The sequence below is a fragment of the Topomyia yanbarensis genome, unplaced genomic scaffold (genome assembly GCF_030247195.1).
Source record: "Topomyia yanbarensis strain Yona2022 unplaced genomic scaffold, ASM3024719v1 HiC_scaffold_89, whole genome shotgun sequence".
Classification (NCBI taxonomy): Eukaryota; Metazoa; Arthropoda; class Insecta; order Diptera; family Culicidae; genus Topomyia; species Topomyia yanbarensis.
This window is the reverse complement of record NW_026684146.1, coordinates 1-121,743: the sequence shown is the minus strand read 5'-3', so window position 1 is coordinate 121,743 and position 121,743 is coordinate 1. Positions and strand designations below refer to the sequence as shown.

The 121,743-nt window shown below is 34.9% G+C and overlaps 2 protein-coding genes across 2 annotated transcripts; one reads left to right on the top strand and one right to left on the bottom strand.

The window, feature by feature from the left end:
- Window positions 1–12,725: 12,725 nt before the first annotated feature.
- On the top strand, window positions 12,726–115,639 carry LOC131696192 (dopamine D2-like receptor; the record flags this gene model as incomplete). Its single annotated transcript, XM_058984736.1, has 4 exons — window positions 12,726–12,928; window positions 13,219–13,362; window positions 56,717–56,820; window positions 110,553–115,639. Coding segments are annotated over 4 exons (663 nt in total), but the record flags the coding sequence as incomplete, so codon positions are not given.
- On the bottom strand, window positions 29,436–30,957 carry LOC131696191 (uncharacterized). Its single transcript, XM_058984735.1, has 4 exons — window positions 30,569–30,957; window positions 30,343–30,505; window positions 29,757–30,291; window positions 29,436–29,690 (listed from the first exon to the last, which is right to left on the bottom strand). Exons 1-4 carry the CDS (start codon window positions 30,931–30,933, stop codon window positions 29,518–29,520), a joined length of 1,236 nt encoding a protein of 411 aa, XP_058840718.1. The 5' UTR covers window positions 30,934–30,957; the 3' UTR covers window positions 29,436–29,517.
- Window positions 115,640–121,743: the final 6,104 nt, after the last annotated feature.

Below are 121,743 nucleotides of genomic sequence, written 5' to 3'. Positions count from 1 at the left end.
GTAATGAAGAAAATGAAGAAAATGAAGAAAATGAAGAAAATGAAGAAAATGAAGAAAATGAAGAAAATGAAGAAAATGAAGAAAATGAAGAAAATGAAGAAAATGAAGAAATGAAGAAAATGAAGAAAATGAAGAAAATGAAGAAAATGAAGAAAATGAAGAAAATGAAGAAAATGAAGAAAATGAAGAAAATGAAGAAAATGAAGAAAATGAAGAAAATGAAGAAAATGAAGAAAATGAAGAAAATGAAGAAAATGAAGAAATGAAGAAAATGAAGAAAATGAAGAAAATGAAGAAAATGAAGAAAATGAAGAAAATGAAGAAAATGAAGAAAATGAAGAAAATGAAGAAAATGAAGAAAATGAAGAAAATGAAGAAAATGAAGAAAATGAAGAAAATGAAGAAAATGAAGAAAATGAAGAAAATGAAGAAAATGAAGAAAATGAAGAAAATGAAGAAAATGAAGAAAATGAAGAAAATGAAGAAAATGAAGAAAATGAAGAAAATGAAAAAAATGAAGAAAATGAAGAAAATGAAGAAAATGAAGAAAATGAAGAAAATGAAGAAAATGAAGAAAATGAAGAAAATGAAGAAAATGAAGAAAATGAAGAAAATGAAGAAAATGAAGAAAATGAAGAAAATGAAGAAAATGAAGAAAATGAAGAAAATGAAGAAAATGAAGAAAATGAAGAAAATGAAGAAAATGAAGAAAATGAAGAAAATGAAGAAAATGAAGAAAATGAAGAAAATGAAGAAAATGAAGAAAATGAAGAAAATGAAGAAAATGAAGAAAATGAAGAAAATGAAGAAAATGAAGAAAATGAAGAAAATGAAGAAAATGAAGAAAATGAAGAAATGAAGAAAATGAAGAAAATGAAGAAAATGAAGAAAATGAAGAAAATGAAGAAAATGAAGAAAATGAAGAAATGAAGAAAATGAAGAAAATGAAGAAAATGAAGAAAATGAAGAAAATGAAGAAAATGAAGAAAATGAAGAAAATGAAGAAAATGAAGAAAATGAAGAAAATGAAGAAAATGAAGAAAATGAAGAAAATGAAGAAAATGAAGAAAATGAAGAAAATGAAGAAAATGAAGAAAATGAAGAAAATGAAGAAAATGAAGAAAATGAAGAAAATGAAGAAAATGAAGAAAATGAAGAAAATGAAGAAAATGAAGAAAATGAAGAAAATGAAGAAAATGAAGAAATGAAGAAAATGAAGAAAATGAAGAAAATGAAGAAAATGAAGAAAATGAAGAAAATGAAGAAAATGAAGAAAATGAAGAAAATGAAGAAAATGAAGAAAATGAAGAAAATGAAGAAAATGAAGAAAATGAAGAAAATGAAGAAAATGAAGAAAATGAAGAAAATGAAGAAAATGAAGAAAATGAAGAAAATGAAGAAAATGAAGAAAATGAAGAAAATGAAGAAAATGAAGAAAATGAAGAAAATGAAGAAAATGAAGAAAATGAAGAAAATGAAGAAAATGAAGAAAATGAAGAAAATGAAGAAAATGAAGAAAATGAAGAAAATGAAGAAAATGAAGAAAATGAGAAAATGAAGAAAATGAAGAAAATGAAGAAAATGAAGAAAATGAAGAAAATGAAGAAAATGAAGAAAATGAAGAAAATGAAGAAAATGAAGAAAATGAAGAAAATGAAGAAAATGAAGAAAATGAAGAAAATGAAGAAAATGAAGAAAATGAAGAAAATGAAGAAAATGAAGAAAATGAAGAAAATGAAGAAAATGGAGAAAATGAAGAAAATGAAGAAAATGAAGAAAATGAAGAAAATGAAGAAAATGAAGAAAATGAAGAAAATGAAGAAAATGAAGAAAATGAAGAAAATGAAGAAAATGAAGAAAATGAAGAAAATGAAGAAAATGATGAAAATGAAGAAAATAAAAGAAAATGAAGAAAATGAAGAAAATGAAGAAAATGAAGAAAATGAAGAAAATGAAGAAAATGAAGAAAATGAAGAAAATGAAGAAAATGAAGAAAATGAAGAAAATGAAGAAAATGAAGAAAATGAAGAAAATGAAGAAAATGAAGAAAATGAAGAAAATAAAAAAAATGAATAAAATGAAGAAAATAAAGAAATTGAAGAAAATGAATAAAATGAATAAAATGCATAAAATGAATAAACTAATAAAACGAATAAAATGAATAAAATAAATAAAATGAATAAAATGAATAAAATGAATAAAATGAGTAAAATGAGTAAAATGAATCAAATGAATCAAATGAATAAAATGAATAAAATGAAAAAAATTAAAAAAATGAATAAAGTGAATAAAATGAACAAAAGAAATAAAATGAATAAAATGAATAAAATGGATAAAATGAATAAAATGAATAAAATGAATAAAAGGAATAAAAGGAATAAAATGAATAATGGAGAAAACGAAGAAAATGAAGAAAATGAAGAAAATGAAGAAAATGAAGAAAACGAAGAAAATTAAGAAAATGAATAAAATGAATAAAATGAATAAAATGAATAAAATGAATAAAATGAATAAAGTGAATAAAGAGAATAAAATGAATAAAATGAATAAAATGAATAAAATGAATAAAATGAATAAAATGAATAAAATGAATAAAATGAATAAAGTGAATAAAGAGAATAAAATGAACAAAAGAAATAAAATGAATGAAATGAAAAAAAATAATAAAATGAATAAAATGGATAAAACGAATAAAATGAATAAAATGAATACAGGTCGAACTATCCGATTCGATTATCCGGGGATTCGATTATCCGTGATTCGATTATCCGGGGAAAATGATTCGATTATCCGGGTGTTTTGAAAAAAATCAAATTTCAACTATAATGTCTTATTATAGTGCTAATTCGATCATTGCAGTCAATAGAACATTTTTTCGGGCAATTGGGGGGTCTAGGGTTAACCTCCTCTCAAATTTTAACCTACCTTAAAAATAGCTTATATATGGGTTATTCCGCGCAAAGTGACCTAAAGAACAAAACTTGGAATCGACCTTCATGGATTGGAACCAGTTTTGAAGAAATTGTTCATTTAGAGCCAATATATAATAACCTAAATTGTTGTGTCGTTTAAACAGCCCCTCAGTCCATGGGAACACTCTTAACCGTTATGTGTCCGAAGCGGTACCCGGATACCTTTTTAGGTTACAAATAATGAAATTCCGATGTTTTATCCGTAGCTGGAAATTGAAACTTTGTGACGTCTTAGAACTTCACTAAGTCAAGCTTTTGGGATAATAATGTTTTTGATGTAGTAAGAAGGAAGTGAGGAGGGGCTCCTGAATTTTTTACTACGTCACAGGCCGACGTGGATACCCGGGTACCCCCAAAACTGAAATGCCAATAGCTAAGGTAATTTCCAACTGATTTTGATGCTTTTGGGTGTTTTGGATTCAAGAACTCATCCACTTTTAGACTTGGTAAAAATGAATCGGGTTAATTCAACCGGTTCCCGGGAATCCGGATTTTCGGAAGCATGTTCCAGTGCTTAGATACTATTTGTGAGTTTCAATGGAATACTAGCAATATGGGTATCAAAATTCTTGGCATAGCACCAACAGGCTGTATCTCGTGGTATTGGAACCATTTGGTGATTTGACCCCGGAACGGACATTCCGGAGCAGGTTCCCGTAGGGCCGTGAATGGCCATTCCATTCCAATTCCATTTTTCAAACTACCATAGGGTCCCGTAACAATAAATAACAGACTTCCGAGACAATTTGAAGAATTTTGATACTCATTTTGCTAGGGCATTATTTAAATTTACAAATCATACCCTAGTACTGGAACATTACTCCGGAAAATCCGGATTACCAAGAACCAGATTCATTCATCCGGTTCAATGTTACAGAATCCAAAAGTGGACGAGTTTCTGAATCTAAAACATCTAAAAGTGTCAAAATCGGTTAAAGAAAGCCATAGTTATGAGCATTTTAATTTGTGGGTACCCGGGTACCCTCGTTGGCCTGATATAGGTGTTTTTTTGTTGGACACATAACGGTTAATTTTAACAAATTGTTTGAAGAAAGGTTTTTTTTCGGATTATATCTCAGCTTCTGTTTGCACTAGAAACAATCAGCAAGATATTTTTTTAAAAGATTTGTTTAGGGATTCCAAAAAAAAAATGAAAAGCTTTTAATGCCAAATATGCAACTTTTTAAATTTACACTAAAAGTACATTTTTCTCGTAATACATCGGTTACAGTAGGCCACATAAAACGTCATTATACCTACATTGCTCGGTCGATTTTTGGCATCTCTTGGGATAATGATGACATGCTTCTCAGGATTCTGTTGGGACACTTTTCAAGATTCTGATCGAAGTTTTCTTAGCATCCCGATGGAATCTATTTCAGAACTTCGATTCAATGTTTTCTCTGAATTTTTCTCTGAATTTTGATGCAGGATTCTAGAGAAAAGCTTCTTAAATGTCTAGTGGAATCTTTCTTAAGATAGAATTCCGCTGAAGATTATGCTTTATTCCAGATACTGATAGAATCATGGTCCTACTATCATTGGAATCCGGTGTAATGTTCCAGTGGACTTTGACACAAACAATATTGCTCTTCTCCCATTATCCCCTTCAATAAGTGATTCCTGCTCAGAATTCCAATAGCATCTTTAACCCGTTCGTGCCCTTCTGGTTGATGGACAACCATGTTTCTATATGGCTATAACTTTTGGTTTACACAACGTCAAGTAAGGCTAATAACTGTGACTTAAGATCTTTCATTTGGGCACTAAAAGTTATATATATATATATATATATATATATATATATATATATATATATATATATATATATATATATATATATATATATATATATATATATATATATATATATATATATATATATATATATATATATATATATATATATATATATATATATATATATATATATATATATATATATATATATATATATATATATATATATATATATATATATATATATATATATATATATATATATATATATATATATTAGCATCAGAACAGAAGTTATTACAATTAATCTGATTGGGTTCCGCTGAAGCAGTGCTGCCAGGGGTAGTTTCTGTTAATGGCGAAAATGAAATTTTGGAATATTTTCTTAGCCTGGGAATATTATTAAAAACTGCTGAAACTTTCTAATTTAGATTGCCCTCAATTACCTTTTTCATGTAATTGGACTAGATCGGAAGGTAAATATTGAGCAGTTGCAAAAGAAGCACCTATCTTTCTTAAACCAGGTTTTTCGTGTTTCTTGAGGCCAACAGTTTTAAGGAAAAATAGTTTTGGGACCCTATACGCAGTAGAAAAAAGTTGGTCAAGAAATGGTTAACGAGATTTTGAAAAGAGACCCGACCGTCACTGGAGGTGATTTCAATTCTTGGGTAGCTCAAGCAAAGATGAATGATAGGCTATGTAAAGAGGGCGCCAGCAGTACTTCTCGCTGAGACGCCCGGGAACCTGGTAGTCCTTCGCTAGTGACAAATACGAGTGGGACAGTTTGCGAAGACTACACGCGTAGTTATTACCTGACAATCCAGTATTAGTCAACTAAATGATGCTACAAGGACAAGGGCAAGGATCTCTTTGTGGGTGCGCAACACGCACTCTTCTAATTAGAATGACTAGACATGTTAGCTGTGATATGTGACACTCCACGTAAATTAAACTGGAGCCAAGAAACAGACGACCCCCAGATTACTTACTAACTTTATTTTTTCTGGTATTCGAGTAATCGAATCAGTTACCTCGGAAAATCTAAACCCTGGGTAATCGAGTTTGACTTGTATTGCAAAAGACACACCTTATTAAAAAGTTTATCTTAGAATTCTTGTGCAAATAGCTATAAACAACTGATACATATCGTTAACTCGTTACCAATATGAATAATAAATGAAAACCAACTGAAAATACAAATCACACCCTGAAAGTCTGAAAAATCGACTAGGGTCAAAATAGGTACATTTACATTTACCATAATAAGAAAATTTGCCCTGGTCATTTTATTTCCAATTTCTCCACGAATGAAGCTTAAATTCATGAAATAACGCAAAAAAAAAGTTTGATTCGATTATCCGGGGTGAGATTTTTTTCAAATCCCCGGATAATCGAGTCCGACCTGTAAAATGAATAAAATTAATAAAATGAATAAAAGGAATAAAATGAATAAAATGAATAAAATGAATAAAATGAATAAAATAAATAAAATGAATAAAATGAATAAAATGAATAAAATGAATAAAATGAATAAAATGAATAAAATGAATAAAATGAAGAAAATGAAGAAAATGGAGAAAACGAAGAAAATGAAGAAAATAAAGAAAACGAAGAAAATTAAGAAAATGAAAAAAATGAAGAAAATGAAGAAAACGAAGAAAATTAAGAAAATGAAGAAAATGAAGAAATTGAAGAAAATGAAGAAAATGAAGAAATTGAAGAAAATGTCAAAAATGAAGAAAATAAAGAAATTGAAGAAAATGAATAAAATGAATAACATGAATAAAATGAAAAAAATGTATAAAATGAAAAAAGTGAATAAAATGAACAAAAGAAATAAAATGAATAAAATGAATAAAATGAAAAAAAATAATAAAATGGATAAAATGAATAAAATGAATAAAAGTAATAAAAGGAATAAAATGAAAAAAATGAATAAAATGATAAAATGAATAAAAGGAATAAAATGAATAAAATGAATAAAATGAAGAAAATGAATAAAGTGAATAAAATGAATAGAATGAAGAAAATGAAGAAAACGAAGAAAATGAAGAAAATTTAAAAAAAATGAATAAAATGAATAAAATGAATAAATTGAATAAAATGAATAAAATGAATAAAATAAATAAAACGAATGAAATGAATGAAATGAATGAAGTGAATGAAATGAAGGAAATGAAGGAAATGAAAAAATGAAGGAAATGAAAGAAATGAAGGAAATGAAGGAAATGAAGGGAATGAAGGAAATAAATGAAATGAATAAAATGAAAAAATGAAAAAAATTAATAAAATGAAATAGATTATTAAAAAGAAATTAAATAAATAAAATGAGTCAGACGAATCGAATGAATTGAATGAATCGAATGAATCGAATGAATCGAATGAATCGAATGAATCGAAAGAATCGAATGGATCGAATGAATCGAATGAATCGAATGAATTGAATGAATCGAATGAATCGAATGAATCGAATGAATCGAATGAATCGAATGAATCGAATGAATCGAACGAATCGAACGAATTGAATGAATCGAATGAATCGAATGAATCGAATGAATCGAATGAATCGAATGAATCGAATGAATCGAATGAATCGAATGAATCGAATGAATCGAATGAATCGAATGAATCGAATGAATCGAATGAATCGAATGAATCGAATGAATCGAATGAATCGAATGAATCGAATGAATCGAATGAATCGAATGAATCGAATGAATCGAATGAATCGAATGAATCGAATGAATCGAATGAATCGAATGAATCGAATGAATCGAATGAATCGAATGAATCGAATGAATCGAATGAATCGAATGAATCGAATGAATCGAATGAATCGAATGAATCGAATGAATCGAATGAATCGAATGAATCGAATGAATCGAATGAATCGAATGAATCGAATGAATCGAATGAATCGAATGAATCGAATGAATCGAATGAATCGAATGAATCGAATGAATCGAATGAATCGAATGAATCGAATGAATCGAATGAATCGAATGAATCGAATGAATCGAATGAATCGAATGAATCGAATGAATCGAATGAATCGAATGAATCGAATGAATCGAATGAATCGAATGAATCGAATGAATCGAATGAATCAAATGGATCGAGTGAATCGAATGAATCGATGAATCGAATGAATCAAATGAAAAAAGGAAAATATAAATGAACTGGATGAAATGAATAAATGAATCAAACTAGTCAAATAAACAAGACGAGGAGAATTGATAAAAAGACTAAAAAAGAATAAGTAGGGTAAGGTGGGGTAAATACGACCGTTGGGTAAACCAGACCCCCCTTTGTTACCGAAAATCAGAAGCACTACGCGAACTAATAGCAATGGTGTCGTGTAAAGCGTCGAAAATAATCATAATGGTGGTATGGCAGCATTTCATTAGTCTACATTGAGATGTTTTTACAACTTTTGATTTGATTTTTGTGCATCATTGACTACAGGATATTTCTGATTATTAAAGTGATTACATAATAAATGTAAGTGGATTTAAATCCTTTGATTAAAGTCCTACAAAGCGCGTAAAAGAATTTAGTGCAATCTTTTCATATATTTTTTAATTGCATCGTAATGAAAAATGACGCGCTGGGGCAAATCCGACTGCTAAATATTGGGGTAAATCCGACCGCTTTTTTGCTAAGAAAATTTTTATTTTTCAAATTGAAATATATTTTTATTGTTATTATTTATCATTTTTATGCAAAATGGTTCATAATTACATACGAAAGACACAATAACGTGATGATTATAGTATTCATCGAGCTATCCGATGCAAATGGGAATATCATTACGTGCTACTGCTCGTGATTTTAGCATTCCAAGGTTGACATTGAACTCTATTTTCTTCATGTTACCATTCAATGACACAACATTCATTGATTTATCATTGAAAAACCATAAAATTTAGATAATATCTGCACTAAATCAACCAAAAACAGAGGGGGTCGGGTTTACCCCACAATTTTTGAAAACAGTAAAAATGAACATTTTTGTAAAACGCTTGTATCACAAGATATTCTAAAGATCCATATAAAATGCTATATACAGAAAGTTGCCCAATAGTCTCACCTTTAATTTGGTATATTAAACGACTTGATCCGATGTAAAATGATCATTTTACAGCCAAAACAATTTACTAGGTCGGATTTGCCCCACCTTACCCTAATCAAAATGAATTAAATGATCAAAATGATAAATAAACGATTAAGTTTTATTTTTTGTGTTTCGAATTCATCTCGTCAGTAACTAGCACCATCTGGGTGTCTAGTTAGACGATGTATCTAAACTAGTACCCAAATTAGCACTAGTTAGACACAAAAAATTCCAAACAGTTCACACGACACATGTGAACGTTCAAAGCAACTGACTTGTCCTAACTTAATTTAAGTTAGGTTTTGTGCCCTTAATGCACAAAGTGGTTCAGTCCAATTTTCCCTTATGAGAATTTAAGATTGCATAATGCCAGGCGTTTGGCTCCCGAGCCAAAAGACAAGAGTTCGTTTTCGCTTTCTCGTCTGAGCCTCTGTGCTTGCTTCCCGGGACATCACTCGGGACAAGTCAGTTGCTTTGAACGTTCACATGTGTCGTGTGAACTGTTTCGAATTTTTTGTGTCTAACTAGTGCTATTTTGGGTACTAGTTTAGATACATCGTCTAACTAGACACCCAGATGGTGCTAGTTACTAACGAGATGAATTCGAAACACAAAAAATGAAACTTAATTTAAGTTAGGTTTGGTGCCCTTAATGCACAAAGTGGTTCAGTCCAATTTTCCCTTATGGGAATTTAAGATTGCATAAATAAACGATGGTAATAAGGTATAAAAATAATAGAATAAATTAAATTGTGTAAAATTAATAACTAGGACAAAATGAATAAAATTAATTACTAAAAAGAAATGGTCAGATTATTAAAACGAAGAAACTGAATAGAATCTATCAACTGAAAAAAAAGAATAGAATGTATAAAATGAAAACAGGGAAAAAATAAGTTTAATGGATGATATGAATAAAATACATGGAATGAATTAACTGAATAGATAAAATGAACTTAAATGAACAAAATGAATAAAAAGAATACTGAATGAATGAAATAAATCAATAAAATGCAATGATCATAAATTTAAAATTAGTCGAATATTCAAAATTAACAGAATACATAAGACGAAAAAAATCCATGAAATAAATATACTGAACAAACATGTACCGTCTAGAGTTTCCATTCTTCTATATAATGCTTATTTAACAGAAATGTCCCCAAAAATGTCCAGCATGAATTAAAATATATGTTCTATTCAGTGCATCCACTCTCACCTCAACGATCGACTTTGAGCGTGCCAAATTTCACATTATCTATTCGTAATAAACCTAAACCTTCTTGGTTCTCTTTGTGGTAGTTGAAATAATAATAAAGTACGCGCCCGTGAAATTACTAGTATGTCCATGACGGACAACCAAACCAAGGTTTTCAGTACAGTTAATGGCTTTTTAGGCCGCTCAAACTTATTTCATATTCTCGTCGCGACAACAATCTGTATTTGTCATATACACACCAACAGGCGATTCAAAGCCCCAATGATGTCTTAATGCTAAACTTATTGCTAACATTCAAATCGTTAAAAATTTTGATAAAAATAATTACAATACAGTGAAAAAAAAACAATGAAGGAATCAGCCGAAATTACCGGATCTTGACTAACAGCGACTTCAATTTGATCAACTGTTAAGGCCTCATCTGTGAACACATTCGCGAATTTCTCCGAAAAAGTCTGCCATATCTTGGGATATGGTAGCTGTGCGGGCCGTTGAAACTCATAGACGACGGCAGTCCGGATTCCTTGCGCTGCTCATTCACATATTTCCAGAAACGTTTTGGGTGCGACTTGAGATTACGCTGAATGTTATGGTAATATCGAAAGAAACAATCCTGACTATCTCGTTTGAAAGCATAGTTGAGACTGACGTAATAGTTTCTAAGTGGAATTGTGCGATACTTGGTAAACCTCTGCAGAGCAGCTCTCTTAATGGACTTCAGCCGTCGCATCGTGCTCGTTTGCCAAGGAGGGCTGATTTGTTGATGATGAACTATCTTCGGGACGTGCCTGTCAATAACATAACCCAAAACGTTGGAAAATGTTTGAACTGACGTATCAACATCTTCGAGGTCCAGAATATTCAGCCAATCGAGAGGTCTGCGATACTGCGATGATCAGCAGTGTGAGACGGGAGCCGGAGGAACACTGTAATCGTGTGCCAGGGTGCGATCGATCGTGACGATCAATGGTGGGTGATGTGCTACTGGTTTCACTAGAGGAGAAGGAACCATCACTACTGATGTAGCAGAAACCTGATCGCTGACAAAACAAAGATCAAGGCTGCTGGTCGCTGGCTGGAGGGGCTCGACTGTGATGGGGGGTACTAAGGGCTTCCTCAGGACTGGTGGCAAGTGTGCGTTCCGGTGACTGGTAAGACGGCAAACCGAGGGGTTGTACTCGATGCGGTTGGGCTAGGTACCACTCCTGAATGGCTGCGGGTCGCTGGCATGAAAGGCATCTGATACCGATAGGAACTTTGCGCAATTGACGGTGAGCTGGAATCGAAGAACATTTCGGTGCAAGAAGTTTTCGAATTAGATGGATATTTGCCGCAGTATAAAGCTTGAAAAACCCCTTTTCCACTCCCGCACACAGGACCGGGAAGACTGGTGAACGCTGGCTGCAGTAGCTGAACTGTGGCGGGGGGATCGAGGGCTTCCATAGTACAAGCGGCGGTGCATCCCGGAGGCCGATGTAACCTATTGACGAAATCTATACTGTCTGTGCTGGTCGAAGTTAAATTCGCGATCCAGCACTCCAGTTGGCCAAGTAGACACTCTGAATGCCACGTCCTTCAGTTCACTCGGAAGCTCGACTCGGAAGGAAACAAAATTGAGCTTTGTCAGATCAGCATTCTTCTTAACCAACAAGATTGCTTTAGGTGTATTGCTTATTCCCACGCGGCTGAGGTAGACCCAGAACTGTTCCTGCTAATGTTCTGATTTCCCGCTAAATTGCTCGAGTACCACAGACAGCGGCTGCAGTGGCGCGAATTTTATCGTAATTCGCGCGAGTGGGTAGATCCCCCGGAAGCATCCTCCGGTTTGGTTTTTTAGTGTTTTGGATTCTCCTCGTCAGTAACTAACACCAACTTGATGCTAGTTCAGTCAGCCACTAAAATCCAAAAAATCGAACGTCTTGCGTGAACGTCACTCGGTACCAGCAAGTTGTTTAAACGTTCACGCAAGATGCGTGACTTTTTCAATTTTAGTGTCTAACTGGTGCCAATTTGGTGCTGGTTTAGACTTAACTAACTGGCATTAAGTTGGTGTTAGTTACTGACGAGAAGTATCCGAGCTACTAAAAACGAAAATTTTAAGTTATGTATTGTGTCCTCATGCATAAAAATTTTTAGTTCTGCCAAAGAAAAAATCCCCATTATGATTTTTTTGACAAAAACTGAAATATTTTCACTGGTAATTAGAATCAATGCATATCTGCACTCAAACCACTCGAATATCGCTTTTTCCTGCTCACACAAACTATATTATAATTGATGTTCAACAGCACTAACCATAAACTACAATTTAAAGTTTCACTTCGAAACAATGCACAATTCCCATTTTCATCCCACCACATTTTCATTTTCATGCTCAATCCTCTCGTAGATTATAGTGGACCCACTCATCTTCCCCGGCACGGATGAATGATTGTTGGTGCTTTATTAGCAGTTTTCATGTTTTCCCGCTTGCTGTTATGCTGCTGTGCTCATATGTGAACCCGCTGCCTGTGAGTTGTTGTTGATTATTGCCGTGACAGCCTCGGATTCGCAGTGTCACAAAGCTGCCCCGTGATACACGGCAGCCACGAAGACAGCAGCCTGGCTCTGACTAACTGAAGTTTGCGTTTTTTTTGTTTTTGCTCTCTCTCTCTTCCCACTGCACTACTGCCTGCCATGAAGCGTGGTGGCCCAGATCACGACAACGCAGATTCCCTCCGACCCGAACGGCAATCACGACTCGGGCTACGCGGCTTCCGGCATCGGGGACGTGCTGGCAGCGAATGCAACGCCACCCGGGAGTCCAAATGTGGCCGCAACGGTCATTGTAAATAAAAACGCTACGCTTAGGAGTAGGAACGGTTCGCCCAGGAAGGAAGCGAGGTACGGGTGCTTTGCTTTGTGGTTATTATCTTTGGACTTTTTGTGCATTTTTTTTAACAAACAGGTAAGGAACGTACTAAGCCTAGACTTGAATAGGCACCAGGTACTGAAGAGGAAACATACAAAGACTTGTTCTTTTAAAGTTTACTTATTTAAAGTTTGCTTTATTTTGATTTTTCCAATTTCCAAATCCTGAAAATAAATTATTTTTATTTAAACTATTGGATAAGGTAATATATAGGTATTAACCCTCCGTTTCTATCGTTTTCTCATGTTACTGCCATATCTAGTGTGACGCTCAAACCTCTGTCATTAGTGCGGTGCGGGGTGCAGCAGGCCTTGACGCTGAACCGAAACGACTCGACGCTATCAACGAATTCCAATACGAGGGACAGTACGCTGAAGGATAAGAAAAACACACAGCAGGCTACGAGGTAAGATGTACATCACTAACAGATTGAATACTTTTCTGAATTTAATATAAAATGACGTCATAAATTTGTGATATATTATAACCCTAGGAATGAAATTATTATTCGAAAACCTATGTTTATCTACCGTAATGCGAAATTTAAATTATTCGTATATTCGTGTTTCGGCTTCGTCTCATCAATATCTGGCGGAACTGCTTTGGCAAGCAGATAAATGCTTTAACCATTTAGCGGAACACTCCGGAATTTATACATAAAGGTGCACATACACAACTTAATTAAAGTTGATTATTTGTGCTTTGGACTCTCCTCGCCAGAAGTTATCAGCCGAGTACGCCGCTAGCTAGACGCTAAATTCAACTTATGGTTTTAAGAACTGGTCGGGATTGAGATCCGAATTACGATTTGTGATGTTTAGAAAAAAATCCTTGTCAAGTCCGTGAGCACGTGGTGAGGATTTTTTTAGTTAAATGTCACCAACATTGATGTTTGGTGGAAACTAATAAAAAATGTACCAAAGAACAAAGACTAAAATGTTGAAATGTATGCCACGCCATTTCCAGAGAGGGACTTTGAGAACATTTCCTGAGAACTATCATACTTACTGCAAAATTAATTCGGACTGTTCTCGCCAGCTTTTAAAATTTTAAATGACCCAATAAACCAATTTTTCTATGTGATAAGCATGAAAGAATACAAACTTTTAACCACCAACCAAATTGGATATCTTTCCATTTTCAAAATAAAACATAACTACAAGTCATCTGATAAATTAATCAACTGACTATATTTCTTTTTAGTTATAATGAAAAATCGTGATTCATTTGACAATATTCGCATTACCCTAGAAAATATTTCAAGAATAACAGAACGAAACGAATAAATTACAATAAACCTCCGCATGAATGAGCTGGTATAATTCAAATTAAATTATGCTCACCAAGGGCGCCAATATAAACCAATAAATCACGGGAACGAGTGAACTCTTGCAATATTTCGTCATTAAACTCCGTCTTTTCGGTTGGACAAATGGCCACGCTAGAGGAGCAACCCATTCATCACGGCGCAATTTGCTGGAAAGATTTTACATTTTTCTTTGCAACGTTCGTTGGACCAAATGAAAAAAAAATCTTTATGTAACTTTTCGCCACCCCCCCCCCCCCCCCAAACATTGCCCCTGTCAGCTTTCATCGGAACTCAATTTTACAACCCTCTTCGAACTCATTACCGACCATCTTAAATTGCTCTCGACACGGACCGGCTGGCAGGAAGTGGTGATTAATTCATCCATGCTAAATTAGAATCTCAATGCTGAGGGGGGCGGCGGCCACCACAAAGCGACTGAAGTGGACACTACTTGCGACTGCCGGGACCGAAAGTCAACCGACCTACCGACGGTCCTCGGTTGGTTCAATTTGAAGAGGTGGTGGTGGTGACAAACTTGCGTTTTTTTTGGGCTGCTTTATGATCCTTGCTTCCGAGCTGGAAAGGTTAATCGCAAACATCTCGGTCTACTGTTTTTTTCACTATCTTGATGCACATCATCAACCATCCGACCGACAGGTCCAGATGCGGGTCGGAGGCTCATAATTGTGAATTATTACTGTAATTATTCGGAAAAGTTGTGCTGAAGGATTACCGGAAGTCGTTATGGTCAGCCTATTACGGACGGACTGGGCAGGAAGTGTTGACAAAATTAAATTAAACTGATGATGGGAATTATTTGGGGGTGTGATCATTTGCGGCTTTAAGGTCGCTTCCTATTTTACCAGTAGAAACCAAGCGAGAAATGATTTGTCTTTCGCAACTATAGTATTTTAACGATTTCTGGCTTATATCAATCATTGAAAAATATTACGTGAGGGGTTTAGTTTCTGCCTTGCATATAACGTTTTACATCTTCTGTATATATAAAAGTCAATGTTTGTATGTATGTGACTTATGGACTCCCAAACAGCTTAACCGATTCGCGTAAAAAAATATACATAGTAGGCATTTATTATGGAGCGTGTTTGTGTGCTATTGGTAGGGGATCTTCTACCCGCCAGATGGTGCTTCGGAACCAATTGTTTTCCTTTCCTCCTATTTAGTTGAAAGTCGCAGCAACGCGTGATGGGTATCAGCTAGTTTAATATAGAAGAAATGTATAGAATTCGCTTAAACTTTCAAGATGTTTTCCGAGGCCCAGAGAGTTGCGGCTTATATCGACTTTGTTTGACGGTTTGTAACAACGTCTGTGCGTGTGTGTGTTTTTTTATAGTAAGGTTTAAAAAGCTTCAAAAGCGTGGCCTGTAGTGTATTTGCACAGTGTGGGACTCATGACTCATGTTCGTGCCTAGCCACCGACGGAGGAATTTACCCCGACACCGATACCCACTTCATTCAGCCATTTAGCTCCCAACTTTATCAAGATCAACTCGGATATTATCCTACTCCGACTGAGAGTTCCCCGGCAACGAAATTTCTCTCGGTACCGGTGTTTGTTTCGTGCTCCCCTTTTCGTCACGATTCTGTCGGGTAGTCCACGGCGTCAAATCTACCCTACCGATGTACCTTTCTGTGAGCCATTTAGCTCCCCGCTCCGTCTACTCGGTCTAGTCCCCGGCGCTGGACCAAGCCTACTCAACGGGCCGGCCAGTAGTTGCTGAGGTCCGTCCAGTGATTCTGGGTGGAGCGTAGCTTCCGGTTCACAGGCGCCTCAACGACCCACTGCTAGCTATTCGACAAGGTCTACTCGGTTTAAGCCCCGGCGATGAATGTAGCTAACTCACGAGCTACCCGGTAGGGTGTCGAGGTCGGTGAAGCCTGACTTCCGGTTCACTGGCGCTCTGACGACTCAAGCCCGGTGCTATGTCGCGTACTACTCAACTGGTCCCCGGTGATGGACCTAGTCTACACTGTCGGAGAGTTCCCCGATGGCGGAATTTGTCTCGAAACCCGATTTGTGGCTTCCCGGCGGCTTTCTAGCCAATGGCACAATGACTACTTCGGGGGGAGGCGTGCTAATGCACTTCGCTTGATGCGAGATCTATCTGGTCGTGTTAGTTCGCTGGTCTCATAACCGCCATATCAGTCCTACTGCCGCTCTTCTCTACGTTGACCAGTTGGATGCCGTGGTCGATCCAGCGATGGTTGGAGGGTGGTTTCCGGTTCACTGGTGCCCCGACAACCCTATACTGGTGGTTTGTCGCCTAGCTAGCCTACCTCGGCGGAGAGTTCCACGACGAAAGAATGTCTCCCGTTACCGTTGACGGACGCGTTATTCTTGCTTCGATGCAGTCTGGCAGTCGAGGTCAGTCCAGCGATTCCGGGTGGAGGATTGCGTCCGGTTCACTGGTGCCCCGACGATTCAAGCCGTCGATTCGCTACGGACTACTCGGAATAGTGTTCGACGGTGGATCTTTCCTACTCCGACGAAGAGTTCCCCGGAAGTGGAAGATTTTCCGAAACCGACGCTACCCGGGAAGATGCCGAGGTAGATCCTGCGATTCTGGGTGGAGAGTGACTTGCAGTTCATAGGCGCCCCAACGACCATTCGGCCGTGCTTCTTCACGATCTACTGGAACTACCACTTCGACGGAGAAATTTTCCGACGTTGAAAGTTCTCTGGAAACCGTTATCTCGATGATGGTCGGTTAGGTGTCGAGATCAATCCTGCAAATCTGGAGAGAGGATGACTTTCGGTTCTCAGGTACCCCGACGACCTATCGTTGACGATGTGTGCGCTCAGTCTAGTCCCAGACGGTGGATTTAGCCTACTCCGGTCGCGCCCGATGGTCTCCTTTATCTATCTTCAGCAGGCTGACTTGTGGTGTACCAAGGTCGGTTCAGCGATTCTGGTTGGAGTGTAACTTCCGGTTCATCGATGCCTCGGTGATCCGAAGCCCTGTACTGCGTCGTTGCTCTTCTCGCCTCGCCTTCGTTGCAACGCTGACATGACCTGGACGTTCTGTTTACCGCGTCCCATTTTGCTTCCTTCGCATACATTCTTTGGACAATGTTGTTCAGGTTGACGTCCTCACCGACAATGGTTCTCATTTTGTTTCGCTATTGCTCGAATCGCGGGCATTCGAACACCACGTGCTTAGACGATTTCTCTGCACTACCGAAGGCGATACAAAACGGAGATCTCGCTTGATCTAACATTTTCAGATACTTCTTGAAACAGCTATGACCAAACAAAAAACTTCGTCATATGGAATTTCACCCACACCGACAGGCATGAGATTAATCGATGGGTCCATCTACCGTTTACAGCGTTAACCAACTGAGGTTGCCACTTGATTAACCCTCCGGAAGTCGCGCAAATGACCCACTGAACGAGCAGCCGCTGGTGCGCTATGACGATTTCGCTAGATTTTCAGATCAGCGTGCACTCAGTGCCCTAACACGACTTCCAGAACGTTACGGTATCAACTTGGGCTCGTTTACGGACTCCTCTCGTGCCTCAATCTCTTGCTATCTTCTTCGAGAAGAAGGTTTATGGAAATCGTTCCAGCTATCACATAGGCTACCTCTGACGAGATAGTTCGGTTCGCACTAGACACCCGCATGGCTATGCAGGGGCCAAGTGCTACTGGAGGCGCTTGCGAAACTCGACGCTGTGTTAGCCAATAATGGCTCCGCTAGCACATTCCGTAGAAACGGGATGGAGGCATGGATTGACGTAACATTTGGCAGCCCGGGTCTGGTTTCAGGCATGGAATGGAGGGTAGACGAGGGCTACACCCATAGCGGTCATTTAGCAATCCGATTTAGGATCAACTATGATGTGCAGTAGACCTCTCCACATTTTGAAAAAGTTTTGAAATATACATGGGTCAGCTGAAATTTTTGTTCTAGGTGTGAATTTGAGAACTTTCGCCAAAAATGGCCTCATTTGGACATGATTTAGAGGTGTCTCCAATCAAAAATCGTATTTTTGCTATGTTTCCATAGTAACATCACTTACACTCTGATTTAATAGGCCCTACATGCCCACATATCATCAAAGGTTGTTCCTTACACTTATCTTAACATGTTTTAACGGGTGAACATAGCTCTAATTGCAGTAGAAAATTTGTTAACTGGATTTTCATATAGAAAAGTATATCAAAACCAAGGAAAATTAGTAGTATTTTTTCTTGGTTTTGGTATTCTTCTCTATATGAAAATCCAGTTAACAAACTTTCTATTGCGATTAGAGCTATGTTCACCCGTTAAAACATGTTAAGATAAGTGTAAGGAACAACCTTTGATGATATGTGGGCATGTAGGGCCTATTAAATCAGAGTGTAAGTGATGTTACTATGGAAACATAGCAAAAATACGATTTTTGATTGGAGAACCCTCTAAATCATGTCCAAATGAGGCCATTTTTGGCGAAAGTTCTTAAATTCACACCTAGAACAAAAATTTCAGCTGACCCATGTATATTTCAAAACTTTTTCAAAATGTGGAGAGGTCTAATGTGCAGCATCAGAGGGCGGGAGATCCCTGTCATGTACGCGGGTGGAAGTCCAATCACTTCGACAGCGAAGCTTTCGCGGCCCTAAGCTGGAGGCCAACACCGACAGTCTAAGCGGGGATGCGCTGGTAGCTGTTCTATCACGCGCGTGCGACGCCACTATGCCGAGGAAAACACTGCCAAGAAACGGCAGATGCCCGGTATACTGGTGGAGTGCCGAGATTGCAGCTCTATGATCAGCCTGCCTCAGGGCTAGACGTAGGATGCAAAGAGCCCGCACCGAGGATGCAAGAGAGAACCGCCGTGAAGTGTTTCGAGCTGCGAAATTGGCCCTTAATAAGGCCATTAAAAGCAGCAAGAGAGCGTGTTTCGACAACCTGTGTGAGAGTGCCAACGCGAATCCGTGGGGTGACGCCTACAGAGTCGTGATGGCCAAGACCAAAGGGGGCTCTTCATCCCCAGAACGGTCTCCGGACCGGTTGGCGACGATTATCGAAGGACACTTCCCGTCTCGAGCCGCAAGTCCAAAGAGTTGAACCGAGTAGGGAACCCTGTGGAACGCCCGCTGTTACGGTTACACGTCAGTTTCGTAGATCAGTTGCCGGTTCCGAGAGTAGCTCCTCGGTATCCTACAGAGGTACCCGGCAACTCTCCGTCTGTGCAGCGAATCGGCGATTGCAGCTTAACTAGTGTGGTTGGAGGCATTTTTTACATCCAGCGTAACCACTCCGCAGTAACGGTTTCCTCCTCTCTTTTGCTTCTGTGAAGCCTTCGTAGCATCCACAGTGGATCTACCTTTTTGGGAGCGTACCTGTTCTTAGCCGTGTATGTTGTAAACCTGTTAGGGATTACTCTGTCAAGCACCTTACCAACTGTTTACAATAGGTATATCGTCCTGTACGCTGAAGAATCTCCAGCGGGCTTGCCTGGCTTCGGAAACGACACCAGCTTTTGTCTCTTCCAGATGCCAGGGAGCTCACCATTGTCGAAACACTTTTGCAACGCGATCGTAAACATATCCGGGTTCGTTAGGATTGCTGTCTTCAGAGCCACGTTGGAGAACCGTCTGGCTAAACTCCTCTGGGCAGACTTCCTTGTGCAGCTTGATTTCTTTGTTTAGTTAGAGCTGCTCTTTCAGCGACGTTGTTGCCTCTCTGCATCTCTAGGCTCGGAGGCAACAACACGCACGTAGGTCGGCTATCGTCGAGCTCCATGAGACGACTGGGCGGATACTGTACCTTGGTTTACCTTCTCGTGGCATGGTTGCATCGCAAGCTCTTGCTAATGCCGTTATCACTTCATTCGCAAGTACAGGTGATCGCACTCACACCTCAATGCTTCAACGAAGACTATCTTGTCGAACTTCGTTGTTTTCCACCTACACTCGCTTGATTGGGTCACCCGCACTTCCGACTGATTATTGCTTCCAAAAATGAACCGGGCCGCTTGGTGGTCACTGTAGCTGTACTCCTCGCACACTCTCTAATTCAATTTTCCTACCAGCACGGACTGTAGAAGGTTACGTTAATAACTGATTCTCGACCTTTCCGGTGGTAGGTGCTGGTTGTAGCATCGCAACATCTACGTTCGTCCATATCGTCGTTGATTTTGAATGATCTGATATCCAGTTTCCATCTGCGGCCGGGACAAATGTCACTCATTTCTCTCGACGATGGTCGATTCCATCGACCGCTATAGAATTTTGTGTCGATCGGAATTCCGGTTTCGGAGTTATGGGTTGAATAGCGCGGCCTCACAGCCATTTTCCATATAAACTGGCACCACTATGATATTTAAATGATCGCTTTGTTCACATTGACTACTTACAACGGTTCCTGAGTCTACGAAAGCAAGGACTGAATAATGTTCAAAGGGGGTATGAGCAAAGGAAAATCTATAAATCAAATTTGTATTTTCGATGCCAAATGATACATGAAAGGTCCGGTTTTTTTGACTGGGAAAGCGTTTCTGGACTTAGCCACCCAAGTAACAATTGAAGTTTTATAGCATACTACAAGTGCAATCTAAGTTTTAAGAGTGGCTTCAAGTGCGCCATAAAACTACAATTGTTACTAGGGCATAGGCGTGATTAGGGGTGTATTGAGAGGGGGTTACCCCCGCCCTCTGATTGCGCCACGTCACCCTCCTTATTAAACCCCCCTTAGACCACCACCCCATCTCTCATACTGCCCTCTCAACCCCATCATCTTTATACCACCACTATATCACCAGGCATACCAAAATAAGCTGGGGCTGACTCGGTTATAGCTTGTTTAGAACCCGCTCCCCACCCCCCTCCCGCCACCAAATTCAAATTTAGTTAGTTGGAAGAACTACATTGAACTACAGATGAATTAGCTATGGCCGTGTGTCATATCCCATTCGACTCCGTTCGTCGAGATCAACAAATGTCTGTATGTGTGTTTATGTATGTATGTATGTGTGTATGTATTTTCTAATCTCATTCACTTTTCTCAGATATGGTTGAACCAAATTGCTCAAACTTAGTTTCAAATGAATGGTATTATGCTCCCATAAGCTGCTATTGAATTTTTAGTTGATCTGACTTCCGGTTCCGGAGTTACGGATTTAAGAGTGCGACTACACAATTTTTTTTGACTTTTTCATGTAGAAAGGATACGCAATCACTTTGAAAATCGTCAATCCAATCCCGGCCCGAAGGGCGAAATTTTTTTTTTTCGACTGAGATTTTAACAGGGGCGTAGCTGGGGATGTACGCAGAGATCTTACACCCCCCTCTCTCTCACTTGTCACCACCCCTTTGAATTCCCCTGAGATCACCCATCATTACACCCAGCTCAGACCCCCCCCCCCGTCCATCACTAATACCCCTCCCCCTTTCAACCGCATCACCTTTATTTCACCGCTATATTACAAGGCATCTCAAATTAAGTTAGGAAGTGGTTCGTTAGTCGGTTTTTCACCCTTCTCACTCACCCACCCTCGCATGACAAAATTAGTTAGTAGGAAGATAACATTGAACTAATGCTGGTTAGGATAAATAAGCATGATATTTTTTTTGTTTCAAGTGTTTCTCCGTCGACACGTAGCTCATCAGGTTCATGGCTGACGAGCCATTGTGTGTAGGTGCAAAGGGTACTAAGTATGTACTAGATACTTCCATAATTGAAACGAACATAACCAGCCATGGAATCAGTTTGAAGAAATGAGAAAGGCACAATTGCACCACTAGGTGGATTAAAACAGGGTTTTAATTTTTTTGTATTTTGTCAACAAAAACTTAAAGAGAAAACAAATATTTAAATGTGTTTGTATAATGGAGAACTTATTGGTAAAGAGGTTTTTCTAACAATAACTTTATATATGTTTTTAAATTTCATACTAATTAAAATACAAAAGTGTAATTTTATTACAGAATATAATTGTAAGTATCATTTTAAATCAAAATGCATTAAATGATATAGTTGTTAAGATATTTGGAATTTCGCTTTTTAAAAAAATTTCCCATTACCCCATCACAAAATGTCAATAATCTAATGTTTATCATTTTAAAGGCGTAAACGAAACTTTCCAGTGTATTTGGATCATGGAGAAGCTTTCAATGAAAAAGTTTTCCTAGCAACAACTTTTGACATATTGTTATAATTCATACTATTTGCTGTCAAAAATACAATGATCTTTTTGAATATGATTCTAAACGCCATTTTCATTCAAAATACCAACACAAACAACAAAAATTTTCTCGACGTATTTTAAATATTGTTGTAACAAAAAAATTATTTTGTTTTATTGGGGCCTTTTTATAGGATATTCGTGCTTCGCCATCAACAACAATATGGTTTTATTTCAGTCTATTCTCAACCACCAAAGGCATCAGTCACAATACCAGTGTGCTCTCTGCTGCTACCCAAGCCAACGCAAACAGTTGCTTCTTTCTTGTGTGCATTGTCTGCAGAACAAAGGGAACCGTTACTATTATTCTTGTTGGTGGTCTATCAAGATGACTGAGTCTCACCAACGAAATATGATTCTTCAAGCTAGCAGATGGCGGTCAGCGGGCTACAACGGAAACTAAAGAAGAGATACACGAGGTTGGAGAAACTCGTGATATCGTTATCTGGAGAAATTTCACCGCCGATGATCACTTCGCCGGAGTGGCTGACAGCTAAGTGGATTGTGCGAATGAGCATCGGTATAAAGTGAAATACCGCCGCCGAGGAACTCTCAGATAGCAGATAAATAGGAACGAGTAGCGTCAAGAAGGATAAGAAACCCTGTGAAGGTGCTTTCGAAGAGATGTAAATCATTATGGTGGACACCTTCGGATCGGTTTGTGTCTCGCCAGGTTGTAGCAGACCAGAGCAAGTCAGGTAAACCGTGAAGGTTGGACACTGAGCAAAAAAAAGCAGCTATAGACAAAAAACATGAACGATTAAAAACAAAACAAAAAGAGTAAGAGCACATTCCCAACTGAAGTAGTACCTAACGATTGCCCCAGATGGATGGGGATTGCGAGATACAAGAGGTTTAGGTTTAGTCGGCAGGCTTAACTACTTCTAACCAATCCGAATCTACTACGAGCCTGTAGGCAGCGGTGCTTGTTGATGGTTCCTTCTCAATTACAAACATATACTCAATCTGTTGAGCTGAGACAATTGGTACACAAGACTCGGCTCTCCAGACCTAGGAAAAAATCTTCAATTTTTGAGGGTTCCTATACCTTCCTTTTAAAAGACGCGTAAAAAAATCAAAACCCTCCCCTTGAGCATTTTCTGCGCACGGGCCTTCTTAGTATTAATTGTTTATTATTTTTATTTTTACATCATGTAAATATATAAAAGACCCATGGCTCCGTGAAGCTAACGCCTTGAGCCGTGCCAAATAAACGAATTAAAAAAAATTGATTTTTCAAAAGGCCCATAAAATTTTCTGTAACCCTTTGACATCAATGCGGCGATATTGTAAACCATTAATTGCCAAAACCCTTGATTTTCTTTTGATTATATCTGCGGTACTATTAACTCTAGAATCAAACCCCAGAATGTTATTTAAAGTAGTCTGAAAAAACTACTACGCTACAAACTAAGCGGCAGTGCTGCCAACTATGCGATTTTCACAGTTAAAAGTTCATTTTGCTTGTAATATAGATATATATTTTAATTTTGAAAAAAGGAATGCCATCGCGTTCTTCTGACATCTTTACTTAAAACCTGTATTAATCCACCTAGTGGTGCAATTGTGCCTTTCTCATTTGTCTAAACTACGATTCCATAGCTGGTTATGATCAGTACAATGGTGGAAATGTATTTTACATATTCAGTACGATTTGAACATAGTACATACAATGGATCGACTGCCACGATTTTGAGATACTATGTGTCGACACTGAAACATCGCTTGAAACCAGCGGCGGATCAAGGAGGAAGATCCGTTAAGAAACTTTAAACTAGTTATAATTTTAAAGTAGCAACCCCTTACTGCATACTCCTACCTAAGCCAATACAAGCTAAAAAAAATAGGTTGACAATTTTTAGAGCGATTGCATAACCTTTCTATATGACAAAGACAAAAATGTGCCAAAGTCAAAAAAGTCAATTTTCGTCCAAAAAAAATTTATTTCGACGTTACATAAAATCTCAACGTTTCATGCATTTCAAAGTCATTTGGCATCCAAAATACAAATTCGATTTTGAAATTTTCCCATACTCCCCCCTTTGAGAATTTTTCATTTCAGTTTATATGGGAATTTGCTGTGTGGTCGCACTCTTTAACCCGTAATTCCGGAACTAGAGGTCCAATCAACAAAAAAATTCAATTTTAGCTGATGGGAAGGTTGTTCCTTTCATTTGAGACTAAGTTTGTGCAAATCGGTCCAGCCATCTTTGAGAAACAGAGGTTTTTTTTCACATACACACACAGACATTTTCCGATCTCGACGAGCTGAGTCGAATGGTATATGACTATTATTATATATACCAATAATATGTAATATATATTATATTATATATTATTGGTATATTAGGTTGACGATTTTTAGCGTGACTGCATAACCTTTCTATATGAGAAAGGCAAAAAGTATAAAGGATATCCCAAATGAATGTGAAAAATTTCACTACGGCATCTCCACTCTCCCTATCAGACACGTTTCCATAACTGGGTTAAATGCCGAATTTCAAATGACATGTTTACTATGCATAATAAATATAATAAACACAACGACAAGGGCTCTTGATCCATCGGTGGCCCAGAAGAAGAATGCATGGGAGAAGAGCAATACTGACAAAGACCGACTACCATATGGGCGGTTCAAACACGAAAGAGTGACGCAGAGTACTGAATTGGATAATTTTGAAAAAACGACCAGGACTGCGATTTTACGAAGTTTAAGCTTCTGGCGGCCCTACATTTTCTGACAAAGTGAAGTTCTAGAGTGTTGAAATGTTTACCACTGTTTAGTAAAAGTAGTAGAAAGCTAGTGTCAGACCTTCATGAGACCTCAAGAAGCCACTTTTATAGGTAAGTCAATGTAGATTTGTCGATAGACGGTTCCAGATGTAATAAAAAACTGGCTCATTTTGATACACCTACACTTCGCTTGCCGTACAAAAACTTTTTGTGGAATTCGACAGCTTCATTTTAGGCCAATGCAATAAATTTTCTACATGCTTGCGGACGCATGTGGCCCCAAATATTTTGAAATTGAAAGACGGATAGGTATTCTAGAGCGAATCAGTTGTAAACTTAAGACAGAAAACTTGGACTAGGCAGGCTCATATGGACATGATCGAAAGGAAATGTGAAGAATTCTTTGCCTTCTGCTGGTAGGAGTTGGGCTTTCCACCCAAGTCTACCGCATGGTCGTTGATAGAACATAACTCATCATCTTTTAATTTCATTGCTTTTGTAACATACAAAATATAGAATTAAAGAATGTTTTCTAAACTCGTCCACCCCTGTCAACAATCAACAATCCACTAACATCCCACCGGCGAAGATTTTAGGTAAACTTAGACGAACGGGCGAAATTAATCGTTCCGCAGAACCGCTGTTTCCGAATTCGGCGAAGGGAGAGAGAAGGAGGGAGAGGTGAGAAGAAGGAGAGAAGTGATAGAAACTATAAGTCGTTGGAAGCCACTAAAAGAAGACGGACGTAGAAATAGGAAGTCCCTCGAATTTACTCATAAAAAACCTATTTTAATCCACCTAGCGGTGCAATTGTGCCTTTCTCAATCATGAACACGAGAATTATTTCGTTGTTTATATTCGTTATAAGCTTCCAAATGTATATATTACATTTTTATTATACACGACATGACAACTATATACAAGAAAAGAAATCATTATTCAAGTTCTAAAACTTTGTAAAAGAAAAAACAGCCACAATTAATATTAAATTGAAGAAATGTGCGAAAGTTCCAAAAAGTCGATCTTCAGAAAAAAATAATTTTCGAGATAACGTAAAATCTAGAAGTCCTCCTTTGAAAAAAAAAAGTTGAGTTCCGGCTTATATGGGAATTTCATATGTGACCGGACGTTTTAGTCTATATTTCCGGAATCATATAAGCGATCCGTACGACATCTGTGGGGATATTATAGCTATCATTTGAGAATAAGTTTGTGAAAATCATCCTAACCATTTCCGGGATACTGACGTAAGTTCGTTAATTTTGAAAGATGGCCGCTTTTACCGGGCACGTCCGGAACCGTCTATGGTGGTCAATGTAGTCAACGAAAATTTGTTTGGCCGTCGGTGACCTAGAACTGCAAATTTAAGTTGTTTGAGAGACATTTTAGCGAAATTTTTACCATTTTTTGCTTTCATCGGAGTATCGGTTTAAATCACAATTTGCTATGTGATCGCACGCCACAACCCGTAACTCCGGAACCGGAACTCGGACCGGGATAAAATTTAATAGCCATTTACGGGGACGCAACATCTTTCATTTGAGACTAAGTTTGGTTGATTCGGTCGCTTACGGGTCGCTGTTGTAAATCCGTCTTCATCGGTATTTGCTTCTTTATTGGCGATGCTGTTTGTTGGTTTGGGAGCGTTTGTCGTGGTCGTTGTACCTGCATTATTGGTTAATTGGATCGTTGTTTTTGGTTTATCTGAAGGTGTTGGTGGCTGCTTCTTAGAGTTGGCTGTAGTAGATGAGCTTTGACTAGTTGCTTCGGCGCATGTTTTTCCGTAGTGGGCTGTAAGGTTACAGAATTGGCATGTTGGGGTCTGCCCGGGATATGTGATTAGCGTTGTTTGCTTATAGGTCACGCCATCCTTCGGTGATTTGCATTCGATAGTCATGTAAGAAGGTATTGGTTTAGTCACTCACATTCTCACAATATCCGTTGTGTGTCCGACGCGGTACCCGGGTACCTTTTTAAGTTTCAATTAATTGAATTCCTATGTTTTATCCATAGCTGGAAATTTAAACTTTGTGACATCTTAGAACTTCACTAAGTCAAGCTTTTGGGTTAATAATATTGTTGATATACTAAGGGTGGGAGTGAGGAGGGGCTCCTGAATTTTTTTACTACGTAACAGGCCGACGTGGGTACCCGGGTACCCACAAAACTAAAATGCCCGTAACTAAGGTAATATCCAACCGATTTCGATACTTTTAGCCGTTTTAGATTCAGGAACTCATCCACTTTTGGACTTGGTAAAAATGAATCAGGTTACTTCATTCGGTTCCCGGTAATCCGGATTTCCGGAAGCAGGTTCCAGTGCTGGGTACTATTTGCGAATTTCAATGGAATACTAGCAATATGGGTATCAAAACTCTTGTAATTGCATCAGTAAGCTGTATCTCGTGGTTTTGGAACCATTTGGTGATTTGACCCCGGAACGGACATTACGGAGCAGGTTCCCGTGGGGCCGTGAGTGGCCATTCCATTCCAATTCCATTTTTCAAATTGCCATAGGGTCCCGTAACAATAAAAAACAGACTTCCGAGACAATTTGAAGAGTTTTGATACTCATATTGCTAGTACATTATTAAAATTTTTCAAATCATATCCTAGTACTGGAACATTACTCCGGAAAATCCGGATTACCGAAAACCAGATCCATTATTCCGGTTCTATTGTACAGAATCAAAAAGTGGACGAGTTTCTGAATCCAAAACATCTAAAAGTGTCATAATCGGTTAAAGGAAGCCATAGTTATGAGCATTTCAATTTGTGGGTACCCGGGTACCCTCGTTGGCCTGTTAAAGGTGTTTTTTTGTTGGACACATAACTGATATGAACGCCGTTGGGAATGCCGGTGAAAAAATTTCTCCAGGTGTCATTCATAATAGATTCTATTTCTCCATATTGCGACATGATTCGTTTAATGTTATCTTCCTTAGTGCGCGGGGCCAAATCATGGATACACACGTCCACCATGTCGTTTTACATATGCACCGGGATCTTGATTCTAGTGTTAATAAATTCGACCTCGTGTTTCATGTTGTTCTTTGCAATGAAGTTTTCGGTCTGTGCTAAGCTTCTAAAAGAGATCAAAACACAGTTTTTTACGTGATGTAGCTGAATGTACATAACTTAAGCGAGATTAAGCTCCATTTTCACTTCAATTAATTGTTCCACTTCCTGAACTGTGGGTCTAGTTGAATAAATAATAATACATACAGTCGAGGTGATATTGGTAGAAGCAAAAGCCTACACAAATTATGGTATTGTCTCCTGCCATTATCACAGAAGCACATTTTTTGCATTTCGTCTTTAGTATGTGAGTTGTGGTGATCCGTTTAGAATTTGGAGGAACCTTGATTTTCGTCGGTAGGACACTAAAACTTTAATTTGACGACTATTACTCGCAAATATTCTTCCGACGTGTCAGTTGAATAGTAATGTGATTAAAATATCAATTTAGAAAATCTCGACTCCACTTCAAACGATGTTAACAAGACAAATTTCACTGAAATTCAGAAGCGGTTCAGAGGCACGACCAGTACACAAAGAAACATAACACGTGTTGCTTCATAGGTTACGATTACGGAAGCAATTAATGGCAGTAAAGTGAACCTAAATCCTTGGTGAGAAATTGCATCTAATGCGCTTCATACCATTCCAGCTCGCTTTCAGAATAGTGGCATAAAACCAAGTCTGCCAATAATTGTGTTTTTCATTGTGCTGCTCCAAAACTAGCAAAACATTTTTCAAATTTATCATGTTGTGACGAAAATTTCTCTTCGCTTTCCACAGATACAGATTGCCTGCCAAATAAAACATTTTGATGAAAATTTCGCCATTGTGATCCAATGTCCATCAATGCTTAAACCTTATAGTACTCCTGATACGATTGAATTCGGGATTTTCATCATTTTTTTAAAGGCGTGGCATGAATTTTCCACGTGAGTGATCACATTTTTTTTACTTGGCTGCAATTGATTCACTTCTGTTATGGTCATAAAAACACAATTATTTAATTTACCGACTACAAGCAATAGATTTTAAAGAGAACTATGCAAACGTGGCAAGAGAAAGATATATACGTTAAACATGTTACACTGCTGCGGCTTTTGATAACTTGGGACCGTGCGCTATATTCTATACATTAAAATCGTGATAACGCTCCCGCTCTTTACCATTTTACTGGAACCGCCTAAGAATTTGATATTTGAAGATTATTAAAGATCCGTACTCATAACCAGTAGAAAGTTATATTTAGTTACAAGAATAGCACGACTTCCAATCTGTTAAAGAAATGGTCGCCTTGAAATAAGTGTTCAATCCAGAACACCTCGGTGCAGAAAATCCCGCAACTCCTTTTGCACCATGGTTCGATACTTTCTATTGTTGACGCCTGCATTTTCTGCCTTGCCGGCAATAAAACTCTCCACTGTCACTTTGGACAAATCAGCGTACCTGATCTGTTCGAATATTACATTGTGGAACAGTTCTGTAGGCAGTTAAACAAAAGAGATTAATACAAAATGGAAAACAAAATAAATCACAGACTGATTACCTAGAAACGCATTTCGTTTCAATTCGATCTGTAGGTTCTGCAAACTGGGAACCCACCCCAAATGTCCCATTCTTTTCAAGCAATCCACAAACGCCCGATGATAATCCCGAACGATCTGATCTCGGTGGGAATATTTAAGCTCCCGATCGATGACCAAATCCAACAGGTAGAGCACATCGATGGCCGGCGTTCCCCAGTGACAGATTTGGAAGTCGATCAACGCAGTCCGACTGATCCGATCAGCGGACCCGGCCGAAGGTTTCATCTTGTGCAGCAGATTCTTCGCATGCAAGTCACCGTGGTTCAAAACGTTATATCCGCTGCCGGACGGTCTGTCACGATTCGGAGAGTAAATTTGTTTTAATTTATTTTCGAACACTGGTTTAAGAGCTTGCAACTTGGCACCAATTTGGGCAAAATCTTCCCAATTACATACGGCGTCAGCGAATGAATGGAAAAGTTGACGAAACAAAACACGAGCACCCGCGATGTTGTTCTCGACGAACACGTTGCTTATGTTGGAAAGTTTGTTGGACTAAAACATTATGTTTAATTTTAATTGAATGATGCAATTTGACCAACCTACCTTCTGGTTAAGCATGAACGAAGCAGCATGAAACTTGGCTATCGTTTCGATAACCGGTTGTACATCTTCGAAGCTACTGATTCCACCTTTACCAACCCATCCAGCGGGGAACAGATCTTCCAACACAATAGCACCTTTCGGTTTATCCGACGAATAGAATAAACTGTTTAGAATGATCAAAACTGTTATACATATACAAAATATCCACAGCGTCGCGGAACCTCACCTGGGCGTATCCAAAGTTTCACCAGCATCGGTCAAAACCGTTCGCATCGCCGGTAAAACCTCTCGGTACAGACGGACCTCCGTTTCGAACAGTGATCGATCCTTCAGCAGAGCGCTTTGCGGCTCAATCTTCACGACCAAACTGACGGCCTGTTCCAGCGGTGATCGTTTCGATCGAAAGTGAACCGTTGTCCGATACAGCACGCTGCTGTGGTTTTCACCGGATTTACTGCTACCCGGTCGAAGCTTACAACCGTGGCATAGCGTGACCGAAGAATCGTTCCGGGCCTGCCGTATTATGTCCCGCAAAAAAGTATCATTCAACCAGCTGGGTGCGGCCAAGGTTCGGTCCGTGTTGTGTTGCATCTTGATCGGCACTACTAACGCAACCGCAATCGATGCGCGGGGGACTTTACATTCTTAATTATCATAACTTAATCGAGAGCGGAAAAAAGGGCCAATCGAAACGTTCTGGAGTCATTCTTCATTTTGTACGTACAATCAAACAAATGTCGGGATCTAAACTAAACAATACGCCCTTTCGGTAGCAAGTAGGTATGCGGTTTTTTTTATTGGACGCATGCACTTGCGAAGCGACCGCAAAAGTTAATCAATGGTGAGAAACTGCTACCTGTTGGGCGATATGAATTTGCATAATACGCTGCAAAGGTGGAAGGTGTCTAATACGCAGCCGCTTTGCTATTCAATGTGATAAATGCATGTACTTGTTTTAATTTTATTTGAGGTGGTTTAATTGATGCATTCCGGAATTAATTGAACAATCGCCTGAAACATTTCCACTAGTACCATAAATAGTGTGATCGGTTGCAGTGGAATTCTTTGTCACTACACTGGGTCACCGCATGATTGAATGATTCTGAAAACATTCGTGACACGTATGTGTAATTCATACTTTGTACGTCAAGAATTGTTTCAATTTTTATTGTTGCGGTTATTTCCGGTTATTTTTTTGATGTTTTGTGATCATTCGGAAGAATTGTGGAAGTTGCTCCTGATGAAACTCTCGCCTATACCCTTCAATAAGGGTTACAACGGAAGAGGCTGTTTTCTTGAATTTTAAACATGGCCATTGTCATCTGGAAGGATACCAAGAATAGTATATAAAGCCATCTGGAACAAGCCTAAGACGTCTGTTTTATAAGGGAGTATTTTTCTGTTTGCATTTTATATCTTGCACCTAGTATTCTGATGCTGTTTTTTCTACCCAACGCCGAGTCCCGTTAACCATAACTGACGTCAGTCCATACATTTTATTTATTTATTTATTTATTTTATTTTTCATCTGACCTACATGGTCTACATGAAATATAGAATGAGGAAAAGCCCATTTGGAGTCCATCAAACAACCTCCAAATGCGCGTAAAAACCTCATTATCGTTTCACATATACATATTAAACAATATTACACATTACATTACATAACATTACATTACAATGTGTTACTAATAATACATCTAACAAATCAAAATCACTATCTAAATCACATCTTATGCAATAAGTTAGCCGTTTAAGCCTATTTTTAAAAACGTCACTTGATACTGAGAAGTCAAAACATTCATAAACATTATTAAATACGCTACACATCGCCCTTATGGGTTCATTCTGTCCATAATCAGTACTTTGATAGTCAAGTCTTAAAAAATTCCACGATCTTATACTTCTAGCGGGCACATTTACATTAATCTGAGAAAGTATATTTGGGGCATCTATTTCACCAGTTAGAACTTGTGTACGGGCACCAAATGATAGCTGAAGCTTCCAGGATGGAGCGTACAAGAGAGAAGTACAGTGCTCTCAGACAGTATGGGTCAGTAAACTCTTTGGCTGTTCTAATGATAAAACCAAGGTTCCGGTTGGCTTTCGCAATCATGTGGGAATAGTGATCTCTAAACGTCAATTTAGAATCCAGCTGTACACCAAGGTCCCTGACAACTGACACTCTATCCAGTAGTTTCTCTGAGATAGTATAACACCACAAAATTGGATTTTTTCTGCGCGTGAAAGAAATTACTGAGCATTTGGATACACTGATAGTCAACCGATTTCGAGTGCACCAGTTACAAAATTCATCTAGTTGTCTCTGTAGTTCAATGCAGTCCAATTCAGATCGTACAATAAGAAACAGTTTAAGGTCATCTGCATAGATAAGTTTGCATCCTGGTGGAAGGACATTACAAACGTCATTGAAGAACAAGGAGAACAGCAAGGGTCCAAGATTACTACCCTGGGGCACACCCGATAAGTTTATAAAGTTACGTGACTCAACATTTCCTAGTTTGACAGATAAGGTACGGCCTACAAGGTATGATTTAAGCCACTTGGTGAAATTGAGTGAGGCACCCAATCTGTCTAACTTCGCCAGTAGGAGCGAGTGATCAACACGATCGAACGCTGCTTTGAGATCTGTATAAATAGTATCCATTTGTGCTCCGCATTCAATACTTTTAATACAATGTGAAGTGAATTGTGCTAAATTCGTGGATGTTGATCTACCTGGGAAAAACCTGTGTTGATCTGTTGATATATATGTTTTGGCTTCCCGGAACAATACATTGCTTACTAGAATTTCAAATAACTTGGACCCCGCACAGAGAGAGGTTATGCCCCGATAATTTGCTATGTCCTGCTTATCACCTTTTTTAAAAACAGGAAACATAACCGATTTTTTCCAACAAAGAGGAAACGTCCCTTGCGACAAAGATGGATTAAAAATCAGCTTTAGGGGAGCGGAAAGGACACTCGCACATCTTTTTAAAATAATGGCAGGTATCCCATCAGGACCAGCCGAAGTCGAAGATTTCAATTTATCAGTAGCAGCAACAATGTCTTCCTCCGTAAAATGGATGTTACCTAGGTCCATCACACCCCTGGGAACATCTCGTAGTCCGATTTCGACCTGTTCTGGAGTAGTCGGAACAGTTTCAAATGCACTCGAAAAATGTTTTGCAAACAGGTTACAGATACCGCGAGTCGTGCTAGAAGTTTCATTTGTCAAAGTCATACTAGAAGGAAGTCCACTCTCTTTACACTTCTCATTTACAAAAGACCAGAAACGTTTGGGATTTCGCTCAAGGTCAGATTGCGTTTGTAATACATGCCGAGAGTATAGGAAGCGGTTATAAGCTTTGTAATTGTTGCTAGCATATATGAATTCCCGCTTTGTATTGGGATTTCGTCGGTTGGTGTAGTGCCGAAGCGCGGCTGCCCTTAGTCGTTTAAGTTCTCGGAGACGTCGATTGGACCAAAGTGGTTTTGGTTTAGGACGCGGGGCTGGGACATATATTTCAAACAGTTGGGTCAGGATAGATGAGAACTTTTCTACTGCGTCATTTACATCGGTTGCGTTATTGAGCAAAGTCACCCAGTCAATCGTTTGCAGTGAGTTGTTGAGTCCAGGAAAATCGGTTTTTGAAAAGTTATACTTCAAATCGTCAAGAATCTCGTCAAAAATAACCTGTCCAGGACAGGTCTGCTCAACTAAGAGGGGAGGGTGATGCGAATCTATTTCAACAAGTGGCTCATCTGCACGATAGACATGGCAGTTCTTGTATGCATCTTCATTTACAAACAGAAGATCTAACGTGCGATTTAGTCTGTTCGTGATGGTACACATTTGCAGCATGTTGAGTAATGACATCCCGTCTAGTAAAGCAACGCTAGATCTCGAAAGGGATGAGTCGGAATGGTCGGCGTAAGCATAACCGAAAGAAGTCGTTTTCCATACAAGACCAGGCTGGTTGTAATCTCCAAATAACAAATGAGAAGCTTGGGGTTCTAGCGAATTAGCAATGTCAAGTGCGGATTGAATATGGTTCTGAATAACATTTATGTTATCTGCGGAGTCCGGAGGGAGGTATACGACGCCCACGCATGTGTTAATACCAAGTGACCAATTTTCTGCTTTCAGTTAATTCCCGCAAGATTTCTAGCTTGACACTTTCAACTGCACGTTGTATCTGTGACCCAATAGCATCTTCCAATGACTCAATCTTCTCGCTCATTTCATTTTTCCACAACTTCATACTTTCAGTTATTTCCACTAGAATGCTATTACATTTGGCCAGAATATCGTTGTGACCGCTTTGATGCTTCCGACAGCCTTGGCACAAATATTTTAACCCGCGATTTGTTGTCATTGCTTTCAGCCCATGGTTATCGATATCATCTGTACACTTTAAATGCAGTATCACTCCACACGGGCCGTAGCAGAAAACTTTTTCATTCTCTTCGCTTATCGCTCTCGTACAGGCACCGCATTGTAGCGTTGTGGTCATACCCGCGGCCGCTGACCCGTAGGTCGCCCGCCAAGCAGCACAATTGTATCACCTCGCTTGGGTGTAACTATAACGTTTCTTTAATCACCTCCTGTGCAAGTTAGTTCACGTATACCGACACACCAAAAATATCACAGGAATCTTCGTTTGACGAGCTTCCAAATGCACTAATAATCTCCTCCCAAAACGACTTAAAACGCCGATAAAAAGCAATAAAAACACGACGAATTTGTAGAAGACAACTGCGCTTCACTGTATTTTGACAGCAGATATGGTTTTTTTTCTCCTGCTGGGTACATATTCCATTGCGACCAGTGTTTTATCTACTGTGGCAGACCCTTTTTATTGTATGCCACATCAGGGTGTTGTATCACTATTAATCTGGGTGATTCTCAATTGCTGACTATAGGCACGGTCCCAGTAAGGTATTATAGAACGTATGAAGTTTATTACCTTACTGGGTCCAGTCGTCCATAAGAGCGAGTAAAGGCGCTATAACCTAGGCTCATTAGCCAAGGCAAGATGTAAATACTTCCGTCGCATCCCAAAGGAGCAAAGGAGTGACATTAACCTTCTTAGCCTAGTCACTCTCAACATCATATTCCTTTTACACTGATACAGTCGGTACGGTTGTCGTCGTTTCTTCCTCCTTCAAGATTCAAAATGATTCGTTAGTTAGATTATTCATTAAATGAATAATTTAATTGCCGTGTAATTTTGAAATATCGTTAAACCAAACTCTGCACAGTAGGCCTGGCCGTTTTAATATTTGCGACATATTGCACACAATATGCTTCAAACATTAATGTTGACAAGAAAAACACTAAAGAATATCTGCAGTGTTTTCCAGGATGCTTTTCAATACTGGCTGTGCAAGGGTTAGAATAGAATAGAAAAGAATAGAATAGAACCTCTTCGACAGTTTTGGTAACTTTGAAAATCGCCATTTTTGTTAGTAATATTTATAAAAGTAAGGAAATGGAAAAATTAAAAATGTAGTAATTACAAAAATAAAAAATATCTAAACGACGATCAAAGGCAAAAGATAAAAAAACAATAGGGAAACTAAATATTAAAAGAATGTACAAAAGAGCTAAAAACAACAAAATCAACCAAATAAACAAATTAATGTCAATTGTCAAAAAATGTTAAATCGCGAAAACCAAAACAAAGCCTATAAAAATTGATAAAAGAAAACAGGAAACTAGAAAAACCTATGGCGAAGATTAAAGAAGTCGAATATTATTGAACAAATGGTGAAAATAATGAAAACTAGGTAGAAAAGTAGAAAAAATTTCAAGAATCATTGAAAATGAAAAAAGCTACTAAAAGAATACAAACGTTAATATAAATAATGCATAAAACTGAAAAACTCGGTAAATCAAGTATAATAAAATTTATTTAACTTTAAAAACAAGTAATATTTAAAGAAATAAAAAAGTAAAAAAACACGTAAGGAATGCATAAAATTAGAGGAGTATATATAGAAGACAAAAATAAAACAACCATAGAAAAATTTAAAAAACCTGTTTTAATTCACCTAGCGGTGCAATTGTGCCTTTCTCATTTCTCTAAACTATGGCACGGAGGATTTTTATGTTCAACATAATTGTGGAAATGTCCATTACATTCTTAGTACACTTTGCACTTATACACAATGGCATGCCAGCCACGAACTTGATGAGCTACGTGTCGACGGTGAAACACTTGAAACAAAAAAATATCATATTTCATTAACCTAATCAGCATTAGTTCAATGTTATCTGCTTGCTAACTCATTTTGTCATGCGGGGCTGGGTATGTGAAGAGGGCGAAAGTCCCATGAACGAACGACTCCCCAGCTTAAATTGGTATGCTTTGTGATACAGTGGTGGTTTAAAGATGATGGGGTTGAAAGGGAGGGGTATGAGGGCTGGATGGGGTGGTGGTCTGAGGGGTGATTTAAGGAGATTTTTAAAGGAGGGGCGCGAACAGTAGAGGGGGGGGGGGGGGGTGTAACCCTTCTCCGTAAACCATCAACTACGCCTCTGTTAAAATCCAGAAACCCTAAACGAGTCGAAAAAAAAAATTAGGTTGACGTTTTTCAGAGTGATTGCATAACCTTTCTATATGAGAAAGGCAAAAATGTGCCAAAATCCAAAAAAATGAATCGTCATCAAATCTTTTTTTCGAGTTTGCATCAAATCTCGACGTTTCATGCACCTTGAACACATTTAGCATCAAAAATAAAAATACTATTTTTAATTTTCCCTATAGTTTATATGAGAAATTTCTGTGTCACCGCACTCTGAAACCCGTAATTCCGGAACCAGAGTTCCGATCGATTCAAAATTCAATAGCAGCCGATGGGAAGGTTGCACCTTTCATTTGAGACTAAGTTTGGGCAAATCGGTCTAGCCATCTCTAAGAAAAATGAGTGACATTATTTGACACATACGCACATACATACATACACACACATACACACACATACAGACTTTTTCCGATCTCGACGAACTCAGTCGAATGGGATATGACACTCGGTCCTCCGGGCCGGGATTAGGTTGACGTTTTTCAGAGTGATTGCATAACCTTTCTATATGAGAAAGGCAAAAAATGGACGAGCAGAAAATTTTTTAAAAACTGGAAAAGTGAAAAGGTGAAAAGACGAAAAAGTAAAGAAAATTGGAAGTATTGTACAAAAACGGAGCAAACAGACAAAATGGAAAACAAAAAATAGTAGAAAAAAGTCAACATGGTGTACTATAGAATCAAAAAAATTGAAAAATTTACGCGAAGAAAATGAATAAAATGGATTAAATTATTTAAAGAACAGAAAAAACACTAGAAATGAAATTTGAAATGAATTCAAACAACGAACTAAATGTAAAGTGAAGAAAAAGTGCGCATAGTGTCAAAAAAGATTAATCAAATGTTTTGCCTTTCTCATATAGAAAGGTTATGCAATCACTCTGAAAAACGTCAACCTAATCCCGGCCCGCAGGGCCGAGTGTCATATCCCATTCGACTCAGTTCGTCGAGATCGGAAAAAGTCTGTATGTGTGTGTATGTGTGTATGTATGTATGTGTGTGTGTATGTGTGTGTGTATGTATGTGCGTATGTGTCAAATAATGTCACTCATTTTTCTCAGAGATGGCTGGACCGATTTTCCCAAACTTAGTCTCAAATGAAAGGTGCAACCTTCCCATCGGCTGCTATTGAATTTTGGATCGATCGGAACTCTGGTTCCGGAATTACGGGTTTCAGAGTGCGGCCACACAGAAATTTCTCATATAAACTATAGGAAAAATTAAAAATAGTATTTTTATTTTTGATGCTAAATGTGTTGAAGGTGCATGAAACGTCGAGATTTGATGCAAACTCGAAAAAAAATTTGACGACGATTCACTTTTTTGGATTCTGGCACATTTTTGCCTTTCTCATATAGAAAGGTTATGCAATCACTCTGAAAAACGTCAACCTAATCCCGGGCCAAATTTATTTTTTCGACTCGCACAAGGTTTCTGGATTTTAACAGGGGCGTAGTTGATGGTTTACGGAGAGGGGTTACACCCCCCTCTACTGTTCACTCCCCTCCTTTAAAAATTTCCTTAAATCACCCCTCAGACCACCACTCCATCCAGCCCTCATACCCCTACCTTTCAACCCCATCATCTTTAAACCACCACTATATCACAAAGCATACCAATTTAAGCTGGGGAGTCGTTCGTTCATGGGACTTTCGCCCTCCGCACATACCCACCCCCGCATGACAAAATGAGTTAGCAAGCAGATAACATTGATCTAATGCTGATTAGGCTAATGGAGTATGATAGTTTTTGTTTCAAGTGTTTCACCGTCGACACGTAGCTTATCAAATTCGTGGCTGGCATGCCATTGTGTATAAGTGCAAAGTGTACTAAGAATGTAATGGACATTTCCACAATTATGTTGAACATAAAAAGCCTCCGTGCCATAGTTTAGGGAAATGAGAAAGGCACAATTGCACCGCTAGGTGGATTAAAACCGGTTTGTTAATCGAATAACTACAAGTCTAAGCTTTAAAAATCTTACTGAATTTCCTATTTGAGGCAATTGTATCAAGAGTTATGTCCGCCGTGGCGCTCCTCGACGTGGAAATAGTTGGACTCTTGGCACGCGCGCATGTGTGGCTCTGCGTGGCTGAAAAATCCTTTTTTCGTACATACTGAATGTATAAATAAATCCTTATATTACACAAGAGGTACATTGTTGCCTTTCTTTCGAAATCGTAAAACAAAATTACTTTCGGGTTGTCTAGTCTAGACTAGTCTACACTTACACAGCCAATACATGTAGAGGTCCTGGAAAATTGCAAACGTTCGCCTACAATTTTTCTTGTCAATATTAATGTTTGTAGCACATGTGGTATGTGATACATTCATTAAAGCGGCCAGGCCAACTGTGCAGCGTACAAAAGGAAGATGATTCAAATTTATACGGCAATCAAATTATTTATTTAATCAGCGAATTATTCTGAACCTTGAATAAGGAAGAAACGTGGACAACCGTACCTACCGTTTCAATTTGATGGGATAAATCGTTCAATGTGACTTGGCTAAGAGGGTTAATGTCACGCATCGGTTAAATGGTTCCGAAAATATAGAATGAATCGTCCGGTCATATAAGAAATCCTCATATAAATCGGGACCGAAATTTTCGAAACGTGAAATTGCGGTACGTACATTCACAAATCCCCATATAAACTGGTAACACCATGGTGTCCGAATGGTGTAATACATATATAAATGGATTCAAAATTACGTGGACTAGCGGGGCTAGATCACTAATGACGAATCAAAGTAGCTTTGACCACATTGACCCCCGGGGAACTCGACAAGTTCCCAAGTTACTGTCCTATTTTCCACCGAACTCTTTACCGATTTCTACAAACTGGTTTAGACCACTGATGGCGATTCTTGGAATATATTCTGGTTGCAGTTGAAAATCGAAAAACTGACTTGCGCCTTTCGTTTTTTCCCCTATTTGCCGAGTGGGCAACTAAAGCGAATCTTGTGTACATGTTAGAGAATCAACTTGCGCATCATCTACACCAGTAGCGCTTTAGTTCCGCACACTGGAAATAGGAGAAAAATCGAAAGGCGCAAGTTCACTATTTCGATTTTCAACTGCAATCAGAATATTGCCCACTATCGATAATTCCTGGGTTCCCCGCATATTCCAGAACTAAAGCCACTTCGGTGATGACTGAATCAATTATCACTAACCTAGTCTGAAATAGAAGGAATGATATAAAGTGGTGTGTTACACTCCCCATCCATCCCTCTCCCTTCTTCCCCCACACCCCTCCCTCTCAGACCCCTGAGGTTTCACACTCGCTTTCACTTCATCCACCTATATACCAAAATACGTTCCCTACGTATCCTCCCCCTCCGACTAATTATCCCACACCTTACCATACCCTTTCAAAATATATTAACAATAAAACAACATTGAACTCAGACTGATTAAGGTAATTAACTATTATATTTTTGGTTGTTTGAAGTATGTCAGCGTCGACATGTTGCTCATCAGGCTCGTGACCGTCATGCACCTATATATACCTACCAAGTTTAATAATAATGTAATAGACATTTCCACAATGTTACATTGAACGTACCCAGCTATTAAATCATGGCTATGATAAATGAGAAAGGCACAATTGCACCAGTAGGTGAATTACAACAGGTTTTTTTTAGGAAAATAAAAAAAAATTCAATGTAAACGTATAGGAAAATGGTTAACAGAAAAAGTACTCTCAAAATAGGTTAAATGGAAACAATGAAGAAATAACAATGACGAATTAAATCTTAAGAAAGGGTTTAGACAATAAATAAAATTTTATTAAATGAACAATGAGAAGAAAGAGAAGCTAAAAACTAGAAAATAAGGAAGAAAAAAGGAGAAAGGTAGAAAATGAAACAATAAGACAAATTGGAAATGATTTTATTAAGTGAAATTTCTTTTGGGCATGCAAAAAATATAAAAAAGGGAAATAGAAAAAGGCCAAAAGACAAAAGAAACAAATAAAAAGTAGGGTATTAAAATATGAAACAAAAAAACTAAAATAAAGAAAGCAAAATTTTCTCGAAAAATTGTGAATAAAATGAAATAACAGAGAAAAAACTATAAATTAAAGTAAGTGATAATGATAGTAATAGAAAAAATGCAAAAGTAAGGAACGTAAAATGATGGATAAAATTAAAATATGGAAATAGATAAAAAAGGCAGAATCTTAAAATTGTACAAATATAACTTGAAAAAATAGATCAATGAGATTTTAACAAAATAAAAAAATCCAAATAGGAATAAAAAATGGAAAAAATGACAAACATGGATCAAATTTCAAATAAGGGTTTTGGTTGGATTTTACGCTATGCTGGTTTCGATAACATTCATAATCCTATAAAAACATGAATTAGTCTTTTATTTGTGTTGGTGTGGTAGCCTACCTTAAAATATTTTACAAGAATGTTGTAACTGATTTCTAGTAAATAGTTCAAAAATAAAAATAAAATCGTTACGTTCAGGAAGCGACGTTCAAAATCGCACGCTCACTCCTCCAAAACGAAAAGATTTTGTATGCGGATTTAACTCGCTACATTAGTTGATTTAGTTTGGAAGCAGAGTTAAATTTTCTCTTCGAAATCAATCAAACACAATTTAGTAATTTGGGTATGCGTTGAAATCAATTAGAATTTCGAATTAAAGTGATCACTCGACAGAACTTTGGAGCGCTTCCATCGCTTTTTATGCTATAAATCGCTTAAAAACAAATAAATATGCACTGTTTTATTTCTTAAGTATCTCGTAGCACTAGGAGGAAAATTATCTTATTTTCTTCACATTCACCGTAGAGTGTAACCTTTGATAAAGCATTCCACCTTTCTGCGCCGTTCACATTTAGTTGTATGTTTTTGTTGATTTAGTTTGGTGTAGTACCTCGCTTCCTCGGATATTCACAAAAGCACCAGCCACTCTCGCTGTGAAGGATAACCCGAGCGAGCTTTGCTCTGTTCCTCAGCAAACAAACACGGGGTGTAGTTTTCGAGCTCTCCATCGAGACAGAGGTTGTTTTTTCTAGTCCGTAGTGCTGTGTGAGGCGATAAAGAATAGTGTTAATCCGCATTCAAGGTTATTTTGCGAGTTCGGTTCAGTCCTCAGTCTTTTGTTCGCGTGTGAGGATTAAACAATAGCCAGCTATATAAGCTGGATCGGTTCGTCGTTGGACACCAGTTTAAAGCTAAGTGGTTTTTGTCTTTTGTAACACATTTATTGCTTTCTTCCGTCTGCGCGGGCGCTGACCCCGTGCGTTGACGTTTTCTATGGTTCCCTCTCCGGATGGTCAAATGGAAGTTCAACTTGTAAGGCTCCCCCCCGGCCCAAATGCTATCCAGAACTCTCAACTGGTCCATTTGTGGTCTTCTTTCGGCCCAAGACTAAATCACTGAATCTTCTTCAGATTTCTAGAGACCTGACGGAACGGTTCTCGGCTGTGACCGAAATTTCAAAGGTCCGCTCGGACAAGATAAGGGTGTTGCTAGCCAACTCAAAGCAGGCAAACGATATTGCTTGCTGTGAGCACTTTACGCGGGATTATAACGTGTATATTCCGGCTGTAAGAGTACAATCCGAAGGCGTCGTAACCGATGAGAGTTTGACGTGCGAGGATCTGCTGAAGTACGGGGTTGGCCGATTCAGAGACCGCTTACTTCAGCCAGTTAAAATACTTGAGTGCAAACGTTTGCACTCAGTAGTAGTTGCGGGGGATGGTTCAAAAACGTACCCCCAATCAAACTCTTATCGGGTGACCTTCGCTGGTACCGCTTTGCCAAATTTCGTCCTCTTGCACAAGGTTCGTCTGCCTGTGCGTCTGTTTGTGCCGCGGGTCATGAATTGCACAAAGTGTAAACAACTGGGTCACACAGCCACCCATTGTAGCAATAAGGCCCGCTGTGGAAAATGCGGGGAGAATCATCTAGATGATTCGTGCAGTAAGAATGCTGAGAAGTGTCCTTACTGTGCAGAGAATCTGCATGATATCTCGGCATGTCCCGCGTACAAACTACGCGGGGATAAACTAAAACGTTCCCTTGCGGGACGATCCGAACGTTCTTTCGCAGAAATGCTAAAGAAAGCTACACCACCAACCTCAACAAACATCTATGCTCACTTGCCTCCTAACGAGGGCGAGGCTGATGACCCACAAGAGGGAACATCTACTAGGGCGCCTAGAAGTTATAGGAAGAGGAGGAACCTTTCCTCTCCTAAAGTTCGTTGTAAAGGCCAGAAGGTATCCCTTGACGGGACTCAGAAAGTCACATCTATTGGAAGTGTTGCAACCAAACCGAAGCAATTAGCTCCTGGTCTCGGAGGATTAAACTCAGAGAAGGAGTTCCCAGCACTTCCCGGAACATCAAAAATCCCAAGTGTTCCTCTGTTTCAGTTCGAGAATAATCGCGGCACTGGAATTATCAAACTCTCGGACATTGTGGACTGGATAATAAAAACTTTCAATATAACTGATCCTATTAAAAGTCTTATGTTAGCTTTTATCCCTACAGTAAGAACATTTTTGAAGCAGTTGACTGCTAAATGGCCCCTCCTTTCAGCGATTGTATCCTTCGATGGCTAACTCATCGAACGAGGTCACGGATTTGATCACTGTTCTACAGTGGAATTGCAGAAGTATCATCCCGAAAATCGATTCCTTCAAAATTTTAATAAATAATTTGAGTTGCGATGCATTTGCATTATGTGAAACTTGGTTAACTTCCGACATAGATCTCAACTTCCACGACTTTAATATTATTCGCCTGGATCGAGACACCCCCTATGGAGGAGTGCTTTTGGGGATCAAAAAGCGCTATTCCTTCTACAGAATTAACCTTCCCTCGATAACAGGTATTGAAGTTGTCGCTTGTCAAGTAACAACCAAAGGCAAAAGCCTTTGCATAGCTTCCATATATATTCCCCCCAACACCGCGGTTGGGCACCGACGGCTACAAGACATCTTAGAATCCCTGCCAGCACCGCGACTAGTTTTAGGAGACTTTAACTCTCACGGTACAGCATGGGGTTGCCTCTATGATGATAACCGGTCTTCCTTAATTCAGGATCTTTGCGATAACTTCAATTTGACAATTTTAAACACGGGTGAAATGACACGAATTCCTGCTCCTCCAGCGCGCCCGAGCGCCTTAGACTTGTTCCTTTGCTCAACATCGCTGCGGTTAAATTGCACGTGGAAGGTAATTCCTGATCCCCACGGCAGCGACCATCTGCCGATTGTAGTCTCAATCAATAACGGTTCAAGGCCATTGAAATCAATCAATATTTCGTATGACCTCACACGAAATATCGATTGGAAGAGCTATGCTGCCGCGATATCCGACAACATCGAATCTACCCAAGAACTTCCTCCGGAGGAAGAGTACAGCTTTTTGGCTGGCTTGATTCTCGACAGCGCGAATCAAGCTCAGACTAGGCCAGTACCCGGCGCGAACATACAAATACGTTCTCCCAATCCCTGGTGGGATAAAGAGTGCTCAGACGTGTACGCAGAGAAGGCCGCCGCGTTTAAGACCTTCCGGAACGACGGGTTACCCGCTAGTTTTCGACAGTACGCGACGTTAGATAAGCGAATGAAGAGTTTGATGAAAGCCAAAAAACGCGGTTATTGGCGCCGGTTCGTCGACGGATTAACGAGAGAAACATCGATGAGCACTCTTTGGGGAACAGCCCGACGTATGCGAAATCGAAACAGTACTAATGAGAGCGTGGAATATTCAAACCGTTGGATATTCGATTTCGCCAAGAAGGTTTGTCCGGATTCCGCCCCGGCACAGAAGATCTACCGCGCCGCGTCCCGTCACGATAACGCGAACGAAACACCTTTTTCGATGGTGGAGTTCTCACTTGCTCTCTTGTCGTGTAACAATAAAGCTCCAGGGCCAGACAGAATCAAATTCAACTTGTTGAAGAATCTGCCTGACTCTGCCAAGAGACGCTTGTTGAACTTATTTAATAAGTTTCTCAAGGCTAACATTGTCCCACTCGATTGGAGACAAGTGAAGGTCATCGCCATCCAAAAACCAAGAAAACCAGCCTCCGACCACAATTCGTACCGTCCGATCGCAATGCTATCCTGTATCCGGAAGTTGTTCGAGAAAATGATCCTATCCCGCCTCGACAATTGGGTCGAAGCAAATGGCTTACTGTCAGATACACAATTTGGTTTTCACAAAGGCAAAGGGACGAACGATTGTCTTGCGTTGCTCTCAACTGAAATTCAAATGGCCTATGCTAGCAAAGAGCAGATGGCATCAGTGTTCCTAGATATTAAGGGGGCTTTTGATTCAGTTTCGATCAACATTCTTTCAGAGAAGCTGCACCAGCATGGTCTTTCAGCGACTTTAAACAACTTTTTACTAAACTTGTTGTCGGAAAAGCACATGCATTTTTCGCATGGTGACTTATCGACATCACGATTTAGCTACATGGGCCTTCCCCAGGGCTCATGTCTAAGCCCCCTGTTATACAATTTCTACGTCAACGACATTGATGAATGTCTTGACAATTCCTGCACGTTAAGACAACTTGCAGACGATGGCGTGGTGTCTGTTACGGGACCCAAAGCTGTCGATCTACAAGGACCATTACAGAATACCTTGGACAATTTGTCTGCATGGGCTATTAAGCTGGGTATCGAATTCTCCACGGAGAAAACTGAGCTAGTTGTATTTTCTAGGAAGCGTGAACCAGCACAACTACAGCTTCTATTAATGGGTCAAACTATAGCTCAGGTCTTCACAGTAAAATATCTAGGGGTCTGGTTCGACTCGAAAGGTACTTGGGGATGCCATATTCGGTATCTGAAACAGAAATGCCAGCAAAGGATCAACTTTCTTCGTACAATAACCGGAACATGGTGGGGTGCCCACCCAGGAGACCTAATTAGGTTGTATCAAACAACGATACTGTCGGTAATGGAATACGGATGCTTCTGCTTTCGCTCCGCCGCGAACATACATTTCATCAAACTCGAAAGAATTCAGTATCGTTGTTTGCGTATCGCCTTAGGGTGCATGCAGTCGACCCATACGATGAGTCTCGAAGTGCTGTCGGGCGTTCTCCCGTTGAAAAATCGATTTTGGGAACTCTCATATCGATTGCTCATTCGATGCGATATCTTGAACCCGGTCGTGATTGAAAATTTCGAAAGGCTTGTTGAGCTCAATTCTCAGACCCGTTTCATGTCCCTGTACTTTGACTACATGGCGCAGAATATTAACCCTTCTTCTTACAATCCCAACCGTGTGCATTTCATAAATACTTCTGAATCTACTGTTTTCTTCGACACATCCATGAAAGACGAGATTAGTGGAATTCCGGACCACATACGCCCACAAGTGGTTCCAAACATTTTTTTTAATAAATTCCGAGAAGTCGACTGTTCTAAGATGTTTTATACTGACGGATCAAAACTCGAAGGATCCACTGGCTTCGGTATTTTCAATCAAAAGTTCACCGCCTCCTACAAACTCAGTGACCCTGCTTCAGTTTACGCCGCAGAACTAGCTGCCATTCAGTATACCCTTGGAGTCATTGAAACATTACCCGCAGGCCATTACTTCATCGTTCCGGATAGCCTCAGTTCCATTGACGCTATTCGCTCGATGAAACATGGAAAGCACTCCTCGTATTTTTTGGGGAAAATACGAGAGCTACTGAGTGCTTTATCTGACAACTCTTTCCAGATTACCTTGGTATGGGTCCCTTCTCATTGCTCCATTCCGGGCAATGAGAAGGCAGACTCCTTAGCTAAGGTGGGTGCCTTAGAAGGAGACGTTTACGAAAGACCAATTTGCTTCAGCGAATTTTTCAGTATTACTCATCAGAGAACCCTCGAAAGTTGGCAAACTTCGTGGAGCAGTGGAGAGCTGGGAAGGTGGCTACATTCGATAATCCCTAAGGTATCGACGAAACCTTGGTTCAAGGGGATGGATGTGGGTCGTGACTTCATTCGTGTGATGTCCCGACTCATGGCAAACCATTACATGCTGGATGCACATCTCCGGCGTATTGGGCTCGTGGATAGTGGTATCTGCGCTTGTGGCGACGGCTATCACGACATCGAGCACATTGTCTGGGCGTGCACCGAGTACAGTTCCGCTAGGTCTCGGCTAATGGATACCCTGCGGGCCCGAGGAAGACCAACCAACGTCCCGGTTCGAGATGTGCTGGCAAGCCGCGATGTCCTCTATATGTCCCTTATATACACCTTTGTGAAAACCATCAATATACAAGTCTAACTGCCCCTTGTTATTTTTCTTATCATTCTCAGAACCCTCTTCCACCTGTATCAAAGCATCTGTATCGAATGAGCCAACAAACACGGGACCTACGGCACGAACATAACGCGCTTAACTCGAAATGTAGCCGATTCACATCTGAGCCGTACTACGAAATCGTCTGGAAAAACCCCTGCCATCTTGAGGAGGACCACCCGGCGTCCCAGTACATGATTCCCCTGATGAAGGCCACCCGAGTTTGTGATCGATCCGTTGATCTCACGATGCCTGAAACTGAAATAATTTTCTCTCCCTGCCATCTTTGTCTACCCTCCCTCCCCTGACTCTTATACCCTGAAGTAACACCCCTACCACCCCCCCCCCCCCAATATCATCACGAAGCATTTAGCTCTTCTTGTCTCTTCTAGTTTTAACTATTATATTATATAATCTCGTTGAAAATGCCCAACTCGTTGAAAATGCCCAACAAACAAAAATAACTATAATTACGAATCTTTACAAAATTCAATCATGCCCCCTAGTTATTCCTAGTTTTAAGTTAGTCGTAAAAAATGGTTCCCCTTAGTTAAACATTATTTGCTCCAATAATCTCACTGATAAAAATGTCAAACCATATTGCCACAAAACCTAAATGACCCCCCTAATCTTACGAAAATAATATTATCCCATTGATATATAAGATAGCTATAAAATCGCATTAGTTTCATTTTAAAAAAATCAATATGTAATCCCCTAGTTTTAAGCAATTTAAAATGTAAAACAAAACAAAATTGGCACCTTTAAGCTAACGCAACGTGCCTTATCAAATAAACGATTTGAATAAAAAAAAAAAACACGGGGTGTGAAATCGCACTTCAGTTTCTTTCGAGAATCTTTGTGAGGAACATTAATCCATTGAAGCGAAGGCTCAATGGGGTAAAGTAAACCCAAATGGCACTTTTAAAATAATATTTGTCAACGCCAAGTGGGGCCCTCGATACTAATGTGATCTTGTTTCGATGCGAGAATTAGGTTGGTATAAACATAGTTGATACCAAATATGCAGTAGTTTAGAATTTTCGCTATTCTAGTTACCTCATACACTTCGGGCCCGGGGGGAAACACCCCGGTCCCCCCGTCTCGGCGGCCCTGACTACAACCAGTATCGCAGTACGAAATTTGGGCGGAGGGTATGAAAAGACAATTTTTAAATGTATTTATGATAAAATGCTGAACGCCCAATTCCACCAATGTGAAATAGGACCTACAATCACGAGACTAGAGTAGCTTTTTGATTACAAATATTTTGCGTGTCGCACAGTAACACATCTTCCTACAGGTTGCGACAAAAATTAAAAAAATGGTTTACACGACTAGAAAAATTAGATTTCACTAATTTAGGGCAACTGTATTAATTTTAGCTAGACCCACAATTATCTTTTCGATCATTTTCATAAAAATCCCTTTCGAAGAATCTGGCCATCTAAGGGTTATTGTCGCAAAAAATCCGTTCTTAAATTCATGAACAAAACTAGCGATTTTGTGAACTGAACAGTTTACGAAAATAGTTGCTGAAATTAGTGTAGTGGGCCAAAAAAAAGACTTCTAGAATAGAACACAATGAATGTATAAATAAATATTAATATTACACAAAAGATCCATTGTTGCTTGCCTTCAAAATCGTAAATGGGCCATCCATAGACCACGTGGAAAATTTAGGGGAGGGTAGGGGTCACGAGAAAATCCACGCTTGTCCATGGGGAGGGGAGTGGGGGTATCGGAAATGTCCACGTGGACTTATCATTACATTTTTGTCTTTTACGAGAAAATTAAATAAATTTGGATCGTCATTTTTGAAGATTTTGAAATAGTCAAAGTTCTTATAACAGCATAGGACATATAGAGATGGTCGGGTTCGGGTTTTTGGACCCGAAACCCGGACCCGACGGGTTCGGGTTCTGTAAATTTAACCCATTCATGCCCATGTTGTTTGTGGACAACAACGTTTTTTAACAGCTATAACTTTTGATTGAGGCAAGATTTGCTTACAAAAACAAGTAAGGCTAATGAATGTGACTATTGCCTTTCATTTGAGTAATAACAGTTACAAGGATCAGCTCTAGAAGCGAAGTTATCGCAATTAGTCTGATTATATTCCGATGGAGCAGTGCTGCCAGGGACAGTTTACGTTGACGACAGAAAATGATTTTTTCATATATCTTCGTTATGGTGCAATATTATTGAAAACTGATAAAACTTATCAATTTGGACTGTCTTTGGATACGTTTTTTATACAATTAGACTATTGTAAAAATTCTTGGAGAATTGTATTGAGCATTGGAAGGTAAAAATTAAGCAGCTTCTAACACTGCAAGGGAAGCACCTATCTTTATGAAAATAGACTTTTCGTGTTTCTTGATCTCACCATTTTCAAGGAAAAATAGTTTTGAGACCTACATGCACTAGCAAAAAGTTGGGCATGAAAGGGGTAAGCTTCACGGGTTTGGGTCGGGTTCCGGGTTTTAAAATTTGAAATTATCGGGTTCGGGTTTTTCAAATTTTGAACTTTCGGTTTCGGGTTTTTCAAATTACAAATTATCGGGGTCGGGTCGGGTTCGGGTTTTGAACAAAGCAACCCAACCATTTCTTGATGCTGTTTGCGTCTGTACATAAAACGCAGTCTCTTTTTGTAGTAGTGAATTATACTTCGTGATACGAATGGATGACACATATAACCGTACCAAATGTTAGCACCTTCGAATCGCTAGAATTCGTCGTATGTTCTGTTGGTCAAATATTGTATTTTTTCATTCTTGCAAAAAAATCAAATATTGTAAAATATCAATACAGTTCACTTGTGCATATCTTAAAAGACACCACACTAGCGCCACCGTGGCACAAAATGTTACTAGTACACTTTAAATTTCGCAGTACGTACCCGGTCAAAAAAAATGCGGACGTACACGGTGAGGCGATTTAAACAGTTTGACGTTTGAATCAACTGCCCTAGGAACAAATGCAATTTGCTAATGCGATTTAAAGGCAATTTCAACACTTAGTCACATTTTCTGGCGGCTGAAATGGACTTGGTTGTTTTTTGTGTTTTTCAAACATGGCAGTTCATGTTTGGTTTAAGCTTAAAATTGTTTTTTAAACAATTGGCGTGTTCTCGCTTGTATTTTGTTTGTATAGTGCACTTTATTTAGCCAACGAATGTGGGAAATTGTGGAATCGTGTGTAAGTATAGTAGAACAAGATCTCTGGCCTAAAGTGTTACTGAAAGTCAGATTGTGGTAAGTTTTGATGTGCAATACCAATTTCACCATTGATTCTTTCTGTATTTTGCTGGTGATTACCTAGTGTACTTATATGTTTATGTGAGTAGATAATAAATCCGAAAATAAGCATTATTTGTGATTTTCATATTAGGCAATGAAGGGCGATTAAATGGCGCGTTCCCTGAGCGATTTGGGGGCGATTTAAGGGCGCGTAGAGCGGCTAAAAAATGACGGCGGCAAATCGCTCAAATGTTGCATTTGAAATAGCCCCCTAATTGCCAGCAATTTTCTGGCAAATTGAAGGGCAGTTAGTGCATCCGAGTTGGCAAATAGCCCTCTTTTAGCCAGTAACTGGCCCTTTTTGACTGGGTAATGACAGTTCTCAGTACAATACATTATAGCTGAGGTGGTAATATTTCTAGATTAGAGAGCAAAATCTGTTTGATTTATTATCTCTCCAGCAGGAGAAAGCTACTGAGTTATTTCTACGTCTATACGACGTAGAACGATAACATATTTCCCTTGAAAAAGGCCAAAACCAGTTGCCGAAACATCGGGCAGTATACAATACCCGTTCTGATTTGAAACACCGAAAAGCCGAGGAATAAAAAAAAATAAACATTATCCGGTCGTATTTATATAGTTCTTTCTAATGATCGTATACCTGAGATAACGATCATTACATAGTCTGAAAAAATATTTCGCTGACAAAAATGCTGGAAATCTCTTTCTCTGCCTACATGTACTTCGGATAGTTTTTTTCTAACGCAGCTGGACAAGATTCGGATAGTTTAAAGTAGTATCCTCAAAATGCAAAAACAAATTATACCGATAAACCACCGATATATTCATGAGCTTCACTATTATTTTTTTCCATCAATTGATTCTTACGTTGCGCAGGATGCATACTCAATGTTTCGGACCAAATACCAACACAGTTTGCCCACCTGCCTCATCTACTTCTTGGGCGCGTTTGACATTTCATTCTACGGCGCACGCTAATCGCAGAATGATTATTTATTGAAATTAAAATCCTTTTTCGTCCACAGATGGCGTTACATTTATGTCCTTTGTGATTCGTATGGAATTTGCAGGAGTGGACTATATTGTTAATATACAATATTTGCTTTAAGTTTGTTTGGGGTACAAATGTACCCCACAAAACCGTTTACGTTAGTGTTTTGTCATGTGTACAAAATTCGGAAAATTTTTATATCTTTTTTTAAAAGCAAAATATCGTAGTATAGTAAGCAACAAACTTGTGTAAAATTGTATAAGTTTCAACTCTGCCGAATAATTGAATCTGTTATTTGACATAACAAAGCGCTACAGCAAAGTAACTAGAAAATGCGCTTGGATCGGTATCGTAATTTTTTCTTTTGCGGATGAAAAAGGCAAAACACATTCGTGAATATGATTTGTATGTAGTATGCAAGACGCATCCTTCGATTCGTCATCTTCTGCAGCCCAGGCTCTGGAACATGCTTACTTTACACGCACAATGTATCGGCTCTACCTGTTCCTTCACCGCCTTCCTGTTTCATCGCCGTTATTGCATATTAGCGTTTGGTGTTCAAAAAAGCATCGGCATAAATAAACTTTTTGGCCGGTTTTTGAATAATTTTGTTCAAAAAGAAATTTAGTAATCTTTACAACGCCGTATAGATGGTCAAAATCCGTTTGAAACTACCGGAGTTATAGCAATATGAAGGAAAGAGGAAATTTTGACGTATTTTAAAGACTTGATATAAACAAAATTAAATATTACATAATTAAATAGTCAAAACACGAATATTTTTAAACAGGTTACTTTGCGAATTATTTTAGAATAAAACTATCCAATTTACTTATAAATCTAATAAAAATTAGACATATTAGAGCAATTTTAATACCGTTTACGTAGAGAAAAAGTCGCCGCGTCCCAAGTATCTGTTTTAAAGTACCTGTTGCAATTTATATTCCATAATAGAAAATTGAACCGATATTTTTGACAGATTCCTGTCGACTTGGTTTATTACTAATTATCATGAAAAATAAATCGCAAAGAGAATTTAGATGTGAAACACGTATTGTTGAATGCTCTCTCATGAATGTTCGTTTAAAAAATTAAATAATTCAGGAAGTTTGCGAATCTGAAGAGACGGAATTTTATCAAATATTGTATATTAACAATATTTGCTTTAAGCGAGCACTGTTAAGTTGGTCAAATGAAGCAAATAGGTTGTACCTGCTTTAACGGTAGCTTAATAATCAAATAAATTTTTGATAAAGCTCGCTTGCAACTGAAATAAACTGTCACGGAATACTAAGGATTTGAACTCTCAAATTGGGTGATACTTTGGTGGCGTTATGGCGGCTCAAATTTAAAAAGGGCGCATTATTTTTTTTTTTAAAGAAGATAGCTTAAGTCAAATTTATTTTCTAGAGACTGTCTTTGTTCCACCTGACCTAAACCTAACTTCACTTCGGTCAGGTTTCGTTGTTCATGACACTCAAATCAGTGGTACATATATGAAAAAAGAACTTTCAGTCAGATTGTTCCCGGGCTAAGCCGTTGCATGATCCGGATTCCTTCATGAAAATACATGAATTTCCACGAACTTAAGGAATTGATCGCAAAAATTTTCTGTTGAAGCCATCAACGGATTTTTAAATGTTTAGAGTCGTTCCGAGAGCTTCATTGGAGATGTCGAAGCATCTCTATTGGCGTGCTTACCGTATAATCTGAAGCATGAAATAACTTAGAAACCCCATCATAGACCGTCATAACGCCAATGATGGGACATCAAGAACGCGTCAGAAAATTTTGCTTAATACCCTTCGATTCAAGTTTGACCGTACCAACCAGTAACGTGGGTGACGTCATGTAAACTGTCGAATACGAATTGCTAATTGCCACAGCTTAATTTAATACATGTATGTAATAAATTATACAAAACTGCCTTGCAGGAATAGTTTCTGATAAAAAAATAATAATTTTGGTTAAGTACGACGGGTTGTTTGAAACTGTGACCATTAAACTTTCTGTTTCCCCATTAGTTTATCGCCGATTTAACCTAATTTCCGGTTAAGATATCGACGATTTATAGGTTTCTCGGAACATTAAAAATTCAACGTTCCAGAAAACTGAATAAAAAAACTATTCTCCCTATTATTTTGAAGAAAAGTGAGCGAATTTTACAGTAAAATATGAGATTTTTCGCCTTTCATGAAGCCATTTTCCGAAACTCCAGCTTTTTTTTTCTATTTTTTGTGGTTCGTCGACTAACTACAAGTCTAAGCTTTTCAAAACTTGTTGAATTTCCCGTATGAGACATCGTGTTCGCCGCGGCGCTCCTCGGCGTGGAAATGGTTGGACATCTACTCTTGGGACGCTCGTATGCGTAGCTCTACGTTACTGAAAATATTTTTTTTCGTCCACAATGAATGTAGAAATAAATCTTAACATTACACAAAAGATCCAAATCGTAAAACAAAATAATTTTCGGTTTGAACACTTTACACCAGACGCCCCCCTTAACTAGAATAGTCTGAATAAGTGCATAATATTAGCATATAATTTTTAGAGCTCTTTATCATTTAAATTTGATGTAGTCCGCTACCATTCTATAAGGAGAGTGTCTGGTGTGAAGTGCTTAAACCGAAAGGTAGTTTGTTTTACAATTTTGAAGGTAATATCAATATCTATTTATACATTCATTCTGCACAAAAAAAATCAGTCACGTCGAGCCACACATACGAGCGTTCCAAGAGTAGACGTCCAACCATTTCCACGCCTAGGAGCGCCGCGGTGAACCTGATAGCTCTTGATATAATTGTCTGACACAGGAAATTCAATAAGATTTGTAAAGCTCAGACTTGTAGTTACTGGATGAACCAAAAAAAGTATAAAAAAGTTGGAGTTTTGGAAAATGGCTTCACGAAAACCGAAAAATTTCATATTTTACTACAAAATTTGATCGCTTTTCGACAAAATAATAGAGAGAACAAAAATTTTGTTCAGTTTTCTGTGGTTCATTGACAGGCTACATATACTGTGCATTCTCATAAAAAATCGTGTTCACCAATTTGAAAAAAAACGTGGTTTCAAGAAAAACGCTATTAAAGGGCGTCCCACATCAAATTGCATCAGGCAAAAAATGCTGTAGATTGGGTATTTTCTCTTGAAAATTTGGGTATTTTAGTATTTTAGAGTGTATTGTTTACACTGTATTTTTATTGCTTCGGGATCCTTTGTGTTGCAAGGCTCTTTACTGGTGCACCCAGTACGAGGACCGTTGTCGTATTTTAGAAATTAATACTTTAACACATCGGAGACATGCAGCGCAGGCTACCTTCGTGTCAACGATTCTGCTGGCTGAATATGATGATCCGGAGCTACTAGCGCCATTCAGCCTCTACGTGCCTACCCGTGCTCCTCGCCATCGAGCCCTGCTGCATTCTGAAATGCGCAGCACTAACTACGCTACCGATAGTCCAATTTTAGCAATGAGTCCTCGCTTCAACGAGTTTGCTGAAATTTTCGACTTCGTCAGGAACTCTTCGCAGTTTCGTCGTCGTGTATTGTCACTAGTTTAATTATGTTTAGCCTAGCTTAGTTTAGTTTAGTTCAATTGAACAAATTGGACTTTTTTAATGCAAATACAAATACAACTGCAAAATAAGTTTAGGGTGGCCACCGAGTTTGCGGGTGACTATTCCAGAGGTTTAATGCAAAGAATTAAGCGGATAAAAAAGCAGTCGATGTTTTTGCCCACTACACCAGACGCTCCCCTTAAACGAGAAAGGCAACTTAAATACTCCGATGAAACCACAAATCAGCAGACTAAAATCTAAATGAATTTATTCTGATTCGTTGATTTGTTTTGACATCTTTCCAGTAATTAAAAAATGAATAAAATATTACAGAAGTGCCGCAAAACGCGGATGAAAGTTGATTATTTTAATTTCGAATAAGCTTAAGTCGTCCTACGCCACAAGTCCCACAAACAACAACAACAACAACGATTACAACCGACACGACCAGAAGCAGTCAAGCGGAAAAAGAGTTTGGCAGCAGAAAAAGTCCACCACAGTGCTAATAAATGCTGCCATGTTTTCAGCAGAAATTATGACAACCATAAAGAGGAAAGGATTAGGTCTCATCTTTTATTCAGGATTACTCGGGCGAACCGAAACGAGCACAGCAGCGCTACGAGCACTCCGGTTTGAAATACGGAAACAGGTTTGTGGCAGTTGCCCTTCCGGGAAACAAAAAAAATCTAAACAACTAGAGGTCCATATCGTACGTGGTGCTTGAGGCTCTTCGCCACAATCTGCACTTCCAAAGACGCCTCTCTTGTGGGGACTTGATGGACATACGATTTCGTTCTCTCTCCCTTAGACCGACGGTACCGACCGAGGGGTGTCTCCCAGGACCAATGTTTATATACGAAAGTGAAATTTTTACGCTTCATAATACATATTTTATTCAGCGGCTAGGAATTGCGGTTTTTATTGCTCTGGGCCCGTGCGGGGATCACGGCTACAGTAAAAAGGATATGGGAATTATTTCAGCGAAATCGTCCAACGTTTGCGAAATGGGAACCGCTCCAATCGCCTTGCTTTGCTGGTTAATGACATAGGATCTACGGCAGAAAATGACACACGTTTGAATGGTGGCTCTTATAGGTGGCGGACAGGATTCATTGGTTTGCCACGAACCTGACCTGTGGTTTTTTTTCGTGCGTTTGTAATGGGTGAAGGGCGCTGAAACGCTTGAGTTACGCAATCGATCAAGCTAATGTCGTTTTATGATGCACTTCTGTTGTCATATAAAATTTCTAATCAATCCGCAGTCAAGCAAGTTTACTACAAACGATTTTATTAGTTGGCTACGTACCAGCATATTGCAGATTACACTGGATTCGAAATCCTTGAATTCACGTGCCATTGATTTTACGTTCTGGATTTGAACTACTGCGTCCAATCAACAGTACGATCATTATTTTCTGCGTTATAAATCTACTGTCATATAAAAATCATATTCCCGCGTAGATTTATTCTGGGAGACGGGATAATAAAAGAAAGAAATCTTATTGAAATAAAAATAAAGCGTACGTACGGGAAAGAATAATAACCATTCTTCTCTAACTAACCAGCAAACTCAATTTAATTGAACCAAATGAAATTCGTCCTCGCAGCAAAAACAAAAACTAACCAAATCCTTTTTCTGTTCTCTTTTTATATCCGGCCATCAATTGGGTGCCATTGCGGAACGTGCAGCAGATTCACGATCTACAAGGTGAACAAGGCATCCAAGAAGAAACGGGAAAAGTCCTCGGCGAAAAAGGAACGCAAGGCAACCAAAACGTTAGCGATAGTGTTAGGTAAGTGTTGCTCCGCGGGGCAAAAGGAAGTGGGTGCCATGCAGATGATGTATGGAGTAAATAGCGCCGCATACCGAACTGGTATGCGTGGTATGTATGTATATTTATGTTGCAGCGGATGGAGCGTGGCAACACCAAACGTTCAATCCGAGTCAGCACTAGTTGGAATCAAAGATTGTAATAGGAGGAAAGATACCCAACTTCTGTGAAAAATCGGAGACATAGTTTCGAGCCTTCACTGGTTGGATTTCTGTTCATCGCAGCGGATAACCTAAGCTCTAGATCAGATGACAAAGGAGCGAATCTTCGCTAAAATAATAGAGAATTAGCCCACTAGTAGGATTTTAACTCAACAGACGGTACCAATGAACGATGTCCAATAGAATGTATGGAAAATATCGAAGCTGGGTATCTTCCTTCTTTTTAATATCTTTGTTGGAATTCAATTCAATTTGAATGGAATTACCCTCGAACTGGTAGCGGGCGGAGTGCACTTTGCATACGTTGACAGACGGTTGAACTGGAGCGGGATGATAGTATCTAGATTCCGGGTTAGACATTAGAGGTGACATGTACCGTAATCTGATTATGGAATAGAAGTCTTTCAGCGCCTTATTCGCGGCATTGATATTAGTTCGGTGCTATCATAAGCAGCTTCAGCCGTTGGTTAAGGGAAGGGAAGGAGCAAGCATTCTCGGCAAATTATTCGCGAATTGATAAGTAGAATTTCATATTTTAGAAACGGTTTTAGAGAGTGTTGTGCGGCAAATCGAACAGTCCTTAACATCAATCACTTCCGTCATAGACTCTGTTTGGTTGGAGGAGGTTCTTGACTATCAGAGGGATCCAGTTCCACTGCTTTATTGAACATTACACTAATGTGCCACCAAAGCGACATGTGTGTAGATGTGTGCGCCAAGAAAGATTTTACCCCCATCGAAGATCAAATTGACGCATATTGACATCTGTTAACCCTCAAAAAGGCAAGGGGCCTCCGAGGCCCGGCTAGATACAGATCTCTAGTTTCAATGAACTTGTAAATTGAAATACAAATAATCGAGCGTTTTCGGCCTTTCGATTCTCTCACCGATAAAGCGATAAAAAAGAGGTTTTTGATAGCACTGGATCTTAGGAACGATATTTCTTGAAGTCGGAATTTTAGCTTGCCTCTTTTAGGGCTTACAAAAAACACACAAATCCTTGTATCACTACAATCCATTCCATTTTTTAAGATTTGCAATTTCCGATTCCTAATTCCCAATTCTCAACTCCCAATTCCCAACTCCCAATTCCGACTTTCGATTATCGAAATCCGCATTTCGAATTCCAAATTGAGAATTTCGATACCCAAATTCCTATTTCCGAATTTCGAATTCAGAATTTCGAATTTCTAATTTTGAATTTCAAATTTCAAATTTCAAATTTTAAATTTTAAATTTCAAATTTCAAATTTCAAATTTCAAATTTCAAATTTTAAATTTTAAATTTTAAATTTCAAATTTCAAATTTCAAATTTCAAATTTCAAATTTCAAATTTCAAATTTCAAATTTCAAATTTCAAATTTCAAATTTCAAATTTCAAATTTCAAATTTCAAATTTCAAATTTCAAATTTCAAATTTCAAATTTCAAATTTCAAATTTCAAATTTCAAATTTCAAATTTCAAATTTCAAATTTCAAATTTCAAATTTCAAATTTCAAATTTCAAATTTCAAATTTCAAATTTCAAATTTCAAATTTCAAATTTCAAATTTCAAATTTCAAATTTCAAATTTCAAATTTCAAATTTCAAATTTCAAATTTCAAATTTCAAATTTCAAATTTCAAATTTCAAATTTCAAATTTCAAATTTCAAATTTCAAATTTCAAATTTCAAATTTCAAATTTCAAATTTCAAATTTCAAATTTCAAATTTCAAATTTCAAATTTCAAATTTCAAATTTCAAATTTCAAATTTCAAATTTCAAATTTCAAATTTCAAATTTCAAATTTCAAATTTCAAATTTCAAATTTCAAATTTCAAATTTCAAATTTCAAATTTCAAATTTCAAATTTCAAATTTCAAATTTCAAATTTCAAATTTCAAATTTCAAATTTCAAATTTCAAATTTCAAATTTCAAATTTCAAATTTCAAATTTCAAATTTCAAATTTCAAATTTCAAATTTCAAATTTCAAATTTCAAATTTCAAATTTCAAATTTCAAATTTCAAATTTCAAATTTCAAATTTCAAATTTCAAATTTCAAATTTCAAATTTCAAATTTCAAATTTCAAATTTCAAATTTCAAATTTCAAATTTCAAATTTCAAATTTCAAATTTCAAATTTCAAATTTCAAATTTCAAATTTCAAATTTCAAATTTCAAATTTCAAATTTCAAATTTCAAATTTCAAATTTCAAATTTCAAATTTCAAATTTCAAATTTCAAATTTCAAATTTCAAATTTCAAATTTCAAATTTCAAATTTCAAATTTCAAATTTCAAATTTCAAATTTCAAATTTCAAATTTCAAATTTCAAATTTCAAATTTCAAATTTCAAATTTCAAATTTCAAATTTCAAATTTCAAATTTCAAATTTCAAATTTCAAATTTCAAATTTCAAATTTCAAATTTCAAATTTCAAATTTCAAATTTCAAATTTCAAATTTCAAATTTCAAATTTCAAATTTCAAATTTCAAATTTCAAATTTCAAATTTCAAATTTCAAATTTCAAATTTCAAATTTCAAATTTCAAATTTCAAATTTCAAATTTCAAATTTCAAATTTCAAATTTCAAATTTCAAATTTCAAATTTCAAATTTCAAATTTCAAATTTCAAATTTCAAATTTCAAATTTCAAATTTCAAATTTCAAATTTCAAATTTCAAATTTCAAATTTCAAATTTCAAATTTCAAATTTCAAATTTCAAATTTCAAATTTCAAATTTCAAATTTCAAATTTCAAATTTCAAATTTCAAATTTCAAATTTCAAATTTCAAATTTCAAATTTCAAATTTCAAATTTCAAATTTCAAATTTCAAATTTCAAATTTCAAATTTCAAATTTCAAATTTCAAATTTCAAATTTCAAATTTCAAATTTCAAATTTCAAATTTCAAATTTCAAATTTCAAATTTCAAATTTCAAATTTCAAATTTCAAATTTCAAATTTCAAATTTCAAATTTCAAATTTCAAATTTCAAATTTCAAATTTCAAATTTCAAATTTCAAATTTCAAATTTCAAATTTCAAATTTCAAATTTCAAATTTCAAATTTCAAATTTCAAATTTCAAATTTCAAATTTCAAATTTCAAATTTCAAATTTCAAATTTCAAATTTCAAATTTCAAATTTCAAATTTCAAATTTCAAATTTCAAATTTCAAATTTCAAATTTCAAATTTCAAATTTCAAATTTCAAATTTCAAATTTCAAATTTCAAATTTCAAATTTCAAATTTCAAATTTCAAATTTCAAATTTCAAATTTCAAATTTCAAATTTCAAATTTCAAATTTCAAATTTCAAATTTCAAATTTCAAATTTCAAATTTCAAATTTCAAATTTCAAATTTCAAATTTCAAATTTCAAATTTCAAATTTCAAATTTCAAATTTCAAATTTCAAATTTCAAATTTCAAATTTCAAATTTCAAATTTCAAATTTCAAATTTCAAATTTCAAATTTCAAATTTCAAATTTCAAATTTCAAATTTCAAATTTCAAATTTCAAATTTCAAATTTCAAATTTCAAATTTCAAATTTCAAATTTCAAATTTCAAATTTCAAATTTCAAATTTCAAATTTCAAATTTCAAATTTCAAATTTCAAATTTCAAATTTCAAATTTCAAATTTCAAATTTCAAATTTCAAATTTCAAATTTCAAATTTCAAATTTCAAATTTCAAATTTCAAATTTCAAATTTCAAATTTCAAATTTCAAATTTCAAATTTCAAATTTCAAATTTCAAATTTCAAATTTCAAATTTCAAATTTCAAATTTCAAATTTCAAATTTCAAATTTCAAATTTCAAATTTCAAATTTCAAATTTCAAATTTCAAATTTCAAATTTCAAATTTCAAATTTCAAATTTCAAATTTCAAATTTCAAATTTCAAATTTCAAATTTCAAATTTCAAATTTCAAATTTCAAATTTCAAATTTCAAATTTCAAATTTCAAATTTCAAATTTCAAATTTCAAATTTCAAATTTCAAATTTCAAATTTCAAATTTCAAATTTCAAATTTCAAATTTCAAATTTCAAATTTCAAATTTCAAATTTCAAATTTCAAATTTCAAATTTCAAATTTCAAATTTCAAATTTCAAATTTCAAATTTCAAATTTCAAATTTCAAATTTCAAATTTCAAATTTCAAATTTCAAATTTCAAATTTCAAATTTCAAATTTCAAATTTCAAATTTCAAATTTCAAATTTCAAATTTCAAATTTCAAATTTCAAATTTCAAATTTCAAATTTCAAATTTCAAATTTCAAATTTCAAATTTCAAATTTCAAATTTCAAATTTCAAATTTCAAATTTCAAATTTCAAATTTCAAATTTCAAATTTCAAATTTCAAATTTCAAATTTCAAATTTCAAATTTCAAATTTCAAATTTCAAATTTCAAATTTCAAATTTCAAATTTCAAATTTCAAATTTCAAATTTCAAATTTCAAATTTCAAATTTCAAATTTCAAATTTCAAATTTCAAATTTCAAATTTCAAATTTCAAATTTCAAATTTCAAATTTCAAATTTCAAATTTCAAATTTCAAATTTCAAATTTCAAATTTCAAATTTCAAATTTCAAATTTCAAATTTCAAATTTCAAATTTCAAATTTCAAATTTCAAATTTCAAATTTCAAATTTCAAATTTCAAATTTCAAATTTCAAATTTCAAATTTCAAATTTCAAATTTCAAATTTCAAATTTCAAATTTCAAATTTCAAATTTCAAATTTCAAATTTCAAATTTCAAATTTCAAATTTCAAATTTCAAATTTCAAATTTCAAATTTCAAATTTCAAATTTCAAATTTCAAATTTCAAATTTCAAATTTCAAATTTCAAATTTCAAATTTCAAATTTCAAATTTCAAATTTCAAATTTCAAATTTCAAATTTCAAATTTCAAATTTCAAATTTCAAATTTCAAATTTCAAATTTCAAATTTCAAATTTCAAATTTCAAATTTCAAATTTCAAATTTCAAATTTCAAATTTCAAATTTCAAATTTCAAATTTCAAATTTCAAATTTCAAATTTCAAATTTCAAATTTCAAATTTCAAATTTCAAATTTCAAATTTCAAATTTCAAATTTCAAATTTCAAATTTCAAATTTCAAATTTCAAATTTCAAATTTCAAATTTCAAATTTCAAATTTCAAATTTCAAATTTCAAATTTCAAATTTCAAATTTCAAATTTCAAATTTCAAATTTCAAATTTCAAATTTCAAATTTCAAATTTCAAATTTCAAATTTCAAATTTCAAATTTCAAATTTCAAATTTCAAATTTCAAATTTCAAATTTCAAATTTCAAATTTCAAATTTCAAATTTCAAATTTCAAATTTCAAATTTCAAATTTCAAATTTCAAATTTCAAATTTCAAATTTCAAATTTCAAATTTCAAATTTCAAATTTCAAATTTCAAATTTCAAATTTCAAATTTCAAATTTCAAATTTCAAATTTCAAATTTCAAATTTCAAATTTCAAATTTCAAATTTCAAATTTCAAATTTCAAATTTCAAATTTCAAATTTCAAATTTCAAATTTCAAATTTCAAATTTCAAATTTCAAATTTCAAATTTCAAATTTCAAATTTCAAATTTCAAATTTCAAATTTCAAATTTCAAATTTCAAATTTCAAATTTCAAATTTCAAATTTCAAATTTCAAATTTCAAATTTCAAATTTCAAATTTCAAATTTCAAATTTCAAATTTCAAATTTCAAATTTCAAATTTCAAATTTCAAATTTCAAATTTCAAATTTCAAATTTCAAATTTCAAATTTCAAATTTCAAATTTCAAATTTCAAATTTCAAATTTCAAATTTCAAATTTCAAATTTCAAATTTCAAATTTCAAATTTCAAATTTCAAATTTCAAATTTCAAATTTCAAATTTCAAATTTCAAATTTCAAATTTCAAATTTCAAATTTCAAATTTCAAATTTCAAATTTCAAATTTCAAATTTCAAATTTCAAATTTCAAATTTCAAATTTCAAATTTCAAATTTCAAATTTCAAATTTCAAATTTCAAATTTCAAATTTCAAATTTCAAATTTCAAATTTCAAATTTCAAATTTCAAATTTCAAATTTCAAATTTCAAATTTCAAATTTCAAATTTCAAATTTCAAATTTCAAATTTCAAATTTCAAATTTCAAATTTCAAATTTCAAATTTCAAATTTCAAATTTCAAATTTCAAATTTCAAATTTCAAATTTCAAATTTCAAATTTCAAATTTCAAATTTCAAATTTCAAATTTCAAATTTCAAATTTCAAATTTCAAATTTCAAATTTCAAATTTCAAATTTCAAATTTCAAATTTCAAATTTCAAATTTCAAATTTCAAATTTCAAATTTCAAATTTCAAATTTCAAATTTCAAATTTCAAATTTCAAATTTCAAATTTCAAATTTCAAATTTCAAATTTCAAATTTCAAATTTCAAATTTCAAATTTCAAATTTCAAATTTCAAATTTCAAATTTCAAATTTCAAATTTCAAATTTCAAATTTCAAATTTCAAATTTCAAATTTCAAATTTCAAATTTCAAATTTCAAATTTCAAATTTCAAATTTCAAATTTCAAATTTCAAATTTCAAATTTCAAATTTCAAATTTCAAATTTCAAATTTCAAATTTCAAATTTCAAATTTCAAATTTCAAATTTCAAATTTCAAATTTCAAATTTCAAATTTCAAATTTCAAATTTCAAATTTCAAATTTCAAATTTCAAATTTCAAATTTCAAATTTCAAATTTCAAATTTCAAATTTCAAATTTCAAATTTCAAATTTCAAATTTCAAATTTCAAATTTCAAATTTCAAATTTCAAATTTCAAATTTCAAATTTCAAATTTCAAATTTCAAATTTCAAATTTCAAATTTCAAATTTCAAATTTCAAATTTCAAATTTCAAATTTCAAATTTCAAATTTCAAATTTCAAATTTCAAATTTCAAATTTCAAATTTCAAATTTCAAATTTCAAATTTCAAATTTCAAATTTCAAATTTCAAATTTCAAATTTCAAATTTCAAATTTCAAATTTCAAATTTCAAATTTCAAATTTCAAATTTCAAATTTCAAATTTCAAATTTCAAATTTCAAATTTCAAATTTCAAATTTCAAATTTCAAATTTCAAATTTCAAATTTCAAATTTCAAATTTCAAATTTCAAATTTCAAATTTCAAATTTCAAATTTCAAATTTCAAATTTCAAATTTCAAATTTCAAATTTCAAATTTCAAATTTCAAATTTCAAATTTCAAATTTCAAATTTCAAATTTCAAATTTCAAATTTCAAATTTCAAATTTCAAATTTCAAATTTCAAATTTCAAATTTCAAATTTCAAATTTCAAATTTCAAATTTCAAATTTCAAATTTCAAATTTCAAATTTCAAATTTCAAATTTCAAATTTCAAATTTCAAATTTCAAATTTCAAATTTCAAATTTCAAATTTCAAATTTCAAATTTCAAATTTCAAATTTCAAATTTCAAATTTCAAATTTCAAATTTCAAATTTCAAATTTCAAATTTCAAATTTCAAATTTCAAATTTCAAATTTCAAATTTCAAATTTCAAATTTCAAATTTCAAATTTCAAATTTCAAATTTCAAATTTCAAATTTCAAATTTCAAATTTCAAATTTCAAATTTCAAATTTCAAATTTCAAATTTCAAATTTCAAATTTCAAATTTCAAATTTCAAATTTCAAATTTCAAATTTCAAATTTCAAATTTCAAATTTCAAATTTCAAATTTCAAATTTCAAATTTCAAATTTCAAATTTCAAATTTCAAATTTCAAATTTCAAATTTCAAATTTCAAATTTCAAATTTCAAATTTCAAATTTCAAATTTCAAATTTCAAATTTCAAATTTCAAATTTCAAATTTCAAATTTCAAATTTCAAATTTCAAATTTCAAATTTCAAATTTCAAATTTCAAATTTCAAATTTCAAATTTCAAATTTCAAATTTCAAATTTCAAATTTCAAATTTCAAATTTCAAATTTCAAATTTCAAATTTCAAATTTCAAATTTCAAATTTCAAATTTCAAATTTCAAATTTCAAATTTCAAATTTCAAATTTCAAATTTCAAATTTCAAATTTCAAATTTCAAATTTCAAATTTCAAATTTCAAATTTCAAATTTCAAATTTCAAATTTCAAATTTCAAATTTCAAATTTCAAATTTCAAATTTCAAATTTCAAATTTCAAATTTCAAATTTCAAATTTCAAATTTCAAATTTCAAATTTCAAATTTCAAATTTCAAATTTCAAATTTCAAATTTCAAATTTCAAATTTCAAATTTCAAATTTCAAATTTCAAATTTCAAATTTCAAATTTCAAATTTCAAATTTCAAATTTCAAATTTCAAATTTCAAATTTCAAATTTCAAATTTCAAATTTCAAATTTCAAATTTCAAATTTCAAATTTCAAATTTCAAATTTCAAATTTCAAATTTCAAATTTCAAATTTCAAATTTCAAATTTCAAATTTCAAATTTCAAATTTCAAATTTCAAATTTCAAATTTCAAATTTCAAATTTCAAATTTCAAATTTCAAATTTCAAATTTCAAATTTCAAATTTCAAATTTCAAATTTCAAATTTCAAATTTCAAATTTCAAATTTCAAATTTCAAATTTCAAATTTCAAATTTCAAATTTCAAATTTCAAATTTCAAATTTCAAATTTCAAATTTCAAATTTCAAATTTCAAATTTCAAATTTCAAATTTCAAATTTCAAATTTCAAATTTCAAATTTCAAATTTCAAATTTCAAATTTCAAATTTCAAATTTCAAATTTCAAATTTCAAATTTCAAATTTCAAATTTCAAATTTCAAATTTCAAATTTCAAATTTCAAATTTCAAATTTCAAATTTCAAATTTCAAATTTCAAATTTCAAATTTCAAATTTCAAATTTCAAATTTCAAATTTCAAATTTCAAATTTCAAATTTCAAATTTCAAATTTCAAATTTCAAATTTCAAATTTCAAATTTCAAATTTCAAATTTCAAATTTCAAATTTCAAATTTCAAATTTCAAATTTCAAATTTCAAATTTCAAATTTCAAATTTCAAATTTCAAATTTCAAATTTCAAATTTCAAATTTCAAATTTCAAATTTCAAATTTCAAATTTCAAATTTCAAATTTCAAATTTCAAATTTCAAATTTCAAATTTCAAATTTCAAATTTCAAATTTCAAATTTCAAATTTCAAATTTCAAATTTCAAATTTCAAATTTCAAATTTCAAATTTCAAATTTCAAATTTCAAATTTCAAATTTCAAATTTCAAATTTCAAATTTCAAATTTCAAATTTCAAATTTCAAATTTCAAATTTCAAATTTCAAATTTCAAATTTCAAATTTCAAATTTCAAATTTCAAATTTCAAATTTCAAATTTCAAATTTCAAATTTCAAATTTCAAATTTCAAATTTCAAATTTCAAATTTCAAATTTCAAATTTCAAATTTCAAATTTCAAATTTCAAATTTCAAATTTCAAATTTCAAATTTCAAATTTCAAATTTCAAATTTCAAATTTCAAATTTCAAATTTCAAATTTCAAATTTCAAATTTCAAATTTCAAATTTCAAATTTCAAATTTCAAATTTCAAATTTCAAATTTCAAATTTCAAATTTCAAATTTCAAATTTCAAATTTCAAATTTCAAATTTCAAATTTCAAATTTCAAATTTCAAATTTCAAATTTCAAATTTCAAATTTCAAATTTCAAATTTCAAATTTCAAATTTCAAATTTCAAATTTCAAATTTCAAATTTCAAATTTCAAATTTCAAATTTCAAATTTCAAATTTCAAATTTCAAATTTCAAATTTCAAATTTCAAATTTCAAATTTCAAATTTCAAATTTCAAATTTCAAATTTCAAATTTCAAATTTCAAATTTCAAATTTCAAATTTCAAATTTCAAATTTCAAATTTCAAATTTCAAATTTCAAATTTCAAATTTCAAATTTCAAATTTCAAATTTCAAATTTCAAATTTCAAATTTCAAATTTCAAATTTCAAATTTCAAATTTCAAATTTCAAATTTCAAATTTCAAATTTCAAATTTCAAATTTCAAATTTCAAATTTCAAATTTCAAATTTCAAATTTCAAATTTCAAATTTCAAATTTCAAATTTCAAATTTCAAATTTCAAATTTCAAATTTCAAATTTCAAATTTCAAATTTCAAATTTCAAATTTCAAATTTCAAATTTCAAATTTCAAATTTCAAATTTCAAATTTCAAATTTCAAATTTCAAATTTCAAATTTCAAATTTCAAATTTCAAATTTCAAATTTCAAATTTCAAATTTCAAATTTCAAATTTCAAATTTCAAATTTCAAATTTCAAATTTCAAATTTCAAATTTCAAATTTCAAATTTCAAATTTCAAATTTCAAATTTCAAATTTCAAATTTCAAATTTCAAATTTCAAATTTCAAATTTCAAATTTCAAATTTCAAATTTCAAATTTCAAATTTCAAATTTCAAATTTCAAATTTCAAATTTCAAATTTCAAATTTCAAATTTCAAATTTCAAATTTCAAATTTCAAATTTCAAATTTCAAATTTCAAATTTCAAATTTCAAATTTCAAATTTCAAATTTCAAATTTCAAATTTCAAATTTCAAATTTCAAATTTCAAATTTCAAATTTCAAATTTCAAATTTCAAATTTCAAATTTCAAATTTCAAATTTCAAATTTCAAATTTCAAATTTCAAATTTCAAATTTCAAATTTCAAATTTCAAATTTCAAATTTCAAATTTCAAATTTCAAATTTCAAATTTCAAATTTCAAATTTCAAATTTCAAATTTCAAATTTCAAATTTCAAATTTCAAATTTCAAATTTCAAATTTCAAATTTCAAATTTCAAATTTCAAATTTCAAATTTCAAATTTCAAATTTCAAATTTCAAATTTCAAATTTCAAATTTCAAATTTCAAATTTCAAATTTCAAATTTCAAATTTCAAATTTCAAATTTCAAATTTCAAATTTCAAATTTCAAATTTCAAATTTCAAATTTCAAATTTCAAATTTCAAATTTCAAATTTCAAATTTCAAATTTCAAATTTCAAATTTCAAATTTCAAATTTCAAATTTCAAATTTCAAATTTCAAATTTCAAATTTCAAATTTCAAATTTCAAATTTCAAATTTCAAATTTCAAATTTCAAATTTCAAATTTCAAATTTCAAATTTCAAATTTCAAATTTCAAATTTCAAATTTCAAATTTCAAATTTCAAATTTCAAATTTCAAATTTCAAATTTCAAATTTCAAATTTCAAATTTCAAATTTCAAATTTCAAATTTCAAATTTCAAATTTCAAATTTCAAATTTCAAATTTCAAATTTCAAATTTCAAATTTCAAATTTCAAATTTCAAATTTCAAATTTCAAATTTCAAATTTCAAATTTCAAATTTCAAATTTCAAATTTCAAATTTCAAATTTCAAATTTCAAATTTCAAATTTCAAATTTCAAATTTCAAATTTCAAATTTCAAATTTCAAATTTCAAATTTCAAATTTCAAATTTCAAATTTCAAATTTCAAATTTCAAATTTCAAATTTCAAATTTCAAATTTCAAATTTCAAATTTCAAATTTCAAATTTCAAATTTCAAATTTCAAATTTCAAATTTCAAATTTCAAATTTCAAATTTCAAATTTCAAATTTCAAATTTCAAATTTCAAATTTCAAATTTCAAATTTCAAATTTCAAATTTCAAATTTCAAATTTCAAATTTCAAATTTCAAATTTCAAATTTCAAATTTCAAATTTCAAATTTCAAATTTCAAATTTCAAATTTCAAATTTCAAATTTCAAATTTCAAATTTCAAATTTCAAATTTCAAATTTCAAATTTCAAATTTCAAATTTCAAATTTCAAATTTCAAATTTCAAATTTCAAATTTCAAATTTCAAATTTCAAATTTCAAATTTCAAATTTCAAATTTCAAATTTCAAATTTCAAATTTCAAATTTCAAATTTCAAATTTCAAATTTCAAATTTCAAATTTCAAATTTCAAATTTCAAATTTCAAATTTCAAATTTCAAATTTCAAATTTCAAATTTCAAATTTCAAATTTCAAATTTCAAATTTCAAATTTCAAATTTCAAATTTCAAATTTCAAATTTCAAATTTCAAATTTCAAATTTCAAATTTCAAATTTCAAATTTCAAATTTCAAATTTCAAATTTCAAATTTCAAATTTCAAATTTCAAATTTCAAATTTCAAATTTCAAATTTCAAATTTCAAATTTCAAATTTCAAATTTCAAATTTCAAATTTCAAATTTCAAATTTCAAATTTCAAATTTCAAATTTCAAATTTCAAATTTCAAATTTCAAATTTCAAATTTCAAATTTCAAATTTCAAATTTCAAATTTCAAATTTCAAATTTCAAATTTCAAATTTCAAATTTCAAATTTCAAATTTCAAATTTCAAATTTCAAATTTCAAATTTCAAATTTCAAATTTCAAATTTCAAATTTCAAATTTCAAATTTCAAATTTCAAATTTCAAATTTCAAATTTCAAATTTCAAATTTCAAATTTCAAATTTCAAATTTCAAATTTCAAATTTCAAATTTCAAATTTCAAATTTCAAATTTCAAATTTCAAATTTCAAATTTCAAATTTCAAATTTCAAATTTCAAATTTCAAATTTCAAATTTCAAATTTCAAATTTCAAATTTCAAATTTCAAATTTCAAATTTCAAATTTCAAATTTCAAATTTCAAATTTCAAATTTCAAATTTCAAATTTCAAATTTCAAATTTCAAATTTCAAATTTCAAATTTCAAATTTCAAATTTCAAATTTCAAATTTCAAATTTCAAATTTCAAATTTCAAATTTCAAATTTCAAATTTCAAATTTCAAATTTCAAATTTCAAATTTCAAATTTCAAATTTCAAATTTCAAATTTCAAATTTCAAATTTCAAATTTCAAATTTCAAATTTCAAATTTCAAATTTCAAATTTCAAATTTCAAATTTCAAATTTCAAATTTCAAATTTCAAATTTCAAATTTCAAATTTCAAATTTCAAATTTCAAATTTCAAATTTCAAATTTCAAATTTCAAATTTCAAATTTCAAATTTCAAATTTCAAATTTCAAATTTCAAATTTCAAATTTCAAATTTCAAATTTCAAATTTCAAATTTCAAATTTCAAATTTCAAATTTCAAATTTCAAATTTCAAATTTCAAATTTCAAATTTCAAATTTCAAATTTCAAATTTCAAATTTCAAATTTCAAATTTCAAATTTCAAATTTCAAATTTCAAATTTCAAATTTCAAATTTCAAATTTCAAATTTCAAATTTCAAATTTCAAATTTCAAATTTCAAATTTCAAATTTCAAATTTCAAATTTCAAATTTCAAATTTCAAATTTCAAATTTCAAATTTCAAATTTCAAATTTCAAATTTCAAATTTCAAATTTCAAATTTCAAATTTCAAATTTCAAATTTCAAATTTCAAATTTCAAATTTCAAATTTCAAATTTCAAATTTCAAATTTCAAATTTCAAATTTCAAATTTCAAATTTCAAATTTCAAATTTCAAATTTCAAATTTCAAATTTCAAATTTCAAATTTCAAATTTCAAATTTCAAATTTCAAATTTCAAATTTCAAATTTCAAATTTCAAATTTCAAATTTCAAATTTCAAATTTCAAATTTCAAATTTCAAATTTCAAATTTCAAATTTCAAATTTCAAATTTCAAATTTCAAATTTCAAATTTCAAATTTCAAATTTCAAATTTCAAATTTCAAATTTCAAATTTCAAATTTCAAATTTCAAATTTCAAATTTCAAATTTCAAATTTCAAATTTCAAATTTCAAATTTCAAATTTCAAATTTCAAATTTCAAATTTCAAATTTCAAATTTCAAATTTCAAATTTCGAATTTCAAATTTCAAATTTCAAATTTCAAATTTCAAATATCAAATATCAAATATCAAATATCAAATTTCAAGTTTCAAGTTTAAAATTTCGAATTTCGAATTTCAAATATCAAGTTTCAAATTTCAAGTTTCAAATTTCAGATTCCTAATTTCGAATTTCGAATTTTAAATTCTAAATGCTGAATTCTAAATTCATATCGCAAATCCCAAATGCTGTAAAGGAGGAACATCTGTACGTGAATTGTTGGTCTGACAAATTAGGCAGAGGTGGGTAAGAAAACCAACCGGTACGTACAGTCACTGGTATGGTGCTCAAAGTCTCAACACGTGTAAACGAGCGATCCACATCGTGTGCGGTTTTGATTTCGTTCACACGGTAAACGAAATGACAACCTCGACCGAGTGTCGGTTTTGAAAACCAAACCGAGTCACTCAACACCGTTTACATGTGTGCACGATTTTCAACTGGTGTTAATGTATTCTAAACAGCGGTATCGGTTCGGCTTTAGAAAACCGAACCTGGTTTTTTTCTGTACGCGGTGCTTCGGTTGAAAGAAGAGGCAGTAAATTCATGTGCAGTGCTGCCGAATAAACAACTGACCAACTGAATTGAATAAGGTTAGTTGTTGAGAGTCGATGGGGCAATATTGAAATGTTCGGTTCTGGGCGATTGTTAACGTTTCACAATTGGTCGGTGTTAAGTAAGACCGGACTAAGTAACAAAATATTGATTTCGAGAAAAACGAGTTTAAAGTTTGAATCGCCACATCCTTTACATTATGATTGGAATTTTTTTGCCATAATTCTTGTTTATTGTTAAATATATCAAATCTGGTAAAAGTCGAATGTAGCTGACGAAATTCTTTATCCAGTGCTATCATTATCTCATTTTTTTATGTTTTGCGACTTAGTCCGGTCTGACTTAACACCGACCAATTGATGTTCTTTACCATATTAAAAACTAAGAAACGGACACGAAATTCAAAATGGCTACCTTTTTTGGCGAATAATCGTATGAAACCGATAAATGTAGATATGTTTGATTCGGGAAAGTCGTTGATGCTAATGTAACAATGTTGAAATTGAAATTAATGACTTCAAAGAAATCAATACAATCAATGAAATCAATGCGATCAATGCAATCAATGCGATGAATCAAATTATTGAAATTAATGCAATCAATACAATCAATTAAATCAATGAAAACAATGAAAGCTATGAAATCAATCAAATTGAAAACAATCAATCAAATAAATCAAAATAATCAAATCAATCAAATCAATCAAATCAATCAAATCAATCAAATCAATCAAATCAATCAAATCAATCAAATCAATCAAATCAATCAAATCAATCAAATCAATCAAATCAATCAAATCAATCAAATCAATCAAATCAATCAAATCAATCAAATCAATCAAATCAATCAAATCAATCAAATCAATCAAATCAATCAAATCAATCAAATCAATCAAATCAATCAAATCAATCAAATCAATCAAATCAATCAAATCAATCAAATCAATCAAATCAATCAAATCAATCAAATCAATCAAATCAATCAAATCAATCAAATCAATCAAATCAATCAAATCAATCAAATCAATCAAATCAATCAAATCAATCAAATCAATCAAATCAATCAAATCAATCAAATCAATCAAATCAATCAAATCAATCAAATCAATCAAATCAATCAAATCAATCAAATCAATCAAATCAATCAAATCAATCAAATCAATCAAATCAATCAAATCAATCAAATCAATCAAATCAATCAAATCAATCAAATCAATCAAATCAATCAAATCAATCAAATCAATCAAATCAATCAAATCAATCAAATCAATCAAATCAATCAAATCAATCAAATCAATCAAATCAATCAAATCAATCAAATCAATCAAATCAATCAAATCAATCAAATCAATCAAATCAATCAAATCAATCAAATCAATCAAATCAATCAAATCAATCAAATCAATCAAATCAATCAAATCAATCAAATCAATCAAATCAATCAAATCAATCAAATCAATCAAATCAATCAAATCAATCAAATCAATCAAATCAATCAAATCAATCAAATCAATCAAATCAATCAAATCAATCAAATCAATCAAATCAATCAAATCAATCAAATCAATCAAATCAATCAAATCAATCAAATCAATCAAATCAATCAAATCAATCAAATCAATCAAATCAATCAAATCAATCAAATCAATCAAATCAATCAAATCAATCAAATCAATCAAATCAATCAAATCAATCAAATCAATCAAATCAATCAAATCAATCAAATCAATCAAATCAATCAAATCAATCAAATCAATCAAATCAATCAAATCAATCAAATCAATCAAATCAATCAAATCAATCAAATCAATCAAATCAATCAAATCAATCAAATCAATCAAATCAATCAAATCAATCAAATCAATCAAATCAATCAAATCAATCAAATCAATCAAATCAATCAAATCAATCAAATCAATCAAATCAATCAAATCAATCAAATCAATCAAATCAATCAAATCAATCAAATCAATCAAATCAATCAAATCAATCAAATCAATCAAATCAATCAAATCAATCAAATCAATCAAATCAATCAAATCAATCAAATCAATCAAATCAATCAAATCAATCAAATCAATCAAATCAATCAAATCAATCAAATCAATCAAATCAATCAAATCAATCAAATCAATCAAATCAATCAAATCAATCAAATCAATCAAATCAATCAAATCAATCAAATCAATCAAATCAATCAAATCAATCAAATCAATCAAATCAATCAAATCAATCAAATCAATCAAATCAATCAAATCAATCAAATCAATCAAATCAATCAAATCAATCAAATCAATCAAATCAATCAAATCAATCAAATCAATCAAATCAATCAAATCAATCAAATCAATCAAATCAATCAAATCAATCAAATCAATCAAATCAATCAAATCAATCAAATCAATCAAATCAATCAAATCAATCAAATCAATCAAATCAATCAAATCAATCAAATCAATCAAATCAATCAAATCAATCAAATCAATCAAATCAATCAAATCAATCAAATCAATCAAATCAATCAAATCAATCAAATCAATCAAATCAATCAAATCAATCAAATCAATCAAATCAATCAAATCAATCAAATCAATCAAATCAATCAAATCAATCAAATCAATCAAATCAATCAAATCAATCAAATCAATCAAATCAATCAAATCAATCAAATCAATCAAATCAATCAAATCAATCAAATCAATCAAATCAATCAAATCAATCAAATCAATCAAATCAATCAAATCAATCAAATCAATCAAATCAATCAAATCAATCAAATCAATCAAATCAATCAAATCAATCAAATCAATCAAATCAATCAAATCAATCAAATCAATCAAATCAATCAAATCAATCAAATCAATCAAATCAATCAAATCAATCAAATCAATCAAATCAATCAAATCAATCAAATCAATCAAATCAATCAAATCAATCAAATCAATCAAATCAATCAAATCAATCAAATCAATCAAATCAATCAAATCAATCAAATCAATCAAATCAATCAAATCAATCAAATCAATCAAATCAATCAAATCAATCAAATCAATCAAATCAATCAAATCAATCAAATCAATCAAATCAATCAAATCAATCAAATCAATCAAATCAATCAAATCAATCAAATCAATCAAATCAATCAAATCAATCAAATCAATCAAATCAATCAAATCAATCAAATCAATCAAATCAATCAAATCAATCAAATCAATCAAATCAATCAAATCAATCAAATCAATCAAATCAATCAAATCAATCAAATCAATCAAATCAATCAAATCAATCAAATCAATCAAATCAATCAAATCAATCAAATCAATCAAATCAATCAAATCAATCAAATCAATCAAATCAATCAAATCAATCAAATCAATCAAATCAATCAAATCAATCAAATCAATCAAATCAATCAAATCAATCAAATCAATCAAATCAATCAAATCAATCAAATCAATCAAATCAATCAAATCAATCAAATCAATCAAATCAATCAAATCAATCAAATCAATCAAATCAATCAAATCAATCAAATCAATCAAATCAATCAAATCAATCAAATCAATCAAATCAATCAAATCAATCAAATCAATCAAATCAATCAAATCAATCAAATCAATCAAATCAATCAAATCAATCAAATCAATCAAATCAATCAAATCAATCAAATCAATCAAATCAATCAAATCAATCAAATCAATCAAATCAATCAAATCAATCAAATCAATCAAATCAATCAAATCAATCAAATCAATCAAATCAATCAAATCAATCAAATCAATCAAATCAATCAAATCAATCAAATCAATCAAATCAATCAAATCAATCAAATCAATCAAATCAATCAAATCAATCAAATCAATCAAATCAATCAAATCAATCAAATCAATCAAATCAATCAAATCAATCAAATCAATCAAATCAATCAAATCAATCAAATCAATCAAATCAATCAAATCAATCAAATCAATCAAATCAATCAAATCAATCAAATCAATCAAATCAATCAAATCAATCAAATCAATCAAATCAATCAAATCAATCAAATCAATCAAATCAATCAAATCAATCAAATCAATCAAATCAATCAAATCAATCAAATCAATCAAATCAATCAAATCAATCAAATCAATCAAATGAAAGCTATGAAATCAATCAAATTGAAAACAATCAATCAAATAAATCAAAATAATCAAATCAATCAAATCAATCAAATCAATCAAATCAATCAAATCAATCAAATCAATCAAATCAATCAAATCAATCAAATCAATCAAATCAATCAAATCAATCAAATCAATCAAATCAATCAAATCAATCAAATCAATCAAATCAATCAAATCAATCAAATCAATCAAATCAATCAAATCAATCAAATCAATCAAATCAATCAAATCAATCAAATCAATCAAATCAATCAAATCAATCAAATCAATCAAATCAATCAAATCAATCAAATCAATCAAATCAATCAAATCAATCAAATCAATCAAATCAATCAAATCAATCAAATCAATCAAATCAATCAAATCAATCAAATCAATCAAATCAATCAAATCAATCAAATCAATCAAATCAATCAAATCAATCAAATCAATCAAATCAATCAAATCAATCAAATCAATCAAATCAATCAAATCAATCAAATCAATCAAATCAATCAAATCAATCAAATCAATCAAATCAATCAAATCAATCAAATCAATCAAATCAATCAAATCAATCAAATCAATCAAATCAATCAAATCAATCAAATCAATCAAATCAATCAAATCAATCAAATCAATCAAATCAATCAAATCAATCAAATCAATCAAATCAATCAAATCAATCAAATCAATCAAATCAATCAAATCAATCAAATCAATCAAATCAATCAAATCAATCAAATCAATCAAATCAATCAAATCAATCAAATCAATCAAATCAATCAAATCAATCAAATCAATCAAATCAATCAAATCAATCAAATCAATCAAATCAATCAAATCAATCAAATCAATCAAATCAATCAAATCAATCAAATCAATCAAATCAATCAAATCAATCAAATCAATCAAATCAATCAAATCAATCAAATCAATCAAATCAATCAAATCAATCAAATCAATCAAATCAATCAAATCAATCAAATCAATCAAATCAATCAAATCAATCAAATCAATCAAATCAATCAAATCAATCAAATCAATCAAATCAATCAAATCAATCAAATCAATCAAATCAATCAAATCAATCAAATCAATCAAATCAATCAAATCAATCAAATCAATCAAATCAATCAAATCAATCAAATCAATCAAATCAATCAAATCAATCAAATCAATCAAATCAATCAAATCAATCAAATCAATCAAATCAATCAAATCAATCAAATCAATCAAATCAATCAAATCAATCAAATCAATCAAATCAATCAAATCAATCAAATCAATCAAATCAATCAAATCAATCAAATCAATCAAATCAATCAAATCAATCAAATCAATCAAATCAATCAAATCAATCAAATCAATCAAATCAATCAAATCAATCAAATCAATCAAATCAATCAAATCAATCAAATCAATCAAATCAATCAAATCAATCAAATCAATCAAATCAATCAAATCAATCAAATCAATCAAATCAATCAAATCAATCAAATCAATCAAATCAATCAAATCAATCAAATCAATCAAATCAATCAAATCAATCAAATCAATCAAATCAATCAAATCAATCAAATCAATCAAATCAATCAAATCAATCAAATCAATCAAATCAATCAAATCAATCAAATCAATCAAATCAATCAAATCAATCAAATCAATCAAATCAATCAAATCAATCAAATCAATCAAATCAATCAAATCAATCAAATCAATCAAATCAATCAAATCAATCAAATCAATCAAATCAATCAAATCAATCAAATCAATCAAATCAATCAAATCAATCAAATCAATCAAATCAATCAAATCAATCAAATCAATCAAATCAATCAAATCAATCAAATCAATCAAATCAATCAAATCAATCAAATCAATCAAATCAATCAAATCAATCAAATCAATCAAATCAATCAAATCAATCAAATCAATCAAATCAATCAAATCAATCAAATCAATCAAATCAATCAAATCAATCAAATCAATCAAATCAATCAAATCAATCAAATCAATCAAATCAATCAAATCAATCAAATCAATCAAATCAATCAAATCAATCAAATCAATCAAATCAATCAAATCAATCAAATCAATCAAATCAATCAAATCAATCAAATCAATCAAATCAATCAAATCAATCAAATCAATCAAATCAATCAAATCAATCAAATCAATCAAATCAATCAAATCAATCAAATCAATCAAATCAATCAAATCAATCAAATCAATCAAATCAATCAAATCAATCAAATCAATCAAATCAATCAAATCAATCAAATCAATCAAATCAATCAAATCAATCAAATCAATCAAATCAATCAAATCAATCAAATCAATCAAATCAATCAAATCAATCAAATCAATCAAATCAATCAAATCAATCAAATCAATCAAATCAATCAAATCAATCAAATCAATCAAATCAATCAAATCAATCAAATCAATCAAATCAATCAAATCAATCAAATCAATCAAATCAATCAAATCAATCAAATCAATCAAATCAATCAAATCAATCAAATCAATCAAATCAATCAAATCAATCAAATCAATCAAATCAATCAAATCAATCAAATCAATCAAATCAATCAAATCAATCAAATCAATCAAATCAATCAAATCAATCAAATCAATCAAATCAATCAAATCAATCAAATCAATCAAATCAATCAAATCAATCAAATCAATCAAATCAATCAAATCAATCAAATCAATCAAATCAATCAAATCAATCAAATCAATCAAATCAATCAAATCAATCAAATCAATCAAATCAATCAAATCAATCAAATCAATCAAATCAATCAAATCAATCAAATCAATCAAATCAATCAAATCAATCAAATCAATCAAATCAATCAAATCAATCAAATCAATCAAATCAATCAAATCAATCAAATCAATCAAATCAATCAAATCAATCAAATCAATCAAATCAATCAAATCAATCAAATCAATCAAATCAATCAAATCAATCAAATCAATCAAATCAATCAAATCAATCAAATCAATCAAATCAATCAAATCAATCAAATCAATCAAATCAATCAAATCAATCAAATCAATCAAATCAATCAAATCAATCAAATCAATCAAATCAATCAAATCAATCAAATCAATCAAATCAATCAAATCAATCAAATCAATCAAATCAATCAAATCAATCAAATCAATCAAATCAATCAAATCAATCAAATCAATCAAATCAATCAAATCAATCAAATCAATCAAATCAATCAAATCAATCAAATCAATCAAATCAATCAAATCAATCAAATCAATCAAATCAATCAAATCAATCAAATCAATCAAATCAATCAAATCAATCAAATCAATCAAATCAATCAAATCAATCAAATCAATCAAATCAATCAAATCAATCAAATCAATCAAATCAATCAAATCAATCAAATCAATCAAATCAATCAAATCAATCAAATCAATCAAATCAATCAAATCAATCAAATCAATCAAATCAATCAAATCAATCAAATCAATCAAATCAATCAAATCAATCAAATCAATCAAATCAATCAAATCAATCAAATCAATCAAATCAATCAAATCAATCAAATCAATCAAATCAATCAAATCAATCAAATCAATCAAATCAATCAAATCAATCAAATCAATCAAATCAATCAAATCAATCAAATCAATCAAATCAATCAAATCAATCAAATCAATCAAATCAATCAAATCAATCAAATCAATCAAATCAATCAAATCAATCAAATCAATCAAATCAATCAAATCAATCAAATCAATCAAATCAATCAAATCAATCAAATCAATCAAATCAATCAAATCAATCAAATCAATCAAATCAATCAAATCAATCAAATCAATCAAATCAATCAAATCAATCAAATCAATCAAATCAATCAAATCAATCAAATCAATCAAATCAATCAAATCAATCAAATCAATCAAATCAATCAAATCAATCAAATCAATCAAATCAATCAAATCAATCAAATCAATCAAATCAATCAAATCAATCAAATCAATCAAATCAATCAAATCAATCAAATCAATCAAATCAATCAAATCAATCAAATCAATCAAATCAATCAAATCAATCAAATCAATCAAATCAATCAAATCAATCAAATCAATCAAATCAATCAAATCAATCAAATCAATCAAATCAATCAAATCAATCAAATCAATCAAATCAATCAAATCAATCAAATCAATCAAATCAATCAAATCAATCAAATCAATCAAATCAATCAAATCAATCAAATCAATCAAATCAATCAAATCAATCAAATCAATCAAATCAATCAAATCAATCAAATCAATCAAATCAATCAAATCAATCAAATCAATCAAATCAATCAAATCAATCAAATCAATCAAATCAATCAAATCAATCAAATCAATCAAATCAATCAAATCAATCAAATCAATCAAATCAATCAAATCAATCAAATCAATCAAATCAATCAAATCAATCAAATCAATCAAATCAATCAAATCAATCAAATCAATCAAATCAATCAAATCAATCAAATCAATCAAATCAATCAAATCAATCAAATCAATCAAATCAATCAAATCAATCAAATCAATCAAATCAATCAAATCAATCAAATCAATCAAATCAATCAAATCAATCAAATCAATCAAATCAATCAAATCAATCAAATCAATCAAATCAATCAAATCAATCAAATCAATCAAATCAATCAAATCAATCAAATCAATCAAATCAATCAAATCAATCAAATCAATCAAATCAATCAAATCAATCAAATCAATCAAATCAATCAAATCAATCAAATCAATCAAATCAATCAAATCAATCAAATCAATCAAATCAATCAAATCAATCAAATCAATCAAATCAATCAAATCAATCAAATCAATCAAATCAATCAAATCAATCAAATCAATCAAATCAATCAAATCAATCAAATCAATCAAATCAATCAAATCAATCAAATCAATCAAATCAATCAAATCAATCAAATCAATCAAATCAATCAAATCAATCAAATCAATCAAATCAATCAAATCAATCAAATCAATCAAATCAATCAAATCAATCAAATCAATCAAATCAATCAAATCAATCAAATCAATCAAATCAATCAAATCAATCAAATCAATCAAATCAATCAAATCAATCAAATCAATCAAATCAATCAAATCAATCAAATCAATCAAATCAATCAAATCAATCAAATCAATCAAATCAATCAAATCAATCAAATCAATCAAATCAATCAAATCAATCAAATCAATCAAATCAATCAAATCAATCAAATCAATCAAATCAATCAAATCAATCAAATCAATCAAATCAATCAAATCAATCAAATCAATCAAATCAATCAAATCAATCAAATCAATCAAATCAATCAAATCAATCAAATCAATCAAATCAATCAAATCAATCAAATCAATCAAATCAATCAAATCAATCAAATCAATCAAATCAATCAAATCAATCAAATCAATCAAATCAATCAAATCAATCAAATCAATCAAATCAATCAAATCAATCAAATCAATCAAATCAATCAAATCAATCAAATCAATCAAATCAATCAAATCAATCAAATCAATCAAATCAATCAAATCAATCAAATCAATCAAATCAATCAAATCAATCAAATCAATCAAATCAATCAAATCAATCAAATCAATCAAATCAATCAAATCAATCAAATCAATCAAATCAATCAAATCAATCAAATCAATCAAATCAATCAAATCAATCAAATCAATCAAATCAATCAAATCAATCAAATCAATCAAATCAATCAAATCAATCAAATCAATCAAATCAATCAAATCAATCAAATCAATCAAATCAATCAAATCAATCAAATCAATCAAATCAATCAAATCAATCAAATCAATCAAATCAATCAAATCAATCAAATCAATCAAATCAATCAAATCAATCAAATCAATCAAATCAATCAAATCAATCAAATCAATCAAATCAATCAAATCAATCAAATCAATCAAATCAATCAAATCAATCAAATCAATCAAATCAATCAAATCAATCAAATCAATCAAATCAATCAAATCAATCAAATCAATCAAATCAATCAAATCAATCAAATCAATCAAATCAATCAAATCAATCAAATCAATCAAATCAATCAAATCAATCAAATCAATCAAATCAATCAAATCAATCAAATCAATCAAATCAATCAAATCAATCAAATCAATCAAATCAATCAAATCAATCAAATCAATCAAATCAATCAAATCAATCAAATCAATCAAATCAATCAAATCAATCAAATCAATCAAATCAATCAAATCAATCAAATCAATCAAATCAATCAAATCAATCAAATCAATCAAATCAATCAAATCAATCAAATCAATCAAATCAATCAAATCAATCAAATCAATCAAATCAATCAAATCAATCAAATCAATCAAATCAATCAAATCAATCAAATCAATCAAATCAATCAAATCAATCAAATCAATCAAATCAATCAAATCAATCAAATCAATCAAATCAATCAAATCAATCAAATCAATCAAATCAATCAAATCAATCAAATCAATCAAATCAATCAAATCAATCAAATCAATCAAATCAATCAAATCAATCAAATCAATCAAATCAATCAAATCAATCAAATCAATCAAATCAATCAAATCAATCAAATCAATCAAATCAATCAAATCAATCAAATCAATCAAATCAATCAAATCAATCAAATCAATCAAATCAATCAAATCAATCAAATCAATCAAATCAATCAAATCAATCAAATCAATCAAATCAATCAAATCAATCAAATCAATCAAATCAATCAAATCAATCAAATCAATCAAATCAATCAAATCAATCAAATCAATCAAATCAATCAAATCAATCAAATCAATCAAATCAATCAAATCAATCAAATCAATCAAATCAATCAAATCAATCAAATCAATCAAATCAATCAAATCAATCAAATCAATCAAATCAATCAAATCAATCAAATCAATCAAATCAATCAAATCAATCAAATCAATCAAATCAATCAAATCAATCAAATCAATCAAATCAATCAAATCAATCAAATCAATCAAATCAATCAAATCAATCAAATCAATCAAATCAATCAAAAATCAATCAAATCAATCAAATCAATCAAATCAATCAAATCAATCAAATCAATCAAATCAATCAAATCAATCAAATCAATCAAATCAATCAAATCAATCAAATCAATCAAATCAATCAAATCAATCAAATCAATCAAATCAATCAAATCAATCAAATCAATCAAATCAATCAAATCAATCAAATCAATCAAATCAATCAAATCAATCAAATCAATCAAATCAATCAAATCAATCAAATCAATCAAATCAATCAAATCAATCAAATCAATCAAATCAATCAAATCAATCAAATCAATCAAATCAATCAAATCAATCAAATCAATCAAATCAATCAAATCAATCAAATCAATCAAATCAATCAAATCAATCAAATCAATCAAATCAATCAAATCAATCAAATCAATCAAATCAATCAAATCAATCAAATCAATCAAATCAATCAAATCAATCAAATCAATCAAATCAATCAAATCAATCAAATCAATCAAATCAATCAAATCAATCAAATCAATCAAATCAATCAAATCAATCAAATCAATCAAATCAATCAAATCAATCAAATCAATCAAATCAATCAAATCAATCAAATCAATCAAATCAATCAAATCAATCAAATCAATCAAATCAATCAAATCAATCAAATCAATCAAATCAATCAAATCAATCAAATCAATCAAATCAATCAAATCAATCAAATCAATCAAATCAATCAAATCAATCAAATCAATCAAATCAATCAAATCAATCAAATCAATCAAATCAATCAAATCAATCAAATCAATCAAATCAATCAAATCAATCAAATCAATCAAATCAATCAAATCAATCAAATCAATCAAATCAATCAAATCAATCAAATCAATCAAATCAATCAAATCAATCAAATCAATCAAATCAATCAAATCAATCAAATCAATCAAATCAATCAAATCAATCAAATCAATCAAATCAATCAAATCAATCAAATCAATCAAATCAATCAAATCAATCAAATCAATCAAATCAATCAAATCAATCAAATCAATCAAATCAATCAAATCAATCAAATCAATCAATTCAATCAATTCAATCAATTCAATCAATTCAATCAAATCAATCAAATCAATCAAATCAATCAAATCAATCAAATCAATCAAACCAATCAAATCAATCAAATCAATCAAATCAATCAAATCAATCAAATCAATCAAATCAATCAAATCAATCAAATCAATCAAATCAATCAAATCAATCAAATCAATCAAATCAATCAAATCAATCAAATCAATCAAATCAATCAAATCAATCAAATCAATCAAATCAATCAAATCAATCAAATCAATCAAATCAATCAAATCAATCAAATCAATCAAATCAATCAAATCAATCAAATCAATCAAATCAATCAAATCAATCAAATCAATCAAATCAATCAAATCAATCAAATCAATCAAATCAATCAAATCAATCAAATCAATCAAATCAATCAAATCAATCAAATCAATCAAATCAATCAAATCAATCAAATCAATCAAATCAATCAAATCAATCAAATCAATCAAATCAATCAAATCAATCAAATCAATCAAATCAATCAAATCAATCAAATCAATCAAATCAATCAAATCAATCAAATCAATCAAATCAATCAAATCAATCAAATCAATCAAATCAATCAAATCAATCAAATCAATCAAATCAATCAAATCAATCAAATCAATCAAATCAATCAAATCAATCAAATCAATCAAATCAATCAAATCAATCAAATCAATCAAATCAATCAAATCAATCAAATCAATCAAATCAATCAAATCAATCAAATCAATCAAATCAATCAAATCAATCAAATCAATCAAATCAATCAAATCAATCAAATCAATCAAATCAATCAAATCAATCAAATCAATCAAATCAATCAAATCAATCAAATCAATCAAATCAATCAAATCAATCAAATCAATCAAATCAATCAAATCAATCAAATCAATCAAATCAATCAAATCAATCAAATCAATCAAATCAATCAAATCAATCAAATCAATCAAATCAATCAAATCAATCAAATCAATCAAATCAATCAAATCAATCAAATCAATCAAATCAATCAAATCAATCAAATCAATCAAATCAATCAAATCAATCAAATCGATCAAATCAATCAAATCAATCAAATCGATCAAATCAATCAAATCGATCAAATCAATCAAATCAATCAAATCATTAAAATCAATCAAATCAATCAAATCAATCAAATCAATCAAATCAATCAAATCAATCAAATCAATCAAATCAATCAAATCAATCAAATCAATCAAATCAATCAAATCAATCAAATCAATCAATTTTCAATGTCTGCTGACCATATTCTTTTAAATGACACCCATATTGATGGTGGTTCTGACTATTTTGTGGTAACCGGAAGTCGCCATCTAGGATTTCAAAATGGCGCTATTAGTCAATTTTCAGTGTCTGCTGACCATATCCTTTCAAATGACACCCATATTGATGGTGGTTCTCACTATTTTGTGGTAACCGAAAGTCGCCATCTTGAATTTCAAAATGGCGCTAATGGTCAATTTTTGGTGTCTGCTGACCATATCCTTTCAAATGACACCCATATTGATAGTGGTTCTCACTATTTTGTGGTAACCGGAAGTCGCCATCTTGGATTTCAAATGGCGCCAATGGTCAATTTTCAGTGTCTGCTGACCATATCCTTTCAAATGACACCCATATTGATGGTGGTTCTCACTATTTATTGGTAACCGGAAGTCGCCATCTTGGATTTCAAAATGGTGGTAATGGTCGATATTCGTTTCTGCTGACCATATCTTTTAAAATGACACCCATATTGATGGTGGTTCTCACTGTTTTGTGGTAACCGGAAGTCGCCATCTTGGATTCCAAATGGCGCCAATGGACAATTTTCGGTGTCTGCTGATCATATCCTTTCAAATGACACCCATATTGATGGTGGTTCTCACTATTTTGTGGTAACCGGAAGTCGCCATCTTGGATTTCAAAATGGCGCCAATGGACAATTTTCGGTGTCTGCTGACCATATCCTTTCAAATGACACCCATATTGATGGTGGTTCTCACTATTTTGTGGTAACCGGAAGTCGCCATCTTGGATTTTAAAATGGAGGTAATGGTCAATTTTCGGTGTCTGCTGACCTATACGGATCCAAAATCTTACGATTTCTGTTCACAAGTCCGAATAAGAAATATTCTGAACACCTGTTATGAACCTATGTATTATTTTCGTACCGCAAAAATGGGTTAATATTCTATACCATTCTTGCTCTGAAAATTTTGTCGAACAATTTTTGCGCTAAATGATATTTGACCCGCTTTGCCTGAAGTTTTGATAAATATACCATTTCGGATCTAAGGGAATATTTTAACCCACTTTTGCTCTGAACAAAATTTTAATCCACTCTTGCTCTCAGTCTCTCATATAAAAATAGCGAAGGCTAATAAACTTCCTTTTACTTTCGATTTTTGGGCAGTTCCCCATACCAAACATACCCATATTGCAAAGTTCCTGATGATAAATCATCATGAAAATGCCGTAATATTGAGTTAAGGTAAGTCATTTATTTTCTTCCAAAACGACGAGGAACATTTTTGTTGTACATGGAAGATGTCTCAGAACAATTTTTCAATTACCAAAAAAATACCTGACATTATATCTAAAATAAATATGCACTGAATTTCTAATAAAAATGCTGGCAGCACTAGCATAGCCGATAAACATCAACCCGAATACACAACCGCAACACAGCCGAAGTTTAGTTTCGGTATTCTCGTGTTTCGTTCCATACTCGTGCACCGGTAAACGAAAATCAAAACCAAACCACGGTGCTGTGTAAACGAAACTCGGTTTGGTTTTCGTGTCTCGTTGAAACACAACCAGCGGTAAGACCGCACACGATGTAAATGAACCACAAAATCGTGTGAAAATTTGGTTTACCGCACCGGTACTAAACCGGTTTTTTCCCACCTCTGAAATTAGGATGGGGCACTTAACTTGAGTCAAGTCGCAGCCGGGGGTTCTAGGAACCCACACGGCGAGGCTTGGTTATTTTCAGGTGAACTACGAACCGCTCGATACCTTCGAGCTTGGACCAGTATCTCATCTGGCGACTCATTTCCCCGTTAGGGACCGGGAGCTCGTCCGGCGGTTATGTACCCTGAGCAAGGGCCTTCATCTGGCGTTGTTGAAGCTAGGCTACTAGTCGGTGTGGGACTCGGTGTTACGCTGGGTAGTGCAACTTCAACAGGAAGGAAGCAGAGCTTCGGGATGGCGTGTTGAACGATACCGAAGGTCGACTTCACGGTGGCGACACAAACAAGGCCGTCAGGGCCGAGATGAATGCTGAGCACGCGTCCCAGGGGCCATTTCAACGACGGTGTTCTCTCCTCTTTGAGAGTGACGATAGAAGCCACGGCAGGGTTACCCATAGCTTCCGTCCAGCGGTAGCGATTTTGCAGGGTGGCAAGATACTCTTGTGCCAACGAGTTCAGAAGTGCTGAGTTCGCGGCAATCTGGATCAGGTACCGCATTCAGCGGACGACCAATCAGGAAATGTCCTGAGGTCAGAGCAAGCTCATCGGAAGGATTGTTCGGCAATGGCGTGATTGGGCGAGAGTTGAGCATTGACTCGACCTGAACCAATGCGGTTTGCAGCTCGGATTCGGTTGGTTGAGCATTTCCGAGGATTTTGCGAAGCAGGATCTTCACGAACTTCACGCAGGCTTCCCAGATTCCACTGAATGTGGGAGTTTGAGGTGGTATGAAGTGGAAGTGTATTCCGTTGTCGTTTCCTACTGCATCTTGGTGAAGTTTGGTTCGAAAAAGTTTCCGTAGTTCTTACAGTTCTCGCTGTGCTCCAACGAAGTTCGTAGCGTTGTCGCAGCAGATATGTGCAGGTTTTCCTCTACGGCCGACGAATCTTCGCAGGCTCGCAAAGAATGTGCCGGTGGTCAGATCTGACACAAGGTCCAAATGTACGGCTTTGGTAGCCACCCATACGTATACGGTGATGTAGACCATTAAGAATAGCGATTTCCTATTTCGGAGTGACGTTCTCACGTACATTGGCCCAGCCAAGTCAATGCCAACATTCTGAAACGGGTTTGGGTATGGCACGTGCGCAGACCATGCAGCCGTGTTTAATGTTGCGAACCAAGTTTCGTCCGCCAAGAGGCCAGAATCTTTGACACAACGAGAACAACAGTAGGCTGGGACCGGCATAGAGCGTCTTGTGGTGTTCTCTCGTGGCGATAATCTCGGTGAGACGAAGTTTGAGGAGGACTATCGGGTTGTATTCCAGCATTGTGAAGCCGGCGGCCGACACCAATAATGCCTTCTACGAGTGACGGGTACAGATACCGTAGCTTGGATTTACCGTGGACTTTTCCGGTGGTTTCAAGTTGGCTTATCTCCTTGGCAAAGTGCTGCTGTTGTATGCAACGGACAAGGTTGAGCAGAGTGCGATAAATGTCAAGAGTCGTCAACGGGCCGACAAGAATTGGTTGGTAATTGTTGCGGTAGGGGCAGTTAGCGGCGAAACGTCGAAGAAGTGTACCGATCCGAAGTAGCTGACGAAAATTGGAACAGCGATCGACGATAGCTGACGGTTCTTCGCTCACGACAAGAAGGACAATAGTCTGTCGGACCTTCGGTTGGTCTTAGTTTGAGTTCGCTACGACGAAGTACTTCGCTAACCAAAGGAGCGAATATTGGTTTCAGCCACTGCGGTCCGTTCCACCACAGTGTACAGGCGAGGAGTTCATCGAGGTCCATTCCTCGAGAAACAAGATCGGCGGGATTGTCTTCGGATGGAACATGATTCCAAACGGCGTGGGAAGTCAGCTCTTGGATTTCAGCCAAATGTTTTCCATGTCGATAGAGTTGCGGATATCCAGTTCAAGGCGATGGAAGAATCGGTCCACAGATATGTGGTGGCGGTAATGTCGATGCTGTCCTGAACTTGTCTCAGAAGTCTGGACAGAAGTTGAGCTGCGTATAACTCGAGGCGTGAAATGGTTTGAATCCCCATCGGAGTGACTTTGGACTTGGATATCAACAGGCGTACTGTACAAGAGCCATTGGCAGATATTGACCGGAGATAGATGCATGCGCCATATGCAGACTCCGAAGCGTCGCTGAACCTGTGAATGTCCAAGCGATCGTAACCCGGACGTAACACATGGCGAGAAACTCGAAAGTGTGCAAGTGCTGAAAGCTTCTGGTGAAATTCCTTCCATTCGTGAGTGAATCCGTTAGCCATGGGTCCTAGTCGAGATGGAGTTTCCAAAGACTCTGCAGCATTATTTTCGCCTTTGCAATGGTCGGTTCAATCAAACCAAAAGGGTCGAAAAGACTACTGATCTGAGAGAGGATCGTTTGTTTTTTATGAACCATGCATTCCTTTCAATTTGGTGTCTTAAGCGAAAGGAAATCGGTCGAAGGCTCCCAGCGGAGGCCAAGTGCAGTCACGGTGGACTCGTGGTCCAAATCGAGTAGTGTTTCCGTCTCTCGGAGCTCCAACATAATGGTATGAAGCACAGCTTGACAATACGAAGACCACTGTCGGAGAGATGTCCTGCGCAAGCGAACATTGAAATGAGCTGTTTGCAGGTAACGGCGAGAGATTCCGCATCGCCTGTACCGGAAAGCAAGTTGTCGATGTAGAAGTCGTGGCAGACAGCGAGTTCCGCCAGCGGAAAATATTGCCCTTCATCATCGGCGAGCTTCTGTACCACCCTAGTTACCAAAAATGGGGCACTGTTTGTGCCGTAAGTGACGGTGCGGAGCTGGTAACTCTTCGGTGGAGAATCGGGATCGTCGCGCCAGGGAATTCTCTGCAGCGGTTAGTAGGTGAGTTGAAATATCAGGAATCAGAATATATTGGCTCAAATGGCACGTTCCCCGTACATAGTCGGGGATTTGTGCCTTTGTGCCTGGATTGTGGGACCAGGAAGCAGGACATCGTTCAGCGAGATACCGGACTTCGAGCGGCATGATGCGTCGAATACGATACGAAGCTTTGTAGTAGTGCTATCGAGTTTCATCACAGCGTGGTGTGGAAGGAAGTATTGCGGTTGCACGTCGATTTCATTGGAGCCAATCTCCCTCATATGTTCCAATCTCACGTACTCGTGGATTCTTATCGGGACTCGCACCGAGTGAGCGTTCTAGAGTGGCGTTGTATTTGTTGTCCTTTAACTGTCAAAGCAGTTCGTCATGCTTGGGAAGCTTGACGGCGTTGCGGCCGTTGGAGTTGTGGGTGGTATTCTTCACGAAATGTTCGCAGTATCGTTCCGACGGAGACCATCCCTTTGCATCGTGGACTTCTTCAAGCTGCCAGAATCGGTTGACCAATTAATCGATTGTGCAGGGATTACTGAACTGGCAATTACGTGGAACGCTGTGATCATGGTTTTCCAACAAACACTCTCCGGGACGACCCAGCCGAATTCTGTATTCTGCAGAAGTGGTAACTCTTCCCCGAGCGATATCCTGCCGTATCGAAAAACTTGGAAGAAATGGGCGGCACCCAGAATTATGTCGATGTCGCCAGTAACAGCGGAAGTTGGATCTGCAAGCTCCACGTGGTTCGTCGTCGACTGGGGCAGCTTCACGGTCATGGAAGGCAGAACGAGTATGGAGCATTGTGCGGAGAACAGAGTGATTCGAAAGAAGATGGTTATCGTGGTCTGGTATTCAACCAGTGTTGTAGTGTTTCCGATTCCGGTAATCGGATGCGAGGAAGCTGCAGTCGTTCGCAAAGAGCCCCAGAAACAAAGTTGCGTTGGGAAGCATAGTCCAGCAAGGATCGAGCGGCGATGATGCAACCTCTGCCGTTACGGGTGTTCACTAGCGCAGTTGGAAGGAAAATGATTCCAGGAGTCACTTCACCAGAGTGTGATACGAGAGTAGTCTGAGAACTCATGGAAGGCACATGAACGTGGGCTGCGTTTGCGACTGATGTAGAGGTAGACGTTTGCTGGATGGGAGTTTGCGAAACAGACTGGGGTGACAGTGAGGTTGGAGCATGCAGCATAGACGCTGCGGTGAGAGTCGTGGAAGAGAGAAATACCGCTACCAGGGAACTCTCAGTCGGGGTAGGGTAGTTCATCGCCGAATAATAATCGAGTAGATATCGACAAAGCTGGGAGTTAAATGGTTCAAGGAAGCGGGTTTCGGTGTCGGGAGAAATTGCTCCGTCGGGGAACTATCAGTCGGAGTACTGAATGATTTACGGAAACGGGAACTAAATTGCTTATGGAATCAGCATCTAAACGGCTCACTGGGACGAGAGCTAAATGGTGACGTAATAGATGGAGATAAGAAGCAAGAGAAGAGTCGAGAGTTAAATCGAAGCTGAAAGGTCGAGCCATTTCATGGACCAAGTAAAGCTCAGAGATAAGAAAGAGGTGCAACGAAAGTACAACGAGCCCCCCTCCCCCCATGAAGTAATACCTTGATGTAGTTCCATGAGGAAGAAGAATATTCATGACCCAGAATGCATCACGTTCAGAACTTTCAGGTGGTACGCAACTTTCAAAGGGTTCAGAAAACAATATTTTTGATTGCATGATTTTTTCAATACCAAATATTTCCAGCAGAACCATTTTTCTTCTTGGTGGCCCTGGACACGGACAAGCACTAAATATATGTATATGTGCTGCCAATATAACGCATTCTAGGAATAAATCCCAAATTCGCCATCTCTCTGAAATCGAGCAAGATGTCCGTACCTAAAATCCGCATTATTTCCGATCACTGTTCGGAACAATACCCGTCACAAACCAAAAAAAAAATCTGCCATTGATTCCAGCTACTGCGAAAGGCATCAAAAGCTCGGATAATGCTGGCATGGCAGTTATGTTATCTCTATTATGTCAATCCAAAACGGGTGTGGCAACCGATTCCACAGGTTCCGACGAAACTGAACGAGCACACGGGCACTATTTAATTTTCAATGGAAACTGTCATATTTGTTTCGACGTTACTTTCGGTGTTACGCCTCGGGAGTAAAGCATTACTCCCGTCGCATACATTGCACTGTTATGTGCTGCTTTGTACATGTACTGCAATGCTTCGCTAGTGTGTTTGTGTGTGTGTTTGTGGTGGAAAATTGTTGACGGCTGGGGAGAATGCTGTAGATACAGTAAAGTTGATTCGTTCGGTGCATGTTTTCCGGTTTGAAGCCGCGTCGAAAAAAAAAGTATGGAGCCGTGTGCTCGATGCGCTGGGCGAAATTTAACAAACAACAGCTTCATTAATGTGGTTGGGAAAAGTTTTCAGATTGGGGCTAGGATTTTTTGTCCGGGGGGTTTAATTCAATTGCTGGTGGTGGGTGTTATTTTTCACGGTGTCTGGTTTCTCTTTACTACCGCAACAGGGCGCTTTTTTGTGCGAATAAAACCTGTGCATCGTTAAAGGGCGAGAGAGCAGTGTTGAGTTTGTTTTGGATGAATTTGTTTTATGCAGTAGGAGTACCACAAAAATTAACCAAATACCATCGCCAGTTTAGTCCACAGGAATCCAACGCATTGCCTAATAAACATTCAACATTCCATTAGCGTCACGGGAAATAACTGTCAAATTCATTCCCAGAGGTGACCGCGTCACTTATGAGGATGCAAATAGCTTTAGACCGATCATTCTGACCTCCTTCCTTCTCAAATCAGTGGAACGTTTAATCGGCCACTACATTCGGTATGGTAGCTTGGGCGAGAACCCGCTGCATACAATGCAACATGCATATCAGCGGGAGAAGTCTACTACCACTCTGTTACACAATGTTGTATACAACATTGAAAAAGCTTTTTCACAAAAGCAATCAAGTTTAGAAGTTTTTTTTGATATGGAAGGTGCTTTTGACAATATGTCTTTGGAATCCATTTTGGAAGCAGCACGAGGTCGTCATATATGACGAACTGGATAAACGCAATGCTTAGGAATCTACATCTGGGCGCATCGTTAAGACAAGTAGAGGAATTTAGTGTCTGCGGATGTCCTCAAGGTGGTATGCTGTCACCACTTCCATGGAACCTTGTCGCCGATGGCTTGTTGAGGAAACTAAATGAGCTTGGTTTCCGACGTATGGTTTCACCGATGATTATCATATAATTATTACCGGTATTTGCATTACCCCACTTTTTTGATTTGATGCAACAAGCCTTATGTGTTGTTGAGCAATGGTTTCTTCATGTTGGACTATCAGTTAATCCAAATAAAACATCAATGGTGATTTTCAAGCAACGAAGGATTACAACCGGAGTTCGTCCATGGCAGTTCTTTGACTCTGAAATCTGGCTGTCTGGCTGGATGGAGCGACAACTTCAAGAATACGTAGTTTGTTATACTGACGGGTCTTTGGTGGAGGGCCGAGTCGGTGCTGGTGTCTATTGTTATGAAATGAGAATAAAGCAATCTCATTCGCTTGGTAGATACTGTACCGTTTTTCGGGCAGAAATCTTTGCCCTGCCCTGAAAGCACTTAGCTCGGCAGATTCGAGATCGAAATTAGTAAACGCCTGTCGAACTCAAGTTGAAGAACTTAGCATTTCAAATGCTCTCTACCTTTGTTGGGTACCCGGTCGTTCCGGTATTAACTGTAAATGAATGGGCGGATGAATTGGCTAGAGCTGGCACTGCGACTGACTTCTTTGGTCACAGAACCAGTTCTACCACTGTCGATAAGTTGGATAAAGCACAAGATTCGCTGTTGGGCGGAATCCGAACATGCCAACCGTTGGCGTAGCTTACAAACTTGCGTTCAAACATAGATTTTTCTGCCGGATGTGAGTCCGAAAATGTCACCGTGGTCGTGTGTTAATTTATTTTTTTTCGCATATAATTGTTTGAAAAAGACACCGTGTGCCAATAAATGGTAATGTGCAAAATATTGAGCAGGCTACACACAAACAATTTTTAAGTACCCAGGATAGTTATAGGGCCAGAGCTACTGAACATAGTACCCGTTATTGAGTTATTACACATTTTCCAGTGACTACATAATTCTTATTTCATGGACTTGTTGACATTTCAGTAGCAAACTTTACCATTATTACATGTAACGTTTCGGCTTACTATTCTTCAGCCATCGTCGGACGCATAACCTTATCTAACATATCCTCCATTCACTCGAACTCTCGTTCACTGTTCACTGCTAGGCGGGCGATCACTCCTCGACTGTCTGCGTTCCTCGCTATTCCTACACTGAAAAGTCAACAAGTCCATGAAATAAATATGTTGCGGTAACCATAAATTCTACTTCGGTTTTGTAACAGCACCCATCAAGGGGTACTTTCAGGCTTTTACGAGGAATTAGGAATCAGTAGCGCCTGGCTCAAATGGCACGTTCCCCATGTTGATCGGAGATTTGTGCCTTGCCAAGAATCGTCTATTCATTATTTCCTGATGGGAAGGATTGAGGAAGTGGTAAGGTTAGGGGTAAGGAAAATAACGACCAAGCACAATTAAAACAGAGCATTCTGCACCCCTGCAGGGATGCTGAGCGATCTGCAGGTGCTACAATGGCAGGAATTAAACTTCCAACCCCCGGAGGGATCCAGAATTTTTATTTAAGCAGTGAGCGGATATATCAACACCCCCGAGGGCATATTGGGATAACAGAACGACAACACCCCCGAAGAGATGTTGTCATACAAGTACGGCTAAAACTATAGCTCTTTACCACACTGGGTTAGGAACAATAGCATATTCTTCGGTTTCAGTTCTCTGTACATGGGTTCATCTATGTATGGAGAACCAAAAATCCGGATACACAGGGCAGTTTCATATCAAATGATATGATGTGCCGTAATCGGATTCACAAAGATCCCATGAATAATACTCAGCGCGCTGAATAGTAGCCATGTGATAATTGAGTTTGCAATGTCCAGCTGTGCTTGGAAAAATGTAACACATTTTTTTTTACATTTTCGGACTCACATCCGGCAGAAGAGCCTTTGTTCAAATGCAAGTTTACAAGCTACGCCAATGGTTGGCTGTTCAGATGCAGCCCAAGGGCGAATATTGTGCTTTGTCCAACTTATCGACAGTGGTAGAACTGGTTCTGGACCAACGAAGTCAGTCGCAGCACCAGCTCTATCCAATCCGTCCGCCCATTCACATTTCCAGTCATACCGGAACGACCGGGTACCCATAGAAGGTGGATAGCATTTGAAATGGTAAGTTATTCGATTCGACAGTCGATTACTAATTTCGATCTCGAATCTGCCGGTCTTCAGGGCAGCCTGGCTGTCAGAGCAAAAATAGATTCTTTTACCACAAATTCCCTGTTGAAGTGCTGATTGTACGCTGCACATAATCGCAAAGATTTCTGCTTGGAATACAGTACTGTATCTACCAAGCGAATGAAATTGATTTTCGAGGAAACTTAGGGGAGGAAATGATTCTCTTCTTTCGAAAACTTATAGGCACATCAAAAGATGTTCCCTCAACGGGATTGTCAGAATCTCGCTCTTTAGTGAACAAGGAAGCGTAGAAATTAATCGTGGCCGGTGCTTTCTTTAACATTTCTTCCCAACGTTTCTCAAAAGAATGCTTCAGTTTTTCTCCGTATAATTTATATGCAGGATATGTCGACTGTTCATTCGGAGTCTTACCACGGAAGAAAAAATTTTCTTGACTCTCTTCGCATTTTCCACACCGCGCCTTATTTCTACAATGGGCCCATTACTTGCAATGACGGCAGTTCATGGTATTAAAAAGGTGAACAAGTAGACGAGCCTCGTTCAAATGAACAAATTTTGGAAAAACAAATCCGGCGACAGACTCGAAATGAGGGTGATGGAAAGTAAGTTTTCTTATATGTTGCTTGCATAGCAGAATTTTCACTGACTGCAGCACAGGGATCTGGAAGGAGCACCCCCTATTTCATAATTAAGGCCCTTCTTGGAAACTACACCATCAATCTCTATTTCCCGGGCGGGCACGTAGACATAATACTTTTTCGTACACGGTCGAGTGTTGTGTAGTTCGATCATGCGATATATCGATGATGTTAAATGGCTTGTCCAGGGGTCGGTTGTACGAGACACAGGGCTGTAGAGAGAAATTGCGGGCCCGGGGGGTCCAACATAAGGGCCCCTCCATCATTGTACATTTTTCTAACACAGAAACTGTTAAACTCGAAATCTGTTGGATAAAATAATTATCAGCTATTATGTATTGTATGGAGAATTATAGCAGAATAGTTATATAATAAGAATAGAGCTGTTAATTCCAATGGCTTTTCTCATTTCAAAGAGTGTTACGGTCAATTTTTTCGTTTATTTTCCTTCGGTCTCTGTCCGCACTGTGTACCTATCACCGACACCAGAGAAGTGACTCCACAACCAGATATCTCTTTATCAACACATAGACCAGGATCAACAACACTACTTCCCTTGCGAAGAAATACGATCACTTAACCACCGGCGTCGTCTATTTCTTTTTTATAAAAATTTTCATAACTTCAAGTAGCATATAATACAGAAAAATATTCAGCTATGCTTTCGGCTGAGCGTCTTTTAATTACTGCCATCAAGTTCTGTACAGCCACTTCGTCTAGAGCTAGTTTACTTGAACAGTTTTGGGTCCTGTTCAGACTCCGCTTGACGATGAAGCAATAGTCTTCGATTGGGTTGAGCGCTAGTGTGTTGAGAGGGTTCTTGCCCTTGGGCGCCACCAGAACTTTATAGGCGTTATACCATTACATAACCTTTTCTCCGTAATGGCAGTATTCAAATCCGTTCAAAATAGCGCGGAATAATCGTATTACGCCATGAAAGGTAGCAGCCGTTTTTCATGCACTCTTTCATATAAATTTTCTTATTGACTGGCTCGGTTGCAATGAAAATGTCGCTTTTCAAACCAAAGGTACAGGAAGCCTGCCAAATCAGATATTTCTGTGTGAATTTCGACAGCTTCATATGCTTGAAAATATCGGCCACGGTTGCCATTACGCTAGTGACAGTTAATTTGGTCACTTTCAACGGTTTCGCTAACTTGGCGTGCAGGTAACTTCGATTGAGGCTATACGCAAGCAAAATTTCTCTGTGTTGCTACTTTTATTTAGTTGATACTTTTATAACTGAAGAGCAAATGACAAATAGAAAAAGCACGCAGGCAAATGAGGGATTTGTGGATTTGTTGAATATCGTGCAAAGAAATGCGTCAAGTTCAGATCGACAAAATTTTAATCGCAAATTTTAAATATCTCCACGAAATTTTTAGTGGCTTCGAAAGTAGCTGATTTATCAATATCAATATCAATATTTATCAGGATGTCGGTATTGCATGGTTTTATTCAAATCTTTGTCTGGTTTCTGTTCTGGTCTGGGGGTCGTTAAAGAAATAACACATTCGATGGAGCGAGATTCCAGTCTCTGAAAATGCAACTTCTCATTTGATCGATAGTGTTACTGACTTTTTGATTTCAGGGAAAACTGGTGCAGGTGATTTTTACGAGTTCTTTTTTTATATTTTATACAAAATTATTGAATAACTCTTAATTAAAACAGTTCACAAATTGCGGAAAAAAACAAAAAAATAACAAGCGGAGAAAAACTAATAAATAGATAAAATAGAACAAAATAAGAGAGCTACAAAATGACTCCTAAAATAATGAAAATATATTAATAATATGTAAATAGTTAAAAATCTACCGAATAGAAAAAAATTCAAAATGTAGAATTAGCAGAAAATGGAAAAAATAAAGACAATGGAAAAAAAATTATGGCAAAAAATTTAAACTATTTGAAGAAATAATAAAGTAAAACAGATTGGACAGTCGAGTTCGTGATACGGAGAGAGGCACACGCGGTTTTTATCTACCAAGTTCATTCGGTTTATTCGTATCGTTCCAAAGCGTAAAACCAGCGGAAAAACTCACACGTGTTAGAATTCGTTAAACTACGGAAAAGTGCGTTGAAGGATATAGTGAATTCTGTGACATTGAAGGTGAAATTAAAAATTTAATTTGTGCATACAACGTGGTAGTCGCAATTTAAAAACCGCACCGAAGTTGGTGCGTCACGAAGAACAAAGAACAATAGGCAAGTAGTGGTATTCGTTCACAAGTGAAAGGCAAACAATACATAACCTAATAGCGTAATAGCGGAATAGCCATGCCGCCACATGGCGGCAGTGGCGGAGTCCCTGCACTAGGCATGAGTAGTTTCCCTGCGTTAGGGCAGGTACCTCGACGACAAGATGGACGCTTCTCGTCATTAGGCGCACGGATGAAGGACAATCGTTGGAGAAAGTCTCACCTTTCCTGATCGACAAAGTCATCAGAAACTGCTGTGGTGACGTATCCAATGTCAAAAGAATCTGAGATGGGCAAATATTAGTGCAAACGAAGACGGAAAAACAAGCGAACAGCCTCAAACAACTGAAGAATATGACCAGCGAAATAAACGTAGAAGTTACCGAACACGTGTCTCTAAATACCTGCAGAGTTGTGATAACTTGTCGAGACCTTTTTTATGTGGAAGATGGTGAAATTCTGGAAGAGTCACGAAAGTAGATCGAATCATGAGAAAACAAGATGGAAAGCTAGTCAAAACCGCAACATTTATACTGACTATCGGATCAGCAAAGATGCCCTCAGAAGTGAAAGTTGGGTTCCGCAAAGTAGCAGCACGTCCATACTACCCACGCCCGTTGAGATGCTTCCAGTGTCTTCAATTTGGGCATCTCGGTAAAGACTGTAAACAGGAAAGAATTTGCGCAAACTGCAGCGAAAAACACCATGCAGATGCAAAATGCGCGAACTGTGAACAAGCCCATTCAACTATAAGTGTCAAGTGTCCCGTCTGGATAAAGGAAAACGAAGTCGTACGAGTAAAAATTGATCGTGGATTGTCACACTGGGAAGATAAGAAAATTGTGGATCAGGCGACAGGACAAAATGCAAGCTACGCAGAGAGAGTCGGGATCAACGTACGAACTTGCAACTGCAAATGCTCGTGTGGTGTACCGAGCTCCCGCCCAGTTCAGATAGTAGATCAGAAACCAACGCAAACAAATAATCCAACTCAAACTTCAAAAGAAGACACTATCATCAGACCAAGCACCAGTAAACAGCAACGCTCACCAACTCAAGAGACCAACGATACCGGCATAAAAACACCCAAATTCACCCACCCCACAACCAAAACGAATTAAGAAAAGCAACGAAATTTACATCAGTAGTGACGAAAAATCCAACAACGTACGACCAAAAAGAAAACCAGGAAGACCTAAAAAAAGCAGCCGCCAGAAGCAACAACTTGCGCATCGGAAGCCGAGAGAGAAAGTGACATGGAGATTTGAACCCAAAAATGCTAAAGCTAATCAAAATGACTAACACAACGAAATCATTTACACGTCGAATTTCAGATAACCAACCATCCATCATCTCTTGGAACATCCAAGGACTACGTACAGGAAGACCAGAGCTCCAATTACTCGTTGCAGAAAGGCAACCCCTAATCATCTGCCTTCAGGAAACAATGTGCACATCTCCAAATGAGTGCAACATCAAGGGATTCCAGACAATACACCGACCTAGAACAAACGGAAAGAGAGCAGCAGGTGGCGTAATCACGGCTATCAAAGCGGACATCGAATATAAACTAATTGCTATCAACAGTGAGCTGGAAGCTATTGCTATCAAGGTAGGTCCCCCACTAAACATAACCATACTTAATATATATTTGGCACCCGGAAAACCTCTTAAGAATTGTGAACTTACGTCGATCTTAGATCAATTACCCAAACCAATATTAGTCTGTGGGGATATTAATGCGCACCATACCCTTTGGGGATCAAACACCACTAGTGCAGGCGATAAAGTGATTGAAGCGATAATGGAGGAGCATGACCTGATCAGCATGATCAAACACCACTAGTGCAGGCGATAAAGTGATTGAAGCGATAATGGAGGAGCATGACCTTGCGGTATTAAACAACGGTGATTCCACATACATACAGCACTCGAACGGAACAGAATCGTGTATCGACGTAGCACTCTGCTCAGCCGAAATTGCCGGACAATTCGACTTTGAAGTTGCTCAGGATGCCCACGCGAGTGACCACTTGCCTCTAATCGTCACAGTTCCAGAACTAACGAACCACCCGGCCCAGATGGAAGATTGAAGAAGCGGATTGGACCATGTATCAAAGCATCGTTCAATTCCATCACGTGGAAAATGCGGAAAGACAGATCGAACTGATAACATCGGAAATAATAAAAGCAGCAGAAGCGTCCATCCCCCTTTCAAGCGGCGTAGTTCGGAAAACAACAGTTCCCCGGTGGAACGATGAAATAGCAGCGGCTGTCAAGACTCGTCGGAAAGCCCTTCGAAGACTTAGATCGAAAAACGCTAAACACTCCAATAGAAGCAAACTTGCAGAGCAATTTCGAGCAGCACGACTGGCCGCCAGAGAAGCAATCACCAAATCACAGAAAGCATCATGGAAGGAGTTCGTTAACAGCTTCACAGTGACCACACCATTGAAAGAAATGTGGACCAATTTTCGGAAAATTCCAGGGAAAACCACCAGCACCCGAATAAATGGTATCAAGACGGAAGGAGTACTAGCTACGGAAGACAAACAAATCGTTGAGTCTTTGGCAGAACATTTTCAATCTGTTTCCTGCAACAATCGGTATCCACTTTCTTTCCAACAGTACAAACGCCAGACGGAGAGCACTCCACTATTGATACCAGAGCAAATAGAAACTACTTATGACCAGCTGTTCTCAGCATACGAACTGGAAGAAGCCATGGAAGGGCTGAAAGGATCTTCCCGGGGCATGATAACGCCCATTACAGCATGATTGCAATGCTTCCACACGACTGTAAAGCTAAACTGCTTGATTCCTACAATCGTCTATGGGTTGAATCAATTTTCCCTGAATGCTGGACCAAGTCAATAGTGGTGCCTATCTACAAAAACAAAGGAGAGAGTGGACCCCACCCCAGGAAGCTACAGGCCAATATACCTTAACAGTTGCCTGAATAAGGTGTTTGAACGAATGGTTAACAACCGTCTGGTCCACATTCTGGAATCAAGAAATTTGATTCACGACCATCAACATGCCTTCCGTAAAGGTAGGACTACCGTCGACCACCTTGCAGAACTGGATACAGCAAATCGCGATGCATGGAGTAGCAACAAATACGTTATATTTTTAGATATACAAAAAGCCTATGATACTACGTGGAGGAAAAGCATACTGAACAAACTCAGTGACTGGAGTATTGGTGGTCGACTGTTGAAATACTGCTTGACAGTCGCTCGAAAAAAGGACTTTTCAAGTAATTGCAAATGGGCAGATATCGGGAAACAAAACCATGGAAACAGGCTTGTGTCAAGGCTCAGTGCTGAGCGTAACGCTGTTCTTGGTTGCAGTGAACACGATCGCTGATTTCCTCCCAGAGGGAGTCAAAATTCTACTGTACGCAGATGACGTTGTCATTTTAGCATCTGGGTATACCGCAACGGAAGTTGAATGTCTTTTGGAAAAGGCGATTGGCAGGAGCAAACTGGTTTTTCTATCTCAGCGGAGAAAAGCGCCACCGTAGTGTTCAAAAACCCGAAAAAACGCATCGCAATTGCAAACAATAACCTAACACTGAATAACCAAATCATACCTCGAAAAAAGAGCCAAAGATGCCTCGGAATAATCTTGGATCAGTGCTTACGATTAAAAGAATACTCAGAAGTATTAAAAGCCTCATGCCAGCAAAGAATTAATGTGATCAGATGTGTAGCGAAAACAAACTGGGGCGGTGATAGGAAAACTCTAACAAAACTATATTGAGCAACCGTTTTAGAAAAGCTACTCTACGCAGCGCCTGTTCTATCGGCAATGAACTCACAAACTTTGAAGATGCTGGCAACAGTCCACAATTCAGGACTTAGGATAATATACGGAGCTTTTCACACCAGCCCAATTGAAAGCCTGCAAGCGGAAACAGAAATTCCAGGGATCAAACAGTTATTTGAACAGAGAACAGCAACCTATGCAGCAAAGAAATCAGCAAATAGAGACATAACCGAGCAGCAAAAATTCAGCCCACCAAGAAGCCCATCAAGCAGCACATCAAACAGCTCATCATCAGAGTACGAAATCAGCTCAGGCGAATTGTGGAACCAAAAATCAGTCGTCTAACTCACCACGGTCTCACAAAGAGGCGAGCAAACCATACATCAATTTAAAATAGACCTCCCTATACTCCGAGCTTTCTCGCAGCCCAAAACGGCACCATGGGAAAGAACAAAAATATCAGTGGACAAAACATTTCTCTCCTACGTGCAAAGTGGAGCTACGGCGGAGAAAATACGTCGACAATTTGCAAGCAGAAAGGCTACACGTTACCGAATATACCAAGCTATATACACCGATGGGTCGAAGCGCGGCTCGCGTTCAGGTTTCAGTGTGATCAGTGGCGAAACGGTAATCCGCAAACGAATCAGTGATATGGGTAGCATCTATGCTGCCGAATGCTTAGCTATAATAGAGGCTCTTTCCTGGGTGGCAAATCAACCAAGTGTGGGGGCCTATCTAATATGTACCGATTCTTTGAGTGCAGTAACAGCGATAGAAAAGTTTAAAATTAAAAGCAGGTGGCGAGATGAAGTCGCGAAGTTTTACAGAGAAGCTACAAGAAATGGAACAGCAATACAAATATGTTGGGTGCCAGGACACCAAGGCACAGTAGTCGGAAATGCCAAAAACGTGAACTTAATTCACTAGAGGCCAAACCATCGAATATATCCACAGGGTGTCTTTGGAAGAATTGTTTGTATGAATATTCCTCACAATCTGATAATAATTGAAATTATGCATGGCTTACTATGATCGAACTAAAAAAATTAACTTTTTATACTGACAAGGTAGAAAGTTGGTGTCTTCGACAAAGTTTTAGAAATGCTCATAGTGAAGAATTTTGTTGAAGAACTTGAGCTTGTAGGACTAAAGGTTATCGAGTTATAAGACGTTTTCTATGGCAACCCCCTTAAATCTAGTTTTTTTAATATAACTTTTTTAATTGTAACTTTGCGTGCAAACTATGTTCAAGACAAATATGTAGGTAGCAAAGCTACATAATATTGTTGAAGACTGTATGTAAAAATACTTATTCGTCTCAAAGTTATTGAAGATTTTTACATTTTTTTACACCAACTTCAACTACGCATAAGAAAGAAAGGTGCAAATCAAAATGCACGAACAGGCACTTTTTTCACTGTCCAAACTATGCACAATAAAGCTAAGAAAGTTTGGTGCGTGGCACTCTAAAACCCTATGAATAGGGTAAGCTTACTTTATCATGTTTTTTTACTTTTTCCATACAAAAATGAGCAAAAAAATTTTTTTCTCAATTTTTTCCGTTAAATTTAGTAATTAATAGTATGACATCCTTTTGTAAGCATTAAATTCGTTATGACATGTCTATTTGAGTATGTATTGGTTTGGGATCTCCAATGATATTAAAAAACTTCACATTTTTGCTCCAGCGCTCAAAAAATCTGAAATATTCAGGTATAAGTTAAAATATTACTAGTAATTGAATATAAAACCAAGAATTTAAAAAATGGGGGCAAAAAAAAACCAAAAAAAAAATTTGATTTTTGTATGGAAAAAGTAAAAAAAAAACATGATAAAGTAAGCTTACCCCATTCATAGGATTCTAGAGTGCCACGCACCAAACCTTCTTAGCTTTATTGTGCATAGTTTGGACAGTGAAAAAAGTGCTTGTTCGTGCATTTTGGTTTGCACCTATCTTTCTTATACGTAGTTAAAGTTAGCGTAAAAAAATGTAAAAATCTTCAATAACCTTGAAACGAATGAGTATTTTTACATACAGTCTTCGACAATATTATGTAGTTTTGGTACCTTAACATTTGTCTTAAACATAGTTTGCACGAAAAGTCTAAATGAAAAAAGTTATATTAAAAAAACTAGATTTAAGGGGGTTGCCATAGAAAGCGCCTTATAACTCGATAACCTTTAGTCCTACAAGCTCAAGTTCTACAACAAAATTCTTTACTGTGAGCATTCCTAAAACTTTGTCGAAGACACCAACTTTCTACCTAGTCGGCATAAAAAGTTATTTTTTTTAGTTCGATCATAGTAAGCCATGCATAATTTCAATTATTATCAGATTTTGGGGAATATTCATACAAACAATTCTTCCAAAGACACCCTGTGAATATATTCAATGGTTTGGCCTCTAGTGAATTAAGTTCACGTTTTTGGCGTTTCCGACCACTGTGCAAGGCATCCCCGGCAATGAGAGAGCTGACCAAGAAGCTAAACGCGCATTAGAAATCCAAGGCAATGAATTAGACATGGTTGAATTCGATGAACTTAAAACGGCTATTAAGAAACGAATGCTATGGAAGTGGCAGGAATCGTGGCCAACTACTAGAAACACCAATTTACGTGAAGTAAAATCTTCTGTCCTGCCTTACACAGAAGCAACAGCAGGAAACAGAAAGGATGACGTAATATTGACTCGGCTTCGCATAGGACCTACCAAATTGACACATCGGCACCTACTGGAACGAGAAGAACCACCAAGATGTCCATGGTGCAACGATAGATTAACCGTAAAACATATAATTGTCAACTGCCCCGGACTGGACAACGAAAGAGACAAGACTGAAGTAACATCAAATTTACTTGAAGCTTTAGCAGATGATAAAAATAGGGCCCAAAAGACGTTGAAATTTCTCAAGAATATTAAAATTTACAATGATATTTGAATTACGGTTAGGAGAAAACATTACATGTAACAAATGCAATGTAATTCAGAGCATACTAAATGGACTGGAATGACCAATGGTTAAAAGTCCATTTCAAATAAACGAAGGAAAAAAACAGATTGAATAATTGAAACAATCAAATTAAACAAGGGAATAAAACATCATGAACATGGAAAACAGTAATAATGGCAAAAAAAGAAAAATGAATGCAATGAAAAATATAAAAACAAAACTACAATAAGAAAATATAGAAATGATCAAAATGGATCTACTGAGTTAAACGTAAGAATAAAAATTATATAAAATATTTGAAATATAAAAATGAGCAGCAAATTTAAAAAACTGAAAGCATGAACATAAGAAAATTGGAAAATGTAAAAAATGTTTCAAAATAAAAGAAATGATAATGTACTAGCATGGAATAAAAAGATAAAAATTAAAATAACTTCGAAAAATCTAAAAATGGATTTTTTTAAAGAACTGGGAAATGGGAACAATTGAACGGAATAGGTCGAAAAAAAATAGGAAACAGGAACTGGTGGAAATTGCCCAAAAAGAGACAGTAGTGAAATCATAGAAAACATGGAAAATCAAAATGGATTCAATGGGTAAAAATACAAATCCTAATCCTGGGTAGTGAAATAAGTTCCCGCCTTTTTTTCTTTAAGTTTGTTATTTATTTGAACATATGATTACAAAGTAATTTTATGCAAAGTATTCCCCATTAGATGCGACAACTTTCGCCCTTCTTTCTGGCAGTAAATTGATTCCTTTGTAGAAAAAATCTTGATCTTTCGACTTGATCCAATTTTCTAGCCACATTTCGATGTTTGCAGAAGATGTGAACCTTTCTCCAAAAAGCGCAGACTGCATTGATCGAAACAAGTAAAAATCTGAAGGTCCGATGTCTGGGGAGTACGGGGAGTCTGGGTGCGCTAAGGTTTCCCATTTAATTCCTTCTAAATAGTTTTTGACAGGTTTTGCTACATGGGGCCTGGCGTTGTCATGTAACAGAATTAATTTTTCGTGTCTATCTCTCCATTCTGGTCTTTTTTCTTTTATAGCTCGGTTCAATCGTATAAGTTGCAGTCGGTAGCGATCTCCAGTGATAGTTTCGGACGGTTTAAGAACTTCATAATACACAACTCCTTTTTGATCCCACCAAATGCACAACATAATCTTCGAACTGTGGATATTTCGTTTCGGCACTGATGGACCGGGTTCTCCTGGCATAGTCCATGACCTCGGTCGCTTAGGATTGTCGTAATAAATCCATTTTTCATCACCAGTAATAATTCGATGCAGGAAGCTCTTTCTTTTGTACTGTTGAAGCAACAGCTCGCAGGTAACCAAACGTCTCTCAATATCTCTCTCCTTCAGTTGATATGGCACCCAATTTCCGAGTTTTTGTACCATACCCATTGCGTGTAAACGTTTACCAACCGTTGATTTATCAACATTTAATGTATTCGACAGTTCCTCGAGCGTTTGGCATGGATCTTCACTTACTAATTCTTTCAGCTCAACATCTGAGAATTTCTTTGGGGCTCCCTCGCGTTCTTTATCACTAACTTCAAAATCGCCACTTTTGAATCGCCGAAACCATTCTTTACAGGTTGTGCTCGATGGGGCTCTTTCACCATATACATTGACCAACAACCGATGTGTTTCAGCAGCACTTTTATCCATAAGGAAATAATGCAGCAAAACTTCCCGCAAATGCTGTTTTGTTGGAACGAAAGTTGACATTTTTGACAAGAAATTTGAAATACTTATTCTACTGAGAATGAGTGCCAGCAAGTGCGTTTCAAATCATCCAAACACGCCTTCAGAATACATGGATCATCAAACTGCCAAAAACAAAAACAGTACCCTAGCGACACCTTTCTGAAAAAAGAAGGAAACTTATTCCACTACCCAGAAGAATTGAAAAAACAGAATATTTTCACAAAGAAAAACAAGAGAAAATTTAAAAAATAATTGAATTAAAAAATAAATAAATCTATGTAAAGTAAAAGTGGAAAAAAATCTAAAATTTTATGAAATGGAAAACCTAAAACATTCTAAAAATAAAGATCAAAATAAAATAACAGGAAAAATATTCAAATGAAAGAAGTAACAAAATAGAAAACATTGAATTGAAAATTGTTTAAATGGGTTAAAAAGGAAAATACTAATGGTAATGTAACATACCAATAAACAAAAACAGGAGAATACTAAAAAATCCGTACCAAAGAAAAGCATATATTTCAAAACTGATAAATGGAGAACAGAAAATTTCACGCGAAAAACAAATTTAAACGAAAGAAATAGAATAAATGTTTATTGAGCTAATGAGAGACACCTAAAATGAAAAAAGGCGGAGAAAGAAATACTGAAATAAGTTTATTGGAGGATATGAAAAAATACAATGAAATAACAAAAAATAAAAGTTTAGTAAAATAAATTAAATAAATTTAATGAACAGTTAAACAAACAATTGCAAATGAAACGAATAAAACGATAGATAAAATAAAAAAAAGAAAAGATGAAGCGAATTGAAAAAATGGGACAAATTTTAAAAGGAAAGCAAAAATGGTAGAAATATAAAACGGAAAATATGGCACAAAATATACAAGAAAAGTAAAATAAGATTGAATAAAGAAAATAAAAAGAATAAAAAACCTGGAAAAGAAACAAAAAAAGCAAATATGAAACAAGAGATAAAAATGAAAAAAATCATTTTTCTTAAGAAAGTTATTTAGAGATGACAAAAACTTTCGAGTTCGCGTAGTTAAATAAAAAATTCAAGTGAATACGAAAAATTACCATGGGTCGTTTTCTTCGTGGATTTTATTGTTCTTTCTTGATTTGTGGAGTTATTCAGAACTCGTTTCACAAATCTTATTTGAACAGTTGAGCATTCTAAAAGAAGGTTGCTGGGTTTTCTTTTTTCAAATAGATTCTTTTGTGATTAATTTAGCAGCCACTACGGATTGAAGTAAGTAGAAATAGGAGTCACATATCATCCTGGAAACACAAAAAAAGGAAATTGGACTAATGATTAAAAACCACCTATCCACAGATTGAAAGTTTCAAAATTAATTAGTAAAATAAGAATTAAAATCAATTTCAAGAGCCCAGAAAATAATTGTTGTGAAATAGAAAATAAATTTTAGATTTAATGCACCATTTACAAAAAAAAATATCTCATGTCTTTTTGCCCACCGCGGAGTTAAATCGTTTTTGATTTGTAAATTTCAAAGATTTCTTTTGATTAGTCTTTCATGCAGTATAAACTTTATAATGAAATTTAAGATTAACTTTATGATAGAAATTGACGGAAATCAAATCATATAAATATTGAAACTCGAATTGAATTTTCCAATAAATTGGTATTGGAATAATATTTAACAGAATCATTCCTCCTGTTCAAAGTCCGGGCCCCCTCACCAACACAGGGCCCGGGGGGGGGGGGGGGGACACACCGTCCCCCTCCCCTCTCGGCGACCCTGATTAGACAAAATTTGCATCGAAAATGAAACTTATCGGCATTATTTTTGCCCTCGGAGAAATAGTCAAATCGACCGCCACTAAGCCTGAAAGGATGTCGGTCGACGGAGATACCTTTCCATTAATCAACACTATCATGCAGGCTTCAGTACCCGCGAAAGGAAGGTTTTATAGCAGGGAACGGAAAATTAATGCAACGAAATTTAAAAGAATAGAGTAATTGGTACTTAGCTGTGGAACATTTGTAGTATCTGTATTCAACAAATACATTTTCGCTGAGGTATCGGACATACATACCTGTTAACAAAGGGTGTTTCCGAATAGCCACCGGCTATTATCAGGGAATTTTCATTTTCATTAAAAACGCCATAGCTGAACTTTCGTCAGTACGGGAAGAAATCGCTCCGAATCTTACTACCCACTCGGGAAAAAGTTGTTCCGCCGGCCCTGGCAAGGCACAAATCGCCATTTGAGCCAGACGCTACTGATTCCTGATACTGAACAAAGTATTCGTTATTGAGTTATTACACATTTTCCAGTAGCCACATAATCGTTTCAAATATTGAGTTATTACAATTGTAACAACTCAATTACGGTCGAGTTAAAATATTGCTCAAAACGGCATCTGCTAACAACCCCCAATATTTTGTACTGTCTGTTCCAGTCAGTTGCCTGCACGAAAATTAGCCTACTACCAGAAGTTCCAAGGCGAATTCAACTTGAATAATTCCAAACCGAGCAGCTTTTTTCCGCGCCACTTCCTTAACATTCTCCCAACAAGAGCTATTTCAAACACAGACACAAAAAAATTAACACCAACGGGAAACCCTCGCCAAAAGTTCGCAACAGTTGCCGTTCTGCTTGTTTTTTTTTTGTTTCTACTCGGCATCATCATTCAGTCCACAATCCATGGCTCGTGTGGAACCCCATTAGGCAGGCAGGCAGTCAAACGGCCACACGTTTCGTGTTACCCGCTAGCAGAAGTGGATGAGCGTAAAGCCCTAGCATACATTTCACCCCGCGAAAAGAGCAGCCGAAAATCCCCGGCGAATGTTGGTTTGGAAGCAGCACCAGGTGGTGATGCGAGCAACGCGACGGTGGGTCAGCCGATTCTGCTCCATCCCCTAGGCCAGCGGGGACGCGGTTATAGCGCTAATCAAATTCCACGTGTAGTACTGACTCTGCAATGCAGAGTGGGAGTGTGTGTTTGCTGGTGGGAATTTTGGAACAGGTTCGTCGCTTATTACTTTTTCAGGCTCGCTTGGTTTCGAGTGGGGAGAGAGGGGTGGACCGGGTTGAACGGATGTCAAGCGGCTGGCGTCAACAAGCTTGCGGCTTAACGCTGTTGTTTTATTTTTCGTTTGTTTTTTTTGTTCTTTTTTTGCGGTGTTCTGTTGCGTTGGAGTGTTTTCCAGTTTATTATACGTGCGGTGGCCTGAACGGGCTGCGAAAGTAAATTGTTCTGGGATTTTGTTGTTTTAAAAGTCTAAAAGTTTTTGGGCAGCCCTTTTTTGGGATCATTTCCCAACGGGAGGTATTTATTGCCTGGTTTATGGTTTTGGTTGGCTCCGACGAGCTTTTGGGACCATCCTTGAAACTATGAAGCGTAATTAAATTAGAATATTTTCTCCATTTTGAACATTGAAGAAGAAAATTATGAACATGAAGGAGATTTTTTTTAAATTCATGCTTCATAATATGCAATAACGAATAAATCAACGTATTATCTTTTGAGATTGATTCTGAACTCTACCCAGGACAGTAATTAAATTTATACAGTACATGCGTAAACAAAATGATAAAAATCCCCCTAAAAAAATTTGCTTTTATTAATCACGATGTGGATAGTTAAATCTATCAATTGTCAATTGTTCACAATTATAGGGTGATGAGCCTATTTGCGCCATGTTTCTATTATCACCCTACCCATTTGAAGCCGTTGGTTAGAGCAGTGTCTGCCATCTTTGTTCAACGCATTTAGTCAAATGGTAGCGCAACAATAGGGGCACTCGATTCGAGTTTTCATTGTGCTCAAACACGAGAATTTTACTGTTTTCAACGCATTTGTGTTATTATATTGGTTCTTAACAACGAAGCAAAGCGGTTGATGTCAATTTTTACGCATTCCATTGATTGTAAGGCAAGAAATTACCGAATTAGTGAGGCATCTTGCTTAGTGAAAATAGGCTCATCACCCTATGTCCTATAAAGGCTTCACATTTATCGCGCAAACAAAAGCCATATCGAATGTTCTTTTCCTATTGAATCCAATCCTCTTTGTTAACCAGTAAAAATACAAACCTCGGATGGCATCCGGACACATCTGTCGTCGATTATTTCGTATTTGTTTTCATCCTTGCCAAGCCATCATCAACAGGTCCTTTGCAGTCTGTCCGATAGTACCGTCCGGTATCTAACTAAACGACAAAAATGTGGTTTTTCACTCTTTCCAACTTCAACTAACCCCCATTCTTTCTCTCTGTCTCTCTCCCTTTCATCCGCAGGCGTATTTTTAATCTGCTGGGTGCCGTTCTTCACGTGCAACATCATGGACGCGATGTGCACCAAGCTGGACATGACCTGCCAACCGGGCGTGACGGCCTTCATCCTGACCACCTGGCTCGGCTACATGAACAGCTTCGTCAATCCGGTCATCTACACCATCTTCAATCCGGAGTTCCGAAAGGCGTTCAAAAAAATCATGAACATCGAGTGAGTGCGGCGTATCGTGCCGGGCGGCGGCAGTGGAGGTAAGACGACACCCGCAGGTGGTGCCGCCCGTCGAGCCATAGCGATACCGGCGGCGGCGGAAGTGGAATGTGCCTCACGAGAATTGTCGTCCTCCGGTGGGATGGAAACGGTGGGCGGTACCAGTGACGGTGGTACCGGGGTTGGAACTGTCACGGTCGCGTGGCATCAGAGCGAAATTCAATGACCGATAGTGAATGCAGCCTGTTGGCTGGGAGTGGGTGATAGCTAGATATTTTTTTTCTGCTTTGCATTCGTTCAGTTCCTATCCGTTGATGCGACGGGATCACACAGGTATTTAGGGGATTTGGGAAACTGTCGGAAATGAACTAGAATGGGTTGCAAGATGGAACGCTAGCCTTTGATCTTTAGTTTGCCGCTCTGTGCAAAAAGGATTTTACGGTGAGGATAAAAAGCGCTAATACATTGCTCTGATTGCTCGGATAAGTTGAGTTTTCGTTTTAATGAATTTTCATAATAGGGGTAAACTGTACCATTGAAATAGTTAGTTTGGAAAGTGACTGCTCCCATAATTTACAACGATTGAAAATAATGAAAATACCACAATTTCGTATGTGTCGTCCAGACATTCAGATTAATTAATGTCCAGATTCCAAAGATTTAAAAGCAGCAAAATAAGTCATAGTTAGCCGTTTTGACTTCGTTTTATCAATATCTGGGACCCGACTTGGTCACTCTAGCCAATATTCGTCGCGGTATTTGTAATTACCGCAACCGCGCAGGAATTGTGCTTTGTGGTAAGATGATTTTCACCGCGGGAAATAAGAGTTTACCACGCGGTATTACCACCGGAACCGCGCTTTTCAATTTTTGTGTAATTTAAATGCAAAGAGTTTTTATTGATTGACATAGAACACACAAAAAAAATCGATGGCAGCAATTGACAAATATTAGTATCGCGAATGTCTACCCATAGTTATTCGAGATGGGTTCTATTAGTTTTATGTTTGGACGACAGCCGGTTGGCCACTCCGATAAGCACACCGCCACCGGGTTTTTTCCCTGTACTGTCTGGATCGCGATCGTTACGGTAAGCCTTGTACTTTGAGCCGAATAACTGAAGTAAATTGATCATTCAGCCACGTTTCGGTTAGAACAATAACATCATATTCGGCGTCTGAAACAGCGATGAACAACCCGTCAATTTTGGTGCATAGTCCTCTCACGTTCTGGTAGTAGACACTAAGATGTTCCAGCAAGTAATATCCTGATGGTTGAGCGGTAGAAAGATGAGCGGCGATGGTGGTGGCGTCCGCTTGTAATCGGGAGGACATATACCCTCCTTGGCTTTACCTGACCGGGAGAGGTCGCTGCTTTAACATGCAAGTTCGGTAGAAAACAGCTTGACGTCGTTGATGGAATTGGGCTGATTGCACCTGTCGGCATTCTGCAATTGACACTCAGCTCAAATGTTTACGGTTTATCGGTGAGAACGGGAAACATGATGTAGCCAAATCAAATCTCAACAATGCAGCGGCTAATCGACATTACCATCTTTCCATATGATTCGTTCATTGCGGGGACGGTAGGCTTCAACTTCGGTACCCAAACTCTCGATCACCTTGGTGTCAAGAGACAGCAAGACGCAACGTCTGGTTCTGCGATTGATCGCTATTGTGATTCCTCCGCCGAATCGATCAATGCGATCAAATCGATGAATAACAAACTTAGAGTTACTCTTAAATCTAATGCTTGATTTTAACAAAGTTTCGGTCACAAATTTTTGTTTCCCTTCAAAAAACTTAAATAGTTTGTTTTTATGATGAGTGTGTCCACAAAAAACGCAGATGACTACAAATGTAAGCGCATTGTTCATTCATCGTCGCGTTGGTTTAATGTCAGGTAGCACATGACAGTATTATTTACACAAACAGGTGGTCTGAAACATCCGATCCCGCAATTCCTGGGCCCGGGTGAAAAGTTTCCGCAAATGTTCGGATAATTTCAAATGCTCATCATCGAGTTGGAGTAAATTGACATGACATTACTGTAATATTTAGGTGCAAATCTTTGATATGGGTTGCGCTTTTCGAATATATTTCTTCACAATATTCTATGGAGTCGGTCTCACGAAGTCCCATAATATCTAGAGAATACTACAGTACTCTCATGCATTCCATACGAATAACTGTGAAGTTTGATATGGCGCTCGGGGTTGTGTCCTTTACAATACCTCCTGGAACCATATCTAAAAGCAAAACAAAGCTTTGATACTATCATTCCGTTTTGGAACTTGACCTTCTTTTTCGACAGGCTTTGCAGCCGATTCTTAGTGTACAAGACACGGGGCTAGTGCGAAGATGCAACTGATCACTACAAATCTGTCCTGGATGAGTCCCTCAAATACGACGAATAATTTACCCTTTAAACCGCCAAAGCAGGAATCATTTCTCTAGTTTTCCCAAAACTAGTTAGTATATCTCCAAATTCATTTAGGAGGTTGACATTTATAGCTTTTATTTATACTCAGGTTATGCTAAGACACACTTCGAGCTAGAAGTTGTATAACTATTGAATATGGCTGACATGGTCCTCTGACAGACCACACGGCATTTTTTGGAAAGCCAGAACCAGTTATCTGACCTGACCAACAAGTATAATTGAAGAATCTTGAATAATTTCCCGATCATTTGCAAGTAGTTTACTTGAAATCGGTGGAAAATTGAGAGAACTAGGCCCAAATAAACGCATAAACTTGAAAGTACTTCGAAGACGACATTTTTTCCCAGCAGCTGCCCAACACCGCCTTTTGGCGGAATAAGTTTTTTAGTTCATAAGTTTAGTTTCAAGTTAATACAGTACCAAATTTCAATTCCACGGCAAAGTACTACTGTAAAGTAACTTACTAATAATTTTTATTTTTTTGAAAACTCCAAAATGTGAGATAATTTTTTAATTGAATTATACCACTACATGCAAAATAGTTTTTTCTCATTTCCCTCAAATTTCCAACTTTCAACTAAAATATCATGTTATATCATGATTTCAGCCAGCAGGTAACATATTTGTGTGAAAGGTGGGAATGTATTGAACAGGTTTTAGTGGGGTTAACAACACAAAATTTTATATTGTAGATTTCACAGCGATTCGGCTGAACTCCACCAAAATACGGATCCAATGTAATACATTTAAATGATTATTTAAAGATATTATTAAACTTAAAATTTATTATAATTTTGTTGGCACATCCCACCCAGTTTGGAAAGCTTCAAACATGGAGGTAGAATTTAGCATTTCAGTCATCAATTGAAGCGTTGATTGTTGCAAGAAATTCATTTTTTCTTCCGTAAATGCCAGCTAGCCAGCGGTTGTAGCAAAAAAGCGTTGTGTGGGAACGAAATTGGCAGCGTCGTAGTAATCGTTCTTTTAGTCTTGTTACCTGTCACTAGAGCACAAGACGACGCACCATTGTAGGATGCTGTGACGGAGATAGAAGATGCTTGTATAGGCAGAGAAGTTGTAATTCTATTGAGAGGCGTGCTAATTTACGTTTAGACTGGTTTTCTTGAAGTGAGCCTGAATTTTTCGTTAGTTGTTCTTGTTTTCTTTGAACGAGAGCTTATATTTGTTTTCTCGAATCGGACATACCCAGAAATTCGGTTTTTAGTTTTCGCTACAATTGGAACATTCGAAACCTTTTGTGGTGTCTTTCACCGGACAAGTGTCCTTTGTGTGCAAATTATCACTATAGATCGTACATTTGAAATTCAAATGTCATTTTTTGTGCCGTGCTCAAAGCCCTGGCATCTGCGATACGGTCAAATTTTGAATTCTGCTCCCATGTCGCAAATTTTTTATGCTAAATGGCTTAGGATGTAATGAAACGCCGAGATCTTCTGCCACACTGAATTTTGTTGGAAAATTTTGGATTTGAGTTGATACTGGGGTTGCAAAAACTGCTTTTAATTAATTTTCTATGCCAAATGTCTGAGAACTGCGTGAAACAACGGATCTTGTATCTTCTCATAAAAAAATGTTTTGACAAAAGTTTCCTCTCTGGCACTTCTCATTTTCAAACTGAGATTTTTAAATAAAAATCAGAAAACATGTTTTTTTTTTTAAATAACACCAGAGTTCGTCACTTCATTGATTTCTAAAGCATTTGGCATTCAAAAAAATAAAATAAAAAAGAAAACCGCATTTACAAACTCAAGCCCCATCTCCTTGCACTACAAAGACAGTATCGACCACTTCATGACATTGTTTTTCTATTGCGCTCAAATTTTATATGGGGACTTTTTCGAGGTATCAATACTTTTGAGGTGTGTCCGATTTGAAATTTCAGGAAGACCATAAATATTGGCACTCAACCGTATATTAAGTGTACTCCTAATTGACCCAAATGATCCCAAAATGGATGTCGAACCAGATTCTTCGCCAAAGATCCGCGCTTCCAGTTAAAATCAAACATATTGAATTGGGTTCGACCGTATCCGATCTTCTTTCGGATAAAAGATAGTCCGCGAAGTATTCTAATATTCCACAAGACGCAGAAATATTCAGCTGTGCCAGACATCTCGAAAGTTCGCCTAGATAAGCTCAGGCTTATAATATTTTTTCTAAGCAAACAAATGACGGTACTGGCGACAAGACTTTCATGAAGAACTAACGCGTTTACATGCCGCCTTACAAAGTTGAGATCGATGGTGTAGTTATCGATTCGAGCTTGGCATGCGTGGATCTACTGAAGGACGGAATTGTCTGTTTCAATAACCTCTTGCTCCAGTGAGCGAAGATTTTGAGTGACAATCGCACCGGACCCAAACTTTGACCTTGCGGTAGCCCTTTCAAGGCAACATTGAATGGTCTATCTGTCTTGAAATCATATGAATAAAATATATATATATATATATATATATATATATATATATATATATATATATATATATATATATATATATATATATATATATATATATATATATATATATATATATATATATATATATATATATATATATATATATATATATATATATATATATATATATATATATATATATATATATATATATATATATATATATATATATATATATATATATATATATATGTATATATATATATATATATATATATATATATATATATATATATATATATATGTATATATATATATATATATATATATATATATATATATATATATATATATATATATATATATATATATATATATATATATATATATATATATATATATATATATATATATATATATATATATATATATATATATATATATATATATATATATATATATATATATATATATATATATATATATATATATATATATATATATATATATATATATATATATATAACTTCTCGGTAAGATACAGGAGAAGTCGTTTGTGGCGAATCAAGCCATCCGCTGTAACTCGACATTCTCCTCTTTGGTCAATCTGAAAAGAGGTTTTCACGTTCGGAAGGAACGCTGAAAGCTCAGTTCGAAAGGCTCCGTAGCCGGAGATCATCAGACGAATTTTGCGCTAAATCATATTCAGAGTTGGCAGCACCCTCCCAGATTTTAATGAAACTTTCTTTCTGTCTTGTCACAAAAAGCCACTCTGCATACTTTGTTTTCCCAAAAATGATCTAGACTGTCTTTTAAAAAGGGTCAAACTTTTTTACCAATTGTTTCAAATGGCTATTGTCTAAAAATGGCAAATCCTACAGAAAAATGTTGTACGAGTGATTTTCACAAAATCTGATTTTTGAATAAAAATAATGAAAAAATTCTTCATCAACTTCTACACTGATCAGAACTCAGAGTTCCGAAAACAGAGCTCAGTGTCCAGAATCCAGAGTTCCGAGTGCAGAGGTCAGAGCGCAGTGTTCAGAGCCAAGAGTTCAGAGTTCAGATGCCAGAGTTCAAAACCTACAGTCCAGGCCGAGAGACCAGAAACCAGAGTCTAGAGTTCTTATTCCAAAATACTGAGCCCAGAATCCTCAGCACATAATACAGAGCCCAAAGTCCAGAGCTCCTAATTCAAAATAGTGAGACCAGAGTTTACAGTTCAGATTCCAGAGCTCAGAGTTGAGATTCGATAATGCAGAGTTTAGATTCCATTGCCCAACGACCAGAACCCAGAGTCTCGAGGAGAGAGCCCAGATTACGGAGTCCAGAATCCACCGTCCCGAGTGCAGAGTGCATAGTCCAGAGTTTAGAGTCCAGAGTCCACAGTTCAGAGTCCAATGTCCCAAATCAAGACCCAGAGCCCATAGCTCAGAGACCACAGTCTACAGTGCAGAGTCCATAGCACAGAATCTCGAAGCGAGAACTCAGAATACAGAGTTAAGAATGCAGAGTTCAGAGTTCAGAGTGCAGAGAACAGAGTCCAGAATCCTGGGTTCAGAGTCCAGAGTCCTTAACTCAAAATACTGTGGCCAGAGTCCCGAGCTCTGAGAACAGAATCCAGAGCCCGATGTACTTAACGCAAAATACTGAGGCAAGAGTTTGGACTTCAGAGCACAGAGCCCAAAATCCAGAGGCCAGAATCCAGAGTCCATGACACAGGCGAGGCGAGAGTCCAGAGTTCAGAATCCTGCGTAAAAAGTGCAGAGTTCAAATTCCAGAATCTAGAGCTCAGAGTCCAGAGACGAGAATCCTTAGACCAGAGCTCAGAGTCCAGAAACCAGAGTACAGAAATTCGAGGCCAGCGCCAAAATACCGTCATCCAGCGATGAGAGTGAAGAGTCCAGAATGTTAATTTCAGTGTCCATAGTCCAGAGACCAGAACCTAGAATCCAGAGTCCTAAGGGAAGAACCAAAAGTCCAGAATCCAGTTCAGTTCATGTATAAGGTAACTAGCAGTTGGATAATTGGATTTTGAGGTGATTATGACTTTCATTGGTTTAGTTTTCGATAAAAATACACTGTAAAAAATTCAGTTAGACCAAGGAAAAGTTTTTTTTTCAAATACCTTTTTTTCCTTGAAAGCGCCCAACTTGAATTTTTGACGGTAGCTAGGAAACATAATTCTCTATCTTGGCACAAAATTTCATCCAAATCTAAGATGGGTTTTTTTTTGTAAATCGACTTAAAATGTTTAAAATCACTTTATTTCAGTGTAGAAGTCGATGAAGATTTTTTCAATATTTATAATCAAAAATTTAACTGATTTTGTAAATATCACTCCTACAACATTTTTTGTAGGATCTGTCATTTTTAGAGAATAACCATTCGAAAAAAAAATGTTAAAAAAGTTTGACCCTTTTCAAAAGACAGTATAGATCATTTTTAGAAAACAAAGTATGCAAAGTGGCTTTTTGTGACAAAGTCCTCATGTACAGAAAGTTGCATTAAAATCTAAGAGGGTGCTGCCAACATTTGTTCGAGTTGGCGCGAAATTCGTCATCACTGTTATCTGCGGAGGAGATTGCTGTTTCTTCGCACAATGCGAGGAAATTTACAAATTACTTCTGCATCACATTCGGATAAAACATCGAATGAGTTGCTACAATCAATTGGATTTTCGGATGGAGAAGTTACCCTTTTTCGTTTCTTTTTAATATTTGGCACACGGCCTTTCTGGGAGGACCCAGACATGTTAGATGAATTAAATATTTCTTTAGCTTTAAGCAAATCGCTATGATCTACAAAATACTTTCAAATGTCGGGTTTTGTAAAGGGCGAACACGAAATTATTGCGACACCGAAAATGTCATGCCAATTTACTTATAATGTTTAAAATCAAACCAAAATTTTAGGGTAGTTTTATACATATATTTACTTCAAAAATCAAAAGAAAAGTTAATCGATGGAGCCTTGAGTGCAAAATTGAACGCATTATCGCTTGATGCCCTCCATCAAAGTCTTTACAGTGTCATCCGGTACCAGTTTCTCAGTTTTTTTCCATTTTCTTAACATGTCCTTCTCGTCTTTGACTGTCTTCTTGCTCTTCCGAAGTTCCCGCTTCATCATTGCCCAGTACTGCTCCACCGGGCGCAGCTCCGGACAGTTTGGCGGATTCATGTCCTTTGGAACAAAATGGACAGAATTGGCCTCATACCACTCCAGGACACTTTTAGAATAGTGGCATGATGCCAAATCTGGCCAAAATAGCGGAGCTTCGTCGTGCTGCTGCAAGAACGGCAAAAGGCACTTCTCGAGGCACTCAGATTTGTAGATCTCGCCATTTACTGTGCCCTTTGTCACGAAAGGCTCACTCCTCAGTCCGCAAGAGCAGATGGCCTGCCAAATGAGATATTTGGAGGCGAACTTCGACATTTTCTTCTTCTTAAATTTGTCGTCCACATAGAACTTGCTCTTGTCGGTGAAAAACTCCCACCCCGGAATTTGCTTAAAATCGGCTTTTACATACGTTTCGTCGTCCATCACACAGCAGCCATATTTTGTCAGCATCTTCTCGTAGAGCTTCCGTGCCCGAGTTTTAGCCGTCGATTGTTGCCGCTCATCGCGGTTTGGGAAGTTCTGTACCTTGTATGTATGTAGTCCAGCTCTCTTCTTTGCATTCTGGACGTAGCTCTGCGACATGCCGATCTTTTTAGCCAAATCACGGCTTGAGACGTTGGGATTTGCTTTAATCATCTGCTTCACCTTTCCCTCCGTCTTTTTGTTCTCCGGTCCTGGTTTTCTTCTAGCTGCTTTGACGTGGTCCAACGTCAACCGCTACTGGAACCGCTTCAACACTCTGAAGACGGTTGAATTTTTCCCAACTGCCGGTGCGACAGGTCAGGAAATTTCAGGTGTTTGGAAAGAATTTGTTCTCTCGACTCGCGTTGGTTCACCTCCATTTTCGTTGAATCGAAAAACATGACTTCGAGTTTCACAGCATGTAAACAATACACATCAATGAGAAAATATAATGTGTGCAAAATTTGGTTGATTTTTACCCAATGGTAAAAAAGTTATGCCCTCTTACGCTAGATGTGAATATTTTGAAATTTAGTACAAGTTCGTTAAAATTTAATTTCGACAAAATAGTGCAGGGATTTAAACAATCCGTTCAGTACAACGGGAGCTAGTAATGTTTAACTTCTAGAACTATTATGATGATGGCCCCTCCTGATTCCCCCAAAAAAGATTTAGCTCAACGATTTATTTAGAAGATATTTAATATAATTAAGTCATCTTGCAGTCATTTTCAAACAGGTCCACCTAGAGAGTCCACAAGTTTTTCATGAAAATATTGTATGTTACCGAAAATACCGGTACTGGCTTTTGTTCAGAACCTGTATTACGGTACCAAAAATGGGTCGGTATTCCCAGGATTTTCGGTACCGGTATTACCGGTACCACAACCCTATTCTCTACCTTTCACCATTCAAGTTTCCCGTCTGATCGCTTGGCTGTCCGTTGGTAAAGTGAGCCCAAAGAAATTTTTAATCCAGTAACCTTTGACCAATTCACTCTCAGTGCGACTCTTTTCCAAATCTTCTCGCATAGTCCAATGTCAAAATCTGGTGTCAATTCGCTTTTTTTAATTTTATTTGAAAATCCCTGATTAAAATTTAAAAGTATTAGAGAGGCAACTCTTGTCAAAATATTTTTTTTACGAGAAGATACAAGATCCGCCGTTTCATGCATGTCTAAGACATTGAGAATTAAAAATAAATCTTTCCAAATCCCAGTTTCAATTCCAAAATTTTCTAAGTACCATAAAGGGTATATATCTCTAAAAAAATATTTCAGGTTGACAGTACATCTCGACTTCTCATGACATTTTTAATCATTTAGCGTCAAAAATACGAATTTGATTTTTGAATATTCTAAAGGTCGTTTTGTATTTTTTCACGGATGAAATTTTTTGCACTTTGGCTGTTTTGCGCAACCCCTTAACCATGCTCGATTGAATTGATATTTAACATAGAGACTAATGGTGCTAATGCTATTGAAATTATTAAATTCGATTATCACCTTTTGTCCATACATGCCATTCGCACCCTAATATACAATCTTCTGAATAGATGCTCCTTCCGTCAATTGATTTCATGAATAAACACGTTCAATATTTGTGACTGGAATTTACAAAAATGAAGGACATTAAAAAATGAAGTATGGGGTAGCTTTTCCCTTTCCGTGTACACAAATTATTGTTTGAAGACCGTCAAACTGAAAAAGAAAGCCAAAGTAAACGGTAAAGGGGCGCAAAACTGAGACTCCGCCAAGAGCGCCAGAAGTCCACGCTACTGGTGCCCCTGGCCCAGTGTAGCCAAGCGTGACGACGGTAATGCCTAGCTCACAGTTCGAGAGATAGAGTTTACCAGGTACCATCATTAACTTCAAAGTCAATAGTACCCCCAAGAAAGGCATCTGGGACTGTTGATGTTTCTGATGTACTTCAATGATGTACATCTAGTGGTTATGACTTCATGGCTGCTCATCGCGAATTATCTTAAGATACTTCATCCAGATTTCACCAACCTTCAGCTTCCAGTTTTCGTTGATTGGTATAGAAAAAACCGCGTGTGTGTTAATCTGAAGAAGTGTTTGGTGATTTCATTCTCACGTAATAAAATCACCATTTTGATTGACTGCAAAAATTTAACGCACATTTTTTGCACTACTACACACGGAAAAAAAATCCGTTCATAAATTCATGAACGGTCACAATTTTGTGAACTGTATGATTTACGAAAACCGTGACCAAATTCCTGAAATTATGAATCATTTTTTTTTCTTTTTTATTTCGACTAGGTTAGTCACATGCTAGTGAACTCGAGTGATTCGTAGTAACGCTAGTTTTCCGATCTGTTTACTTCACATCCTTGCTCTCACTTGAGTACTATGGCTCTAAGTTTCATAACTTTCCCTACCCAGTAATCTCTAGCTAATTGAATGTCGTTAAAACGTAAAAAAAATTATGAATAATAATTCTCGTATTCATGAAACTATTTTTGTTTTCTAAAAACCAGTTCGCACCGGATATACACATGGCGTTACATTAGAATGTTTGG

What these genes read in the sequence shown, in the direction of transcription:
- LOC131696191 (XM_058984735.1), bottom strand. Translation starts at nt 30,933, where the DNA reads ATGCAACACAACACGGACCGAACCTTGGCCGCACCCAGCTGGTTGAAT. An exon ending in CGTTCATGCTTAACCAGAAG is followed by an intron (nt 30,292 to 30,342) that starts GTAGGTTGGTCA and finishes ATAATGTTTTAG; the next exon opens with TCCAACAAACTTTCCAACAT. An exon ending in GAAACGAAATGCGTTTCTAG is followed by an intron (nt 29,691 to 29,756) that starts GTAATCAGTCTG and finishes AACTGCCTACAG; the next exon opens with AACTGTTCCACAATGTAATA.